Source organism: Schistocerca cancellata, chromosome 2 (genome assembly GCF_023864275.1).
Source record: "Schistocerca cancellata isolate TAMUIC-IGC-003103 chromosome 2, iqSchCanc2.1, whole genome shotgun sequence".
Lineage (NCBI taxonomy): Eukaryota > Metazoa > Arthropoda > Insecta > Orthoptera > Acrididae > Schistocerca > Schistocerca cancellata.
The window spans coordinates 400,847,146-400,991,324 of record NC_064627.1 but is presented as its reverse complement, the minus strand read 5'-3'; the positions used below and the strand labels follow the sequence as shown (position 1 = coordinate 400,991,324).

At 41.6% G+C, this 144,179-nt stretch overlaps 1 protein-coding gene across 1 annotated transcript; it reads right to left on the bottom strand.

The window, feature by feature from the left end:
• Positions 1 to 26,460: 26,460 nt before the first annotated feature.
• Positions 26,461 to 93,311, bottom strand: LOC126161836 (protein takeout). Its single transcript, XM_049917941.1, has 6 exons — positions 93,101 to 93,311; positions 72,216 to 72,308; positions 68,179 to 68,326; positions 50,179 to 50,312; positions 37,351 to 37,500; positions 26,461 to 27,265 (listed from the first exon to the last, which is right to left on the bottom strand). Exons 1-6 carry the CDS (start codon positions 93,207 to 93,209, stop codon positions 27,114 to 27,116), a joined length of 786 nt encoding a protein of 261 aa, XP_049773898.1. The 5' UTR covers positions 93,210 to 93,311; the 3' UTR covers positions 26,461 to 27,113.
• Between the last annotated feature and the right edge of the window lie 50,868 nt (positions 93,312 to 144,179).

Sequence of the window (144,179 nt, the reverse complement as noted above, 5' to 3'; positions counted from 1 at the left end):
ATCTACCAGATCAGGAGTGTACAAGATCCAATGTAGAGACTGAGAAAATATATATCGGCCAAACAGGTCGAAATTTTGCAGTAAGGTACAAAGAACATACGTCGGCTACCTCACGAACAAAGTCTGTATTCGGACATCATATAGCATTCAATAATCATGCTGAGGGGACAGTAGAGCAGAATTCAAAAGTTCTTCATTATGCAAATAAAGGCTTACTTATGAATATCCTAGAAGAAATCGAGATATATGCTCATTTGAAAACTAAATCATCAATGCTGCTCAATGAACAATTAGATTTTCGCGAAAATATTAATACGACCTTTTTGACGAAATTTTATAATAAAAGCATCTACTCTTCTGTTTTTTAAAATATAAGACTAGTTATACCCATGGCAAAAGCAATGTATGTAAAATATGCAGCACAACATATTAAAAAAAATATTAAATTGTCATTGATTATTATAAAAACTATTAGATCGATGAGTTTTAAAAATTTAATCAGCAGTCTCATCAGTTATTCAGATATACATAATGCGGAACGTACTCTTGGCTGCTACCGTACTGCTATAAAGAATATTGCTATAAAAACTACAGTTAAAATAAGACGATTCTGCAGCATCCAACAAAGATGCAATTGTGATGTAGGCGACTCGATATAATCGATATATACCACAACGCCAAGGACTTTCACATCTTTGATGTAACTGACACTGTAATAGTATTAAGGTTGCACATAGAGGGCACAACTATTACACATCGTAGTTCACTGTTTTTATCCAAAATATAAATAAGCTGTACACATACTATCTGTTAATCAGACATTTAAATGAATCAATTTTATGTTATTAGTGTATTTCCTACTTTTACACTTTGACGATGGCGTCATATTATGAACGCTGATTGGCAGTTGTGAAGTAGTGTGACAGGAAGTAGGCGGAGCCTCTGCATATTTAAGATCTTGCTCAGCACTCATAACCATCAGTTGACTGCGTATCAGCGAGGAGAGCTCCACCTACCATCCTAAGGGAGCCATGGGTATAATTAATTTTATTTTACCTTGTTAAATTTTGACATCATTAGACACTTTCGTTTTATTTAAAGATTGGTTTCTAGTATTTCTTAAAATTTATCCACAGGTCTGCTGATGGTTTTGTAAAAAGAACCGAAACCGGTTACCTATATCATTAAAACATAAATGATGTGATCAAGACTGAACTTAAGTCAAAATATAACAATTAATTGATCACTGATTTCCAAAAATGTTTACCAAAATTGTGCTGTGATTATAGCTTTCATCTATACAGAAAATTGAAGTAATCATAACATATGGAGGCTAACAGAAATGTACTAGGGACGCCCAAGCTGTATACAGGTTAGAGAGGAGAGAGCATGTCAGGCGGTACAAAAAACTGGACTAAAGGAGATATTAGTTTACCACTGCATTTAATCACTGGTGTGATGTATCGCATTATGAAAGGAGTGGTAGAAGGAAATATGATGAAAGCGCTGTATGTAACTGACTTGATAGTGTGTGTGTGGGGGGAGGGGGGGGAGAAGATGTGGAGGAAAGGAATGATCAATACGTGTTTGACACTTGGAAAAACAAGTGAAAGACTACGGAACAGAGTTCAGTGTAAAAAAACAGTGAAGTCTTAGTAATTACTGGAAGACCAGAAATGAGGTCAAATGGAATAGTGCCAAGGTGAGAATCATCGAAGACTGTGTTATATTTTATATAATAACAGTAGTCGCAAAATTATTTAACTCCAGGAATCATTAAAAATAATTACCGTGTTACCACATTGTCTTGCTAATGGCCTAAATCAGCGAGGAAAATAGTACACACGTTTCTTCAGTTATAACATTGCAATTGACTGATTATTATTAGGCCCCATAGAGCTACCAAATTTCTGGGATATTAATTTCTACCTTGGACACGTTGTTCCAAATAAATGCTGACTATTCCCGGGCAGGGGGGAAGGATGGGGAGGAAGATAGTAATTCTTGGAAGACACCGGCGAAAAATACCATTGAAAATAAATTCCTAGCAAGTATCAAGGGAGTCACAAGAAAAAGAAACATGAGTCAGGAAGAAGACTGAAACAGTACAGTCAATAAAAGGCAATAGATGCACAAAAGATATTAAAGGTTTTGCATGAACTGAAAGTAGGAGATTATAACCGGAGAGCAGGAACATAGAACAAGTGACTGAAGAGAGTACAGTAGGCAATAAGACAGCGAACTGAAGAAATTGGAAAAGTCTTTTGTTTCAAACAGACCCATCTTGAGGCTGGAAATTGTGAAACGTATTTGATTTGCAGAAGGCTAGCGACGCTATGAGCGCCTGTGTGTGTAGGCAGCCCAAACAGCATCCTGGTATTGCGGAACGAATTGCAGGGGCGTCATATGGAGGCCAAGAAGGACGACTCTACTCAACAGAAATTTTGGTTCTCCCTCTGCAGCTTCTTTTGACATGACGCGAATTGATGAGTCGGCTAGATCTTCTAGATAGTCATCTCTATGACACTTTTTTAAACTGAGTCAATAAAAGAAACACTAACTTGGGTGACTACAGACCCTACGCATATCTAAATTATGAATGGGTGATATCTCGTTATTGGAGAGTCTCAGTGTTTTGAAGCGGAGTATGTAATGTAATAAGGATATCAGATAATCCTAGAAGTAATTAACGTACACTATGCTGCCTCACTTAGTTCGTGTCTTCAGTTATGATTCAACAAGTCACCTTATCATATCTACGATCACGAGCAGAATGTTGTAACGACGCTTGTGCCTTCCAAACACCTAGAAGAAGCGTGGCCCGACATAGGCACTAGACACCTCGCAAATGCTTGTATAAACTATGACATAATTATACATGTGTGTAAGATCCTTTTTATAGTTGAAGGTCTGTCTGAATACCGAGATGGTAACAGCACTGTCCAACAAACAGGATAGGGTAAGAGGAAGGTTTTGTAGCTGCAGACACTTTCTTCGATCTCTCGTTTTATACACCATCCTATATTACGGTCATAGGTGGAACAGGCGACGCTTATACTGAGCACCTTCCATAAGTTAATTAAATTGGTGTTTGCTGTCTGTAATGTACACTGTCTCCTTTAGTCCTTGCCTAATATGTGTGGTCCAAACAGCATATTTCCTCCTCCACATTTCAGAGACGCTAGCAAGCGGTAGAACCGTTTTTGAAGATACGCTTATTAGTAAAATACTCTCTCATGGGACACATCTACCAACCAACACGCCTTGTAACATACCTTCTGACATTCCATGCAGCATAATAAAGCAATCCTCAGTGCATCACGAGTGAGAGAAAAGGAAGCCTACTATTCATACTTACGTAAACACATTTTACATAACATGCCTCCTTTGCACGACTTCTCTGCACTTGCTCCATCTGCATCCTACAGTCCTATTGAAAATCAACCAGGCTGAAATGTCTGGACTGTACATGTTCTCTGCGCATCAGTTGATTGGAAGACTCCCTATTTCTATATTGACAAAAGTTGGAGGACTAATACTGGCAGGGACCGATGACCTTTTAGTTTGGTCCCCCCACCCTCCCCCTTCAAACCATCCATCCAACTAATACTTGCAATATTTTGTGTCTTGTACTGATACTGATAATAATAATAATAATAATAATAATAATAATAATAATAATAATAATAATAATAATAATAACCCCCGTGGAGGCCCGGGAAAAGAATAGGCCTCCGGTATGTTCTGCCAGTCGTAAAAGGCGACGAAAAGAACAAACCACTAGAAGGGCTAACCCCCCTTTTAGTGTGATTACTTGGTTCAGGACAGAACTAAAGAAGCCTCGGACAAGCGCCGTCATGGTCGGGGACGACGCTTGAACCCTATGCCCACCCACAATGGTAACGACACTGCTAGCCAACTGGAAAACGATTTAAATCCAAATAGAGGTGTTTTGCAGGATATGCTTCCTGCAACCACCCTAGAAGGAAAACAAAGACAGAGGATGAGATGGTCAGATGAAGTTAATCGACACCTCATGTTCTGCTATTACCAAGCAACAAACCTAGGAACCAACACAACTGGATACAGATCACAAGTATATACAATATTTATTACCAGATACCCGGAATTAAAATTTTTAACAGAACAACGACTAGCTGATCAGATCCGTGTAATAATAAAAAATAACAGGATACCCCAGTCAGAATTAGAAAACATCAAACAACAAGTACAACAAATACTTGAACAAAATAATGTGCAATCAGAAGAAGAAGAAAATACAGTAATGGACTCAAACATCCCAGAGCAAACAAACAAAGAACAACACGCATCAATTAAACAATAAGAGGAAAACGAAATCTTAAGACAGCCACGAGAACAAGCACAAATAGAACACGAAGAGACACACGTGTTAGATATAGAAGAGAAATTTCAGCTGACATATATAGAATACAAAGACATAAACACAGACATTAGACCATTCTTGCATAGACCGCCAAATAACCCACAAGTCGAAACAACAATAAAAACTATCAACACAATCATACACAACAAAATAAATGAAAATACAACTATGGAAGAGTTACAACTACTGGTTTATATAGGAGCACACACTACACTAAGTATTCACACTAGGCAGAGATCAGAACAAACCAACACACAGAAGAAGCCCACAAAACCAGCATGGCATCACAGGCTACAGATCAGAATAGAAAAACTGAGAAAAGACATTGGCCAGCTAACACAATTCATAAGAAATGAAATATCAGACAAAAAACGAAAAAGGTTAGGTAAAATCTCACAACAAGAAGCAATAGAGCAATTAGATGAAAAGAAGCAGAAATTACAAGCATTGGCCAAACGACTTAGAAGATACAAAAAAAGTGAAAATAGAAGGAAACAAAACCAAACATTCAGCACAAACCAAAAGAGATTTTACCAAACAATAGATAACACACACATTAAAATAGACAATGCACCAAACATAACAGACATGGAACACTTCTGGAGCAACATATGGTCAAACCCGGTACAACATAACAGGCATGCACAGTGGATACAAGCAGAAACAGACTCATACAAGATGATACCACAAATGCCTGAAGTGATAATTTTGCAACATGAAGTCACCCGAGCAATTAATTCCACACACAATTGGAAAGCCCCTGGAAATGATAAAATAGCAAATTAATGGCTAAACAAGTTCACCTCAACACATTCACATCTCACTAAATTATTTAACAGTTACATTGCAGACCCATACACATTCCCTGATACACTTGCACATGGAATAACCTATCTGAAACCTAAAGATCAAGCAGACACAGCAAACCCAGCTAAATATCGCCCCATAACATGCCTACCAACAATCTACAAAATATTAACTTCAGTCATTACACAGAAATTAATGACACATACAACACAGAACAAAATTATAAATGAAGAACAAAAAGGCTGCTGCAAAGGAGCACGAGGATGTAAAGAGCAACTGATAATAGATACAGAGGTGACAGATCAAGCTCAAACTAAACAAAGGTCGCTACACTACGCATACATTGATTACCAAAAAGCCTTTGATAGTGTACCCCACTCATGGTTACTACAGATATTGGAAATATACAAAGTAGATCCTAAACTGATACAGTTTCTAAACATAGTAATGAAAAACTGGAAAACCACACTTAATATCCAAACAAATTCAGATAACATCACATCACAGCCAATACAGATTAAACGTGGAATATACCAAGGAGACTCATTAAGCCCTTTCTGGTTCTGTCTTGCTCTGAACCCACTATCCAACATGCTAAATAATACAAATTATGGATACAATATTACTGGAACATACCCACACAAAATCACACATTTGCTATACATGGATGACCTAAAACTACTGGCAGCAACAAATCAACAACTCAACCAATTACTAAAGATAACAGAAGTATTAAGCAATGATATAAATATGGCTTTTGGAACAGACAAATGTAAGAAAAATAGCATAGTCAAGGGAAGACACACTAAACAAGAAAATTACATATTGGATAACCACAGCGACTGCATAGAAGCGATGGAAAAAACAGATGCCTATAAATATCTAGGATACAGACAAAAAATAGGAATAGATAATACAAATATTAAAGAAGAACTAAAAGAAAAATATAGACAAAGACTAACAAAAATACTGAAAACAGAACTGACAGCAAGAAACAAAACAAAAGCTATAAATACTTATGCTATACCAGTATTGACCTACTCATTTGGAGTAGTGAAATGGAGTGACACAGACCTAGACGCACTCAATACACTTACACGATCACAATGCCACAAATATAGAATACATCACATACATTCAGCAACAGAAAGATTCACATTAAGCAGAAAGGAAGGTGGAAGGGGATTTATAGATATAAAAACCTACATTATGGACAGGTAGACAATTTAAGAAAATTCTTTCTAGAACGAGCAGAAACTAGCAAAATACACAAAGCAATCACTCATATAAATACATCAGCTACACCATTGCAATTTCGTAACCACTTCTACAACCCTTTAGATCACATAACATCAACAGATACAATGAAAGTAAATTGGAAAAAGAAAACACTACATGGCAAGCACCTGTATCATCTAACACAGCCACACATAGATCAAGACGCATCCAACACATGGCTAAGAAAAGGCAATATATACAGTGAGACAGAAGGATTCATGATTGCAATACAGGATCAAACAATAAACACCAGATATTACAGCAAGCATATTATTAAAGATCCCAATACCACAACAGATAAATGCAGACTTTGCAAACAACAAATAGAAACAGTAGATCACATCACAAGCAGATGTACAATACTAGCAAATACAGAATACCCCAGAAGACATGACAATGTAGCAAAAATAATACATCAACAACTTGCCATAAAACATAAACTAATAAAACAACACGTTCCCACATACAAGTACACACCACAAAATGTACTGGAGAATGATGAATACAAATTATACTGGAACAGAACGATTATAACAGATAAAACAACACCACATAACAAACCTGACATCATAGTCACCAATAAAAAGAAGAAATTAACACAACTAATTGAAATATCCATACCCAACAGAACAAATATACAGAAGAAAACAGGAGAAAAAAATTGAAAAATACATCCAACTGGCTGAGGAAGTCAAGGACATGTGGCATCAGGATAAAGTTGACATTATACCAATTATACTATCAACTACAGGAGTCATACCTCACAATATCCACCAGTACATCAATGCAATACAGCTACATCCAAACATATATATACAACTACAAAAATCTGTAATTATTGATACATGTTCAATTACCCGAAAGTTCCTAAATGCAATATAACATATACCATACAGTTACAAGGAAGTCACGCTTGACCGAGGTCCGCGTCACGTTCCATTTTTTAACCAGACTTAAGTCTGAGAAAAAAAGTCAATAATAATAATAATAATAATAATAATAATAAAGTTGATTGGATAAGCAGCAAGTCATATACTCTTAGCTCACTTATTTGTTACATAGTTTAATTCTTAATTTCTTTGCGTGTTTTTGGTACTTGCATTGTTTAATTCATAAATTTCGGGCGTATTATAGTATTTGAGAATTGTAGCATCGCGTTTTAGTACCTGAATAGTGTAAAATCGCGTAGTCTCCTTCCTCCACCGAGCAGTGTGTCAGCAGTGCGCAAGTAGCAGCATTACTGCATTTACTAGGCAATCTTGTATTTTAATAACCGTTTAAATTTTGTGTCGAATTGTTTGTGCTCTCTGTAGATTAGTTCAGACGTTCTTTGCACAACAGTTTTTAGCATGGATAGGGACTGAAACTGCTGTGTTCGGATACAGGCTGAGTTGGCATCCCTTCGCTCCCAGCTTCAGGCAGTGTTGGCTTCAGTCACACAGCTTGAGGCTGTTGCCAATGGGCATCACTGTGGGGGTCCGGATGGGGGTTTGTCGGGGACGGCCAGCTCGTCCCACGCATCCCCCGATCGGACTACGACTGTGGCTGCCCGGGATACTGCCCACATTGAGGCTGATCCCTCACCTGTGGTAAAGTGGGAGGTCGTCTCTAGGTGTGGCAGGGGGCGAAAGACATTCCGGAGGGCTGAACGGAAGGCCTCTCCAGTTTGTCTGAAGAACCGGTTTCAGGCTCTGTCTCAGGCGGATACTGATCTTCGGCCGGACATGGCTGCTTGTCCTGTTCCAGAGGTTGCCCCTCAGTCTGCAAGATCCGGGCGGCTGCAGAGGGTGGGCTTACTGGTAGTTGGGAACTCCAACGTCAGGCGCGTAATGGGGCCCCTTAGGGATATGGCAGCAAGAGAGGGGAAGAAAACCAATGTGCACTCCGTGTGCATACCGGGGGGAGTCATTCCAGATGTGGAAAGGGTCCTTCCGGATGCCATGAAGGGTACAGGGTGCACCCATCTGCAGGTGGTCGCTCATGTCGGCACCAATGATGTGTGTCGCTTTGGATCGGAGGAAATCCTCTCTGGCTTCCGGCGGCTATCTGATTTAGTGAAGACAGCCAGTCTCGCTAGCGGGTTGAAAGCATCACCATCTGCAGCAACGTCGACAGGACTGACTGCGGACCTTTGGTACAGAGCCGAGTGGAGGGCCTGAATCAGAGGCTGAGACGGTTCTGCGACCGTGTGGGCTGCAGATTCCTCGACTTGCGCCATAGGGTGGTGGGGTTTCGGGTTCCGATGGACAGGTCAGGAGTCCACTACACGCAGCAAGCGGCTACACGGGTAGCAGGGGTTGTGTGGCGTGGACTGGGCTGTTTTTTAGGTTAGATGGCCTCGGGCAAGTACAGAAAAGGCAAAAGCTTCAAAGGGTGCGGGGCAAAGTCAGGACATGCGGGGACCAAGCAGCAATCGGTATTGTAATTGTAAACTGTCGAAGCTGCATTGGTAAAGTACCGGAACTTCAAGCGCTGATAGAAAGCACCGAAGCTGAAATCGTTATAGGTACAGAAAGCTGGCTGAAGCCAGAGATAAATTCTGCCGAAATTTTTACAAAGGCACAGACGGTGTTTAGAAAGGATAGATTGCATGCAATCGGTGGTGGCGTGTTTGTCGCTGTTAGTAGTAGTTTATCCTGTAGTGAAGTAGAAGTGGATAGTTCCTGTGAATTATTATGGGTGGAGGTTACACTCAGCAACCGAGCTAGGTTAATAATTGGCTCCTTTTACCGACCTCCCGACTCAGCAGCATTAGTGGCAGAACAACTGAGAGAAAATTTGGAATACATTTCACATAAATTTTCTCAGCATGTTATAGTCTTAGGTGGAGATTTCAATTTACCAGATATAGACTGGGACACTCAGATGTTTAGGACGGGTGGTAGGGACAGAGCATCGAGTGACATTATACTGAGTGCACTATCCGAAAATTACCTCGAGCAATTAAACAGAGAACCGACTCCTGGAGATAACATCTTGGACTACTGATAACAAACAGACCAGAACTTTTCGACTCTGTATGTGCAGAACAGGGAATCAGTGATCATAAGTCCGTTGCAGCATCCCTGAATATGGAAGTTAATATGAGTATAAAAAAAAGAGAGGAAGGTTTATCTGTTTAGCAAGAGTAATAGAAGGCAGATTTCAGACTACCTAACAGATCAAAACGAAAATTTCTGTTCCGACACTGACAATGTTGAGTGTTTATGGCAAAAGTGCAAGGCAATCTTAAAATGCGTTTTAGACAGGTATGTGCCGAGTAAAACTGTGAGGGACGGGAAAAACCCACCGTGGTTCAACAACAAAGTTAGGAAACTACTGCGAAAGCAAAGAGAGCATCACTCCAAGTTTAAACGCAGCCAAAACCTATCAGACATACGGAAGCTAAATGATGTCAAAGTTAGCGCTATGGCTATGGCTATGCGTGAAGCGTTCAGTGAATTCGAAAGTAAAATTCTATGTACCGACTTGACAGAAAATCCTAGGAAGTTCTGGTCTTACCATAAATCAGTAAGTGGCTCGAAACAGCATATCCAGACACTCCGGGATGATGATGGCATTGAAACAGAGAATGACACGCGTAAAGCTGAAATAATAAACACCTTTTTCCAAAGCTGTTTCACAGAGGAAGACCGCACTGCAGTTCCTTCTCTAAATCCTCGCACAAACGAAAAAATGGCTGACATCGAAATAAGTGTCCAGGGAGTAGAAAAGCAACTGGAATCACTCAACAGAGGAAAGTCCACTGGACCTGACGGGATACCAATTCGATTCTACACAGAGTACGCGAAAGAACTTGCTCTCCTTCTAACAGCCGTGTTCCGCAAGTCTCTAGAGGAACAGAAGGTTCCAAATGATTGGAAAAGAGCACAGGTAGTCCCAGTCTTCAAGAAGGGTCGTCGAGCAGATGCGCTAAACTATAGGCCTATATCTCTTACGTCGATCTGATGTACAATTTTAGAACATGTTTTTTGCTCGAGTATCATGTCGTTTTTGGAAACCCAGAATCTACTCTGTAGGAATCAACATGGATTCCGGAAACAGCGATCGTGTCAGATCCAACTTACTTTATTTGTTCACGAAACCCAGAAAATATTAGATACAGGCTCCCAGGTAGATGCTATTTTCCTTGACTTCCGGAAGGCGTTCGATACAGTTCCGCACTGTCGCCTGATAAAGTAAGAGCCTACGGAATATCAGACCAGCTGTGTGGCTGGATTGAAGAGTTTTTAGCAAACAGAACACAGCATGTTGTTATCAGTGGAGAGACGTCTACAGACGTTAAAGTAACCTCTGGCGTGCCACAGGGGAGTGTTATGCGACCATTGCTTTTCACAATATATATAAATGACCTAGTAGATAGTGTCGGAAGTTCCATGCGGCTTTTCGCTTTTCGTAGTATACAGAGAAGTTGTAGCTTTAGAAAATTGTAGCGAAATGCAGGAAGATCTGCAGCGGATAGGCACTTGGTGCAGGGAGTGGTAACTGACCCTTAACATAGACAAATGTAATGTATTGCAAATACATAGAAAGAAGGATCCTTAATTGTATGATTATATGATAGCGGAACAAACACTGGTAGCAGTTACTTCTGTAAAATATCTGGGAGTATGCGTGCGGAACGATTTGAAGTGGAATGATCATATAAAATCAATTGTTGGTAAGGCGGGTACCAGGTTGAGATTCATTGGGAGAGTCCTTAGAAAATGTAGTCCATCAACAAAGGAGGTGGCTTACAAAACACTCGTTCGACCTATACTTGAGTATTGCTCATCAGTGTAGGATCCGTACCAGATCGGGTTGACGGAGGAGATAGAGAAGATCCAAAGAAGAACGGCGCGTTTCGTCACAGGGTTATTTGGTAACCGTGATAGCGTTACGGAGATGTTTAGCAAACTCAAGTTGCAGACTCTGGACGAGAGGCGCTATGCATCGCGCTGTAGCTTGCTCGCCAGGTTTCGAGAGGGTGCGTTTCTATACGAGGTATCGAATATGTTGCTTCCCCCTACTTATGCCTCCCGAGGATCTCACGAATGTAAAATTAGAGAGATTCGAGCACGCAGGGATGCTTTCAGACAGTCGTTCTTCCCGCGAACCATACGCGACTGGAACAGAAAAGGGAGGTAATGACAGTGGCACGTAAAGTGCTCTCCGCCACACACCGTTGGGTGGCTTGCGGGGTATAAATGTAAATGTAGATCTAGTCCGGAAAGGCGACGTCATGAACAGTTACGAGATGGCGAACCACTAAGTGCTGCTCGTACTGTGAACAAGGGTTGCAACAAGACTAAGGTGCCCACTTTAGAAAGTGTGGGCAAGTAAACATGGTGTTGCTAGGAGCGCCATCTAGTAGCCGCATAAACAACTAGGCTACTGTTCATTCAATATTCGACACATGAAATTGTGATGCAGCTGATTAAGGCACTACGTAAGCACTAATAATAATAGGATGCAGTTACATATTTATATGCTTTAAATAGAGGTACATTTTGTAACGTAAGAAACGTTAGTTATGACATACAAGAAAACAGCAAAGATCTGGCAGGAAACAACATTTCGGTAAAATGCATGAGGAAATCTGAATCAAAGATCAAGCAATGGCTTTATACAGTCGAAAAAGTTTTTATTTCATAGCTGCAGCTGTTCGTTGAGAATGAGGCCGTCATGACGAGAGAGATGTTTGAAAACCTCCAATTCCTCTAAGACATCTAACCTACGCCCCTTCTTTTCGGTATACAGAATATTGTTATCACCCATGGCTTTACGCACGTGTCCAGTAGTTAAGAGATGATGGCAAAGGATGAATTTAGGGGATTGGTGCCGTTCTTTCTCATAAGATGTTCTTTATATCTGATGGTGAAACCACGTCCAGTTTGACCTATATAATGAGAGGAGCAGGTATCGCAGATGATCTTATAAACGCCAGAACTTTCTGTACGCGAGCGAATGGATTTCAAATTATTTAATATTTGTGACCGAGGGCTTATTTGTTCTAATATAATTCTGACACAGCCACTGAACCTTAGCAGCTATGTTCAAAGTTTTACGTTTCTTACCTGTCCAGGTTTAAGAATCATGAAAGAAGGTTGTATACATGGAAGAACCCTGGAGATACTAAAAGGTATCAGACAGATTATATAATGGTAAGACAGAGATTTAGGAACCAGGTTTTAAATTGTAAGACATTTCCAGGGGCAGATGTGGTCTCTGACCACATTCTATTGGTTATGACCTGTAGATTAAAACTGAAGAAACTGCAAAAAGTTGGGAATTTAAAGAGATGGGACCTGGATAAACTGAAAGAACCAGAGGTTGTACAGAGTTTCAGGGAGAGCATAAGGGAACAATTGACAGGAATGGGGGAAAGAAATACAGTAGAAGAAGAATGGGTAGCTTTGAAGGATGAAGTAGTGAAGGCAGCAGAGGATCAAGTAGGTAAAAAGACGAGGGCTAGTAGAAATCCTTGGGTAACAGAAGAAATATTGAATTTAATTGATGAAAGGAGAAAATATAAAAATGCAGTAAATGAAGCAGGCAAAAAGTAATACAAACGTCTCAAAAATGATATCGACAGGAAGTGCAAAATGGCTAAGCAGGAATGGCTAGAGGACAAATGTAAGGATGTAGAGGCTTATCTCACTAGGGGTAAGATAGATACTGCCTATAGGAAAATTAGAGACCTTTGGAGATAAGAGGACCACTTGTATGAACATCAAGAGCTCAGATGGAAACCCAGTTCTAAGCAAAGAAGGGAAAGCAAAACGTGGAAGGAGTATATAGAGGGTCTATACAAGAGCAATGCACTTGAGGACAATATTATGGAAATGGAAGAGGATGTAGATGAAGATGAAATGGGAGATACGATACTGCGTGAAGAGTTTGACAGAGCACAGAAAGACCTGAGTTGGAACAAGGCCCCCGGAGTAGACAACATTCCATTGGAACTACTGACGGCCTTGGGAGAGCCAGTCATGACAAAACTCTACGATCTGGTAAGCAAGATGTATGAAACAGGCGAAATACCCTCAGACTTAAGGAAGAATATAATAATTCCAATCCCAAAGAAAGCAGGTGTTGACAGATGTGAAAATTACCGAACAATCAGTTTAATAAGCCACAGCTGCAAAATACTAACACGAATTCTTTACAGACGAATGGAAAAACTAGTAGAAGCCGACCTCGGGGAAGATCAGTTTGGATTCCGTAGAAACACTGGAACGCGTGAGGCAATACTGACCTTACGACTTACCTTAGAAGAAAGATTAAGGAAAGGCAAACCTACGTTTCTAGCATTTGTAGACTTAGAGAAAGCTTTTGACAATGTTAACTGGAATACTCTCTTTCAAATTCTAAAGGTGGCATGGGTAAAATTCAGGGAGCGAAAGGCTATTTACAATTTTTACAGAAACCAGATAGCAGTTATAAGAGTCGAGGGACATGAAAGGGAGGCAGTGGTTGGGAAGGGAGTAAGACAAGGTTGTAGCCTCTCCCCGATGTTATTCAATCTGTATATTGAGCAAGCAGTAAAGGAAACAAAAGAAAAATTTGGAGTAGGTATTAAATCCATGGAGAAGAAGTAAAAACTTTGAGGTTCGCCGATGACATTGTAATTCTGTCAGAGACAGCAAAGGACTTGGAAGAGCAGTTGAATGGAATGGACAGTGTCTTGAAAGGAGGCTATAAGACGAACATCAACAAAAGCAAAACGAGGATAATGGAATGTAGTCGAATTAAATCGGGTGATGCTGAGGGAATTAGATTAGGAAATGAGACACTTAAAGTAGTAAAGGAGTTTTGCTATTTGGGGAGCAAAATAACTGATGATGGTCGACGTAGAGAGGATATAAAATGTAGACTGGCAATAGCAGGGAAAGCATTCCTGAAGAAGAGTAATTTGTTAACATCGAGTATAGATTGAAGTGTCAGGAGGTCATTTTTGAAAGTATTTGTATGGAGTGTAGCCATGTATGGAAGTGAAACATGGACGATAAATAGTTTGGACAAGAAGAGAATAGAAGATTTTGAAATGTGGTGCTACAGAAGAATGCTGAAGATTAGATGGGTAGATCACATAACTAATGAGGAAGTATTGAATGGGGTTGGGGAGAAGAGAAGTTTGTGGCACAACTTGATTAGAAGAAGGGATCGGTTGGTAGGACATGTTCTGAGGCATCAAGGGATCACCAATTTAGTATTGGAGGGCAGCGTGGAGGGTAAAAATCGTAGAGGGAGACCAAGAGATGAATACACTAAGCAGATTCAGAAGGATGTAAGGTGCAGTAGGTACTGGGAGATGAAGAAGCTTGCGCAGGATAGAGTAGCATGGAGAATTGCATTAAACCAGTCTCAGGACTGAAGACCACAAAAACAACATCCTGTCCAGGTATCTAAGGCTGCTTCTAAATATAAAGAATAAAAAAGGAAATTTTAAATACAAGTATGGCTACCTATTTTAACAAGCAGTGTGAAAAAAGGGACTTGTCCCAACTTATACAATAGGCGACATCAATTTACGTCAATTTAAAAAAGATCTATCAGATGAACAGATTACCGATTTTATGAATCTCATTAATGTCGTTGTGAAGTACTTTGAATTCAACGGACAACTGTACCAGCAGTCTGATGGGCTCGGTATGGGCAACCCTTTAGCCGGAATCCTTGACGACATCTTTATCAATTCCTTGGAAAAAAAGCTGTTTAACCGTGTCTCAGCCGCTTCACTAGGTATCCTTTCTTACACAAGATATGTTGATGATATTCTAGTCATCTATAACGGACCCGCCGATAGAATTGATCATATATTTAAACTTTTTAACGACCTCCATGAAAAAATGTCTTTCACTATTGAACTCGAAAACGAAAACCGCGAATTACATTATTTAGAATTGACGCTTACAATAGAAGACAATAACATCACTTTCAATATTTTTCGAAAAGAAACTTATACTGACCAAACCGTGCGTGCTTCCTCTTTTCATCCACAGTCTCAAAAAATGGCCATTTTTCACTCTGTCGTCCACCGAGCCACCTCCATACCACTTTCAACAGAAAAGTTTAATGAGGAGATTAATTTAATTAAAACCATAGCAGTCAATAATGAATATACGCCTAACATAGAGAACGATATTCTAAAAAAAAAAAAAATGCAAGAACTACCACGCTCAACACCTCATGCTCTGAAATTAACCCACAAAAACGTTTTTCTATTCCTTTCATAGAAACCATTTCCTATCAGATTCAGCGCATGCTTCGCAACAATTACAACTGCAATGTTGCCTTCTCTACTAATAATAATCTAAAGAGAAACTTCATTCATAATTTGAAATCCATTCGCTCCCCTACAGAACGTTCTGGCGTTGATAATATCATCTACGATGTCTGCTCCTCCTATTATATAGGGCAAACTGGACGTGCTTTCACCATCAGATATGAAGAACATCTTATGAGAAAGAACGGCACCAATCCCCTAAATTCATCCTTTGCCATCATCTCTTAACTACTGGACACGTGCGTAAAGCCATGGGTGATAACAATATTCTGTATACCGAAAAGAAGGGGCGTAGGTTAGATGTCTTAGAGGAATTGGAGGTTTTCAAACATCTCTCTCGTCATGACGGCCTCATTCTCAACGAACAGCTGCAGCTATGAAATAAAAACTTTTTCGACTGTATAAAGCCATTGCTTGATCTTTGATTCAGATTTCCTCATGCATTTTACCGAAATGTTGTTTCCTGCCAGATCTTTGCTGTTTTCTTGTATGTCATAACTAACGTTTCTTACGTTACAAAATGTACCTCTATTTAAAGCATATAAATATGTAACTGCATCCTATTATTATTAGTGCTTACGTAGTGCCTTAATCAGCTGCATCACAATTTCATGTGTCGAATATTGAATGAACAGTAGCCTAGTTGTTTATGCGGCTACTAGATGGCGCTCGTAGCAACACCATGTTTACTTGCCCACACTTTCTAAAGTGGGCAGCTCAGTCTTGTTGCAACCCTTGTTCACAGTACGAGCAGCCCTTAGCGGCTCGCCATCTCATAACTATTCATGACGTCACCTTTCCAGCTTAGATCTTTTTTAATATGTGACTTGTAAGTACTGCATCTTTTCCAGTCAGTACAAACTTTAATTTTATAAATGTGTTATATACTTAATATGTTTTAGAACAGTTAGTCTAATTCTAAAGACGACGCTCATAGTAGCGTCGGAACCTGGTCAATTTTGACTTAATATTTGTGACCGAGGGCTTATTTGTTCTAATATAATTCTGGCATGGTCACTGAACCTTAGCAGTTATGTTCAAAGTTTTAATTACTGTTGTGTTTTGCTGTCAATTAGTTCGTTTATCTGTTGCGATGTGAATGACGAAGTAATTTCTGCGCAATAGCCGGAAGTGCCTACAACTCAGACAAGGCAATTTATAAGATATTTAAGTATAAGAGACACGTGCGTCTCAGTTTCTCTCTCATAGATGTATCGTACACAGTTCAATATATGTGTAGTTGGTGGACTATGTGAGTAAGATGATGTTCATACATTCGTTTATTAAGCTGTAACATACATCTCATCGTGATATGTGTCAATGGTAGTATTTGATAACAGTGTAATTATTGATAATTTAGTAATCAGTATTACCGTATTCCTTGAATGATTTTTTGAACCCTTCATCTGACATTTTCTTTATTTCCTGTACGATTGTACAATTTCAATTATCTAAAACGGATGTTTCATACATTGGATACATTAGGGACACTTATGATTTTGATGTAGGAATAAGTCATATCTGTAGATATACTAGGCGCATTATAACTTACTTTACGAATGATTTTTCGGTAACGGATTCTGTCATATACGTCCTAAGACATCATATCATGCTCATAAATTAGTTCGAGGTGTTCACGGTATTTTAGAAGCACGTTACTTACGAGCAGTTGTTGCAAAGCTCTTATACATAACGTACTTAACACTACGAAGATTATAATTATTTTACAGAATTTTGCTACTTAACCTGCATATGCTTTTGTTCTCAGTTATATTTAATTATCGTTCATCAATGATGTAAATATGACTGTATATAATTTCTTTAAAATAACTTGTAAATATTTGTTCTGTTATTGTAGGAGCACGTCATTTTTGAATAGTTGATCCAAAGGTCTTATATATATCACATTTATCACAGTATTATAATGAGATAGTATTGAGAACCACGAGAGTCTAGTCCGGAACCCCGGGACTGCTACGGTCGCAGGTTCGAATCCTGCCTCGGGCATGGGTGTGTGTGATATGTCCTTAGGTTAGTTAGGTTTAAGTAGTTCTAAGTTCTAGGGGACTTATGACCTAAGATGTTGAGTCCCATAGTGCTCAGAGCCATTTGAACCATTTGACCCACGAGAGTCTAGTAAAAACTGCTTTATGGTTGCTTGATGTTTCGCATTACAGTCATATTTATTAATGAGTGTAGCGATAATTTTACGTTTATGCTTCATAGAAATGGTAGAAATCTGTCTACGAATTTTCCATTTCGCAGGTCGTTTTGCTCATTTAAAACTTTGACTGACCTTTTAGATGTATGTAGATTTCTTCTATTACATGTGCTGGGCTATTAACCATTTTAACAACTGAACGAATCGGTTGTTACGATATTGTTTGTAAAATTAAGACTATAAAAATACCATAAAGTAGAATACTCTTATCATTCGATATATTCTACTTGTACACAAACTTCCCAGTAACAGAAAGTATAGAAATAATTAAAAACGAGTTTCTCAAATATAACACAATCACTCAAGGAGAAATTTGTGAAATAATAGAACTTCTACAATTAATCACTTCCTACAGTTATTTTTTACTTCGAAACAAAATGTGTCTCCAAAAAGATGGTGTAGCAATGGGCTTGTGTGTAGCAGGTATATTAGCTGATATTTTAGTTAACACCTTACAAGAAATATTTTTCAACAGTTTCACTCAAAGAGCCAAAAAAATCGTTTATTACTATACATACGCCGATGTCATCTTAATCCTGTTCGACGGTACAACAGATGAGTGCAATGTCATGTATTCACAATTCATCAATTTGCGTCCAAAAATTAATTTCACTATGGAAAGAGAAAAAAATAAGAGCATAAACTTTCTAGATTTAAAAATTTCAAACGGAAAAGCTGAACATGTATTCGATATTTTTCCTAAACCAACGACAACAGACATAATTATCCACAGCCAGTGATGACACCCGAGATCACACAAGCTCGCATATTTTCATACTATGTTACATAGACTAAACAACTTACCACTAAAAAAAGAAAAATTGAGAATGAACTAGATCTTCTGCGGAATGTAGCAATAAGCAATGGTTATCCTAAAGAGATAGTAGACACGTTATTCAAACAGAAAACCAAACACATGGCAGTCCCGTAGACGAAATAACTTTAACTAGAGACAAAAACCAATCACATGAAAAAAAAAATTCTTGTAAGGTCATACCTAGGTATTATTTCCGACAAAATTACTCTGTTTCAAAGATACAAAACTATACACCAGTTATAGAGCCACTAACAATCTAAACCGATTGTTGAGACACATACCACGCAAATCCGAACCGTTTCCGCAATCAGCAATCTACAATATTAACTGTGGAGAATGCCCAAAATTTTATGTTGGAAAAACAGGAAGAAAATTTAGTACACGATTTAAAGAACACTCGACAATAAGCGACAATAGCCCATCCACATTTGATGCACACTTAAAAGACACCAACCACAAAATACCTAATATAGATGGAACACTTCAAATATTACGCAAGCCACAGAAAGGAAAAGTCATGGATATAATGGAAAGAATAGAAATCTATATAGGTCTAAGAGATCAGTCAGACAAAATATTAAATGAGCAAAAAGACCTGCGAAATGGGAAATTCCTAGACAACTTTCTACTAGATCTAGGGCGATCGTTACTGAAACATAAATGTAAAATTATCACTGTTGTTGTTGTTGTCTTCAGTCCTGAGATTGGTTTGATGCAGCTCTCCATGGTGCTTTATCCTGTGCAAGCTTCTTCATCTCCCAGTACATACTGCAACCTACATCCTTCTGAATCTGCTTAGTGTATTCATCTATTGGTCTCCCTCTACGATTTTTACCCTCCACGCTGCCCTCCAATGCTGAATTTGTGATCCCTTGATGCCTCAGAACATGTCCTACCAACCAGTCCTTTCTTCTTGTCAAGTTGTGCCACAAATTCCTCCCCAATTCTATTCAATGCCTCCTCATTAGTTATGTGATCTACCTATCTAATCTTTAGCATTCTTCTGTAGCACCACATTTCGACAGCTTCTATTCTCTTCTTGACCAAACTACACTCCTGAAAATGGAAAAAAGAACACATTGACACCGGTGTGTCAGACCCACCATACTTGCTCCGGACACTGCGAGAGGGCTGTACAAGCAATGATCACACGCACGGCACAGCGGACACACCAGGAACCGCGGTGTTGGCCGTCGAATGGCGCTAGCTGCGCAGCATTTGTGCACCGCCGCCGTCAGTGTCAGCCAGTTTGCCGTGGCATACGGAACTCCATCGCAGTCTTTAACACTGGTAGCATGCCGCGACAGCGTGGACGTGAACCGTATGTGCAGTTGACGGACTTTGAGCGAGGGCGTATAGTGGGCATGCGGGAGGCCGGGTGGACGTACCGCCGAATTGCTCAACACGTGGGGCGTGAGGTCTCCACAGTACATCGATGTTGTCGCCAGTGGTCGGCGGAAGGTGCACGTGCCCGTCGACCTGTGACCGGACCGCAGCGACGCACGGATGCACGCCAAGACCGTAGGATCCTACGCAGTGCCGTAGGGGACCGCACCGCCACTTCCCAGCAAATTAGGGACACTGTTGCTCCTGGGGTATCGGCGAGGACCATTCGCAACCGTCTCCATGAAGCTGGGCTACGGTCCCGCACACCGTTAGGCCGTCTTCCGCTCACGCCCCAACATCGTGCAGCCCGCCTCCAGTGGTGTCGCGACAGGCGTGAATGGAGGGACGAATGGAGACGTGTCGTCTTCAGCGATGAGAGTCGCTACTGCCTTGGTGCCAATGATGGTCGTATGCGTGTTTGGCGCCGTGCAGGTGAGCGCCACAATCAGGACTGCATACGACCGAGGCACACAGGGCCAACACCCGGCATCATGGTGTGGGGAGCGATCTCCTACACTGGCCGTACACCACTGGTGATCGTCGAGGGGACACTGAATAGTGCACGGTACATCCAAACCGTCATCGAACCCATCGTTCTACCATTCCTAGACCGGCAAGGGAACTTGCTGTTCCAACAGGACAATGCACGTCCGCATGTATCCCGTGCCACCCAACGTGCTCTAGAAGGTGTGAGTCAACTACCCTGGCCAGCAAGATCTCCGGATCTGTCCCCCATTGAGCATGTTTGGGACTGGATGAAGCGTCGTCTCACGCGGTCTGCACGTCCAGCACGAACGCTGGTCCAACTGAGGCGCGAGGTGGAAATGGCATGGCAAGCCGTTCCACAGGACTACATCCAGCATCTCTACGATCGTGTCCATGGGAGAATAGCAGCCTGCATTGCTGCGAAAGGTGGATATACACTGTACTAGTGCCGACATTGTGCATGCTCTGTTGCCTGTGTCTATGTGCCTGTGGTTCTGTCAGTGTGATCATGTGATGTATCTGACCCCAGGAATGTGTCAGTAAAGTTTCCGCTTCCTGGGACAATGAATTCACGGTGTTCTTATTTCAATTTCCAGGAGTGTATTTATCGTCCATGTTTCACTTCCATACAAGGCTACACTCCATACAAATACTTTCAGAAATGACTTCCTAACACTTAAATCTATACTCGATGTTAACAAATTTCTCTTCTTCAGAAACGCTTTCCTTGCCATTGCCAGTCTACATTTTATATCGTCTCTACTTCGACCATCATCAGTTACTTTGCTCCCCAAATAGCTGAACTCCTTTACTACTTTAAATGTCTCATTTTCGAATCTAATTCTCTCAGCATCACCCGACTTAATTCGACTACGTTCCGTTATCCTCGTTTTGTTTTTGTTGATGTTCGTCTTATATCCTTCTTCCAAAACAATGTCTATTCCGTTCAACTGCTCTTCCAAGTCCTTTGCTGTCTCTGACAGAATTACAATGTCATCGGCGAACCTCAAAGTATCCATTTCTTCTCCAAGGATTTTAATACCTACTCCGAATTTTTCTTTTGTTTCCTTTACTGCTTGCTCAATATACTGATTGAATAACTTCGGGGAGAGGCTACAACCCTGTCTGACTCCCTTCCCAACCACTGCCCCCCTTTCATGTCCCTCGGCTCTTATAACTGCCATCTGGTTTTGCAATTTGTTTCGATCTTCTGATGACAGTACTAGACGACACTGAACTTAGGGTGCTTGAGGATGGACGAAGACTGAAATCCCTGACGCCATTAGCGATGGTGACCGTAATGTACTCACGCTATGTTGTAGTCCGAAGTTCATGAGGCCTTGGCAGCAGTGAGCTATAGTCTACTTGATGTTTCTCGGATGAGTCCCTCGTTTGGCTCAGCTGGGTGTACTATGACTGACGGTCTGCTAGGCGTAGCCAGCATGGGCCCATTGTGTGACGTAGATACGGGCTTGTATGAACACCGACTGATGAGTTGCTAAATGTGGCTGGCATAAGCTCGGATTGTGAACTGCCTGCAGAGTGAACGGGTGGGGACTTAAATATTCGGCCGGAAAAAATATACCGGAGGCGGCACATGGAGCGATGCTACGATGGCAGAATTATTTGCGGCAATGCTTACATCTCTTGTGATAAGGCTGGCGCCATCTGGTGCCGTGGCAGCTGCTGGAGGTTCGGTTGAAAACAAACCAGCTTGTATTCGTTGATCCGGATTATTCTCATTTTATCTCCATGGAAAGCTCCGTTAATAGGCCGGAACTGTGGCAGCCTGTGGTACTCGACTATGTGGATGGTGGCTGTTCACATTCGGCAACCTGGGGTTGCAGCATATCTGAATTAGTAGAAGAAAACCTGTTAACGCCATCTTTGACTTGATGAACAAACCATCATTATACTCCTCACTCATAGATGAATGAAATTTTGCATAGTCTTAACATTCTAAATGGTACTTCCCTGATCCTTGCTGTATGTCTGGTTGTTCTGGAGATTTGTGTAAATATTGTCTTTTCAGAATATTTCGTTTCTATGAGTTGATTTGTATGTGTATGTTATTACTGTCACAGTGATGCACCTTACAAGGACCCCCTTCAGTGCAAGGTCGCAAAACGCCAATGGTGTTGACTGCATTGGACTTCCCGCATATTGTCTGCCATGCAGCCACGTATCGGTTGCTAATGGCATCAGGAGGCAGGACTGAAGGATCCTAAGATGAGCACAGCGTGAGGTTATGGAGTACAGTTGAACGACTTAGTCGACGAGTAGCTCACAACAGTGCTACAGTGCTAGTGGTGTTGATACAAAGAAGAGCAATGGCAAAGATAGACAAAGCAAGCACAGCATTATGTCTACAACAACAGTTGCCAAACATAGCATTTCATCGGAAAGGAAACCAAGGAATTTCACAGAGTGAGAAAGAAGCGGCAGCTAAAATATTAGTGTTTCTGTAAGATGACCGGTGGAATGTGTGGTGTATACGCTCGGCTATGCAGACGAGGTACATGGGGAGTACAATGATGATTGTACTTAACAGAAGAAAGTGATATTGAAGCAGGTGTTAAGCTATGTATTTCATCATCCTTGTCGAACAGGGAGCCAGAACGCCCGTCTCCAGTTATATTGTTTTTTTTAATAGTTTTTTGCTTTAAAATTTTCTATGTTTTCTGTATATGTAAAGTAAAGTGTGCTATACTGGAGTTTGAAGCTCCTTGCATTGTTTGAGTAATGTACGTAAAATACTATGTAAATTGTTTATTACGTTAAATAATTTCTGATGACATTTTAAAAATAGTTGTATGTGTAAACTGTTCATGTTGATGTAAATTTGACAATTGTAAGAAATGGGCACGCTAAGGAACAATGCAAGAGATAGGTGTTATGTAAAAGCCAGTGTGCTCTTGTTTGAAACGAAAGTGGCTCTGCGAAGTGGAAAAGGTGGAAAGGGCGAATTGGCGAGCAACCTATAGCAAGCGCGGGAAGTAAGTCACACAGGCCGTAGGCAGCCGGCACCCTTGTGGAACAGGAGAAGCTTTGCCTGCAAATTTGCACAAAAATGCCTCGGATGAAGTCTCCAAACGACTTGCGGCAAAGCAGCGAATCGTTGGGCTACTGTATGTAGAATTGAATGACGCCAGGAAGAGAAATTAAGCCCTTACAGGAAGATACTTGCAGGCCGTGCTGTGGGTAGTGTCGCTGCCATAATTGTTCGCCACACCCAGGCCTACAGCTACCACATAGGATTTTTTGTTTTCTACTTTTGTACAGCGTGAACCATTAATTTAAACTGTGGTTCATTAGTGAATAATCAGTCTTGAACATTAAGTAAACTGGTTCACTCTGTTATTTCATCCTAATCATTCACCCATACAGGGTTCCTTCCTGGTGTTTAATTAATCTGATTATCCTGTTTTACGGACTTATGAAGTGCCAACTTAATATAAAGAGGCACCATTTAAATTGTTTTTGTGTAAATAATGAGAGTAATAACTTTTGAAAGTAAATTCCAGTAAGAAAGAGGTTTTCTTGAAGTGAAATGTTCAGTATAAAAATTGTGTGCTTTAGTATCTAAGTATTTTAGTATTTAAGTTTATTGATTATGGAAAGTGCTTTTTTTTTAAGTCCCCCTGGCCAAAAGTTTTTTATCTTCCTTGATGTTATCTACTGGTCTTTTTCTCTTTAAAAAATGTAATGTATTAGGGTGGAGTAGTCAAAATGAAATTTCAGTGCCTGCAACAATATAGTTTACGTGGAGTAATATTTATTTGAAGAAGCAACTGAAACAGTAGCAATAAAGTAGGCAATAATCATACTTCTGCTTTTCCAATACTTCATTGTTTCATTGCCTGGCGACCGTTAGCACATATTTTCAACCACTAAATGAAGTTGGAACTGAGTTGTCCAAGCTTCAATATAACACTATTCGTACTGCTTTTATTTCTAAACGCTGGGTAAGCTCTCAGGGAAGGATTGAATGGTCTGATTTACTTGTTGATTATACACAACACACGGTCAAATCTTGTAGAAAGGGTAACTCTATTGATTAGCTTTTCTTATTAACAGAGGATACTAAATAATTACGTACTTGGAAGATCATTCGCAGCATAGTGAGAAACAATTATGAACAGATTTCGAAAAAGTCCGCAGCAATATGACTGCATAGCGTATAAGGAAAACTAGAGATACTGAAGGGAGTACAGGACGCCCTTATCACAAAAACGTGTTCACGCGTTTCAAGGATGCTCGATCCAATTTACAGGATGTGCATGTTAGTGACTTACTGCGCCATGCATATGAAACCGCGGGCGACATAGATTACAGTGATTTCAGGGGAAGCAATGGATGGTTGCATAACTTCGAACAACGCTATAGAATTGGAAGACGTAAGATAACGAAATTTCAGACTAAGCGTCTATCTGACGAAGCACAGCAAACTGCGGAATTGGCCCGAATATCTGTAAACGAGATAAATTTATTACGTCGTTCAGTAGGAAATTTGTCTTCAGCTCCTACCAGTCGGACTTTGAGGGGAAATGCATATGAAAGGAACCTTGGAAGACGGAAGTACCAAGGTGGTGGTGGTGGTTAGTGTTTAACGTCCCGTCGACAACGAGGTCATTAGAGACGGAGCGCAAGCTCGGGTTAGGGAAGGAGTGGGAAGGAAATCGGCCATGCCCTTTCAAAGGAACCATCCCGGAATTTGCCTGAAACGATTTAGGGAAATCACGGAAAACCTAGATCAGGATGGCTGGAGACGGGATTGAACCGTCGTCCTCCCGAATGCGAGTCCAGTGTGCTAACCACTGAAGTACCAAGGGAGTCATATCGAGATCATCTTACATCGGCTGTTGATCTGTATGGTAAACTGCCTGGATATTTATTGTGCTGCGAGAATTTGGAGGTACTGTGTCCCTACGATTCTTTCTTCCTTGTGGGACCTTGCGAGGGTAGTAGGGAATATTTACGTCACAGCAAATAAGAGTGGGAAAATGGATGTAAGGGAACAACAACTATCATATGAGCACTAATTTTGTCCAATAACTAGTCAAAATAACTTGCTTTTGTTTGATTCCTGGTCAATGTATAAAACTCTTACTCCTTTAGAGCAAATTCTTCCTCCTGAAAAGTGTGTGACATTGCAGTTCATACCACCTGGATCCACTACCACTGGACGAATTCAGCCTCTGGATATTCGTTTCTTTCCTACATATAAAACATATTATGGCAATATCTGCAGCTCCACCTTAAAGCATAGCCAGCTTCACAATAAGCTCCATCACACACTGTTTCGAATTTGGTTGCATACCATCACATTCCATCAGTTCTCACCACACAGTTACACCAATGTGATTCTGCATACGTTCTTTAAGTGTGAATACCTAGTTGAATGCCTTGCACGGCTTGTAGCTCCGGAGGATTTCTCCTTTCATCTCGATGGTGCGAATCTTTGTGAACACTACGGCGTGCCATTTTTCATTCGGCGTTAATGGTGCAAGTTTATAGTTTGTTTTGAGCATTTCATGGATGTCCATTTTGTGAAGTGTAAATCATACATCCCATAGAAGGCTGATCTCTGCACCTTCTGGACACTTACTTTCTGTCGACCTTTTGATGTACATGGTGAGTTATTAGCAAATAATATTTTTCCTATCGTAATTGTTAACACAACACTTTCAAATGAGCCATACCAGAGTTAAACTCACCATCTCGTACTCAGGGTTCCTTGTTAGACAATAAGAAAAGTATAATCAGTTAATGACAAAGAAAAACAGAAGATATACAAAAAGGCAATAACATTACTTTATTAAATATTATCATACAGAGTGTATGAATATTAATTACATTTGCAAAATATTTATAGCGATGTATTTTGCCTTGTCTTTGGGAGACTCGGAACTGTATACAAAAGCATTTGGTACAAATATCATATGTCTCTTAATTTTAGATTTCTCATCTCATGGCAGGATCTTCTGCAAAAATTAAGTATTGTGAAGGTCTCATTAACAGGTTGGCTAAGAGAGACAAATATGACAAGAGAAACTGTTATTGGAAACAAGATCTCTTGTTGTCCTCACATAATGTAATAAGTGCAGCAGGCTTACAGCTGTTAAAGCAATCCCATAATGCATATCAGTACAAGCACAGGCTATTACGTGCGTCAGCTGGTGTCACATTTAAATACAGTACTGCTACGTAACACCATACGTCTGTCAAATTTTGTTAATGTATTTCGATTAAAAAGTTTTCGCTATTGATGCCACAATGTATGTCCGACATACTGTAACAATTTTCAGTACTTTGCTAACTGAGCAGAGCTCTGAAAAAACTGTGTAATGCAATAAATTAAGTTGATGGTGAAAGTGAAGAAGTATGATGAGACGAGGCGCAGCCTCGAGTCTGTGCAGCGCAGACGCCGCTGCGGCGGTGCCGGCTAGTCGGTGAGCCACATTCCGTACGGGATCCTGGAGAAGAGCTTCTCCAGGAAGGCGCGCATGATGAGCACCAGCTTGCGCTTCAGGTCGGGCTTCATCTCCGTCAGAAGCTCTTGAGCGTTAGAGTTGATGAACAGGTTCAGTGCCGCCTCTGCAACAGTAGAGAAGGCACCAGTGACGTCACATGTGCTATTTTTCACCTGCTGTCTGCGTACATATTCTGTACTCTCTCAACGTAACTGCCACGTTTCTGCAGATGACGTACATCTGAGCCGTTTCATCATAGCAGAAGATCTGATATTACAGTTATAGCTCCCATTAATGAAAACACGAGGCAAATTACGAATGGTCTAACAGAACAGGACGTAACACTGTACTTTTTTTAATACCTAACGATCGTCGTACCTCATCATACTTGCACGAATCTTTCCTAATACGGAAATAACTTTAGTGCTTCAGTTATACACTCTGATTTAATACTGGAAGAATGCTTAAATCGCACAAAATGTAGTGACTATCTGTTGAAACAATTGGTTTAGGACTTATTATTGCCCTCTCAGGTTTCTGTAATGTTCTACCACAAAGTCTGAATACCGACAGGTCACAGAAAATCCGTAAAATAATTTACTGTAAATGATACGAAGTTTGGACTCAGCATTGGACATGTGCATTTGACGACGCTTTGACAGTCGCACAGTAGGCCTATTTAGACAGTGCACACCTACAGACCAAACCTTTCATTGTTTGTATACACTCTAAGGGGAAAAAAGAAAGAGAGAAAAGCGCAACACGAAAGAATTATGCGAATGGTACGGTTCTATGTGTATCGATGAAGATCCAGGCATCAGCGCAAGACGGAAATTGGCGTATGTGATTCACATGCACATGTGCAGGCAAACAAACGATTAAAATTTCAAAAAAAAATTGGATGAAAGAGCTTCACAAAGTGAGCAACTTAATGAGGTATTATTCCACCTCTGTCCCTTATGCAAGCCGTTATTCAGTTTAGCGTTGAGAGACTGACCTGTTGGATGTCCTCCTGAGGGATATCGTGGAAATTCTGTCCCATTGGAGCGTTAGATCGTCGAAATATCGAATTGGTTGGAGAGCCCTGCCCATAAATCTCCAAACGTTCTCAACTGGGGAGAGATCCGTCTATCTTGCTGTCCAAGGAAGGGTTTGGCAAGCACGAGCACATAGACAGACTGGCTATGTGCAGGGGTCATTATCTTGCTGAAATGTAACCCCAGGACGGCTTGCTGTGAAGGGCAACTAAACGGGCCATAGAATATCGTCGACATACTGATGTGCGGAAGGCTTTCGCGGATGACAACCGAACGGGTCCTGCTAGGATTAGAAATGGCACCACATATCATCACTCCTGGTTGTCCGGCCGTATGGCGGGCAAAAATTAGGGTAGATATCCCACTGCCGTCCGGGGCTTCCAGACATGTCTTCACCGGTCATCGGGGCTCATTTCGAACCGGGATTCATCACTGAAGACAATTCCATTCCAGTCGACGAGATTACAGGCCGAAGAGGTATCTGGGGATGCTCCAGGCAGCCCACCAGAGATTTACATTGTAGTGCAAGAAGCATTTGAGTAAATACTCGCGTGTTGATAGAACCTACCGGTAACAAATCTAGCAGCCTGCCCCTGTATTGCTTCGACGTTTTCCCTTGACCGACGAGGTGGGCATACCAGTCACTCGTGCATACTCAAGAATGGGTCACTTTATTGTTCTATACGCGGTCTCCTTTACACATGAGCCACGTTTCCGTACAATTCTCCAAATAAACCGACGTCCACCATCGCCTTCCATGCTACCGTTCTTACGTGTTCGTTCCGTTCCACACCGCTTTGCAACGTTACGCCTGGATATTTAATCGACGAAACTGTTTCAAGCAGTAGACTACTAATATTGTATTCGAACATTATGGATTGTTTTCCCTGCTCATCTTCATTATCTTACATTTTTCTTAATTTAGAGCAATCTGAGATTCAGTAGATGAACTAAAAATTTTGTGAAGACCATTTTGTATCCTCCTTCAGTCACTCAGAGACGACACCTGCCCGCACATCACAGCGTCATCAGCAAACTGCCGCAGTCTGCTGCTCACCTTGTCTGTCAGACTGTTTATGTGTATACAAAATAAGAGTGGTCCAATTACATTTCCCTGGGGCACTCTTGAGGATATTCTTGTCCCTGGTAAACACTCGCCGCCTATGACAATGTGCTGGATTCTATTACTTAATAAATCTTAGAGCCTCTCACATATCTGGGAACCTTTCCCGTACGCTTCTACAATCGTTATAGTGTGCCAGACGATTTCAGGAGATCTAGCAATGCTAAATCTGCCTGTTGCCCTTCATCCTAGGCTCGCAGCATATCGCATGGGGAAAGGGCAAGCTGAATTTCACACGAACTGTTGAAGCAGTTGCTGGGAAATAAAAAGCACTCCCATTGCGCACGTGCAAAAATCTGTTAATTTTAATTGCGTTAACAAAAATACAGTACGTATTCGTCAAACAGAAATATACGCCACGTAAGTTTTTGCCTAATTTCGCGGATCGTTAACTTTAAAACCATTTCGTAAATGTAGTGGTCGAAATGAAAAAAAAGGCGCCTCGCAAGTTTGCCGAATCATGAATGAAAAACTTTTTGTTTATCTTACTGGACGAAACCGAAAACGACTACAGAACGAGGCCCCAGCAGAAAAAAAAAATAGTAAGATGGATTTGTAATACTCGTAAATTCGAAACCAGTACTGTAATAAAATGGAACACCTACAGCCGTCCTTACGATGTTATTCATTATATGGCTACCAGTTTCGATGATTCAGTAATCATCTTCAAGGTTTAACTGACGCTGAGGGGTTTAACACTGCCGCGCGGGATTAGCCGAGCGGCCTAAGGCGCTGCAGTCATGGACTGTGCGGCTGGTCCCGGCGGAGGTTCGAGTTCTCCCTCGGGCGGAGGTGTGTGTGTTTTTCCTTAGGATTATTTAGGTTAAGTAGTGTGTAAGCTTAGGGACTGAGGACCTTAGCAGATAAGTCCATAAGATTTCACACACATTTGAACATTTTTTTTTTTTGGTTTAACACAAATCGCCTACATCCCTTCAGCGTCAGCTAGGGCCTGAAGACGGTGTACGGAAGCACTGAAACTGGTAGCCATATAATAAAAAAGATCGTAAGGACAGCTGTAGGTGTTCCAATTTGCCGGCCGCTGGTGGCCGAGCGGTTCTAGGCGCTTCAGTCTGGAACCGCGCGACCGCTACGGTCGCAGGTTCGAATCCTGCCTCTTGCATGGACGTGTGTGATGTCCTTAGGTCAGTTAGGTTTAAGTAGCTCTAAGTTCTAGGGGACTGATGACCTCAGTTCATAAGTCCCTCAGTGCTCAGAGCCATTTGAACCATTTTTTGTTCAAATTTATTATATAACTGAAACGACGAAGTCCCTCAAACCTCCAGTCAGAAGGATGTAGGGGAAGGCGGCGCAAGACGGGGAGGTGGGGTAAGACGGGGAAGGGCTATAAGCTACAGTTAGAGTATTGCCATCTGTGGATAGCTACGTCAACGTCATCAATACACAAGGCCCAGTGTGTTGACATTGCTGAAACTTAGTTTCGCGGCGGTTTCTGTGAGCTTTGCAAGGTACGTGCAATTGTTACACTGATTTGCAATATTTTACACCTTTCGAGGTCCTAAAACATGTGTTTTGTGAACATTTGTCCAGACTGTATATATAGCACGGAATCTTTTTTTTTTTTTTTTTTTTTTTTTTTTTTTTTTGTCATCAGTCTACTAACTAGTTTAATGCGGCCCGCCACGAACTCCTTTCCTGTGCTAACCTCTTCATCTCAGAGTAGGACTTGCAACCTACGTCCTCAATTATTTGCTTGACGTATTCCAATCTCTGTCTTCCTCTACACTTTTTGCCCTCTACAGCTCCCTCTAGTACCATGGAAGTCATTCCCTCATGTCTTAGCAGATGTCCTATCATCCTGTCCCTTCTCCTTATCAGTGTTTTCCACATATCCCTTTCCCCTCCGATTCTGCGTAGAACCTCCTCATTCCTTACCTTATCAGTCCACCTAATTTTCAACATTCGTCTATAGCACCACATCTTAAATGCTTCGATTCTCTTCTGTTCCGGTTTTCCCACAGTCCATGTTTCACTACCATACAATGCTGTACTCCAGACGTACATCCTCAGAAATTTCTTTCTCAAATTAAGGCCGGTATTTGATATTAGTAGACTTCTCTTCACCAGAAATGCCTTTTTTGCCATAGCGAGTCTGCTTTTGATGTCCTTCTTGCTCAGTCGTCATTGGTTATTTTACTGCCTAGGTAGCAGAATTTCTTCACTTTTTTGACTTCGTGCCCATCAATCCTGATGTTAAGTTTCTCGCTGTTCTCATTTCTACTACTTCTCATTACCTTCGTCTTTCTCCGATTTACTCTCAAACCAAACTGTGTACTCATTAGACTTCATTCCGTTCAGCAGATCATTTAATTCTTCTTCACTTTCACTCAGGATAGCAATGTCATCAGCGAATCGTATCATTGATATCCTTTCACCTTGTATTTTAATTCCACTCCTGAACCTTTCTTTTATTTCCATCATTGCTACCTCGATGTACAGAGTGAAGAGTAGGGGCGAAAGGCTACAGCCTTGTCTTACACCCTTCTTAATACGAGCACTTCGTTCTTGATCGTCCACTCTTATTATTCCCTCTTGGTTGTTGTACATATTGTATATGACCCGTCTCTCCCTATAGCTTACCCCTACTTTTTTCAGAATCTCGAACAGCTTGCACCATTTTATATTGTCGAACGCTTTTTCCAGGTCGACAAATCCAATGAAAGTGTTTTGATTTTTCTTTAGCCTTGCTTCCATTATTAGCCGTAACGTAGGAATTGCCTCTCTCGTCCCTTTACTTTTCCTAAAGCCAAACTGATCGTCACCTAGCGCATTCTCAATTTTCTTTTCCATTCTTCTGTATATTATTCTTGTAAGCAGCTTCGATGCATGAGCTGTTAAGCTGATTGTGCGATAATTCTCGCACTTGTCAGCTCTTGCTGTCTTCGGAATTGTGTGGATGATGCTTTTCCGAAAGTCAGATGGTATATCGCCAGACTCATATATTCTACACACCAACGTGAATAGTCGTTTTGTTGCCACTTCCCCCAATGATTTTAGAAATTCTGATGGAATGTTATCTATCCCTTCTGCCTTATTTGACCGTAAGTCCTCCAAAGCTCTTTTAAATTCCGATTCTAATACTGGATCCCCTATCTCTTCTAAATCGACTCCTGTTTCTTCTTCTATTACATCAGACAAATCTTCACCCTCATAGAGGCTTTCAATGTATTCTTTCCACCTACCTGCTCTCTCCTCTGCATTTAACAGTGGAATTCCCGTTGCACTCTTAATGTTACCACCGTTGCTTTTAATGTCACCAAAGGTTGTTTTGACTTTCCTGTATGCTGAGTCTGTCCTTTCGACAATCATATCTTTCTCGATGTCTTCACATTTTTCCTGCAGCCATTTCGTCTTAGCTTCCCTGCACTTCCTATTTATTTCATTCCTCAGCGACTTGTACTTCTGTATTCCTGATTTTCCCGGAACATGTTTGTACTTCCTCCTTTCATCAATCAACTGAAGTATTTCTTCTGTTACCCATGGTTTCTTCGCAGCTACCTTCTTTGTACCTATGTTTTCCTTCCCAACTTCTGTGATGGCCCTTTTTAGAGATGTCCATTCCTCTTCAACTGTACTGCCTACTGCGCTATTCCTTATTGCTGTATCTATAGCGTTAGAGAACTTCAAACGTATCTCGTCATTCCTTAGTATTTCCGTATCCCACTTCTTTGCGTATTGATTCTTCTTGACTAATGTCTTGAACTTCAGCCTACTCTTCATCACTACTATATTGTGATCTGAGTCTATATCTGCTCCTGGGTACGCCTTACAATCCAGTATCTGATTTCGGAATCTCTGTCTGACCATGATGTTGTAAGTAGGCTGTTTATGTTTTCTTATTGGCAACGTTACGTAGCGCTCTGTATGAAAATCACTGGCTGTGCTGTGTGCAGTCTGTGGCTAGTTTGCATTGTTGTCTGCCATTGTAGTGTTGGGCAGCGGCAGCTGGATGTGAACAGCGCATAGCGTTGCGCAGTTAGAGGTGAGCCGCCACCAGTGGTGGATGTGTGGAAGGAAATGGCGGAGTTTTGAAATTACATATATTATGACTTTTGATGATATTAAGGTAAATACATTGTTTGTTCTCTATTAAAAGCTTTCATTTGCTAACTATCCCTATCAGTAGTTAGTGCCTTCCGTAGTTTGAATCTTTTATTTAGTTAGCAGTAGTGGCGTTCGCTGTATTGCAGTAGTTCAAGTAAGGAAGATTTTTGGTGAGGTAAGTGATTTGTGAAACGTATAGGTTAATGTTAGTCAGGGCCATTCTTTTGTAGGGATTTTTGATAGTCAGATTGCGTTGCGCTAAAAATATTGTGTCAGTTTAAGCACAGTCGTGTATATTTTTTCAAAGGGGACGTTTCATATGGCGACCCTTAGCCGAGGATACCTCACTGGAATCTTCTGTTTTTTCTTGTAGTTTGTGTAATTAGTGTAGATTTTGTTTATTGCTAGTGCGTAGTTGTATTGTGAATCTCCTTTGTAGTTGCAGTCTTACATTGTTGTACAGTAAAACAGTTGTGGCATGCATGTAGATTTGCACCAAGTATTTCGCAGCTGCAATTAACTAGATATTATTTTCAGTGCTATGTTAATGTATTCCCCTATTTTTGCTCTTCAAATTGTGTTTTTCTGTGTTGTTGTGTGAAATATTGTGACAATAATGGCATGTGAAAAACGTAATACTAGGCTCCAAAGTAAACTGAGAAATCACAGTGAAGACGAAAGTAGAGTGTTAGCGTCACCATGTAATGAATTAACTAATGTTCAACATAGTAATTTGGTAACTGTGCATAGGGAAATGGAGCGGGCGGCAAACAATGGCGTAGGCAGTGAAACAATTAGTGAGCAGGGAAGCATTATCGATCGATCGCTCGGCAACAGCTCGCCTCAGGAATCCGAAATGATAGGACACAATTTTGCAAATACTGTAGATTCAGGTTTTGCGTCCTCACCGTTTTCTCAAATAAGTCAAGATACATTTTCTGCTTGTCAAAATGTGAATGTTGCTGGTGCAAATGCACTGCCGAAATGCATTGAGGAGCTATAAGAAAATGGTTTGGCCAAAAAAGTAGTGTACAGTGGAGAAAAACTATTTTTGAAAGAGGATATAAACAGAATACAGAAAGCATGCTTGAATAGGATTTTTTTTTTGGCTGGAGCAAATATCGAAATAAGACGAAAGATCTATGGAATGAAGTTTTGGGTTGGACTGCAGTACCAAATGTTACACTGAAAACGAACCCTGTCCTTTCCTTTTGTGTTATCCCACTATCTGTTTGTGTACCCTTGTGAATTTTTTTTCTTCCTGTCTCTGCGTAGTTTCATAGAAGTTTTTCTTCTTCTAATACTAAGCTATATTCACTATGATGAGGAATGCTGTTATCCTCAAATATAATTGGCTTTAATAATATGTTATTTACCTTGTGAATATGCTTAGACATTATTTATTCTGTTTTGTTTTAATGCTCATGTGTAAAGTTGATGTTTCAAAAGTTATTCTGATCTTTTATGTATGTACTCATGTCATAATTCCTGTAACACTGATGTATATGTTATTTCGATTCTTTTGTAAAGCTTGTACTACAAATGTTAATGAAACGTCCCCTTTGAAAAATTATACACGACTGTGCTTAAACTGACACAATATTTTTAGCGCAACGCAATCTGACTTTCAAAAATCCCTACAAAAGAATGGCCCTGACTAACATTAACCCATACGTTTCACAAATCACTTACCTCACCAAAAATCTTCCTTACTCGAACTACTGCAATACAGCGAGCGCCACTACTGCCAGCTAAATAAAAGATTCAAACTACAGAAGGCACTAACTACTGATAGGGATAGTTAGCAAATGAAAGATTTTAATAGAGAACAAACAATGTATTTACCTTAATATCATCAAAAGTCATAATATATGTAATTTCAAAACTCCGCCATTTCCTTCCACACATCCACCACTGCTGGCGGCTCACCTCTAACTGCGCAACGCTACGCGCTGTTCACATCCAGCTGCCGCTGCCCAACACTACAATGGCAGACAACAATGCAAACTAGCCACATACTGCACACAGCACAGCCAGTGATTTTCATACAGAGCGCTACGTAATGTTGCCAATAAAAAAACATAAACAGCCTCCTTATTGCTGTATCTATAGCGTTAGAGAACTTCCACCCTATCTCGTCATTCCTTAGTACTTCCGTATCCCACATCTTTGCGTATTGATTCTTCCTGACTAATGTCTTGAACTTCAGCCTACTCTTCATCACTACTATATTTTGATCTGAGTCTATATCTGCTCCTGGGTACGCCTTACAATCCAGTATCTGATTTCGGAATCTCTGTCTGACCATGATGTAATCTAATTGAAATCGTCCCGTATCTCCCGGCCTTTTCCAAGTATACCTCCTTCTCTTGTGATTCTTGAACAGGGTATTCGCTATTACTAGCTGAAACGTGTTACAGAACTCAATTAGTCTTTCTCCTCTTTCATTCCTTGTCCCAAGCCCATATTCTGCTGTAACTTTTTCTTCTACTCCTTCCCCTACAACTGCATTCCAGTCGCCCATGACTATTAGATTTTCGTCCCCCTTTACATACTGCATTACCCTTTCAATATCCTCATACACTTTCTCTATCTGTTCATCTTCAGCTTGCGACGTCGTCATGTATACCTGAACTATCGTTGTCAGTGTTGGTCTGCTGTCGATTCTGATTAGAACAACCCGGTCACTGAACTGTTCACAGTAACACACCCTCTGCCCTACCTTGCTATTCATAACGAATCCTACACCTGTTATACCATTTTCTGCTGCTGTTGATATTACCCGATACTCATCTGACCAGAAATCCTTGTCTTCCTTCCACTTCACTTCACTGAACCCTACTATATCTAGATTGAACCTTTGCATTTCCCTTTTCAGATTTTCTAGTTTCCCTACCACGTTCAAGCTTCTGACATTCCACGCCCCGTCTCGTAGAACGTTATCCTTTCGTAGATTATTCAATCTTTTTCTCATGGTAACCTCCCCCTTGGCAGTCCCTTCCCGGACTCATCACAGACCAGCCAATTTTCACGAAATATTTACAAATTACATACCCGAACGTTCCACTTGACTCATTCTATTATTGAATATCTTATCAATAACCCTACAGCAGTTCTTGATGTTAACATTCACTTACAGACAGGAAAGGAAAGCGAAAGGCTTTAATTTGTATGCTTCGAAGATGAAATGGCCAGAACCGTAAACTTTCTCTGTACTGTATCTTGAGCGTTATGTTACAAGTACACAAATTAACTTTGTAGCTAGCATTTTCTGAAGACTGCGGCTCTAGAAAAAACATCAACGGTATATGGTACACCATAGCTTACATTTCGAATTTCGAGGGCATGTATTTCGGTGCCGTACGTCTCCATTGTTACAATCATTGTTAACAATGATTTCTCTTAGTTAACGAAGGATAAACATACTTTATTTTTTGAGGTTTCATATTTCAAAATCTAATACCCTAGCGGCCACTCTCAGCACTTTATCTGTATATCAAATTGTACACTAAGCTTTCAAACAATATTTAAAAATAATATAAAAAAATGTTGAAATGTCTGCTTCGATGTGAACATATGGCTTAGAAGAACTACAAGAAAGCATATAAGAATTTAGTGCAGTACAATTTCAGTCCATATCCTTATTGTCATTTAATAACCTCAGCGTTGTGGAGTAGTTAACCTCCCTTTTCTTGCTCCATATCGGTTGGCACTTGCATGACTGATATAGCTTGCAACAATGCTGTGTGTCTACCACTTTATGAATTCTGTATCACCACAGTGAGATCGATCCTGCTATACGGCGAAATTATTAGAATATTTATCACTCTTGCGATTTATCATATGCAAAAATGATATATCAGTAAATGATAATCACTTTGCAGTGATTCTGCAATGTTCGAGCCACACTTTTTTCTGGGAACACACAGGATCACTTGAATGCTCATATATTAACGCAAAGTTTTTGCGAACTATTGAACTTACGCAGCACGGTGTTTCCGTTGTGCAGATTCTCAACGCCCATGGAAATGCTGCGCACAGCGAAGTCCATCTTGAGGTCCTCCACCGTGAGGTACTCGTGGCCCTGCACCTCCTGGGGCCGCGCGCGGAAGTATACCTTTGCCTTCACACCCTCTGAAATAAAAAAAAGACGACACTCGTGATTATTATCATCATACTGACAACATAAACATTTTTAAAGTTCGCAATTTCATCTCGTAAAGATCACTGGTTACTGCATTTCTATTATCAGCGATACTACATCCATTGCGAAGCGGTTATTTACGAAGAACAAAATTCACTCTATAAGCATCATTACAGACATGAAAATTTGATAATCACTGCCAAAAGAAATCGGTTGTGCTCAAGGAACAATGATTTTGCGTTCAGTGCCAACGAAACCGATTGATCATGAAAGACGCATGACTAGCCGGCCGCACAGCTTGATATAATAAAATACACACACACACACACACACACACACACACACACACACACACACACACATTATATATATATATATATATATATATATATATATAATAATAATAATAATAATAATAATAATACTCAGATTATCATTGAGACTGGAGAGGGAAGAGAAAGTAAGGCTAATTAATCCATACATATTATAAAAATGATGTACGTATGTATACATCTATGCGTATGTGTTTCACATCTCCTCCTAAACTATTTGACCGATATGAATAAAACTTACTGCACATATCACTTACTGTCTGGGAAGAATCGTTGCGGGGCTAAGAACCATCTATTTATCAAAGGAATGGGGTTGGGGATGGGAAAGCAGTGTAGCCCACGATGTGCGAATACCCATACTTTATTCACCCAACATTTGAGAATGAGAGCACTCCGTGAGTCGCAACATACTTTACACATAATTTAAAACCTTTAGGAAAACTTTTGTCGCTGACACCCCTCTCAAAACAATGAAAGGGAAATAGTCGCTTACTGCATCTTTGCTGTTCATAGAGCAAAAGGCCATCTGAAGCATGACATTTTATTTAATTACTCCTTTACTACTAATTGTGCTCGCGAAACATTTTGCAAATGGTATTCAGGAATGAACCACCAAAATCATATAACTCTATGACGCATAATTCAGGAAATATGACAGCACAAAAAACGAGATACATGAAATACTGGAGCATCAGGGATGAGCATTTAATTTATTACTTAATTGCTACTAACTCGCAACACATTTCGCAGACAGGGTCCACACACGCCATTGAACATACCTCCGAAACTACGAGTATATCACTGTAAGACCAGTAGGCCAGGAGACATGACGTCAAATGCTAAGATGAGTGAGAAACTGCCGCATCGGTGCACTAGTGACGTCATGGTTACCATAGCACCGACTTTTAACTGGTGGACTGAAATGTGCCTGGCCTCCACGCCACGGTTAGGTTTAAGCTTTTACGCTTTCAGTTGCACTCTAGTGCAGCGGTTTAGAAGAAATAACACAGGCTAATGTCTTTTACAATCACTGACGTATGTGCATAAAAATTGGTTTTAAAAATAATTATTGCCGCTACTACTATCAGTTCTACCACAGAAAAACGAGGAAGCCGGGCCTCCCTTGCCTCCTCTAAGCAGCCACCATTGGTGGAAGGAGCATTTGGACTGAGTGAGGGTGAGGAGGAGATGGACAGAGAGAGTGATAGGAGTAGATGGACTAATAGAAGACTGGAATAAATACATTCACGCGCAATGTAGGATGTGCAGATAGTGAGAGAATACAGGAAACAGTAAATGAAAGAAGAAGACAGTTTTCTGCCACGCGAAGGCAGTTATAGCTTTTAAAAAATTAGAATGCGGAATAACCCGAGACACACAGGGATGCAACTTCTGGAATACATTTGGTTAGGCAAAATTGTAGAATTCACATCTGCGTCTATACTCCGCAATGTGTGGTGAAGTGTGCTTTTCGTCCTGCGGATGTAGATATTGGAGCATAAAGCAAGGGTATACAAGAGTTCAGACGACTGCGCTAAAGTTTAGTAGGAAACGTAAACAAAATTTTAGGAAGTACAAAATCTATAAATTGCAAAGCGATGATAAAAAATTTGGGGAAAGTAAAAAAAGCGATCGCAGTTCTGAAGTAAAAAGAACTAAGAGAAATAAGAACAAATAAGCATTGCGGTACGCTGTTGGTTTACTAAAGACAAAGTTAAATACCCGCCAATAGATTTTAAAAAAATACCAGGAATTAAAAGACGATAGGAAATGCAATAACGTAAATATGGGTTTTCAAACGTCCGCAAAACACAATGTATTTCTTTTTTTCTATTTACCCAGACATGTTTTACTCCGTGCCATCTGTATATTTGCTCTATTTCTGTGAAAAATTATACACAGTTCATGGCTATCTTTTTAAAATTACAAACTATAACACGTGACATTTTATGTTTTATTTCATTAATCACCTGAAATTAAACTCATTAAGAAAGTGGTTTCGTACAGTTTTATGATTTTACAGCGCGTCACCTACAACATTTACCCTTTTTGAGAGTAGCAGTGGTATAAGTCCTGTACTTATGTTTGCCGTTCTTTTTTGTGAGTCATTTGTGTGTTTCTTGCTTTGATTATAATTACATACACTTTTACAGTCTTATATAGATCGCCCTCGCCTGTTACCACACATTTTGACACACAGGATGAGATCTTGGAGTAAACTTGCATCGCCATGCTCATTGGGAGACACAATGTTGTTGTTACCAGTCACTTGTTTCTCACTTTGTTTTTGTCCAGCGTGGTGCTAATGTTGAAACATTTGTTGCCATATTTCGTGGTGCATCTACTAGGGAGAAACTTATTTGTTGTGTGCGAGCGATGGCGCGTAAGAGAGAGAGAGAGAGAGAGAGAGAGAGAGAGAGAGAGAGAACGTGACTGGAGGAATGGAGTTGAGAAAAAGATGTTTTCATATGGATAAAGATTTTGATATACTATGTTTTCTTTGAGCAAACGTCTTTGTATAATTCGTTAAGTGTTTCAGGCATTTTTGTAGCATAGTGTTGTCTATTGATTCGGAACTATCTTGCATCTCTGAGTACAGAAACTGAGCTGCAATTTAAACACTGATTAACAATCACCAGCAGAAACTATAGTTATGAAAGTATCAATGACTTTCTCTGTTACCTGAGCAGAGAAAACTGGAAAGAGATTTTTAACTGTAAACCCAGAGATGGAGAATATAATAACTTTATCAGTAATTTTTCCACATATTTTGAACTGTGCTTCTCTCCAACACAGAGGAAACTATTCACAAGGAAAACAAAAAATAAATGGACCAGTCCTGGGATTTTGGTACTCTCAAACAAAAAGTGATTAATATACATATTGTCCAAACAGCTCACGTCACCAGAATTTATACTTGTTACAAAACCTATAAAACGATCATAAAAAATGTCAAACAAGCAGAAATAATGGCAAATGACACATTCATAAAAAATTCTGCTAATAAGATGAAAGTCATATGGAATATTGTAAGGAAGGAAACTGCAGCAAACAGACAGATTTCAATAATATTGACAGCCTAATGGAGAAATCAGTTGTGATAACTGAAACTACAATAATTGGAAAGAAATTTAATTCCTACTTTACACAGGTAGCTGAACATCTTATAAATCAAAATTTACAGAATACTCCCAGAAATCAATCCACATGTATTATAAACAATCAATCTATTTTTCTATACCCTACCAGTGAGAAGGAAATACTTGTTATAATCAAAGAACTGAAGCCCAAATTCCCTGTTGATACTGACAATAACCTACGTCTTGAAGAAATGCGCTCCCCTCATAGCAAGGCCACTTGTCGACACTTGTAACAGTCCTCTACCAGAAGGGGTGTTTCCAGAAAAACTAAAGAGAGCAAAAGTAAAAACTCTGTTCAAGAAAGGCATAAAGGTAGAAGTATCAAACTACAGGCCTGTTTCACTAGTATCTGTTTTTACCAAAACCTGTTATAAAAGACTAATCAGTTTTATAGAAAAAATAATTACTTCTCAAATACGCAACATTGACTCCGAAAATCTAAATCTACTGAGACTGATATTGCTGCATTCCTAAATGAGGCCTTAAATGCAATAGCAAAGAGCACATCTCAGCCATATTTCTAGACCACTCTAAAGTATTCAATGTCGTCAATCACAACTCCTTGCTTAAGAAACTTGAATTGGTACGTATTAGGGACTCATCATATCTCCAAAATATAGAGCATGTAGTTGAGCTTGCTAACCGAGAAAGGAACAAGATAATGTCCTACTGCTCAGAAAAGCAGAGCATTAAGTATGATGTACCGTAAGACTCCATTCTAGGACAAATTCTGGTTCTACTCTTTGTAAATGATTTGGAACCGACCAGTCCACGCCATAAATGCAAAAATTGGCAGATGACACAGATGTGCTAATAAAAGGAGGGACCAGAGAAGAATTACTGAATGGGATTAAAAAGTGTACCACCCACATTACAGACTGGCTTCCTGGAAACAATTTAGTAATAAACACAGAAAAAACAGTTACAATGCACTTACACATAGTACAAAATAAATGTACATAACACCAGACATAGAGCCGTTTACCAGAATCCTTGAAAATGTAAGCTCTACAAAATTTCTTGGAACATGGACTCAAGAAGATATAAGATAGATCCAACATGCATAATACATTATAAATAAATTAAATACCATTTGTTGTACTATCATAATTCTTTCTGGTTGCACTTTGAAAGAGACACTAAAAATGTATACTTTGCCCAGGCAGAATCTTTACTGCGACATGGCATAATCTTCTGGGGCAATCCATGTGCCAGCAAAAGTTGTTTTATATGCAAAAAGAGAGTTGTAAGAGCCATAGAAAATGCTGCCTCAAGAATCTCATCAAAGACCTTATTTTATAAACTTCACATTATTCCACTACCATGTGTATATATCTTACAAGGAATAATATTTGTTAGGAAATCTTAGAAAATAGCAACAATCTTGTATCAACTACTCAGAATATCCATCTGTACAACATAAGCAGAAAGCAGGATATACTTGTTCAATATGCATACACCACACTAAAACAGAATGGACGACTGCTAACAAGAGACAGGTTATACAATAAGCTACCTAGTAACATTAAATCAATAAAAGACTCTTCAAAATTTAAAACCACTGTCCATAAATATTTATTGCAAACGTGTTGTTATAGTATAGATGAATATTTTGAAACATAAAAATTTGTTGCCAAATATTAACAAAAGAATGTATGAAATGTTATCAAAAGTTGTCTGTAAAAAGAAAAGCTGATGGAATTACTTGTGTTAAATATTATGTATGAAAGCTGAATTTTCAGCTGTGATAATACCAAGCCTAAATCAATGTAAATATTCTTCTATAATTTAAAAATGTGTATCATAAATCACAATGACTTATATTATAACATATTGTATACCTTGTGCTACAAATCATTAGAAGGACCAATAAAAAATGAAATGAAACTTCTTTTTGTATATGATAGTGCTCCTCTGTTGTAAGTGTTTGGTAGAGAGTATTGCTTTCTCTGAGGATCTATGGATCAGTTACAATATGATTTGGTCAGTGGTTTTCCTCTATGAGATGTCTGGAAAAGTGGAGTGTGAACTGTGACTTTTTGTGGCTCTGAGATGTGAAGGACACCTAAATGTGCAGCATGTTTGCCCTGAGTCGACAATTTGGTACGAACTGCAAGTTACCTGATAGATTCTAGCTTTTCTTCCCATTTGTCTGTGCAGGTCATGATGGTGTTGAGATTTTTATGTGCTCGTTGTTTGTGCAAAATGATATTTATAGTCCTTGTATCTTCAGTAAATTCCCTACTTTGGGCATGTTTTTGTTGCTTTATATTTGTATGTGCTGTGCAATGTTCCTTGAATATTGCCTCTGTTCCCCTATGTTCCCTGTGTCTTTATGTGTCCTTGTATTGGCTGGTGGGTTGTCATTGGTTTGTTCCTTTTAAATTGCTTTTTTAAATGTTGTTGTTTAATTTGTTCTTTGTTTGTATTCTTTACCCTTTCTCTCTGGATATCTGATGTATTTGTTTAGTTCCTGTGTGTAGCTGAACATATCTAATGTGACCTGTATAGTATGGATATAAAACTTCAATGTTTGTGTTGCAATGGGTGATTGGACTGGCTGTGAATAGTTGTGGATTTACTGCATGGCTCAAAATTATGGTTGTTGTTTATAATGTGTATGGCGATGTCTAGGAATTTTACCATCATGTCTGCTTCTGTCTCAATTATGAATTTAATTTCAGAATGGACTATGTTTATGTCACTGTGTTGGTGCTTTATCCAGGTGTCTGTATCATCTACCTAACAAACGATGTCATTTAGGTGGCAGTGCTGGTGTGTATCCTTGTATTGTCTTGGATGTACACTACTGGCCTTTAAATTGCTACACCACGAAGATGACGTGCTACAGACGCGAAATTTAACCGACAAGAAGAAGATGCTGTGATATGCAAATGATTAGCTTTTCAGAGCATTCACACAAGATTGGCGCCAGTGGCGACACCTACAACATGCTGACATGAGGAAAGTTTCCAACCGATTTCTCATACACAAACAACAGTTGACCGGCGTTGTCTGTTGAAACGTTGGTGTGATGCCTCGTGTAAGGAGGAGAAATGCGTACCATCACGTTTCCGACATTGATAAAGGTCGGATTGTAGCCTATCGCGATTGCGGTTTATCGTATCGCGACATTGCTGCTCGCGTTGGTCGAGATCCAATGACTGTTAGCAGAATATGGAATAAGTGGATTCAGGAGGGTAATATGTAACGCCGTGCTGGATCCCAACGACCTCGTATCACTAGCAGTCGGGATGACAGGCACCTTATACGCATGGCTGTAACGGATCGTGCAGACACGTCTCGATCCCTGAGTCAACAGATGAGGACGTTTGCAAGACAACAACCATCTGCACAAACAGTTCGACGACGTTTGCAGCAGCATGGGCTATCAGCTCTGAGACCTTGACGCTGATTCACAGACAGGAGCGCCTGCGATGGTGTACTCAACGACGAACCTGGGTGCACGAATGGCAAAACGTCATTTTTTTCGGAAGAATCCAGGTTCTGTTTACAGCATCATGATGGTCGCATCCGTGTTTGGTGACATCGCGGTGAACGCACATTGGAAGCATGTATTCGTCTTCGCCATACTGGCGTATCACCCGGCGTGATGGTATGGGGTGGCATTGGTTACACGTCTTTGTCACCTCTTGTTCGCGATGACGGCATTTTGAACAGTGGACGGTACATTTCAGATGTGTTACGACCCGTGGTTCTACCCTTCATTCGATCCCTGCGAAACCCTACGTTTCAGCAGGATAATGCAAGACCGCATGTTGCAGGTGCTGTACGGGCCTTTCTGGATACAGAAAATGTTCGACTGCTGCCCTGCTTCTCCAGATCTCTCACCAACTAAAAACGCCTTGTCAATGGTGGCCGAGCAACTGGCTTGTTTCAATACGCCAGTCACTACTCTTGATGAACTTTGGTATGGTGTTGAAGCTGCATGGGCAGCTGTACCTGTACACGCCATCCAATCTCTGTTTCACTCATTGCCCAGGCCTATAAAGGCCGTTATTACAGCCAGAGGTGGTTGTTCTGGGTACTGATTTCTCAGGATCTATGCACCCAAATTGCGTGAAAAAGTAATCACATGTCAGTTCTAGTATAATATATTTGTCCAATGAATACCCGTTTATCATCTGCATTTCTTCTTGGTGTATCAATTTTAATGGCCAGTAGTGTATAGTTCCATTGAATATTTTGTTTTCATTGTGGTTGAGAAACATGTTGGCAAGTTGGTGACTAATGGATGAGCCCATGGGAAGGATTGCCTAGTGACAAGTGTGTGGTTGCATGATTGAAGTAACACAAGGCAGGCAATGAGACTGATTATGAGAGGATTCCAGGAAAGATTTAATAAGGCCTCACTGTAGAAGGCAATATTTATGGATTGACAAAGACGTGCATTTGCTTCACACAGTGTTAAAAACAGGCCACAGGGTGGAAGAAGAAACATGGTGATGGAGTCCCTACTTTGAATGAACAATCTCCTATGAAGTCAACATGTAAATGTGTTGTGGAACTCTGTATACCAAGGACAACAATAAAGAATCACATGAGAAAAGATTTTAAGGTCACACAATTTCAACTGATATTCATAAACTAGTTATTGCATAGTACTAGAATGTGTGCATTTTAGCATGCTGTGCTTTGTTAACTCAGTTACCAAATGCAATGAACCATCCAAAGGTTATGTGTCTAGATCAGTGTGCGATTTACCAAACTCATGTGTTAGAAATATTGTTATTTGGGCCACAGTGATCCGTCATTACATTGTTGAGTTAGAAAAGAACCTGCCTCATGTAGTAATAGAGCAGCGATGACATCACAACATGTGCTTGGACTGTACGTCTTTGAAGTGTATGAGTTCCTAAATAACAACTTTCCAGAATAGCGGATGGATTGTGGTCCATCAGCAGCACCAGCTTCCTTGAAATGGCCACCAGGAAGCCCTGATCTCATCACTCTACAGCTACATCTCTTTGTTGGGAGTCATTAATGCACATGTGTATGCATGCTTTTACATAAATTAAGAACTGTGCAATGCTGTTGAGGCATTTCACACAATAACACTAGAAATGCTAAAAAGTTTGTTAAGAATAACGTAGAAATGTATGAAAACGTCTTTACAGCATGGTGGGGAACATACCGAAATGTTGCACACTTAATGCGTTAGTTAGTACTTGTACTAAAACAAATCAAATAAAATAAATCAGGATTCAATACTAAAGGGTATGGGGACTTCTTGTCCACCATGTAGGTTATATCAAAAGTACAGGGTTTGTTGTTGGTGGTATACTTAAGTCTTTTCTGTTAGTTCATTGGAGTTTTGTATGTTTCTGTTGTCTGTGAAAGTGTACAGTTTGTGTAATAATGTAAGAATACATCTAGCTAAGTGGTCATATGATGCATTTCTGAAGCTGACTATTGCTCTAATTAATGTTGGGTTTGTGCATTTTTAGAGGACAATTTAAGTTTAGTGTTTTGGAATATTTGTGCCACATACTTTGATTGAAAATTAGTGCTGGTAACTTTGAGGGGTTTTATAATCTTCCATGTGGTTGTTTGGTACATCATGATGGGATCGCTGATTGTTATAACGATATCGTTCTCATCTAGGAATTCTTTTCATTTGTTGATGTTTCCAGTTTAACGAGCTTCAACCCCATCATGATAACACATGGTAAAAAAAAGGAAGCCAGCAGTACTGGTCACTCAGGCAAAAAGGAAGTGAATGAGCAGCCAAAATGTGAAATTACTGAAAAGGAAATAGTGCTAGTGCAGTTTATATAGCATAACTGGAAATTACATATGGGTTTTGGAAATTACAAATAAGAGGTATTATTACAATAACCTTCAGAGCCCTGCCAAGCACAGACACATTATCTGAATCCATGTCTGGCTCAACTGTCAATGGAAATCTCAAATCAGAAAATGGAGTGACTGCCTTGTAAATACCTTCAGAAGGTAAAACGACAGCTCTGCCAATAGACACATTTAAAAATACACACAGCGTCCTAGCTGTCAGTAAGAAACCTGCTTATTCAGGAATGAGAGAGGGATAGAATATGGAAAGTTAAAAATGAAAGGCAGGTCGCTTAGACTCCAGGACGAGTGATTCACTTGGGGTCTGAGTAACATATCATTCATTTTTAATCTTCCTCACTCTATTTCTCTCTCTTCTCTGAGGAATAGTGGAAATAATTATGGCGATGGGAAATAGTATTGTGTTGGATGTAAAAATGCATTTTGTATAATTAGTTACCAAGGTCAATTGTTGCCAAGGTTGTTAGTTGCTAATGTATAACAAACAAAAATATTGTTGATAGTAATAATTTGCATAATATATACTGGGTTTAAATTACAGGTTACAGGCTGCAATGGGATAAATAAATAACAGGATCTTCTCCTTCCTGGAAAAAGAACTGTTAGTGGGCCCTCTCATCGTGGGCTCTGGGTAACTTGTCCTTCCTTTTTAACCTTTCCCGATCTGTCAGTCGTGAAAGCTAATATAGTGTGGGTATCTTTATATGTGTGTATTAGCAGTACTGAAATTTCACCTCTTGTCTCATAATTTCATACTTTTTAATGAGATTTTTTGTTTCTTTGGATACGAAACTTAAACCAGATACTCAAGCTATTCAACAGTGCTGGCAGGGCGAGCATTCTGTGTTTTGAACAAATGTTTCACAGGACAAATATCTCACTTATCAATGATAAGAGCAAGCAAGTATTTATTTCTGGCTTGTCATTTTCTTCATGAGTTCTGCCTTTGTCATTGTTCCCTTGGTCGCAGCTTAGCTATATTCCTGAAAAATCAAACATATTATTTCCATCTGTACTGAAAGATAGGAAAATAATTGCAACTTGCTACAGAGAATCGAAAAGTAGAGACAAGTAGGTGCTACAGCAGACAAATAGGGGCTACAAGGATTAAATCCTACTTCGTATATGATTTGCTTCTTTCCACTGCTTTCACTTGTGTTGAACAGTCCTTTCATCTGCCACAGCTTGTTGACATATACATAAAAAAATCTGGAGTTCCTATTTTAATACCTATGTACATAACAAGCCTGAATTTGGACACCCATATGCAAAAGTGGCAACATTTACTGAAATTTCAATTCATGTTAAATTTTGCTGTTTGAGGTTTCTTGGCATGTTTGGAGTCTACAAACTCATTTCATCAGCTAAATTTGACTTTAGTCTTTATTCTTTGAGATCTAGAAACGAGAAGGTGAACATCATAATTTGGGATTTAGACTGTGAACGTCACTTTTTTCAACATACTCGCCACACCTATCAATCTCAGAGCGAATTAAATTTTGGTATATTGTTTGGGATTGAAGTCCAATGTTGCAACATAGCAATAGTTACTTAATGTGTCAAAGAAGATGTAGTTTAACTATCACAAGCCTATTTTAACTCAGAAAAAAAGAACACATTATCAGATTTGGTTCTGAGAAACTTCAACCAGGCACTGTTTAGTTTTATTGTTTTTGTACTGAAAAGAATAACTAGTTAGTCGTGAATGCTCAGTCACTCGTCTATATCCAGATCTGTTCCTCAATAACCATCATATGGTGCGTAGTGGAAGGTACATTGTGGGTCAGTAGCAGAACTGCCCTCCCCTCCCTCCCTGCTTCCCCACTGCCACACAAACCATGTTGATCATGCATGTTTAGGTTGATTCTGTGCAACATTGAGTATGAGAATTTTTACTTTTACCTCAAGTTAATTAAGCCAGTAGTCTGTGGGAGGAACTAATACATTTCTTAATACTGTGGAAGCCCACTTTTATACTTTTGAAGGGACTTTAAGAAATAGTGTAAAATGTGGGAAAATGTAAAATGTGGGAAATAATGTTTTAAGCTGCAAGAGTTATGTATAGGATATCCCCCATGGATATTCGCACTTAATGGATGATACATGTACTGAACAGGCATCACAAGACATGCCAGAGCATTTATTATTATTAAATAAAGGTTTATTATCTAATAAAAATCGCTGCTGTAACTGGAATTGGTAACTGTCTCGGAAGTAGAAACGTTTGACTTAATTTCAAACGTCATAATCAATGTTTCTGGAAGGCCTGCAGCTGTGATTCATTATTTAAATAACGAAATATTGCGGTAGTTACGTATTTTTTCATGCTTAACGACGCATTTCGAGAATTTTCAATTTCAAACGCCATAATCAATGTTTTTGGAAACCTGCAGCTGTCATTCATTGTTTAAATAATGAAATACAGCACTAATTACGTATTTTTTCATGCTTAACGACGCGTTTCGAGAATTTTTCTCGTTGTCAAGTGTAAATATGTACATAAGCATTTTGTGTATTGTTTGAATATGTGTTATTCTGCCTCTATGACGTCATATCTCCTGTACTACGGTAGTTCGTTCTTACCTCAACAGCGATTGTTGCCTGACAGTTAGGGATACGTGTATCATGTTCGGTTGAAGTCAGTCCAATGTTCTAGGAGGAGCTGTGGAACACACACACACACACACACACACACACACACACACACACACACACACACACAGGATTCCCAGAAAATCTTTTACAGATATTTTGAAAAAAAAAACTTGATGTTTTGAAACCTGATTCGTTTATGCCCTTTGTCGTTACGAAGGTGTCTGTTTACATGACATAGCTCTAAGCCTGAATACTGTTTTCAAAAACAGTCTCGACAGAGGCTTCAAGGGCTTAAGGGTAGTATAGAAATGAGTCTAGAGCATAGCTAGACATGTATTCAACTGCCTGTGCGAGAGTGTTAAATATCTTATAACTAATATGGTGGAGTTTAAGCCTGATTATTGCTCGTCGGTCTCGAGTGTTAATTAGCAAGGATCAATAAAACGTAAACTGAAGCTCCAGCGACAAGTGGCATATTTCGTTAGAGGTTAGTTTAACAAGCGCAAAAGCATTACAGTAGTATACACAAGAAGTCAGGCTTTCAATTAAAGCTTGATAGAAACTCTTAAGGTTAATATTTTATGTGACATAATAATTAATATTGACACCGTAACACAGTTGAATTTCATAATGTCAAGCCATTTCAGAGTATTGCTCCTGTATGAAATGTGCAAGCTTCAGTTGTTTCCATCACCCAGGGACTATTGTTTGTGTGGCCACGGAACACTGGCGTGTCGCAGAGCTGGCAGGTGAGCGAGCTGAGCCTTACCGTACTCTCCCCAGTAGTCGCCGCCGCCCGAGGCCTGCACCATGATGAGCACGCCGGAGCTGCGGTAGCGCGCCCGCGCCGAGATGCGCGGCACCACGAAGCTCAGCTGGAACTGCAGCGAGTCCACGTCGGACCTGCCGGCACACCGCGCAGTCAGCCACTCAGTGCCTCACCTCGCAATCCAAGCGCGCTCATTGCGGGGATTGGTGCTATCGTATTAGAATGTTCAACCGTGTTACCTACACTCCTAACAGTGCATTACATTTTAAAAGCTGTGCTGGAGGGCAGTAATTCCCTTGATGAATAGCCGCTACACAAAATATATTTTATATATCAGTCCCTCACCTTTCAATGCTACGTACATAGGCTGCAATCAGTGCGCGCACTTCTACAGCTAGTAACTGAAGGTGTTAACTACACCGAAGCGCCAAAGAAACTGGTATAGACATGCGTATTCAAATGCGGAGATATGTAAACAAGCAAAATTCGGCACTGCGGCCGGCAACGCCTATATAAGGCAACAAGGGTCTGGCGCAGTTGTTGGACTGGAGGGTTTTTCTCCCCTCGTGGAATGGGTGTTATGTTGTTCTCGCCATTATTCCATCATAACCGACACGCAAGTCGTTCAAGGTGGCGTCACCTGAAATACTCGTAAGACTTGCAACTCGGCTGCCGAACTTCGTAGGATGGGGCCTCCTGGCCATCAATACCACACGATCATTTCATTTAATTTTTCCTTGCGAGTGCGGTCTCGACAAACTATTTATTACCGTTCATTCGCTCTGCTCTCGAAATACAGTTTATAAACACTAGAGGCTCACCGTCAAAGGCACAGTTCAATCTCGTAATGAGTTTCTCAATGACACCATTACATAGTCTCGCTAGATGATAATGGTGGCCTAAAAATTATCGTTGCAGACGACAGCACTTCAGTTATTATTGGGACCCCTCAATAAAACTATTTTCTCACGATTCGACATAGTATTTAACTAAGACAGTAGTAAAATTTATAGTATTAACTCAATCTTTGCGGCATTTGGCAAAACGCGTTTTATGTTTCAGTGCAAAGCTTTCTAACTATAGAGGCAGTGTTCAACTGGTTGACTGGCACAAAACATCTCTGTAAACAATGTGTTATTCTCCTCTATGTGTTATTGTTGTCAGCAACTTGGATGCATGAGCTGTTAAACTGACTTGCGACATTTCTCATGCTTGTAGCCTCTTATTATCTTCAGGATTGTGTGACTGATATATTTCGCCACTCTCATATCTTCGATACACTAACGTGAATAGTCGCTTTGTGGGCACTTTACCCAATGAATTTAGAAATTCTGATGGAATTTTTATCCATCCCTTCCGCCTTACTTGATCTTAAGCCTACCAAAGCTCTTAAATTCTGACTTTAGTACTGGACCCCCTATCTATGTCGACTCCTGTTTCTTTTTCAGTCATGTCATTAGACAGGCCACTTTGTGTGTCGTGTACACTTTAGTAAATTATTCAGTGACAAAGGATTTTAGGAGCTTCCGAGTCCTCTATCATTTATGATATTGTAGCATGCTTTCTAGCCTGTACCACCAGATGCTACAAGGAATGGAGAACGGTGATAATTTGTCAGTATCGTTATAGCATGTCTGTCTTAGTCAAAAGATGATTGGTGTGTTGGTGTATGGGGGCAGTGGAGGGGGGCTTTGGGGTGTGGAGTTGAGGAGTAGCAGCCATGACGTTTTTCAAGATCATTCCGGCATTCCCTCCCATGAGGTGATAAAAAAAAGAACATCAGGGTAGTCTGATGTGAAGCTGAGCTGAGTTTGTTCAACATCCAGTGCAGGGTTTTAATCAGTGCACCACTGTGCTGTGTGTACATGTTAGACTACTTGGCTACTTGGGAGAGCATAATGTAAGACTACAAGTTCAGTATACAGTATATGTATGAAAAGTATATTCCTGTGTTAGCATAATCGTAGCCAACCATCTCTGATCATTTTGAAAAACCCGCCTTCCTCAAAGTTAGATACAGATTTAGAGGAAGAGGTTGGCGTATCATGCTCCCCCCCACCCCCACCTGACCCCTCACACACAGACACACGCACACACACGCGCACACACACACACACACACACACACACACACACACACACACACACACACACACACATCTTAAATGTTACAAAACGGTTTAGGAAGGGTTTATATTTTTTTATATACATAGATTAGTACATTTCCCAAACAATTTTTAGACTAGACAGGACCACCCACAGAGAACATTCCAGCTATGAGAGCAGAATTTGGGTGGACGTTGTATTTGACACACATTAGTGCTGATATTGTGTGTGAGAGCTCGACCAGACCTCATAAGTCTCCACATAAAAAACATGTCATCATTCGCTTTTACCAGATTCTGAGTTCCATCCTATGGTTTATGGCTACTTTGTGCTTCGCGGTGTGGAGTGTAAAGACATACAGGATGTAGAATGTAAAAGTAGCCCGTTGTACGCAGCGGTAATGTACCAGTGAGTGGGCGTCGATAATAATGGAAAACGAGAAATGCCGCCCAACAGTCGCACAAGAACTAACCTTTCCCTCTGCTGCACTTACACTGCGTGAAACTTCGTAGTTGTGTTAGGCAGCTGCAATCGCAGCCAGTGAAGCTTGTCGAAACCAGGAAAGGCCTCATGGTTCAAATGGCTCTGAGCACTATGGAACTTAACTTCTGAGGTCATCAGTCCCCTAGAACTTAGAACTACTTAAACCTAACTAACCTAAGGACATCACACACATCCATGCCCGAGGCAGGATTCGAACCTGCGACCGTAGCGGTCACGCGGTTCCAAACTGAAGCGCTTAGAACCGCACGGCCACGCCGGCCGGCGCCTCGTTGTGTGAAGCCGGGTTAGTGTGTGAGTGTGATAACAGCGTATTCGTCCCTGGAGCGTTTTGCCACTGAAGTGTTCATTCGCACTGGATCTTTTGTGAAAACAAAGAATTTGTTTCAGGAGAAATTTCAAGGGCGTTCTGTGGCAGCAAATGGACCACACAGGAATTGATTATAAAAGCGGTGGTGCACAGGATGGGCTCAGTAAGCTCCCAGGACCAGTCTACCACCTGTCTGCACACTTGAATTAAAGAGGCAGGCGCATAAGATAATGACAAGAAGTCCTCGTAAGTCAACCAGGAGATTGAGTCAATAGGTTCATTCGGATGAGAGAAGTTACAGACGTCTGTCAAGGCGACATAAGGTAAAACCGTACCGGGTAAGTGTTGTGCAAGAACTGAAGGAGTCTGACCTGCAGAAGAAAGTGGATTTCTGTTCATGGGTATTGGGAAAGGTTGCCTTTGGCGTCTTGAACCCACTAAGGCTCATCATGAGTGACGAGGCTACATAAATTCCCAAAACAATCGGTATTGATCGACAGAAAATCCACACGCTATCCACCAGGTACCTTTGCATGACGAGAAGATTGGTGTTTGGTCTGCCATTTCCGCCACACGCGCTGTGGGGCCCATATTCTTTGAGACGATAGTGAACAGTGGCGTGTATTTGAGAACCTTGTTGGTGATTTATTCAAACTAGACAGAAGAGAAACGTCAGGTTTGTTGCTTTCAGCAGGACAGTGCAACCTGTCATACATCAGTTACATCACTGTCCCGTGTGCATGAGATGTTTACGCCAGAGAGGACAAACAGGAAAGACTTGTGGCCTCCTCGGTCACCGGACTTGTCCACTTGCGACTTTCACTTGTGGGGACTGTTAAAGGGAAGAGTACAGGGGAAAAAAAAACACTCACAATTCAAGAACTCAATACTAGGATTCAGGATGTCATCAATAGTTTCACAACACAAGATTTGACACTGGTATATATGAATCTCCTCAAGCGTGCTCACATGTACGCTGAAATAGGGAGGACACTCTCAGTGGTGAGTAATCACATTCAATACATTACATTACATTTCATTTTAGGTTCACGTGTTGACTTTACCGGCTGGTTTTACGTGTCACACCCTGTGTAATGGCGTAAGCAATCGCTTAACCGTGTAGTAATGTGAATACGATTTTATCGGCCGCAGTGGAAGAGCACGTTGTGTTTACAGTGAGAGAAATTTCTCTGACCAGTGACCTACTCTGTGCAGGGGAAACTCAGAGCAATGTGCGGTTCCACCAGTGCCTGTGAACCGGCGAATAGGGCCCTTCTGGGAAAAGTGTTGGGAGAGCTTGGGCCGCTATAGGGGGCAAACGCGAGGAGAAATTCAGCAGGTGGAACGGAGCGGCGCGGCCTGACGGGTGGGTGGCTGGGTGGGTGGGTGAGCGAGCTGTGAAAGCGTGACGTGGCGGCCGCCGGCCCCTGCCATGACCTCGCCTCGCCTGCAGCCGCGGCACACTTGTCCGCTCAGCTGACTGCCCGCGTGGTCGTCACGTGCGCCACGCGTGAACTGCCGACACACTGCCGGACACGGCGAAGCGAGGCGAGGGGCGGAAATGTAGAAAACACGTACCAAATATATCAGAACAAATTAATATAACAAGACAACTATGTTTCGTATTAAATTATAAACTCGACATGTCATATTAGAAGGTCTGTACCATTAACATTAGGTCCTCGGAAAATTGCAGTTTTTTGGGAATTAAGAAATCACGATGAAGTTTATTAGAACATGCAAACACGTATTCAGGCGACCGCTTCCGGGACAGGGAGTATACTGGCTCTAGATCGAGTTAAGGCCCGTTTCACACTGGGACACAGGTGACGGTCGCCATTGGTGGTCACCGGTAACTGTGGTGAACACTCTCGGGTCACTGGTAGCCGATACCGCAGGTATTGTCAGATGATAAGTTAGTAAAATGGCAGGACGGTGTCTGTGATCAGTGTTCCAGTGTGAACACTCCAATTCAAACCAATGCATGTGTGGTGGTGACTGCTGTAAACATAGTGATCTGCCAGGAAGTTTCATAGTGACCTTGTTCGTCACATGTGGCGAGGGTGAGTCGCTGCTGCGTCACAGTGACTCGGTGAGGCAGTGCAGTATCCCGGTGTGAATGCTCCAGTTCAAACGAATGTATCTCTGTCCATGACCGTCGCTGGTGACCGTCACCAGTGTCTCAGTGTGTAACGAGCCTAACGACAAAAGGTCGGCGCGCCGGCCAGCATGGATATGATTTTTAGGACGTTTCCGCATTCCACTAGATGAATACCGGGCTGGTTCCGATGTTCCACCTCAGGTACATATTACGCAAATATTTAGGACACTGTCACACTTGCACAGAGTTTACTGTGTGTGTAAACAGACTGGGTACGTTGCTTCTGTTCTTGGGGCTGAATGAGAAATTAATGGTCTTAGCTGCTTGGTCTCATGAAACGCTTGTTCAACATCAGCATCACCAGAACATACAAATCTTATCAGACACAATAAGGAAGAGGAGATTACTACTTTTTTGGATATATTTAAAGAAAGCATGACGACGGACTCACCATACAGATCATCAAATATTTTAGGGAAAATAAGTTAACAAATAAATTGACTCAAAACGTTAGGAAAGACTTGGAATGGAACTTAAGTGTTCTGTACAGTGCTCCTGGACAGTTTGTATCGTCTGGCCTACACATGCAGCACCACACTTACGGCCTCTCTCCTCAATCTACTTATTGTTTAATAAATAATCTTTTGAACAAACAGACGGAGTCGCCATGGGTTCCCTTTGCCCCCTGCGGGGGTTAATCTTTTTATAGGGTACTTTGAGGAGGAAGCGCTTGAGTCAGTTGTTGTAAAGCTCACGGTTTTCTGGCGTTATGGAGATGATACGCTTTGTGTACGGCCTCACTGCAGGCAAAAACAGGAGAAATTCCTTTGTCACTTAAACTCATTCCATGAGAATACTACGTTTTCGATGGTGATTGAGAAAGATGCGACTTTTTCCTTCCTAAAAGTGAGTTATTGGGACATCCTGAATCCAGAAAACCCACGCACACATATGTACATCTCCAGGCGTCTAGTGAGGACACTGATGACGACTATGAATCAACTGCGTTCCTTCCATATGCCGGGAATGTGTCTTCTAAAATTGGCAGATTGCTTGGGAAAATAGATTCCAAGGTTATCTTCCGTCTACCAGCGAAAAGCTTGGCTCTAGTTCAAATGGATCTGAGCACTATGGGACTCAACATCTGAGGTCATCAGTCCCCTAGAACTTAGAACTACTTAAACCTAACTAACCTAAGGACGTCACTCACATCCATGCTCGAGGCAAGATTCGAACCTGCGACCGTAGCGGTCGCGCGGTTCCAGACTGAAGCGCCTAGAACCGCTCGGCCACATCGGCCGGCAAAAATGGTAATCTTATAATAAAAATTATCCGCTCACAGCGGGATCGACAGGGTCATTCGATACTCAATGATTAGGTCATCTCTGACGTCCACCACCGAGGGCAGCACACACAACTCGGCTGTCCCGGGCATGTCATTACCTGACTCACTGCGTGCGCGAGATTGGAGATAAATACCGTGAATTCAGCTGGGCTCTTCAGTACTTGTCTACTCCCATCAAGGTGGTCGGACGTCTCTGGGCCGAAATATCGTGGCAGACTGTAGACGGGATCCGGGTGCACAGCCGAAAATTATTAGAAGAAGAAATACGCCGGGAAATTTTCTGAAGTTACATCAAACTTAATAAGTTCGTTTTTCCTAGCGAAGAATATAAATGAAACCTATCGAAAGAAGCAAAGCAATATCATTGAAATTTTAAGGAACAAACCGAAATAGGTAAGCTTGTATATCCTAGACAGGTAAATTCGCTATTAGTTTGTTTTCGTAACAATAATATTGCGAAGCTTAATTCTGTTATTGATGTAATCTTCCGAAAATAGAACTTAGAACTACTTAAACCTAACTAACTTAAGGACATCACACATATCCATGCCCGAGGCAGGATTCGAACCTGCGAGCGAAGCGGTCGCGCGCTTCCAGATCGTAGCGCCTCGAACAGCTCTGCCATCCCGGCCGGCGATAGTTTTACAGTTTTATTATTACTATGAAATAGATGTACTTCAACAAAATCAGATGATTCTGTTTTATCCATTCTGTAGTTATCTGAGAAACAGAATAAGAATTTTTGGAAAAAGCGAATGACAGTTACAATGAAAGTAATATGCCGTAGGGTAACTGTCCACTCAGAAGGCTTATAGAAACATGTAAGTAATAAAATAACATTTCGAAAGAAACATAAAAACTCTGGAAGCATCAGTGACTGTATAACATTAATAGGAAGAGTGAAAGACCCATGTTTTAGAACGTGTGCCAGTATCGTTCAATGACGTGAGCAGCAATTCCAAATTGTCCACAACAGTACAAGAAATAATTCAGACAAGCGGGTCCTAGCGCTATTTGTATACGTGCAGTTTGCAGGACTTAGAATGTTTGTTTCCATATGCTCTTGTGCTCACGCCACACCTCACCGGGTATATATCTGTGCAAGTCGGACGAGACACTCAACTTCCGGTCGTTTCCTTTTCATTTCAATTCTTTAAGTTACTTGCAGAACTAGGGAGATGTCACAATGACTACTAATGCCTGCTTTATGAAACTTCACTAAACTTTTTAATTGTCCTAGTGCACTCTTCGTCATTTCAACAATGTGATTCGAAATTTATTTCGTTCTTGAAACTCCTTCCTGTCACGATTTACAGGTATGGAAAGAAATTAAGCTTTGATTGATGTACAGTGGCAAGTTTTATAATAGCTTTTCATTTAACTAGTTTTCATTTATATTTACTTTCCACCAAACTCCGATCCCAAAAGACTTGTGATTTTTCTTAAAGCGACACATGCTTGATGATTTTAACAAGGGCGATGTCACAAAAGGAGTGCTTTAATGAAACGTTTTCTTGCGTGAGCCTCACACTTTGATAGCTATTTCGAACTCTTCTGTAGAGAACGAGTTCACAATATTATCAGCCTTGTTGGTAATATTACTCACGAAAGATTGTTGTGGAAAATGCCAGGAGAAGGGACCTCCGGTGTTACAACTGATATAATACGTCAGTGGGCTCTTACTCAAGAGTTCCTGGAGAATGCCATGCATCAAGTATCGTTATGTTGAAGGAGACCTCTTTCGTAACTAGAGTGGACTGTTAGCGGATGTGAAAACACAAAGTTCTAGACGAAAGCTACAAGATTAAATCCGTAAACACGCAGTTATAAAGCACATTACTATTAGTCATTCAAACCATTTTCTGCGTTAGTCACTGTTTATTACGTCCAGTACAACTTCAGCAAGCACGACCAAATAAGCAGTGGAAAATTACGTAGATCGTAATCTTTTTTCCATTAGTGAAATGTGAAAACGAATTTCTACGGTTGCGAACTAAGTGAGGAGCAAGTCCAAATGTACTGTTGATGGAAGTACTTGCTTATGACTATGTATGATGTCACATGCACTGAGAGGAACAACAGCAGTATCCATCTTCATCATAAAATTTCCTAGCACAAGGCGACACACGATCCATTTGTCCCTGTGCTCGGTATTGCAAAACATTTGTTTGCCTCGTTCTTTATCTCAATAATATAGTAATTTGTGTAATGTTGTACCAGATGATGAGGTGACCATTTAAGCACGCAGTGTTGTAGTAAATTTGTGACCAACATAGAAACTATCTTGTTGTTAGTCACAGTCCCGGTTGATATTTACATTTGAGTCATAACAAACATGATTCTTGTACTGTGTAAGCACCATAGATAATAGATTTAGTAGCGACGTCGTTAGACACTCATTTTTAAAGCAGCAGAAGCTATTGTGTGTGTGTGTGTGTGTGTGTGTGTGTGTGTGTGTGTGTGTGTGTGTGTGTATGCAGGCGTGCCCAAAGCTCTGCTCTCTACAATGTATTAAAGTAATGTTTGTTTATTTTATTGCCTTAGTTGAACAAAAATCGCTATTTGTGTTGTATCTGTGATGCAAATTTCAGCACCTCAGTTCAAAAGAAGTTTTTCACTATTAATGATTATGATTTTGGGTAAATTTAGTTTTTGTTGAAATTTAGTAATGGATTGTTGTCCTCCTAATATTTTACGGATTAATTAAACATTTACTTTTATTAAATGTTAACCTAGGCAGCTGTTTTGAAAAAGTTTTAAAATAAGATTTCTGTGAAGTAGAATAATGATTTCAATGAATTACGCAGTTTATCCTGAATCTAAAATAGATTTTTTAATAAATGAAACACATATTTGGAAAATAGCTGTTAATATTGAAAAGAACGAAAAGAAGTAAAAACTTACAGTTCAGCAAGCGGCGGATATTGTTGCGCGTTGCCTTTATATCTGCTTCATTTTTACAGTTACGTGGAAGTTGAACCATTTTATAACGCTCTGTCGCAGGAGGAGGCTTTTCTGTTACCTTCTGTAAGCTATAATAATGTATATGAATTTAACTGAAATTCAAGTTTAGAGTTTTTGTCAGATCTGAACATAATTTATACTGTGTGGTTTACAAAGTATTTGTGAATCATAGAAGTAAGTGAAAGTGGTTATTACAACATGGGTAGCTCTGCCATGTGAGAAACTACGTAGCAGATGTCACAATAACTGTCCTCGGAAAAAGTTTCGGCAGCCATGAAATTTCTCCCTCCCCGTCCAGTGGCTGGACTCAGAGATTACAAGAAATTCTGCCGTGACGGAATTTCAAACCATTATTGTCTGAGACATCTAATTCATTAGTTCGAACTAACTAAGGCGAAAATATCGCCACATGTTTCATGTGGAATTTAGACTATTTGCAAACTTAATTGTGAATAGTCAGAAGATGTAAAACATTTAGAACAGACATGTAGTCACCTGCCATGATATCCCTAAAGTTGGATCGTGTAACACAGTACCTAACAGTTTGTTAGTATCTAAGAAAGGAGCACTTTTACGATGCAAATTTTATTATGGTCAAAGCTCACTGATAAGAAATATTTGCACGAGAAATTCTTTTTATTTTGGTTTTCCTACGAGAATATTCTCACGATCTGCTTAATTTTCGAGACTGAGTAATTGAAGCAAGGTATCTGGCGACGGGTTTTGAAAACGCCTGCATCTCTTAACGTAAAAGGTGGCAACGCGTCAGCGATCGTACTTCCTTATCGCAGGTATAATAGGCACTATAAGTGGTGATGGAATGATTGCATCAAGACGTGTTGCATCACTGCTGTTACATTAAACGACGGAAGATGTTAGCTGTAGTGTTTCAACATAAAGGAGCCGTCCTGTGACTTTCTGAGGGATCACCTCATCACTCTTCAGCAAGCCGAAAATTGATCCGAATACATTCCCTAATGCGTAAGCTCGCGAAGGCACTCATTTGCAAGCTTTATCAATGCCTGTTAGAAATCAGAAAAAAATGGAAAGCCTTCAAGTAATAATATTAACAGAAATTAACGACCATTCAGATATACCGAAATCGACATTGTTTCGATCGTTATTTAAGTTTTGACTACGTTGCACATACGCAAACAGACGCCATAACATGTTATGAAATGATGTGGCGTACATTTTCCATTATCCTAAGAGTTTTAAGGGTAAGAAGTGCTCTTTTAACGTACAGCATCTTCTTTCCGTAAAATTCTTTCCTATCAATTATTGGTTGAGTTCTTTCTAGAACATTGCCAAGTATGATGCTCATTTGTTTGTATACTATTATGGATAAGGTCTTCAGTTACATGTACAGAAAAAATGAAGAAGGAATTTTATAGGCAACTGTGAAGACTATAATGCCCCACTGTATGGATACAGTGGTATTTAAGTCATATGACTGTGATTACAAGCCGGCCGGGGTGGCCGTGCGGTTCTGTGCGCTACAGTCTGGAACCGAGTGACTGCTACGGTCGCAGGTTCGAATCCTGCCTCGGGCATGGATGTGTGTGATGTCCTTAGGTTAGTTAGGTTTAATTAGTTCTAAGTTCTAGGCGACTGATGACCTCAGAATTTAAGTCGCATAGTGCTCAGAGCCATTTTTTGTGATTACAACAGCGGAAAATACAAGCGTGGGTTGTGAGAATGTTGCTATTCAGAATATCCCATATGCTGTAGTATTCAATTTACTGTCAAAACAAAAGTAAATATTAAAAAAACGAATCCTTTCAAAGATATACACAAACGTCAAGGAAGCGGAGTTTTTCGATACTTGAAGTAGAAAGAATGCGCTTACATGTGAGCTTTAGGTTGTCGATGTTTCAAGTGAATAAAACATTCAAATCCTAATGAATCCTTTTTTTATAAAGATCCAAGGGGCCAGTGAAGCCCTATGAAATGACATAACAAATAAAAGCAGAAAACTCTGAACAACAGAAAACATTTACATAGACCGAGATGAGGGAAAACTATTTTCAGTTACTGAAGCGACCAAAGAATTATTGGGAAGTAGTTATTGAAGATCAGTACGGTTTATTTAGTTAGTCAAACCTTTCATTGGATGGCCTCTCTAGGATGTGAGCGTCCCGTTACAGACCTTTCCAACCGCAGGAAATATGATGCAACTGCCGGAAATAGAACGCTGCTTTCTGTGGCAAGTATAAATTTTAGAACGTCAGAGTGGTAGAATTTGCCTGTAAAGTGTAGTGTTTCTTAAAATTAATTTTGCTGTAAATAAATACATTAATCAAACAGTATAACAAATAGGAAAATGGGCTCTTCTAAAAATAGGTAGGAAAACAATGAAAATTGAATGAAAGAAACTTCATCACTTCTCTTCAATTTTTAACCATTCATCCTATCAGTTACTTGTCTTTTGAAGACAACAGAGAGAGGTGTCTGAATGTTGAACTGATTGTCAGACAAGAAGACAGCAGATGCATATTGATTTACTTTGCACCCAGTTTTACAGTTACCATGTTGCATGGAATGGACCGGGGTCACCAACAGAATGAAGACATTACCCTCTACAAGCTTCTGATATTCTCAGACGGTTTGACTGATAATAATACGAAATGCGTACAGACAGCGATTCCCATTTCCTTATGGGCAAGAGTGGCATAAAAATGGTTAGTAATTCTGCACAATGACACATCCGCTATGTTCGCCGTTTATGAATCAGTGGTGAACCATATCTTACGTTGAATACCAGGGGGACTTTGGCCTAGTGGAAAAATTGCCATGTATTTCTTCGTTCCCGAGCAACAAAATACGGAAAATTACAGTTGTGCTTACTCTCGTCCTAATAGCCGGAGGAGACAGCTAACGGCCGACCACCATCTATTACGAGGATGACAGAGTAGACGCACCTTAAGAAATCTACAGCACTTATGTTCTTCGTCCAGTGTGTGGAATAGTGTTCGCCTGTGTGGGGAATGTTAGTGTGAACATGTGAAAAAATAACTTCTAATCTTTTCAGTTTTTTAAATTAGCTTCTTGCAACACTTTCTTAGATATCCAGGATATATTAGACACCGATCAATATTTTAATGATAAAGTAAAATACGCCAGTACACATATAAAACTATGTCTTACAAAGATTCATTCGATATGTGATGTGGCTACTTCATGAGATTGCGTGAGAACGGTAAGGCCCCTGCGCTAATGGCTACATTATTATGCGATAATTCAGGTAAGTTCTGTAGAGAAGAAAATTCCATATATTGGTAGCGTTTTTGATACAACGTGATCTACTCGTATATTCTGTAGCTCTTCAGGGAATACTATTAATTTGTGTGTTTCAAATTAGTGACTGTTTCATAAGTTGCTCTATGAATGTGCATCACTGTCTTACGCAACAAAACTCCACATCGCCGTGCGTGCCCAATCCAAAAAAATTTTTTTGCGCATCCAGATTTAAATGATCAACATTTTACTTTTTTGCCAGTTGACCATGTGACGTTGATCAACTAATGTGCATTTCACCGTCAAGCTAATTTGCTCCACCTAAAGCCTCGGTTACGAAGTTCTCTCGCCGACTGCAAGCGCGCTCCTTAACGGAACGTCCCAGAAGGGACATAAATTGTTATTTGATACATACATATACTTTGTTCCCAATGGAGAGTGATGTAAAGAACATTGCATGGAGGTTTTCTGGTATGTGCTTGGTGTCATCTGAACTGCGCTTTCGTTATTCGGTGGACTGAAGTTGATAACCTAATTCCAACAATTTTCGTATATGTGAAGGCAGAATTATTTTACTGAATGTTAACCCGATGCACGATCCCAGTTGCAGTGGCAGTTTCCGGGGAACACACATGTAATCATCAATATTTCATGTAACTCTACAGTTACTGACCGATTTTAAAGTGCTGTCATCATCTACCCACGGAGAGGTATGATCTTATGTGAAATGTTTTACACAGTAAGAAAACTATTACAGTTACAAGCTGTGTATTTCTCTTGAGACTGTTAACTCGCTGTGCACAAATTACCCACAAAATATTTGGGAATGAGAGCACCTAGCGACTTCCAACAGTTCTTCATAAATAATTTCAAACATTTAAGAAATTTTTTTCCCGTTGTCACCAGGCACAAAATGATGAAAGGGACAACGTTTATCGTTTCTCTTGTTTTAACTGTTCATACAGTGAAACTTAAGCATCGGGCACGACGTTTCAGTTTTTCACTTCTTTACTACAAATTCTATTCGCAACAAATACCTGTGTCCAGGTGTACAATTGAACGTATGTGGAGAAGTATTTAATTGTAAAATATGTAGTTCAGGAGATATGACGTCATACACATTGTGATGCGTGAAAAACTAGCTACTCCTTAAAATGGAGATCAAATACTCATCCAGCGGTTGATATGATTTAGGACATAGCGACTTCCGACAAACCTTAAAGATAATTGAAAACCTTTTCTATATTTTCTTCTCGCATACATGCGTAACACAATTTTTTTTAACGCAATAACTCGTTTTAAGTTGTTCTAGACGCGGGAGCTCGATTCCTTGAAGAATGGGAGGTGGGTTACTGGTGTGTGAAGAAGAAAGATAGATGTACGAGATGAATTATGTTCCATAGGGACAATGATGTCTTCACGTAGGAACATGTACAAACAACTCCTTACACTAAAAAGTGCATTCAAGGAAATGATGTATTTTTCGCAAACTCATTGGAAATTTTTGAAATTTATTATGAACTGTTGTTAATTTTTAACCTGACAAATGAGAGTCATTAATTATTATATAAAAATAAATAACAGAAAAACATTTACTAACGACAATGAACATTTAATAGCACTCATTTGAGGAACCATTCGCTATAAAAGGTATGCCTGTTCCAACACTTTTTGCTTCACGTAACTATATCACCTTCCGGAATATTAGACAAGGGCCTTAGGAGTTCCATTCTATATAGTATCCAAAAAAAAAAATACTCCCGCATTTAGGCCAAATGGATCACGCTATACCGACCGCCCGCCTTTTGATTCTCTGATATAATGACATTTGGAGACTATGTGGAGGGGCATGGGGTTAGCTCACAGCTCTCCATACTGTTGTCAGACTTTGAGACCTTGGAGCCGCTACTGCTCATTCGAGTAGCTACTCAGTTCGCCTCACGATGCAGAGTGCTCCCCGTTCTACTAGACTGAGTTCTGCAATAAATTTCCAATGGCAGTCGAGAATCTCAAGAAGAAGTACGTAGAAAAGGCTCGGAGACACGAGAAGATTCCAGCTAGATTACATCATTGTCAGAGATTCTAAAATCAGATATTGCTTTGTAAGGCGTAATGAGGTCACAATTTAGTAATGATGATGAGTAGAGCGAAGTTCAAGAAAAATGATCCGAAATAATCAGTGTGGAAGCAAGTGGGATACTGATACTGAAGCACTTGGGAGGACAGCTTCGTGTGAAGTCTGTTAAAATTGTAAATGCTGCGATCTATACCACAGTTGGCAATTCAGTTAAACAGAAGCGGGCATCCCTAAAAATAGCAATAACAGATGTTGGAAAGACAAACATAGGCGTTAGAACTTTAACTGCGTAGAAACTTTGGGTTACAGAAAAAGTACTTCAGTTGATCGATGAAAGATATTTAGGGACAGACGGGAACACAGCAATATAAATCTCTTCGGAAAGAAATAAAAACGAAGTGCAGGGAAGATGTGAAAATTCGAAAGAAAAGTTCGTCAGACGGTCTGAGCCAGCACATATAAAAGCCAAAATAACCTTCGGTGAAATGAGAACCAAGAGTGGCCACACTAAGCGTTCAATGGGAACTCCACAGAGGAGAGAGTGGACAGCTGGAAAGAATACTTTGAAGGTCTCTCTGAGAGGGAAAATTGTCCGATGACGTGGTTAAAGAACAAACTGGAGCCGATATGGAAGAGGCAGGGGACCCAGTATTAGAATGTTGAAGAGCTTTGGTAGACTTACCATTAAATAAAGCAGAAAGGATAGCTAACATTCCTTCGAAATTTCTAAAGTCAGTGAGGGGAAGCGGCAGTCAAGGGACTTTTCAAGTTAGTGTGTAGAGTTGGTGTGTAGAATGTATGAGACTAGTGACATACCATCAGACCTTCGGAGAAACATAATCTCTATAGTCCCGAAGATATCAAGAGCTGATAAGTACGAGAACTATAGCACAATCAGCGAAGCAGCTGATGCATCTAACTTGCTGACAACAATAACATAGAAAAGAATGGAAAATAAAACTGAAGATCTGTTAGATGACTATCACTTTTGCTTTAGGAAAGGTGAAGGAATCCATGAGGCAGTTCTGACACTGCGCATGATAATGGAAGCAATATTGAAGAAAAGACGCGCTCATAGGATTTGTCGAGACGGAGAAAGCGTTCGACAATGTAAAATGGTGTAAGATGTTCGAAATGCTGAGAAAAATAGCAGTAAGCTACAGGGAAAAGCGTAATATACAAAGTATACAAGAACCAAAACGGAAGATTGGAAGACCAAGAATGAAATGTTCAGATTAAAAGAGGTATAAGACAATGATGCAGTTTTTCGCCTTTTATGTTCAATCTGCACATCAAAAAACCAATGTCGGGAATAAAAGATAAGTTCAAGAGTGGGATTAAGATCCAGAGTGAAAAGATGTTAATGATAGGATTCGCTGATGACATTGCTGTCCTGTCCGCCCCAATAGCTGAGTGGTCAGCGTGACGGATTGCCGTCCTCCGGGCCCGGGTTCGATTCCCGGCTGGGTCGGAGATTTTCTCCGCTCAGGGACTGGGTGTTGTGTTGTGTTCATCATCATTTCATCCCCATCCGGCGTGCAGGTCGCCCAATGTGGCGCCGAATGAAATAAGACCTGCGCCAAGGCGGCCGGACCTGCCCCGCGAGGGGCCTCCCGGCCAATGACGCCAAACGCTCATCATCATTGCTGTCCTCTGTGATGGTGAAGAAGAACTACAGGACATGTTGGATGAACTGAATTGTCTAAAGAGTATAGAATAAGGATTGAGAGTTAACAGGAAAAGACAAACATAACGAGACGCAGTAGAAACGAGAATAACGAGAAACTTAACATCATAATCGGTCATCACGAAATTGACGAAATTAAGGTATTCTTCTATTTTGGAAGCAAAATAACCCAAGGCGGTCGAAAAAAGGAGGACGTAAAAGGCATTGCCAAAGAAGGCATTCCTGGCCAAAAAGTTCTACTATTATCAAACATACACATGAATTTGAGGAAGAAATTGAGCACAGTGTTCGTTTGAAACACAGCATTATATTGTAGTGAATCACTGGGCTGTGGGAAAACTGAAAACCGAAAATTTTGACACCTGGTGCTACAGCGGAATGCTAAAAATGAAATGAACTGATGAAGTAAGGAATGGGGAGGTGCTCCACAGGATCCGCGAAGAAAGGAGTATGTGGAGAAAACTGACTAGAAGAAAGGACAGGATGGAAAGACATGTGTAAGAGATCAGATAATAAAGGAAATCAGATAATTACTTTTATGACACTTTAGGGAGCTGTAGAGGGTGAAGACTGTAGAGGGAGACAGAGATTGGAATACGTCCAACAAATAACGGAGAATGCAAGGTGCAAGTGCTACTCTGACATGAAGAGGTTAGCGTCGGACAGAAATTCATTGCGGGCTGCATCAAACCAGTCAGAAGACTGACGACTGAAAAAACTAGACCTAACAACGGTGTTCGGAAATGGAATCTCTGTTCTGTGCTAGTCGCTAAGTATCGAGTGTGTATGTATGTGTGTGCGTGTGTGTGTTTGTTTCTGGGTGTGTTTTTAAGCATGAACCTCAGGGAAGTACAATTGCGAAACATTCATACATGATATTTCGATTCAATAACCGACACTCATCACTGGTATGTCAACCAGGAGACTTCTTCTGCCTTACCTATATTTTCTTTCCTTTAATGTTTAACCAAAAATGAAAGTTGATTTTGCTAATAACACAGTGATTTCGAATCTACAGTTAAATTAACGCAAAACTGTTTTCCCGTTTAGGAAACATTTCTTATCGTCTGCACTGTCGTTAAGTTAGTAACAGATGACGGTAACGTGAATCCTTTATAATTCATAGGGTACACGATGAACGATGTGCCTTATAGCATAATGCGTTGGTGAGGACGTTCTTTTCAAGACGCTTTTAATCTCGTCTAGCCACCATTTTCTCTCCAGAACTTTATTGCTACCTGATCTCATGACATATCCATTGAATGTTATTTGCTTTGTAGTGTTGTTCTCTAATGAAATTTGGTTTTTGACAGAAGTATTTTTCATTTTAGCATGTGTGTTACGTACACAGCTCATCTTACGTGCACTGAGGCAATGTACATTATTTTCTGAAATCTTTCCTAATACCGTACACTATAGTTCTACTATAGCTTCTAGAGTTTGCTTATATATCTAATTAAATTAACAGCAGTAGCTCATGAAATGGTGAGCAGTTTACAGAGTCGAAATCTTGAAACTAGACTATGAATCTCGTGAAATTCAACAGTCCTGATAAAGAGATAATTAAAATTATATTTTATTTTTGGCGTTGTTCTCATCTGAGGCGCACAACAGTGTATTCCATACAGCACGCCTGCAGACACTGAGAACAGCACAGCGTGCCTGGGACTCACCTCACGCCGATGACGGTGAGGTTGCTGACCCCGTAGGCCTCGATGTCCCGGAAGCTGGCACGGTAGCCGTCGGGCCCGCTTCCCAGAGCTATCGATATCTCGTCGATCTCGATCGGTTCAACCTCCGTGATTCCCAGCTCAGGAATACCTTTACAGAGAGCATGAATATTTCGTCTCTGACATCAAGATTCGTGTAACAAACAGTAACTGCATTCTTTCAGAGATGTGAATATATATACAGGGTGTAACAGATATAAATGCAGATATTTTTACATGTGATACATCAATAGTACACATATCAGTGTTTTGGCTGTTTTTTCCTGCGTCGGGCAGTCTTCCCACAAACATTGTGCTCTGATGTTCTCTCCACCACTAAGTGGACTACGCCTGTGAGTACAGGCTGACCGTTTTGCGTCCACCTGTCCACACTTCAATCTACTGCCTTGGGGAAAATAAGGATTAATGGCTTGCTCTTGCTCATGTACTTGGAGGTACTAACCAACCTAAAAACACACCACTTGTAATGTTAACAATTATCAGTCTGCAAATGACGTAAATACTGGTGTAATGTTGTTCATCGCACCGCCCGCAGGTACAAATAGCAATATCTCCACTTATGCCTGTTACAACCTCTATACATGTGTATTTTCTAAAGGAATAGTGGCGCCGTCTACGAGAGAAACTAGTTTTTGAAACTTTAGGAGTAACGTCAAAGTGAATAACTTAATATAATAAAGTTGATGTTAGACGCACATGGAAGACAGGTTTACTTACATGTGAAAATCTGACATGTTCCCCCTTTTCTAGCGTTTATCCCGCCCTTACAGGGTCCACTGTTTTCATGGTTTGGTGAATTTACTTCATTTTAAGTTGGTGGCCGGATGCCCTTCCTTTCACTGCAGAGAATGAAGTCTTGTACGACACCTATCTGTGAATCGTATAAACTTTGTTGTGTGTGTCATCGCATTTCAGTTATTGGTGTTCGAAGTTATGAGACGGAGATTGGGGATCAACGAAATATTTCCCCAAAAAATCTTGGAAAACTGCCTAAAAACTACGCTGGGCTGATTGGTGCAGCCGAGCAACGGTCTTCAATCTGTCCGACGGATTCCATCAAGGGTCCACCTCAGTCTTCGTCGTGCTGCAAATTAGGCTGTACGTTTTTGGCTATTACTATTGTCATTATTATTCGCACGGATAGGTTTCTACCAGCGTTGGCGGAAGTTCGAATAGACCTGACAGGATTCTGGTAGTCTTGATATCTGATTACGTTACGAGCGCTATGGAGAACAAAATGAATCTGACTTCATCAGGATAAGGTATTGCACTACTACATTTCGGCACTCACTAAAACAAACAAGTCTTTTGGCAGTCACGGGTTGGTGTCACGGTTTGGGCAAGAACTATGTACATACACTATGTGATCAAAAGTATCCACACTCCTGAAAATGAGTTACAAGTTCGTGGCGCCCTCCATCGGTAACGCTGTAATTCAGTATGGTGTTGGCCCACCCTTAGCCTTGATGACAGATTCCACTCTTGCAGGCATACGTTCAGACAGGTGCTGGAAGGTTTCTTGGTGAATGGCAGCCCATTCTTCACGGAGTGCTGCACTGAGGAGAGGTATCGGTGTCGGTCGGTGAGGTCTGGCAAAGATGTTCTATAGGATTTAGGTCAGGACTCTGTGCAGGCCAGTCTATTACAGGGATGTTATTATCGTGTAACCACTCCGCCACAGGTCGTGCATTATGAACAGTTGCTCGATCATGTTGAAAGATGAAATCGCCATCCCCGAATTGATCTTCAACAGTGGGAAGCAAGAAGGTGCTTGAAACATCAATGTAGGCCTGTGCTGTAATAGTGCCACGCAAAACACAAGGAGTGCAAGCGCCCTCCGTGAAAAACACCACCGCCACCGAATTTTACTGTTGGTACTCCACACGCTGGCAGATGTTCACCGAGCATTCGCCATACCCATACCCTGCTATCGGATCGCCACATTGTGCACCGTGATTCGTCACTCCACAGAACGTTTTTCCACTGCTCAATCGTCCGTGTTTACGATCATTACACAAAGTGAGGCGTCGTTTGAAAAAAAAAAAAAAATGGTTCAAATGGCTCTGAGCACTATGCGACTTAACATCTGAGGTCATCAGTCGCCGAGAACTTAGAACTACTTAAACCTAACTAACCTAAGGACATCACACACATCCATGCCCGAGGCAGGATTCGAACCTGCGACCGTAGCGGTCACGCGGTTCCAGACTGAAGCGCCTTTAACTGCACGGCCACACCGGCCGGCCGCGTCGTTTGACATTTATCGGCGTGATCAGCCGCTCGACCATGAAATCAAAGTCTTCTCACCCCCCGCCTAACAGTCATAGTACTTGCAGTGGATCCTGATGCAGTTTGGAATTCCTATGTGATGGTCTGGATAGATGTCTGCCTATTACGACCTTCTTCAACTGTTGGCGGTCTCTGTCAGTCAACAGACAAGGTCTGCCTGTACGCTTTTGTGCTGTATGTGTCCCTTCATGTTTCCACTTCACTATCACATCGGAAACAGTGGACCTAGGGATGTTTAGGAATGTGGAAGCCTCGCGTGCAGACGTATGACACAAATTACACCCAGTCACCTCACCACGTTCAAAGTTCGTGAGTTCTGCTTTCTCACGACGTCTAATGACTACTGAGGTCGCTGGTATGGAGCACCTGGCAGTAGGTGGCAGCACAATGCACCTAATATGAAAAACGTATGTGTTTGGGTGTGTACGGATACTTTTGATCACACAGTGTATGTTTAATTGGTTGTTAAGTTTCCTTTCCAAACAGAATGACGGAATATACCTGCCTTTCCAACGATGTGAGTTACCTCTGTTTCTAGAGGATTTCCGAATAGGTTACAGGAGTAGACACCATCTGGATGCAACATTTGATGAAAGGAGAGCATTTAGATCGCTAAATTCTTCGCCAGTCGACTGCTTTCATTCAAGTCGCGTGAAGAATTAGGTATCCAAACAACTGGAGACAGTGGAATAGATCATGCGCTGTATTTCATCAGCTTTCGAAAGTTTCAGCGAAATTTCAGGAATCTGAGAGACCTTTATCAATATATGCACGTCCTGTAAAAATCCGAAGATAGAAACGTTGAACAGCTACTATTGGAATGATGCTCTACCAATACAAAGTACTCATAATGAAACAGAGAGTATTATTATATGCTGTTTATGTTAGCAGAGATGAATCTCAGGGGAAGCCAATTACGGGCTGTGTTGTGGGTGAGCAAACACTTCCCATCTAAAACGCTGTAGGAGGATCTACATTGTTCATGAACAAATCGGCTGAGAATTGTCTTGAAGAAGGGAACGCGTGACAGTTATGTTTCCTAGGCACATTTAAATGCTAACTGTGGGCCCATAGTTGAAAAGAGCGACGTGACGTGATCGAAGGGAGTACTAGAGACACTACGCAACACATCTGTGCGGATTTTCACAGTGATTTCGATTTTGCGACCGACAGTAACTTACTTTCCGAATAGCCCTCGTAGATCTACAGTAACATCAGATATTTTTATTTCTTTAAATTCCAAAAAAATACTCAAGCTACTGGATAGGGAAGTTTCTTCTACATAAAATTAATAGACAAATTTACTACCTTAACGTATCTATAATGTCACCTCTTTCTATTGTCATTCCAGCAAACTGGAAGATGATTCGTGAAAGTTTTCACAAGTGCGCCCTACTTATATTTGTAAGACATGATTTATAATGTACGTACTTGCGGGGGGGGATTATTCTAAAGAAGAAAAACGCGGTAGCTATAAGACAGTAAGTGCTGTCATTCCTGTAATTTGGATACATACAAAGAGATATTCCAGATACTGAATACAATGAGTAGCAATTAATTTTTTACTAGCCTCTGTGCTTGTCTGATTAAGGCAAAAGCGTTTCGTCTGTTAAGGCTGTGACATTTCCCTAGACTGAAAAATATACAGAACCATAGAAATCGCTCACATATTTCAGTGCCATACGACTCACCTTTTCGAAAGTTGGCAGCAAGAAAGTTGAAGGACCTGGTGAGACACTTGTTCACTTCTGGGTCGCTCTTGCTGCATTGTTCAAGAAAGTAAGCTGCAAAGAGAAGATGCATAATACATAGAATTGTTGTAAAATTTCTTTTTGGTTTTTAATTGAACAAATATTTTCAAGTTAATCATCTATGTCAAGTGAAAAACGTACAGCATTACGGTGTAAGGCGATCATAATTCTGTATTGCAGAAACCGAAGATTTCTTTTAAATTAGGAATCCATATAAGCTAATTGTTATAAATTGACACTATGAGAAACTAAGGCTAAAATATCATTGGAAATCCTTACTAAGATCTTTGCTTATAATATTCGTGCAGGCGAGAAAGCAAAATGGGGCAAAAATTAGTCTTGTCTCATTATAGGACAACGGTGATGCCCCACGTACACTACTGGCCATTAAAATTGCTACACCACGAAGATGGCGTGCTACAGACGCGAAATTTATCCGAAATAAAGACGATGCTGAGATATGCAAATGATTAGCTTTTCAAAGCATTCACACAATGTTGGCGCCGGTGGCGACACCTAAAACGTGCTGACATGAGGGAAGTTTCCAACCGATTACTCATACACAAACAGCGGTTGACCGGTTGCCTGGTGAAACGTTGTTGTGATGCCTCGTGTAAGGAGGAGAAATGCGTACCATCACGTTTCCGACTTTGATAAAGGTCGGATTGTAGCCTATCGCGATTGCGGTTTATCATATCGTGACATTGCTGCTCGCGTTGGTCGAGATCCAATGACTGTTAGCAGAATATGGAATCGGTGGATTCAGAATGGTAATATGGAACGCCGTGCTGGATCCCAACGACCTCGTATCACTAGCAGTCGGGATGGCAGGCATCTTATCCGCATGGCTGTAACGGATCGTGCAGACACGTCTAGATCCCTGAGTCAACAGATGGGGACGTTTGCAATACAACAACCATCTGCACGAACAGTTCGACGACGTTTACAGCAGCATGGACTATCAGCTCGGAGACCATGGCTGCGGTTACCCTTGACGCTGCATCACAGATAGGAGCGCCTGCGATGGTGCACTCAACGACGAACCTGGGTGCACTAATGGCAAAACGTCATTTTTTCGGATGAATCCAGGTTATGTTTACAGCATCATGATGGTCGCATCCGTGTTTGGTGACATCACGGTGAACGCACATTGGAAGCGTGTATTCGTCATCGCCATACTGGCGTATCACCCGGCGTGATGGTATGGGGTGGCATTGGTTGCACGTCTTTGTCACCTCTTGTTCGCGATGACGGAACTTTGAACAGTGGACGTTACATTTCAGCCCGTGGCTCTACCCTTCATTCGATCCCTGCGAAACCCCACAGTTCAGCAGAATAATGCACGACCGCATGTTGCAGGTCCTGTACGGGCCTTTTTGGATACAGAAAATGTTCGATTGCTGCTCTGGTCAGCACATTCTCCAGATCTCTAACCAACTGAAAACGTCTGGTCAATGGTGGCCGAGCAACTGACTCGTCTCAATACGCCAGTCACTACTCTTGATGAACTGTGGTATCGTGTTGAAGCTGCATCCAAGCTCTGCTTGACTCTACGCCAGGCGTGTCAAGGCCGTTATTACGGCCAGAGGTGGTTGTTCTGGGTACTGATTTCTCAGGATCTATGTACCCAAATAGGGGTACCCGTGTTGTAGGGGTAGCGTCTTTGATTCATAATCAAAACGTCTTCGGTCCCGGGTTCGATCCCCGCCACTGCCTAAATTTTGATAAATAATCACCACTGGCGGCCGAAGACTTCCGGCATAATAAGTCAGCCTCATTCTGCCAACGGCCTTGTCAAAGAGGGCGGAGGAGCGAAAAGAGGTTCAGGGCACTCTCATGTCCTAGGGGTGGGAAATTGCCCCTAAAGGTGGAAGAATCAGCAATGATCAACGACATGAGGATGCAGATGGAAACCACTGCATTAAAGACACGTAACGTGTATCCACAGTGTCATGATGATCTCTCCATTGGCAAAAGATTCCGGAATAGTCCCCCATTCGGATCTCCGGGAGGGGACTGCCAAGGGGGAGGTTACCATGAGAAAAAGATTGAATAATCTACGAAAGGATATCGTTCTACGAGTCGGGGCGTGGAATATCAGAAGCTTGAACGTGGTAGGGAAACTAGAAAATCTGAAAAATGAAATGCAAAGGCTCAATCTAGATATAGTAGGGGTCAGTGAAGAGAAGTGGAAGGAAGACAAGGATTTCTGGTCAGATGAGTATCGGGTAATATCAACAGCAGCAGAAAATGGTATAACAGATGTAGGACTCGTTATAAATAGGAAGGTAGGGCAGAGGGTGTGTTACTGTGAACAGTTCAGTGACCGGGTTGATCTAATCAGAATCGACAGCAGACCAACACCGACAACGATAGTTCAGGTATACATGCCGACGTCGCAAGCTGAAGATGAACAGATAGAGAAAGTGTATGAGGATATTGAAAGGGTAATGCAGTATGTAAAGGGGGACGAAAATCTAATAGTCATGGGCGACTGGAATGTAGTTGTAGGGGAAGGAGTAGAAGAAAAGGTTACAGGAGAATATGGGATTGGGACAAGGAATGAAAGAGGAGAAAGACTAATTGAGTTCTGTAACAAGTTTCAGCTAGTAATAGCGAATACCCTGTTCAAGAATCACAAGAGCAGGAGGTATACTTGGAAAAGGCCGGGAGATGCGGGAAGATTTCAATTAGATTACATCATGGTCAGACAGAGATTCCGAAATCAGATACTGGATTGTAAGGCGTACCCAGGAGCAGATATAGACTCAGATCACAATATAGTAGTGATGAAGAGTAGGCTGAAGTTCAAGACATTAGTCAGGAAGAATCAGTACGCAAAGAAGTGGGATACGGAAGTACTAAGGAATGACGAGATACGTTTGAAGTTTTCTAACGCTATAGATACAACAATAAGGAATAGCGCAGTAGGCAGTACAGTTGAAGAGGAATGGACATATCTAAAAAGGGCCATCACAGAAGTTGGGAAGGAAAACATAGGTACAAAGAAGGTAGCTGCGAAGAAACCATGGGTAACAGAAGAAATACTTCAGTTGATTGATGAAAGGAGGAAGTACAAACATGTTCAGGGAAAATCAGGAATACAGAAATACAAGTCGCTGAGGAATGAAATAAATAGGAAGTGCAGGGAAGCTAAGACGAAATGGCTGCAGGAAAAATGTGAAGACATCGAAAAAGATATGATTGTCGGAAGGACAGACTCAGCATACAGGAAAGTCAAAACAACCTTTGGTGACATTAAAAGCAACGGTGGTAACATTAAGAGTGCAACGGGAATTGCACTGTTAAATGCAGAGGAAGGAGCAGGTAGGTGGAACGAATACATTGAAAGCCTCTATGAGGGTGAAGATTTGTCTGATGTGATAGAAACAGGAGTCGATTTAGAAGAGATAGGGGATCCAGTATTAGAATCGGAATTTAAAAGAGCTTTGAATGACTTACGGTCAAATAAGGCAGAAGGGATAGATAACATTCCATCAGAATTTCTAAAATCATTGGGGGAAGTGGCAACAAAACGACTGTTCACGTTGGTGTGTAGAATATATGAGTCTGGCGATATACCATCTGACTTTCGGAAAAGCATCATCCACACAATTCCGAAGACGGCAAGAGCTGACAAGTGCGAGAATTATCGCACAATCAGCTTAACAGCTCATGCATCGTAGCTGCTTACAAGAATAATATACAGAAGAATGGAAAAGAAAATTGAGAATGCGCTAGGTGACGATCAGTTTGGCTTTAGGAAAAGTAAAGGGGCGAGAGAGGCAATTCCGACGTTACGGCTAATAATGGAAGCAAGGCTAAAGAAAAATCAAGACACTTTCATAGGATTTGTCGACCTGGAAAAAGCGTTCGACAACATAAAATGGTGCAAGCTGTTCGAGATTCTGAAAAAAGTAGGGATAAGCTATAGGGAGAGACGGGTCATATACAATATGTACAACAACCAAGAGGGAATAATAAGAGTGGACGATCAAGAACGAAGTGCTCGTATTTAAGAAGGGTGTAAGACAAGGCTGTAGCCTTTCGCCCCTACTCTTCACTCTGTACATCGAGGTAGCAATGATGGAAATAAAAGAAAGGTTCAGGAGTGGAATTAAAATACAAGGTGAAAGGATATCAATGATAGGATTCGCTGATGACATTGCTATCCTGAGTGAAAGCGAAGAAGAATTAAATGATATGCTGAACGGAAAGAACAGTCTAATGAGTACACAGTATGGTTTGAGAGTAAATCGGAGAAAGACGAAGGTAATGAGAAGTAGTAGAAATGAGAACAGCGAGAAACTTAACATCAGTAAAATAACCAATGACGGACGGAGCAAGGAGGACATCAAAAGCAGACTAGCTATGGCAAAAAAGGCATTTCTGGCCAAGAGAAGTCTACTAATATCAAATACCGGCCTTAATTTGAGGATGAAATTTCTGAGTATTTACGTCTGGAGTACAGCATTGTATGGTAGTGAAACATGGACTGTGGGAAAACCGGAACAGAAGAGAATCGAAGCATTTGAGATGTGGTGCTATAGACGAATGTTGAAAATTAGGTGGACTGATAAGGTAAGGAATGAGGAGGTTCTACGCAGAATCGGAAAGGAAAGGAATATATGGAAAACACTGATAAGGAGAAGGGACAGGATGATAGGACATCTGCTAAGACATGAGGGAATGACTTCCATGGTACTAGAGGGAGCTTTAGAGGGCAAAAACTGTAGAGGAAGACAGAGATTGGAATACGTCAAGCAAATAATTGAGAACGTAGGTTTGAAGTGCTATTCTGAGATGAAGAGGTTAGCACAGGAAAGGAATTTGTGGCGGGCCGCATCAAACCACTCAGTAGACTGATGACAAAAAAAAAAAAAAAAAAAAAAAAGTACCCAAATTGCGTGAAAATGTAATCACATGTCAGTTCTAGTATAATATATTTGTCCAATGAATGCCCGTTTATCATCTGCATTTCTTCTTGGTGTAACAATTTTAATGGCCAGTATTGTATGTGGCGGATGGGATACTGCGGGAGAGAGATGACATTCAACGTTTCCCTTCCGAATGAAATTTCTTCACGGCTAAGAGAATGGAAATAACAATATCAAATGGGTTTCCAAAATTTCAAACCCCCAAGAATACTGAGATCAGTAATCCCACAGATTATCGTTAAACTACACTAGTTGGGGTATTGCCACAGACATTAAACTACAAGTTGGCTTCCATAACTGGAATTAATAATTCTCCTTGGGAAACAACAAAATACAACTCAAAAAATTTCTGGTAATGAAACTGCACTCATGCTACACAACTTGGTCCTATTGTTCATGCACCGTTGATAATTTTTCCAGTACCCACTGTAGCCTTAAAAAAGGACTAAGGAAATACAGTGGAAGGCAGCATAGGGCTTAACATTCCATCGCCGACAATGTCATTAGAGACTAAGTACAAGCTCTGATTTACTGAGATGGGATCAAAAGACTGGTCTTGGCCATTTCAAATGATGAATATCTGTTATGACATGCGGTGAAACAGGGAAACCGAAGAATTTCCAAAATATGACAATTATTAGGTGATTTGAAATTTTAGCCTGAACTAAGCCCCATTCCGCTCGGTCACACTGCAACGACGTTTCTCGGTTATCAGTGATGCACATACTCGTAAACGTCGTCGGCGCATAAGCTGACGTTTGGGCCGAAACACTATACTTAGTCACATCTTCGACTGTAATAGGTTCTGCGTTCAGCGTCAGCATTCATGGACATGTCGTTGACTCCTAATACCTTGTAGTGTACTGTGCGTTTCAACGGTTTTCGTCTGATTTTGAAAGGAAATAGTAACAACAGAACGTGAGCAGTCGATGAACTAGCCTTTCACAACGAAATAGACGATGAAATTTGCTTTCCAGTCACGTAAACCGGCTGTCCACAGTTGCGAAAAATTGACTGTTGCCTGAAAAGTTGTTAGAAAATATTGCTTGATTAGCTGATGTTATGTCATTAGAGGAATCGATAGGGTGTTAACAGTGTCCTTTCTGAGATAGTGTAAGGTAGATACGGTTATCATATGCAGGTGATGGTGCATTTGGAACATGGAAAGAATCAATCAAAAACGAACCGCCGAAAACTTCTAGCTGTAAGCGTATGGAACCGTTACGGGTCCAAGGGATAGCGACAGGAGGACTACCGACGAACTCGTGTGTTATCTGGGTGTTTCAAAATGAAGCAAGATCTGTACATTCTTTATTTACGTTTGTCACAAAATTTAGTAGGTGCGAGAGTGAAAACGTTACCATTAGTGAAAATAAATTTGCCAATCGTCAAGAAAATTTGTTATGCTACGCATGTGGACTCTGATCATATTTTGTGAAGACACAGACGTTGGTGATAACTGGGCTCAGCGTAAACGGCACATTTTGGACCAGCCCTGACCTAGTTCCTAGTGCTGTGAATTTCGTTTCAGGTTGATGGAAATTTCTGGAGTATTCAGTGGCCGCGACGAGTTCCTCCAGAGCTCGCTCCACAGGAAACTGAGTAGCAACAAGTCTCACCAACAGCAGGATTTTGGGGAGAGAAGGCCTCCAAATCTCCATCGAAGAAACGAGTGTTTGATACGCGCCTACAGTCTGGCATTTATCGGAAACAACTTCAATGTGTACAGCCCCTGTCGTGGAATGTCACTTCCAGAAGAGTGGTAGCAAATAGACACCAATAGAAAGTCTGAGCGGGAAACGCCACCGACTACCGCCACTAGCAACGGCTACCACGAACGACTGATCGCAAACGTGTACCCCTCAGACCACAGTGGGCAACATTAGCACAGCTACCGACTACTTTCCCACTAACTGCATCTGTTTTCTTCATTTTGTCTCTGCTTTCTTTAAATATCGAAATTATGTTTCTTGATTTCTCCTCATCAGGTCTTCCACAAATCATATAAAATTCGGTAATTTAGTATTTTATCTCGTTGCATAGCTTATTTAAATGTTATTTCATGCGTGTGGGTAAGTAGGTCTACAGATGGAGTTCATGCCTCGTGTGATGTTGTCTGTATCTCTCCTTATCTTATGTCAATACACCAAAAAGCCAAAGAAACTGGTGCACCTGCCTAATATCGTGTATGGCCCCCGCGAGCACCCAGAAGTGCCGTAATACGATGTGCCATGGAGTCATGTCTGAAGTAGTGCTGAAGAGAACTGACATCATGAATCCTGCAGCGCTGTTCATAAATCCGTAAGAGTACGAGGGGATGAAGGTGTCTTCTCAACAGCACGTTGCAAGGCAACCTAGATATGCTGAAGAACGCTCATATCTGGGGAGTTTGGTGGCCAGAGGAGGTGTTAAAACTCAGAAGAGTCATTCTGTAACAATCTGGACGTGTGGAGTATCGCACTGTCCTGCTGAAATTAGCCAAGTCTGTCGAAAAGGACAATGGACATGAATGGATGCGTGTGATCAGACAGGATGCTTACGTACGTGTCACCTGTCAGAATCGTATCTAAACGTATCAGGAGTCCCATATCACTTCAACTGCACACTCCCTATATCATTACAGAGCCTCCACCAGCTTGAACAGTCCTCTCCTGACTTGCACCGACAATTGATTCATGAGGTTATTTACAGATCCATACACGTCCATCCGCTCGATATCATTTGAAACTAAACTCATCCAACCAGGCAACACGTTTCCAGTCACCAACAGTCCATTGTCGGTGCTGACGAGCCCAGGCGAGGCGTAAAGCTTTGTGTCGTGCAGTCATCAAAGGTACACGAGTGGGCCTTCGGCTCCGAAAGTCCATATCGATTATGTTTCGTTGAGTGGTTCGCACGCTGACACTTGTTGATGGCCCAGCTTTGAAATCCGCTTTCCGGCTGCAGCGATGTCGGAAATTTGATGTTAAACCGGCTTCATGATATTCACGATACATTCGTGAAATGGAGGTACTGGAAAATCCCCACTTCATCGCTACCTCGGAGATGCTGTGTTCCATCGCTCGTGCGCCGACTAGAACACCACGCTCAAACTCACTTAGATCTTGATAACCTGCCATTGTAGCAGCAGTAACCGATCTAACTACTGCGCCAGACACTTGTCTTATACTCGTATAAGCGTTGCCAACCGCAGCGCCGTATTTTGTATGTTTACATATCTCTGTATTTGAATAGCATGCTTATATCTGTTTCTTCGGCGCTTCAGTGTATTTTAGATTCTGCATACCTCAGCCATATTCACTAATTTGATACACGTGTTGCAGTCTGTGAACGTTCAGTCAAATTTTCCATCGGTGCCAAGGTAAAGACTCACCTAAATTTGACATGTCGCAGTGAGCTACCGCCTGAAACATTTAACTGTTCACCATGCTTACGCACAACATATAAACAATAAATGCTAAATTCACAAACTCTGGTATCCGCAAACCATAAATTTCTTCCGTTCGCAGCTCGTGGTCTAGTGGGTAGGGTTGCTGCCTCTGGATCACATGGTCCTGGGTCCAATTCCAGGCCTGTTTTGGGACATTCTCCGCCCAGGGACTGGGTGTTTGTGGTGTCCTCCTCCTCCTCATCATCATCATTCGTGTCACTGGCTAGACTGGACTGTGTAAAAAACTGGACTGTATTAAAATTGGGACTTTGTGCGGGCGCTGATGACCCCACAGTAGAGCGCCCTACAAACCAGACATCATATCACATAAATTTGCTCCAATAAGACACTCACAATAAATACGCATTAAGCACATCGTTAAGACACTGGATGTACTTGTGATAAAATTTGCTAGTAACTCATAAATTAACAAAGGCTACTACTAAGTAATCTCTTACCAAGAGTTGAAAATTTGTGTATATAACAAGAAACATGGGCAAAACAGCATTAATGGTAGTGTGGGTATAGTGAAGATGTACGTTTCCAAGCTGAAGACTGGTACACTTGTTAACATGTAGAACAAGAACACTGTCATATCCACTGTTACAATATAAAGTAGGGAAAGACTTAGGCCTACTTAAGACACATTCATTATAAAACAACTAAAGTACCTCAGAAATTAAAAATACTATACTCGTCGGAATGACGTAAAATATAAGTGCATAATATCTACATTTTGGCAAATTTGATACAGTAGGGGATGCTCGAAATCTTCTTTTCTACGCTGTAATATTTATGTAGTGCTCTTTGACTTACCCTCCTGCCGGAGGTTCGAGTCCTCCCTGGGGCACGGGTGTGTGTGTTGTCCTTAGCATAAGTTAGTTTAATAGTGTGTAAGCCTAGGGACCGATGACCTTAGCAGTTTGGTCCCTTAGAAATTCACACACATTTGAACATTCCTTTGACTTACAAGGCTCCGCCGACTTCTGCTTGTAAGGTCTTTGGACTGTTGACCAGCCGCTGGTGGTGAGGCTTGCGTGCCTCACCGATACAGATACCCGTAACATAGGTGCAACCACAACGGAGCGGTATCTCTTGAGAGGCCGGATAAATGTGTGGTTCCTGAAAATGGGCAGCAGCCTTTTCAGTAGTTGCAGGGGCAACAGTCTGCATGATTGACTCGTCTGGACTCGTAACATTAACCAAAACGGCCTTGCTGTGCTGGTAATGCGAGCGGCTGAAAGCAAGGGGAAGCTACAGCTGTAATTTTTCCCGAGGGCATGCAGCTTTACTGTGTGGTTAAATGATGATGGTGTCCTCTTGAGTAAAACATTTCGGAGGTAAAATAGTCCCCCATTTGGATCTCCGAGCGGGTCCCACCTCAGGAAGATGTCGTTATCAGGAGAAACAAAACTGATTCTACGCATTGGAGGGTGGAATGTCAGATCCCTTGATAGGGTAGGTAGGTAAGAAAATTTAAAAATCGAAATGGATAGGTTAAATTTACATATAGCGGGAATTAGTGAAGTTCGGTTGCAGGGGGAACAAGACTTCTGGTCAGGTGAATATAGGGTTATAAATACGAAATAAAATAGGGGCAATGCAGGAGTAGGTTTAATAATGAATAAAAGAATAGGAGCACAGGTAAAGTACTACGAACAGAATAGTGTATGCTGTATTGTAGCTAAGAGAGACACGAAGCCCATGCCCACCACAGTGGTATAAGTTTATAAGCCAATTAGATGCAGATGACGAAGAGATTGATGAAATGTATGATGAGATAAAAGAAATTATTCAGATAGTGAAGGGATACGAAAATTAAATAGTCATGGGTGACTCGAATTCGCTAATAGGAAAAGGAAGAGAAGGAAAAGTTGTAGGCGAATATGGAATGGGGCTGAGGAATGAAAGTAGAAGCCGTCTGGTAGAATTTTGCACAGAGAATAACTTAATCATGGCTAGCACTTGCTTTAAAAATCATGAAACAAGTTTATATGCGTTTAAGAGACCTATAGACACTGGAAGGAGTCAGATAATATAACCGTAAGACAGAGATTTAGGAACCAGTTTTTAACTGGTAAAACATTTCCACGGGTAGATGAGGACTCTGACCACACTCTATTGGTCATGAACAGTAGATTAAAACTGAAGAAACTGCGAAAAGGTGGGAATTTAAGTAGATGGGATCTGGATAAACTGAAAGAACCAGTGGTTGTAGAGAGTTTCCGAGGGAGCATTAGGGAACGGTTGACAAGAACGGGGGAAAGAAATTCAGTAGAAGAAGAATGGGTAGCTTTGAAAGATGAAATTGTAAAGGCAGCAGAGGATCAAGTAGGTAAAAAGACGAGGGATAGTAGAAATCCTTGGGTAACAAAAGAGATATTGAACTTAATTGGTGAAAGGAGAAAATATAAAAATGCAATAAATGAAGTAGGCTAAAAGGAGTACAAACGCCTCAAAAATGAGATCGACAGGAAGTGCAAAATGGCTAAACACGGATGGCTAGACGACAATGTAAGGATGTTGAGGCATTTATCACTAGGGGTAAGACAGATACTGCCTACAGGAATATTTAAGAGGCCTTTGGAGAAAAGAGAAACACCTGGATGAATACCAAGAGCTCAGATGGAGAACCAGTTATAAGCAGAGAAGGGAAAGCGGAAAGGTGGAAGGAGTATCTAGAGAGTCTATACAAGGGCGATGTACTTGAGGACAATATTATGGAAATGGAAGAGGATGTAGAAGAAGATGAAATGGGAGATATGATACTGCGTGAAGAGTTTGACAGAGCACTGAAAGACCTGAGTAGAAGCAAGGCCCCAGGAGTAGACAACATTCCATTAGAACTACTGACGGCCTTGGGAAAGCCAGTCCTGACAAAAGTCTACCATCTGGTGAGCAAGATGTATGAGACAGGCGAAATACCCTCAGACTTCAAGAAGAATACAATAATCCCAATCCCAAAGAAAGCAGGTGTTGACAGATGCGAAAATTACCGAACTATCAGTTTAATAAGTCAGGGCTGCAAAATACTATCTCTAATTCTTTACACACGAATGTAGAAACTGGTACAAGCCGACCTCGGGGAGGTTTCAGTTTGGATTCCGTAGAAATGTTGGAACACGTGAGGCAATTCTGAACCTACGACTTATCTTAGAAGATATATTAAGGAAAGACAAACCTACGCTTCTAGCATTTGTTATAGACTTAGAGAAGACTTTTGAAAATGTTGATTGGAGTACTCTCTTTCAAATTCTGGAGGTGGCAGGGATCAAATACGGGGAGCAAAGGCTATTTACAAGTTGTACAAAAACCAGATGGCAGTTATAACAGTTGAGGGGCATGAAATGGAAGCATTGGTTGGGAAGGGAGTGAGACAGGGTTGTAGCCCATCTCAGATGTTACTCAATCTGTATATTGAGTAAGCAGTAAAGGAAACAAAAGAAAAATTTGGAGTAGAAATTAAAATCTATGGAGAAGAAATAAAATCTTTGAGGTTTGTCGATGACATTGTAATTCTGTCGGAAACAGCAGAGGACCTGGATGAGCAGTTGAACGGAATGGACAGTGTCCTGAAAAAAGGATATTAGATGAACATCAGAAAAAGCGAAACGAGGCTAATGGAATGTAGTCGAATTAAATCAGGTGATGCTGAGGGAATTAGATTAGGAAATGAGACACTTAAAGTAGTAGATGAGTTTTGCTGTTTGGGGAGCAAAATACTGATGATGGTCGTGTTAGAGAGGATATAAAATATAGACTGGATGTATTACGATCTTTGTCTTCCTCTACAGTTTTCTATCATCCCGTCCCTGTCAGTATTTTCGATACATTCTGCCGAGAAACTCCTCATTGCTTACCTTATCATTACATCTAATTTTCAACATTCCTCTGTAGCACCACGTCTCAAATACTTCGATTCTCTTCTGGTCCACTTTTTCCATAGTCCACATTTCAATAGCATACAAATCTGTTATCCAAACGAACATTCCATGAAGTTTCTTCCTCAAATTACGTCCTGTGTTTAATATTAGTAAATTTCACTTACCTAGGAATGCCCTCTTTTGCCAGTGACAGTCTGCTTTTTATATCCTCCTTGCTCGGTCCATCATGGATATTTAGCTTCCTAGGTAGTCGACTCTATAAATTCATCTACCGAGCGAAGTGGGGCGGTAGTTAGCACACTTGACTCTCATTCGGGAGGAAGACTGTTCAAAATAACACCCGGCCAACCTGATTTAGGTTTTCCGTGACTTACCTACATCGCTTCAAGCAAATGCCGGGATTGTTCATTTGAAAGGGCACAGCCGACTTCCTTTCCCATCCATCTTTAATCAGATGGGACCGATGGTCCTGCTGTCCCCCCCCCCCCCCTCCCCCAAATCAACCAGCTAGCCATCCAACTTCGTCTACCTCGTGGTCCATAATTATAATGTTAAGTTTCTCGCTGTTCTCATTTCTGCCACTTCTCATTACTTTGGTCTTCATTCGATCTACTCTGAGTCCATATTATATACTCATTAGACTGTACACTCCATTCAAAAGATCCTCTAATTCTTCTTCTCTTATCTGTCAGGATTTCGTCGTTCAAATATGTTGGTTTTTCTGAGAAAAAACTGCGTGAAGTTCCTCTGGCAGTTAAATATGAGAAATATGAAGCCATCATGAAGTTTGCCAAGAAATATGTCTCAGAGCTATATATTGAATCTTATAAGATGGTGGTCGATGACTAATCTGTTAAAGGTACTACATACAGTTCATCAGAAGTAGAAACCCAATGAACTTATTAATCTTCGACACTAGTCCCTTTTGTTATTTTGTCGATTTTGTTTACTCTCAGACTTTTTATCATGTCCAGTAACTTGTAATGAAGTAATACTTCGTGTTTCTTCAGTTACTAGAGTATTTGTCGTCATTGTATTAAAAAAATGAAAGGTGTTTGTGTAAGACGAGACAAGTACAATTTTTAAAATTCAGTAAGTATCATACATCTATGTTTAGTTATGCAGTAAGCTAGTACGGTTCGCTGGTGGCCTAAATAAAGGCTGGGGAAAGACGAAACAGAGTTAAAAAGTTTTTCAATTTCTGGACAGATTTTTGTGTATTACACGAAGGTATGTAAATGTATTACACCACTACCTTCAAATCCTTGCATGGTTACCTCGTAAAGGACACAGTCGAATTTGCTCCCTCGTCATCGACTGGACGTTAAACAGTTTTTCTTCCTTCCTACCTTTTTTAATACATCCTGATCAAATATGTGCTCAGCTGAATCATTCTTTCATGTATGTTGGACACACATGGTAACGACTCTAACTACCCACTTCCTCGCTTGAAGCGGGAACTGGAACCTGGTCTTCAACTTTATCAGCGTAGCGATGGAATAACGATAATATGCAGTCCGGATGTAGGGAATTAGAAACTACCTTACGATTTAATCGCCGTAGCAACTGTGTATGGCTCATGAGCCGAAGCCGGCCGGAGTGGCCGAGCAGTTCTAGACGCTTCAGTCTGGCCCCGCGTGACCGCTACGGTCGCAGGTTCGAATCCTGCCTCGGGCATGGATATGTGAGATGTCCTTTGTTTAGTTAGGTTTAAGTAGTTCTAGGTTCTAGGGGACTGATGACCTCAGATGTTAAGTCCCATAGTGCTCAGAGCCATTTGAACCATTTTTCATTAGCCGGTTGCAAGTTTTTCATCTGGGCACCACCCCGACGGCCCCATTATTCCAACCAGGGAAAGGGGTCCTGCAGTGGAATCCGAAAGACATCTCGACGGTGACGTCTTCTCAGATGGTTGAGAGGTGAAGGCTCGATTGGAAGGTAGAGAGAAAATTGCTGTGGTTCAGCCGGGGTTTGATCCCTCGACGTCTCGGTTCCCAGACGTGCGCCTTACAGCAAGCTCACCAGGCACTACAGTTAATCACTGAGCCGCGTCGGCCGCTGGGAAGTGAGACATTAGCAGCAGGCAGGCGGAGGCCGGAAGCGGCTGGCCGCACGTGGGCGCTAGCGGTGCCCCTCACTGGCCGTGACCCGCTTCCAGAGCCGCGCAGCCGCGCGGGTCAACGAACAGGACGACGCGCTGCCGCCGAGCACGACGACAGCTGCGGCAGTCCGTCCACTCCGCACTATGGCTCCCAACAAGTGCATAGCCAGCAGGAGACTCCGCGATAAGGGGTCCGTAATTAGGTTCTTCTGTTAGGCATGGCTCCAGGAAAATAATCCATTCACTTCTTCTTTGATACGTTCTTGTTGTTGTTGTTGTGGTCTCGAGTCCAGAGACTGGTTTGATGCAGCTCTCCACGCTACTCTATCCAGTGAAAGCCTCTTCATCTCCGAGTAACTACTGCAACCTACGTCCTTCTGAATCTGATTAGGGTATTCATCTCTTGATCTCCCTCTACGATTTTTACCCTCCACGCTGCTCTCCAATTCTAAATTGGTGATCCCTTGAGGCCTCAGAACATGTCCTACCAACCGATCCCTTCTTCTAGTCGTGCCACAAATTCCTCTTCTCCCCAATTCTATTTAGTACCACTCATTAGTTAAGTGATATACCCATCTAATCTTCAGCATTCTTCTGTAGCACCATATTTCGAAAGCTTCTGTTCTCATCCAGTCTAAACTAGTTATCGTCCATGTTTCACTTCCACACATGGCTACACTCCATACAAATACTTCCAGAAAAGACTTCCTGACACTTAAGACTATACTCTATGTTAACAGATTTCTCTTCTTCAAAAACGCTTCCCTTGCCGTAGCCAGTCTACATTTTATATCCTCTCTACTTCGACCATCATCAGTTATTTTGTTCCCCAAATAGCAAAACTCATCTACTACTTGTAGTGTCTCATTTCCTATATAATTCCTTCAGCATCAACCGATTTAATTCGACTACATTCAATTATCCTCGTTTTGCTTTTGTTCACCTTCATTTTATATCTCCTTTCAAGACACGGTGTATTCCGTTCAACTGCTCTTCCAGGTCATTTGCTGATTGCCTCGCGTGTTTGGATTTCCCCGAGATCGGCATCTACCAGTTTTTTCATTCATCTGTAAAGAATTCGTGTTAGTATTTTGCACTCGTGACTTAGAAAGCTGATAGTTCGGTAATTTTCACACCTGTTAACACCTGCTTTCTTTGGGATTCGAATTATTATATTCTTCTTGACGTCTGAGGGTACTTCGCCTGTCTCATACATCTTACTCACCAGATGGTAGAGTTTTGTCATAGCTGGTTTCTCCAAGGCTCTCAGCAGTTGCCTACTCCTGGGGTCTTTTTTCGACTTAGGTTCAAAATGGTTCTGAGCACTACGGAATTTAACTTCGGAGGTCATCAGTCCCTTAGAACTTAGAACTACTTAAACCTAACTAACCTAAGGACATCACACACATCCATGCGCGAGGCAGGATTCGAACCTGCGACCGTAGCGGTCGCGCCCTTCCAGACTGTAGCGCCTAGAATCGCTCGGCCACTCCGGCCGGCTCGACTTAAGTCTTTCAGTGCTCCGTCAAATCCTCCACGCAATATCGTATCTCCCAGTTCATCTTCATCTGTCTCCCATTTCTGTAATACTGCCCTCAAGCACATCTCCCTTGCATAAATACTCTACATACTCTTTCCACTTTTCAGCTTTCCCTTCTTTGCTTAGTAGTGGTTTTTCACTTGCGCTCTTGATTTTCTTACAGGCGGTTCTCTTTTCTCCAAAGGTCTCTTTAATTTTACTTTAGGTGATATCTTGCCTCTAATGATACATGCCTCTATATCCTTACGTTTATCCTCTAACCATCGCCTGCTTATCGATGTTGCACTTACAGTCGATCACATTTTTGAGACGTTTGTATTCATTTTTGCCTGCTTCATTTACTGCATTTTTATATTTTCTCCTTTCATTAATTAAATTCAGTATCTCTTCTGCTATATAAGGATTTCTTACGTTCTTAGAATTGTTAAATGGCGCTGGGTGTCCCGGGTTTCTATACTGAGCTGTACATGATGTGTTTACCAGTAGTATTCTTGGGCAAAGAGACAATTATAAGAGTCTATTCGCTGATGATCTAGTGTATGCAAATTTCTCTGGGACGGATATGCTTGTGTTCACGAATCATGGGCTTCCGAAAAGTAGTTGACACGCTGCCTCACTGCAGATTTAACGAAGGTACGAGCATACGTAATAGGTTCCCACTCATGTGAGAGGCTCGACCACTCGTGCGTTTTCCTAGACGGCGAATGTTCGCTGGAGACAAGGATATCGTGAAGAGTGTTCCAGGGAACTATGATAGGACCCCTGTTATTTTCTGTATACATAAATGATCTGGTGGACGAGGCGAGCAGAAATCTATGGCTGTTTGCTGATGATGCTATAGTGTATGGAAGGATCTCGTAGTTGAGTGACTGTAGGAGAGTACAAGACGAATCAGACAAAATTTCTAGTTGGTGTCATGAATGGCAGCTAGATCTGATTGTAGGAAAAATGTACGTTAAAGCATATGAGTAGGTAAAACAGACCCTTAGTGTTCGAACACAGTATTAGTAGTGTGCTGCCTTACACACGTCGATTACATATCTACGCCTAGCATTGCAAAACCATATGAAATGGGTAGAGCATGTAAGAAATGTAGAAGGTAAGGCGAATGGTCGAATTCAGTTTATTGGTAGAATTTTAGGTAAGTGTGGTTCATCTGTAAAGGAGACTGCATGTAGGACACCAGTACGACCCATTCTTGAGTTCTGTTCCAGAGTTCGGGATCCCCACTGGGGCATATTGTAGGAAGACATTGAAGCAGTTTAGAAGAGGGCTGCTTGATTTGTTACCGGTAGGTTTCAACAACACGCAAGTATTATAGAAAGTCTTCGGGAACTCAAATGTGAATCATTGGAGGGAAAGTGACTTTATTTTTGAGGACACTACTGAGAAAACTTATAGAACCGTCATTTGAAGCTGACTGCAGAACCATTCTACTGCCACCAAAGTATATTTCGCGTAAGAACTACTAAGATAAGAGAAATTAGTGTTCATTTGGAAGCATATAGATAGTCGTTTTTTACTCTCTGTATATGCGAGTGGAACAGGAAACTAGCAGTGGTGCAGGGTACAATCCACCACGCATCGTACTGTCGCTTGCTGATTATGTATGTAGATTCAGATATGCACCTCCAGAAGCTTAAATGCCTACCGTATCCTCAACAAGAGATGTTGAAAGGATAATTCAAATGTCCCCTTTAGAAAAAATGTCAGCTATGAGAAATATCAGGCAATTGGAGGTGACACATTTACAAATGCTAGGAATGTAGGTACGTAACACATCTTAGTCTATGCAAGCTATAACTGCAGATGGTATCTATTTATGCAGTCCAGTCTGTGTAAGAATAATTAGTTTAGTTCACCTGAGTACAAAAGTGCACAATAGTGCCCGATCATCATAAAGTATCTCATTCGACACCTTTGAGTAGAGCGAGCTACTCAAGGTCCCACGCACTGCAATACGTCGTTTGTAATTGCACTTTGTTTACAACTTCTGCAATATATATTATCACGGTAAAAGAAACTGAATGCATGTACTGAATTAAGGATTCGTTGAGATTACACGGCGAAACACACACATACACACAAACACTTTTTGTGTTCAACGAGGTACAACATTTTCTGCTAAACATAACACAAGTAATTGCAATCCCATGTTGCGACCAATTTTTTTGGAACGTTTCTATTGGTTGTAAGGAATATGCTGCAATTAGTAATCCCTACCACTTATTTCCGATTGGGAACCTATCTTCCCCACTATCTGCAGGCCTGGTAATTGTCTCTATAAAAGGCCGCCAACCTGTTCTGCTCCTTGGAGACGAGAATTAGAAAAAGAAAAGTACATGAACTAATGAATTTCATCTTAGACCTCGGGGTAAAGGGAACAGTTTTGTTTATTAGGCCCCTGGTAACACCCTCATCATTTGAAGCTTCATGAGATGCTGAATACAATTTGTTTATACTACTTTTTCGTGTTATATTTCGCAATAACAGTACAGAAGCAGTACACAATAGGAAGAAAAACTGCTTCAGCTCACAAGAAAAGGCCGGCAGACAGATTCTTGCACGCTCACGGTGACGTGTCCGCTACGGCCGGTGCACGCCGATGCATCCGTGGCCCCCGCCTGCACCGTTACTCCGTCGTACAGAACTACAGAGTGGGGCAGGTTGCTCAGTGTCACAAATTTCCAGACTGCACTCTAGTGACATAACATCAAAAGGCCACCGCAATCTCAGCTCTTAAGGACACTCCTCGGCTGAAGCTTTAACTCTTCCACGACTCAGCCAATTCTGACCCTTCTTAGCACGCTAAAGAGTAGCAAGTGAAATTGTGACCCCACGTCAGGTGGACATCCCAGACCTGTCAGACGGATCCTTACGGACTTGTTGACGATTGATCACTGTCTCACTCTGGGGAGTATGCGTGGACTCGGTCGTGTGTATTGTGAGATACCGCAATAAATTGCTCCAGAGGAAATCTGAAAACGTCACAGAAAGCTTAGTTGATAATATTTAAACTGTGATGAAGAAACAGACGTTGCGACTATTACTCTACAGCTTTTTTGCTATTCTGTCCCTCTGTACATCTGATGTGTCACATAAGAAATACAGCAAAGACTTACCAGATTTTCTGTTTACGGCACGTGACGTTTATTCAGCATCATGAACAACGAAGTATTCGCAATTTTAGATGTGACTTTTTGCGCAATTAGTTATGGTGAGTCCTTCAATGATAGTCTCACCTTCATGCAAACAAATATTTAACCACACTTTCTTACCGTTAGTGTCAGAAATAAAACAGATGAGAGAGGAGAAGGACAGCAGATATTTTCATTTCATTGACACATTTGTTGTACTTCTTACAATAGTTATTGTCTTTAAAATACAATAAACTTTTAACCATGAGAAGGAAATGAAAATGAATCTGAGATATAAGTGCAGTCCAAATTAACTGTTATGATGTACTAGCCTTTACTGCAGATATCACAACAGACTGGGTATAAAGCAAGGAACAAGATTTCTGAAAAGATCCATGAATAGCTCCTCTATTGTATACATTCAGTCAAACGCTTTCTAGTGTTCCAAATGAAGAAAGTACCTAAAAGTTTCCACCACTTCTGCACAATACGCCTACTTCCAAATAAATATCGGGATCTACTTCAACACACCATACATACTATGTCTTTCTGATCACCAGTAGACGTAAAAGAGAAATGAGAGCTAAACTACAGGGCTGTTTACATATTACCCCAAATCACGTAATTTTGGACATTACCTGGAACAGGACGACGTTTAGTGAGATATAAGATGACATGGCTCATTCGGGAAGGCACTGTACGCACATAAGAGATAGAAACGCCCAAACACGCGATCTAGAGCACTGATTTAATTTTCTTAATTTTCACGCATTACTACTTTTGGCGAAAGCTCGTACACTTTCTTCAACAGAAGACGAAGGTCGATTCCGTTTCATCCTTGCTGAACAACACTACTCTTGCGACGCGATAGCAACGTCCCGTAAGCGACACTTTCCTTCCCTTCCTACACGATTCGTCACCAGGTATCGAATTATACACCACATCGTGGTAACAACGTGAAGGAGAAAATCGGGCGTGATGGTAGATTACTCATTTTTCATGCCAATTGAAGGGTCGACTCTTGTAATAGTTTTACTAATGTTCTCCGGCAGACAGCATTAAATGGATGACAGTAATAACCCAACTCCTACAGGTAAAAGCTTGATACAGCCAAGCTCGCATAAATATTTCTTTATTTATAACAAGCGGTTTCGACCGAATTTTCTTTACTCACCAGGACTTCAAAAATATTTGTTATAAACTATGTTCAATTTGAGTTCGACTCATGCCAAGTTGTCATTTTAGTGGCGTGAGATTCCAACTTACAATGTACACATTTTATAATAAACACTTTTGAAGATCTGAGGATGACAGTAAAGTCTGCTAACACCGGTTGTTGTAAATAAAGAAATATTTATGCGAGCCTGGCCTTAAAAAGCTTTTATCGAGTAAAAAAAAAAATTTTGCTCAAATGGCTCTGAGCACTATGGGACTTAACAGCTGTGGTCATCAGTCCCCTAGAACTTAGAACTACTTAAACCTAACTAACCTAAGGACATCACACACACCCATGCCCGAGACAGGATTCGAACCTGCGACCGTAGCAGTCGCGCGGTTCCGGACTGCGCACCTAGAACCGCGAGACCACCGCGGCCGGCTATCGAGTAAAACAAATCGCTCGATTTCTCAGCACGAGAAAATTTCAATCAACTTCTACAGCTCACCACAGGTCTAACTAATACGGAACAGTATAGACATGAGTTACACACTTGGGTACAAGGTTAGGAACGTTTCCTCTGAACAGGTACTAAGTCCCAGAGTGCAGATTGTTAGGCGAGGCCCTGGCCGGTACTCACGAATTCTGTATTGTCGCTGCGCCGCCCAAGAGGAGCCGAAGAAGCAGGCGGTGAGCAGCAGGAAGGCGGCGGCCCGCGGCTGTCGGCGGCTGCTGCTGGCGGCGTCCATGTCGGCGTCCGTGGTGACCTGCTTCTGCTTCTGCCTCCAGCGACGGACTGCTGGCCTCTCTGACGGCCACGGCCACGGAACCGGTCACCGCTCTTCCTGCCGCAGCCTTAAAAAGGCGAACGGGGGCGCCGCCGCGTCCACACTCGCGCGCCTCACCCTAGGCCGCTTCCCATTGGATGAGCAGGAGCGCTCGGCCCGCTGATTGGCCCAGGTCCTCTGTGGAAGGGCAGGGTGCCACTGCGCTACCCCCATCGCTGCGGCGGCGGCGGCGTAGGGTTGGTCCGGAGAAGGCCGGTTACGCATTGTCGTCACGGCGACCACGTGCTCGTGCAGTGGACCATTACAGGATGCTCGCTATGTGCTCTGCGCCGCGAATGGCTTCATTGGCTGGCAGTACAGCTAGACAACACGTGTCCAGTCTGTGACTCTCTTTGCACACAGGCAGGGCGATCTTCTGTTTAGCATAAGACGTCCAGGGCGTGTAACGTTTGTACGCCAATAGCGACCGTGTTACATAATGCGACAATGCGATGAAGTCTCTGGCATACGCTGGATTTAATACAGACTATCACAGTGAGAATTGTGGCTAATTTCTAATTCTACGCCATGTATTTTGTCGAAGTATCGGGGACCCTTCCAGTAGCCATGTGGCGAACAACTGAAAGCCATTTGGCTAATTAAAAAAGTACGAGTATTGTTTTGAAATTTGGCCGGAGCTTGGCCTGAGTAAGCTGTAAGGGATATCTTAAGCACCCTGCACTTCTTTCTGTGCAAACACGTTAAGTTTTTAATATTCCCGTAGGATGAAAAAGAAAACCGAGGACATCACAATTTTAAACGTGGCTGTGTGCCAGCAACCGTACAGAAGTATTATTTCTATAATACAGCCAACAGTTTGCTACGAGATTTAACTTGGCGTGGTTTCGACATCGGCTACGGTTGTCTTCACCAGAAAAAACCAAAAACAATTACATGAAGTGACAGTTGAAAAAAAGGTTTACGAGAAAAATGCTCTCGTCATCAAATTTGAAACTATATAAAAATTATAAATATTGGATCTGACGTAACAATGGTACTTGTCAGTAAAAACTGTAGCTACATGACGTAGCATAATGTACGTCGCTGCCTGTTTCCTCCCTTAGCGGGGTGCAGTGTGCTACTTCATGTAGCTACAATTTTTACTGACGAGTACCATTCTTACGTCAGTTCCGATACCTGTAATTTTATATCGTGTTAAATATGATTTTAATATGACTTTAGGAAATTATCTTATATAATTAGAGCATTTTGCTAGTAAACATGTTTTCAGCTGTCAATACATGTATTTGTTTTCGGTTATTTCTTATAAAGACACCAGTAGTCGGTGTCGTAATCAGGTCATGTTGAATCTTGTTGCAACCAGTTGGCTTTGTATTATACAAACCGAGGATAGTACACCGGTGATCTAGGGGACGCGGGCTCAGCGTGTTCGGTCAGGGGGTTAGCTGCCCTCGGCAAAAAAAAAAAAAAATAAATAAATAAATAAATAAATAAATAAATAGCGAACAAAAGTACATAAAGAAAGGAGGACAGTGTCTTTGATTAATAGTCAAAACGCCCTCAGTCTCCGGTTCAAACACCGCCTTTGTTTAAATTTTGATTAACAAACAGCAGCAGTGGTAGCCGAAGACTTCCGGCATAAGAAGTCATCACTCATTCAGCCAATGGCCTTGTCAAGGAGGCGGAGGAGCGGACAGAATTTCAGAGTACTGTCTTGCTCTTGGGATGGGAAACTGCTCCTAAACGTAGAAGAATCTGCAATGATCTCCGATTTTCAAGCCAATGGAAACAACTGCATTGAAGACACGTAATGTGTTTCCACAGGCCATATGGCCCGTAACTGAGAAGTGTCGTGATGATGTCTCCATTGGCAGAAGATTCCGTACAACTCCCTCATCCGGATCTCCGGGACGGGGCTTCCAAGAGGGAGGTGACCATGAGAGATAGATTGAATAAGCAACGAAATGATAACGTTCTACAAGTTGGGGTGTGGGATATCGGAAGTTTGAACGGAGTAGGGAAGCTACAAAATCTGAGACGGGAAATGCTAAGGCTCAATGTAGATATATTGGGGGTCAGAAATCGAAAGACGACAAGATGACAGATGAGTACAGGATAATATCAACAGCGGCTGAAAATGGTATAACGGGATTAGAATTCGTTATAAATAGAAAGCTAGGGCAGAGAGTGTGTTACTGTGAGCAGTTCAGTGATAAGATTATTCTCATCAGAACCAACAGCAAATCAACGGTGATAATGATATTTCAGGTATACATGCCGACGTGGCAAGCAGAAGATGAAGAGATAAAGAAAGCATTTGAGGATACTGAACGGGTAATTCAATACGTAAAGGGGATGAAATTCTAATAGTCATGGAGGATTGGAACGCGGTTGTACAGGAAGGAGTAGAAGAAGCGGCTACCGGAGAATATGGGCTTGGTACTAGGGATGAGAGAGGACAAAACTAATGGAATTCTCCAATAAATTTCAGCTAGCAACAGCGAATACTCTGTTGAAGAATCACAAGAGGAGGTGGTATATCTGGAAAAGGTCAGTAGATTCGGGAAGATTTCAGTTCGATTACATCATGGTCAGACAGAGATTCCGAAACCAGATACGGGATATACACTCAGATAACCTTTTAGTAGTGATGAAGAATAGGCTGAATTTTAAGAGACTAGAAGGAAGACTCAATGCCCAAAGAAATGGGATACGAAAGTACTAAGGAATGACGAGGTACGCTTGCAGATCTCTGAGGCTCAGTAGGCAGTTCAGTTGAAGAGCAATGGGCATCTCTAAAAGGGGCAATCACAGAAGTCCGAAAGAAAACCAGCGGTACAAAAAAGGTTACAGCGAAGAAACCATGGGTAACAGAAGAAATACTTCAGTTGATCAATGAAGGAAGGAAGTACAAAAATGTTCAAGGCAGTTCAGGAATACAGAAGAACAAGTTACCTAGGAATGAATTAAATAGAAGGTGAAGGGAAGCTTAGGCGAAATGGCTCCATGAAAAATGTGAAGAAAGGGAAAACGAAATGATTGTCGAAATGACTGACTCAGCATATACGAAAGTGAAAACAACCTTCGCTGAAACTAAAAACAGGGATGGTATCATTGAAAGCGCAATAGGAATTCCACTGTTAAATGCAGAGAGCGGATAGGTGGAGAAAATACAAGGAGAACCACCCTTAGGGGGAGGACTTACATGATGAAGTGACAGAAGAAGAAACGGCAGTGTTGGAATCAGAATTTAAAAGAACTCTCAAAGACTTAAAATCAAATAAGGCAGATGGGATAGAAAACGCTTCACCACAATTTCTAAAATCATTGGGGAAAGTGGGAACAAACCGACTATTCACGTTGGCATGTAGAATGTATGAGTCTGGCGATGCACCATATGACTTTCGGAAAAAACGTCATCCTCACAATTCCGAAGATTGCAAGAGCCGACAATTGCGAGAATTACTGTACAATCAGCTTAACGGCTCATACATCCAAGTTGCTGGTAAGAGCAAGATACACAACATGGAAAAGAGAATTGAGGATGTGTCAGATGACGATCAGCTTGGCTTTACGAAAGCTAAAGGCATCGGAGAGGCAATTCTGACATTACGGTTGGTAATGTTCGTAGGATTTGTTGACCTGGAAAAAGAGTTTGACAATGTTAAATGGTGCAAGATACTCGAAATTCTGAACAAAACAGAGTAAGCTGTAGGGAGAGACGGGTAATACACAATATGTTCAAGAGCAAAGAGGGAACATCAAGAGCGGAAACCAAGAACGAAGTGCTAGTATCAAAAAGGGTGTAAGACTGGCAGACAGCATTGCGAAATTCTATGCAGCGTAACGTAACGAGGCTAAAAGGATGCACTGTAGACTTGTTGGAAGTAATGTTGCTTTCTCATTACTCTTCCAAAGCCTACAGTATAGTTGAGAGATTTTTCTGGTCAATTCGTCGGTGAAACTACTGTTCCATAGGACCTCTCGTTGCATGACCCTCCACTTTCACGATTTCCAAGAGATGAAAATCGCAAGAATTAACGTCCAGAAGAAAGTATGCCACAACACAGGTTTTCCCTAACTACCAATTCGCCGTGTTGCTCGTCCATGGAGCCGCAAGATTTCTTTTCTTCGATGAATGATAGTCATAATTGTACGATGAAAATTATGTTGTTAACGGAAAAATTTTAATAGAAGTATTGCAGTAGCATTCAAAATCGAATTAGTTTGCTCTACGGGGAATTCAAATATTATGTCCTTCATGGGTATGCTGAAGGAGATGCAAAACAATTGTAACCTTCGATGGGAAATAAATTTGAAAAGGGCTTGTTGTACGAACTTTGAAATTCAGAAACTACGAGATGATACACATCTTAAAATACCTGTTAATGGAACATATGTGATCATCCTGCATATTGCTAAAAAAATTATACTTATTTTCTCTAGTTTTTCTCTAGTACAGATGAAAGTCGATAGGGAAGAACAAGCATTACAAACTAAAATAAATTACTAGTAGCAAAGGGAAAAATTAGAACTACGTAAGGATGTAGTTTTCGAGCTGAAGACGATTGAATGAATGGGAAAAAGAGATAAAGAGAATGACCTTGATGAAACAAGAGCGTTTGCAGGAAAAAGCTTCCTATGATTTTGAAAAGTAATGTTGAAATCAGAGTGTGCTACTAGCTTTGACTTGTACTTTGAGGCATAGACTTTTAATGTGGGCATTAAGGAAAAAAAATAGAGAATTGCTTAGCAAAGAAAGGAAGGTTGCAAGTTAGGAATTATTAGGTAAGAACTGGAAAAAAAGAAATAAATGAGGGAAAGACTGGGATGGAAGTCTTAATCATGACCATAATGAAAATGAAGTGCATGCGGAGGGAGTATGTAACCAGGCAAATGAATGGTAAATTGCCCAAAGACCCTCTTTGATGAGTTTCAAGATGTAAGAAAAAAATGTGACGTCGATTTTAGGGATGACATTAGAAAACATATGGGAGCCAGATGCATATGTGCAACTAAAGATATGTGGAAAAGTTTAGAGGAAACATTTATCGAGCAATGGATATTGAATGGCTGATGAGGGTGATATTTTCTTGCATCTTCATTATTACAGTAATTACGAGTCAGGTGTTTGTGGACGCTTTTGAGTTCCTATTAATTCCCATATTGTAGAGACGTCATAAGACCATGTGTCAATATGAATTAATTTGAACAGTTTGTGTCAGGATAACGGAAATGTATTGTTGATGATAATGTGTTCTTTAGAGATTGTAATGACTATGTCCTTGTACTCAGTACTTCGGTTGGTGACGGTGTAGTATAAAAAGAATAACATTGTAGTGAATGGAACTTTTTTTCTACTGTCTTTCTCCGATCTATGGATATTGTGAGAGATGTGTAACTGTGTGATTGCGCTTTGTTACGTGGTGTTGTGGGTGATGGTAGCAATGAAATGAAGGGAATTTAAAATCAATGTCAGCTTATACCCCACTCTTCTCAAATAACGCCAAGGGAGCCACCGAGTTTAAGGTACCAGCTTGACATATGTGTCATTATATTAACGCACTTAGACTTCTTTTATTTACTCAGGACGTGATCAGAATCAGACGGAATCAGTAATGCAACACAAAATATTTTCTCTCCCAGTTCCAGGTGAAAAATGCGGAATTTGTTGTGGGAAATCGTGGAATACTCCCGCTTCAGCCCGCGTTGTTGCATGAATTCCCATGCGTGGCGGTGCTGTACGTAGTCTTCAAAATGGCGTCTGTAGCGGAGATTCGTTCCAAGCGGACAGCTGTCACTGAGTTTCTTTCGGCGGGGAATCGGAGCACCGCAGATACTCATAGGCAGAACGCCTACGGAGACATGGCAGTGAAGAAAAGCACGGTGAGTCGTCGGGCGAGGCGTCTGTGATCATCGCAACAAGGTCAGGCCAAACCTGTCCGCTCTTCCGTGTGCCGGCCTGCCGCACACCGGTGAGATTCCTGTAATGTTGGAATGTGTGGACACTCTCATTCGAGGTGATTGACGGATTACAATCAAACACGTCACTACTGGACTGGACGTCTCTGTTCGTAGTGCTGACAAAGTCACCCCCCCAGCAGGGGTACTCAAAAGTCTGTACCCGTTGGATTCCTAAACGCCTAACAGAAGAGAGTAGAGAGCAACGAAGGACCATCTGAGAGGAATTTGTTGCACGATACGAGACTGATCGTGACAATTTTGTCGAACATCGTCACAGGCGATGAAACGTGAGTCCATCACATAGAAACGGAAATAAAACAACAATTCACCTGTCCTCAGCAGAAAAAGTTCAAAGCCGCACGCTCAGCCAGCAAAATCATGACAGTAGTGTTCTGGGAGACTGAAGGAGTTATTCTGTTCGACATCCTCCCTGATGGTGCAACCGTCAACTCTGAAGTGTATTGTACTACCTTCAGGAAATTGAAGAAGAGGCTTTAGCGTACACGTCGCCACAAAAATGCAAACGCACGTCTTCTCCATAACAACTCAAAGCCTCACACAAGAATGCGCACCCGAGAGGAGCTCACTAAACTTCATTGTACTGTTCTTTCTCATACATCCTGCAGCGTGGATCTCATACGTTACGACTTCCATCTCTTTAGTCCAACGAAAGATGCACTTGGCTGGAAGCAGTATGTGGATGATAGGGAGGTTACGGATGCAGCACGACATTGGCTCTAGCGTCGATCAGTACAGTAGTACTGAATAAAACCAACATGATATTAAAAAAAATGTGTTGTATTGCTTATTGAACACCCCATGTAAAAAGCTCGTACCCAAGGACGGTTTTCTGTCGCATGTCGATCAATCAGTTTGTCAGTAATCAATACTTCACTCAAAAATTATTACAGATTATAGTCCAACGAACTCGTCAAATACGAGGGTATATTCCCAAAAACCGAAGTTTCGATTAGAGAGAGAGAGAGAGAGAGAGAGAGAGAGAGAGAGAGAGAGAGAGGAGGGGGGGTGGAGGGAGGGAGGAGCATATAGAAACGGTACTTTGTCTATCGTCTCCAAAATTGTACAAATACTTTCAGTTATTAACTACAATGGCGTTATCCTGTAAGGTACGTCACAGGAAAGGTCACGACTCCTGGAATTGGTTATGAACCCTGTTTTCGTTGTCTCTGTGGCAGACAAGCGCACAGATTTCCATATCGTTTGTCTTCTCTACTGTATTATCAACGTACACCGCCCCCATGTCTATCCTTCATCTTAATGTTCTTCTCTGAACATCTGTCCTACTCCATTGTTCAGCCATTTTCTCCGAGACCTTCTCAGTACCAGGAACCCGCACTATATTAGAGAACTGAATAACATATCTACCTTCAGAAGACAGTTAATATCTACAAAGAGAACTATAATGATTACCATTGTCTCTGTCCACTCTCGTTACCCATGTGCATCATTCTTTGGAACCAGATCTTCCTCATTTCCTACTATTGTTTGCGGATGCAGTCTCTTTAAATTTCCTTTCCCCAGCACTCGCTGTATCTGAAAACTCCTATTTTGTACTATTATTTTTGTTTTCATGACCATCTTCCACAGCAGGTGTTAAAATCAATTATTATGGTTCCTCGGCTTAAGCTAACTGCAACAAGTTAAAGAGAATTTTACACCAGACGCATTTCGCTCTGATTTACGAAGCATCTTCTGTGGCCATTCTGCACGTTTGGATACATATGGCTGTGTATTTTGGGTTGTTTTAAACTGTGTGTGTGTGTGTGTGTATGGCTGTGTGTGTGTGTGTGTGTGTGTGTGTGTGTGTCTGTGTGAGTTTATGTATGTAGGTGGGGATGAGGATGTGGGTAGGGGGAGAGGGAGAGAGAGAGAGACAGAGAGAGTGAGAGAGAGTTTTCTTGCGATAACTGACAAAAACACACACACACACACACAAATTATATATTAAGGCCGGCCCGTGTGGCCGAGTGGTTCTAGGCGCTTCAGTCTGGAACCACGCGACCGCTATGGTCGCAGGTTCGAATTCTGCCTCAGTCATGGGTATGTGTGCTGTTTATATATTTAAAAAAAATATTTTCACAAATTGGCTACGTTCACAACCTACACGCAAAACAGATGATCAAAGATCAACACTGTAGTACTGTGCTGACAGAGAACACGTAACTTTCAGTGCTATTCCAAAAGTGACTTGAATTGTAAATAACACCAATGCAGCTTAAAAGAGGGTGCAAAAATACAAAAACTGCCAAGCGTATATGTGTAACGACGTTACTTTCAACGTCAACCTCAATTAACAAAGATGGAAGAAGCAGTGGTTTATGGAATATGTGAACAACAGGCAGAAACACAGTAAGTAAACTGAAAATCAACATTACAAACAAAATACTGTTTTTAATCTCAAACAACCAAAAATAAACTAACATATGTATCAGTACTTGCAGAATGACGAAAATGCTTTGTAAATCGAAGTGAAATGTGTCTGGTGTAAAATTCTCTTTCATTAATTTCATTAAGTTTAAGACGGAGAAACCATAATAAGCGGTCTGTTTTGTAAGCTATAAATTATTTTTATATTTTCCACTATTATTATTTTTTATTGTTATCATTATCATTATTATTATCATTACTATAAACATCGTTACTATCATTAGTGGCAGCAGCAGCAGCAGTAATAGAATTACTGCCAGTATTAACTATCAGTTCACCGTCAGTGTTATTTATTCACATTGTCATTAAGGTCACTTTTTTGGTACTATTTGTCATATTGAAATTGTCATTTCTTAGGTAACTATGATGTAAAAAAGGTACTGTACGAGTATGTGTGAAACCATGATCAATCGTAAGAGAGGGCTGGTGGCCCTAATCACAGCAGGTTAAATAAATAAATAACTTTCCACTACATTTTTCTTGCACGTAGGGGCACCTCACCCGTGTTTTTCGGCTTCTAGCACTTTTCTTCGCGGGGCGCGACATCTCTGCTAGAACTTACGGCGCAGTTTCAAACGCTTCAACAATACACAATGGCAAGTGGGAAAGCTGGTGCGGAGGCGCGCAGAACTGGGTTACACGGCCAGCGGCGGCGGCTGTTAGCTGCCGCATAACTCGCGCAGTAGGTCGCAGCCGCCGCGTCGCCGGCACGGCTGATCCGCAGTTTGTATTGTATGCCTTACTGAATTAGTAAGAGATATTATTAGACATGGAGCGCTAGCTCAACTTGACAAGGAAGGGGTAGTGAATAGAGGCGATGGATTACATAAATCTCCAGGACAGGGAGTTTACTATTTTTCCACCGTATCTGCAATTGGTGTTTCGTCTCTTTTTCATTCATTTGACGAAAAAGACTAACGTTTTCAAAAAAGAAAACGAACTGTATCATCGACTACCCTATTGCTGACACTGAGATTCTTGAAATGTTTAGCCGGCCGGTGTGGTCGAGCGTTTCTAGGCGCTTTAGTCCGGAACCGCGCTGCTGCTACGGTCGCAGGTTCGAATCCTGCCTTGGGCATGGATGTGTGTGATGTCCTTAGGTTACTTAGATTTAAGTAGTTCTAAGCCTAGGGGACTGATGACCTCAGATGATAATGCTTAGAGCCATTTGAATCATCTTGAAATGTCTCTTATCGCTTTCCTCATAAAATCGCGAAAAGTGAGGAACGCAGCATTCAAAAACATAAGTATTAACCTTGATTTCCTGCAGTCAGTTATATCTGACGCTAGTTTTCAGCTATGTCGGTTACTATTTGGTCATGAAAACTTACGTTTCAAGGCGTTTTCGGCGTTTCGAATGTTCTGTATGGTCTTGTCGTTCTTACAGGAAACTTGATGTAATGAACGTGCCACGCTTATTGTGTATTATAAATTATTCATTTTCAGCAAGATTCGAATCCTGCAGCGACAACGCAGATTAGTGTTTTCCTTGTTACTGTTGATTCGCACCATGAAACGTAATTTTTTTCCCCTCTTAAGAAGTCACCAGAGTTCCTCCATCAGTAAACTGCAGGTTGTATTACGACAGGATATTTAGTGACGATGCTAATCTATAATTTGAACTTTAAACCTTATAAGAAAATCATTCACATCATTTCGACTTGAAAAAGCATTTTAGATATTAATTTACTTTTGTGTATTGTTTCGAAGAGAGAGCAGTGTTTCTTTTCATAATAACAGAGAAAAGGCATCTTTTTATTTAAGTAAGTAAGGAAATGGTGAGAAGGTTTACATTCCATGTTTAAGCTGCTCTTGTGCGTATAAACACGGTATTTTTGTTCTAAATGAGGTATAAAATTATGTAAGACATTAGTAAACCCAGAAAAGAAGCTGCCTACGAATGACTTAATAATGCCAAGGACAAAGAAGCTATGCCCGTCACACTGAGCACTCTGGCTTTTGTAAGGCTTTCTAAAAATCTGCAGGAAGCTTTGATCATGTAATACTGTAATAGGAACTCGTGATGAATTCTACTGTCGACGTTTGCGACGAATTCCAAATAACTGTAGCTTAGGAAACATCCGACGTTGTTTAAAATTGTTTTCGTTTATGGCGCTATATTTATGCTCCTATGCTGTTGATAACAGTGGAAGGCACCGCAAAACCTCGACAGCTGGGACGAGTGAGCTGGCGGAGTGTTTAAGCCAGTGGACTTTTATTCCAGAGCGTTAGAGATTCAAATCCTGCCCGACGATCTACATTACGGGCTTCCGTTTCTGCCCTAAATCACTTAAAGTGTAGGGTCACAACCCGCATTCACGTTGTCGGTAGCTTCAGTCTGCAAGCTTACTGCCACTTCGCTACACTGTAGTGGCGGCAATGCTATGGTGGTACTAGGTTGGTTGGTTGGTTGATTTGAGAAGGGGACCAAACAGCGAGGTTATCGGTCCCATCGGATTAAGGAAGGATGGGGAAAGAAGCCGGCCGTGCCCTTTCAAAGGAACAAAGGAACCATCCCGGCATTTGCCTGGAGCGATTTAGGGAAATCACGAAAAGTGGTACTACTCAGTAGGACGAAAAGATGAGGTCGGTTGACTGAGTTGAATTACCAGTAACACATTATGAACATTTCTTAAATCACACCTTAGAAAAAATACATAACAAATCACTTCAGATCGCTCGGTAGAACATCGTAACAAACAAATTTCAGATGAGCTCTAATAAACGGAGACAAGATTAACGGGATGAACAACCGTAAAAAGGAAGTTCACAAGAAAAGTAAGTCTCTCTCCTGTGACTTTAACGACATTAACAACTGTATAAACACCATGCTCAGTAAAAGATTTTTAGAAGTACAGTTTAAAGGCAGTAGACAAAATTTCACAGAACTTCACGATTTTAAGAGTCAATTCGTGTCGTGTCGACAGTAGAGATACGGTTACTTACAGGAATACGGATGAAGCTATCGCTGAATAAAACAGAGCCACATGGCCCGAACCACAAAACATCACACCAAGGAAAATACAAAATACCTGAACGTCGGTTAGCGCGCGAGAGGACCGCTGCAAGCTAAAGATGACACCGAGAGCTGTAGGTTCTCGAGGCCTTCACCGAACACTTGGAACCAAATGAACAAAGGCACAAACACTATACCACAGGAAGTGCTGAACACAGATGAGAATTAACGTACGGAAGAATAAAGCAATACAAGAAATGCAAACACACACACATTCACTCTGATAAACACGAAACCTAACTGTAATCGGGGATGATCCTCAAACCATACGAACAAAGCCAGTATACGTGAACCTGAACTATTTAAAAAGCTAAATCGGATAAAATACTCGTTATGACTATTAATGCCAGAGGCTGTGAGAGAAATCAGTTAAGACTACAGCTAGAGTGAAACTTCCACAAATACAGCTACCATATTCAGCTACTACAAATCAGTTCCTAATAGCAACCTCACTCACCAAATTCCCAGACCGAGTGACAAACATCGTGGCCAAATCAGGGTCCAGACACTGGTAACTGAAGAGAACACTCTTACCGCACCTTGTCGACTTAAGTACAATAGCACTTCGACCAGACGTGAACGAATACTCTTAGCCACTAAGTTTACGCCAAAGTACGCTAAAATGCCACAGTAGCAAACAAGAAGATTACCCGCCACCAGACATTATGGAAACTGCTTAGGGCGTCGGTCCCTAGACTTACACACTACTTAAACCAACAACACATTTACCTATGCCCAAGGGAGGGCTCGAACCTCCGGCGGGAGGGGCCGCGCAGTCCGTGACATGACGCCTCAAACCGCACGGCCACTACGCGCGGCTGCGACTGATTGGAGCATACTCAGCTGCCGATTCTTTCTCCTGGCATGTATACTGAATGCACGGAAAGTATGAGGTGCTAAAGGACATGTGAAATGTTAAATTTGATTGAAACTTCAATAAGTGGCTAATATGGAGGCCCTTTAACTTTTAATGGCGGATCCCTTCTCCGTCCCACACGTCAGAATACACAGCCAGACCTGACAGTATAAAAGGAGCGAGCCACATGTTCCCAAATGCCAAATGTGTCTTCCGACCCATTGGACAGAGGGCTGCCTCAACTGCTGACACCATTCGGCGCTCCCAGCCGCAGTCGATACATCTCGGCACCGCCCGCAGCGAATCCCTGTAGCACAGCAGCAACGTTAATGTTTGCGTCAGACGTAGCAAACACCCCCTTTGCCAAGCGACTCAGTGAACCAGCATCGTGCCAGTCTCTCTACAAAAACAAACATCGTGTCACCCTTGGCAAAATACCTACACAAAGTTAACAAGTGAAGTTGCTGTTTTCTGAACGCTTCGGTAGGTGTATCCTACAATACATTTAATGCAGAATTCATTTAATTGTCAAGGCCTTAGCTTCACATATGAGTGAATTAATTACTACTTTACCGCGACGGCACTGATTAGTATCCACAAACATAAAAGCTTCATACCGTGTTCAGGAATCGCATCATTAAACTAATATGCCTGACAATAGGTACTAAAATATGAAATAGCCGAATAACGAATACTTCCAAACCTACCAAAAAAAAATAAAAGACTCACACATGCGAAACACAAATCCCGAAGAATTATAAAAAGCACTTCGTTTGTGAAGGTTGCGACTTGTTTCCTTCCCATTCTTTATCCAATACAACATTGTGCTTCCTTCTAAAACTACTTCTGCTTAGACAGGATATTGCGTCCCACACCTCCTTCACTAGATGACGCGCAAATCCACAACAACGATTATTAACAGTTCTGTTTTCATCCTTTAAACCAAAGCCCTGATATATAGTAGTTAGTACATCACTTTCTGATTCCAGATTGAATTTTCACTCTGCAGTAGTGTGTCCACTGATTTGAAACTTCATGACAGATTAAAACTGTAGGCCCGTCCGGGACATGAGCACAGTACCATTTGATTTCTTCTGCAATGCACTCTCTCCGCACTCACTCGCCGCCCCCCCCCCCTTCCCGCCTCCCCCCCCCCCACCCCCCCGAGTACGTCTCACTTACACTTCAAACTTCACAGAGCTTCCGGGTTCGAGTCCTGCTCCGGCATTCTCTTTTCTGATTAATGAAGATATTGAAGTACTAAACTCTACCCATTTTTCTTACACACTTCAGAAGTCCAACCAACGTCTACTACAACCAAGCACTATCCGTTATTGGAAGAACTGCTCGCGAATGGAACATCTGGGTGTACGAGGTGTCTACTGCAGACAAAAGCAATGGGAAAACTGCCATACTGCTCGAAATATTAAACGACCGACCCTAATAGATTCGATACGCTCACTCGTGGCTGAAATATCAAAGAAACTGTAAAATAAAGCAAAGGCGTAGCCAGGCTCCTGCAGGGGCTCAAGATGGAAATTTGGAAATTTGTGGTAAGGACTTACGGGACCAAACTGCTGAGGTCATCGGTATCTAAGCTTACACTCTATTTAATCTAACTTAAACTAACTTACGCTACGGACGACACATACACCAATGTCCGAGAGAGGACTCGAACTTCCGACCGGGGGAGAGCTTAAGATGTTTTAATTGCTAAAAGTCGTATTAGAAATAAGTATGAGAGTGCGTTTCAAAGCTTAAAAAAATAAATGAAATCGTTTTATTGTTTCTCCTTGCCATTAAAATTCATACATTTCCTACATGCGTTTGAACCAATCCTAAACAATTATCACACTCTGATACTGCTACTTTAAAAACAACGTCTTGAATTACGAAACTCACTGTACGCAAATATTTTGTGCTAGATGGGAACAAAAACAACTCGTTGCACAATAAATCCGATGAATATGGACAATGAGACTTTAATTCCATTTTCTCCGTCAGTAATCAGTTGTTTGTTGTGCCATGCTGGCATTATCTAGAGGAGTGACGTGGTATTTCTGGTTGTTTTCCCAGATTTCATGGCTACCTTGTGGCAAGCAAATTGTTGTATGCCTTTCGGCATTAAATGTTCTTTGATCACGTAAACATTTTTCTAAAGCATTTGTCTCTACAGGTCTAGCGTAACAAAACAATTATGTGGTTATTTTGTTGATCGAGTTCACGTAAGAAAATTTTTTCTTGCTTTGTTGTGTACGTGGTGCCCCACAGTTATAACTATTTGAAGAAGGTATCTTTAAGAACCAGAGATGGGTAGAAATAACCTATACTTATTATCAGTTCAGATAAACCGATCATCATAAAATACACATCAGTATATACACTGATATCACAGTACACAATAGAGAGATCGTCACACCTTCCAAACAGACACAAGTATGCTGGATTTTGATCCACACTGAGCAGGGTAAAGACATTACCTTTAAAACTCAAAGAACTAATACAAGAATTAGATACAATCAAACAAACTGTAGCGAATAATGGGTACTCAGTAACACCAACTGAAAAACTATCCAATAAAATACAGGTCGTCACAGTAACAAAAGCATTATAAAAAAAGAGGAATTGATAAACACAAATATTCACTAACATTCCCTACTTAGAAGCAGCATTACGAAAAAAATTGTTCATTCAGAAATTCCACAATAAAAATACCTTTCTCCACAAACAACAAAGTTGGAGACGTATTACCTCACACAGTAAACATAAACATCCCAATAACACACCAAAGTAGAATATGTAGTTACAATGTAACAATTGCCCTGCGTTCTACATGGGCAAAACGGGAAGAACATTCCATACACGTTACAAAGACCACATTGATGCTGTCGGGCTTAACCGTTTTGATAGATCCTCTGTAACTAATCGTATGTATCTTAATAGACACACGCTAACTGGCATCCTCAACAAGCTAACTGTACTCCACACAGAAGATAATGGTAGGAAACTTGATCTTTCGGATAATCATAAATACTGTTACACAGAGAAAAATATGTTACATGAACAAAGTTTAACAGCCATAGCCTTATCAGCAATTTCAGAAGTTTATCATTTTGCTAAAGAATCAAATATTTAGTAGTTTCAACAATTCAACAAGATAAGACCACACCTGAATGAGATTTTCACTCTGCAGCGGAGTGTGCGCTGATATGAAACTTCCTGGCAAATTAAAACTGTGTGCCCGACCGAGACTCGAACTCGGGACCTTTGCCTTTCGAGGGCAAGTGCTCTACCATCCGAGCTACCGAAGCACGAATCACGTCCGGTACTCACAGCTTTACTTCTGCCAGTACCTCGTCTCCTACCTTCCAAACTTTACAGAAGCTCTCCTGCGAACCTTGCAGAACTAGCACTCCTGAAAGAAAGGATATTGCGGAGACATGGCTTAGCCACAGCCTGGGGGATGTTTCCAGAATGAGATTTTCACTCTGCAGCGGAGTGTGCGTGTCTCTGAGCCAGAACCGTGCTACAGTGGTGTGAGGAGCATTATAGTGAACTAACGTTGATGTCTCGGCGACCGTATTCGCCTGATGTAAATCCTATGGAATCCATCTTTGTCACTATCGGGCATCATCACCACGTACGAAACTCATTGGCGCGTTATTTACGTGAATTACATGACCTGTATGTAGGCATCTAATGCCACGTACCTCCACAAACCGACTAACAAGTAGTCGGACCCTTGATATTAATCTGTGATGTATTACGTTGCAAAGATGGACAGACAAGCTGTTAAGCAGGTGGTCATTCTGTTTTGGCTCATGAGTGTAAACTGTACTTGCAAGCCCGCGATTACTGAGTGACAACATCGCGAGACGGTCCTTCCACGGTCCACGTTCGCTGCCGAAGGGGTGGGCTAGTGGCATTCGGCAGCGCCTATAACTTCGATGATCTGTAGATTCGTTGGATGACGTTTTCAGACAACGGTTCCTATCCTCGATTTGTTCCTGAAGACAACCTCTACAACCCCAGGAAATTGGTCGGATCGTTTCTGGGACAACCCGCATACTGCCATTAGCACGCCACTCGCCCAAAAGCCGCCAGACTGCCTTTAGTCTCACTGTAGGAGTGGCCTCAGTGTTTTGGTCATCAGTGTTTATATTTTCTATGTTAAGGACCTGATATGAAGGTGCTTGTTTAATTTGATTCAGGAGGAAAAAGGTGTTCACTTGGTCCACCTCCGTTGCCAAGCGGTCAGCGTGTCCTCCTGCCATGTGTACGGCTTGGCCTCGATTTCTGTACTGCTACAGTAAGTGTTTTTTCCTTGGGGGGAGGTCTGGAACAAGAGACATTCGGCGTAGTGATGCAAACATGGAGGTAAGAATAAGGGGAGATGGCGCTACGTATCCCAGCCGTACTACGTTTTGAAGCCATGGGGGCGTGGCTCGCTGCCATGACACTCTGACAAAAACATTGCCAGTGTGCTATAGCGCTGCGTGTATTACAGTCGCTAATTGCACCATATACGCATGTAACGTCATCAGATTGGTTGTTTCAAAGTTTTTGTTTAAAATAAAATCTCGTAAAGGCGAAATTCCGCGTTTCTTCTGATTAAAAATAGTTTTTAATGTAATATTACGAATAGATAGCCTTCAATGTAAACGATACAATTTTGTTAATTCAGTAATAAACGTGTATCACAAGCTAAATAACAGAAACTAAAAACTAAGTTAGCTATACTCTCCCTCCAAAGCCCCATAAATACATCTTGTTTGTAATACGTACTGGGACATTTCAGTTACGTTACACTACTGGGAAACACTGTTCATTACCACCAATATTTACTGAAATACGGTACATAGAATGGCAAATCTACACAGTGTCCTGTTTAGGCCTATACTTTACGCCAGTTAATGTAGTGTTAGCTTTTAATTTGGTACATGATGAAGACAAAGTGAGTTACTCAACACTTCGATTATCGACGATACGTACGTATTATACTGAAAAGTGAACTTGAAAACTAAGAATTTAATTCTTTGAATTAACATACCTGTTGCAAATGTTTTGGGTGTGTAGGGAAAACTGATGGTACAGCATTTTCTCGGAGCCTTACTGTTGAAAGGGAAGTTCGGTCTATGTCCTCTTCTCGGAAATGCTGAGAACATATAGTGCTCCATTTAGACGCACGCCAATTCTTCCTCCTCACGGCATTCTCCCACAGAGCTTTCCGACTTTCATTTTCAGGAAATCTAAAATCATACAGGAGAAAAACACGCTATAGTACAAGTACCGATGTAGCACACGTTCATTCACAATGAAGTTGTAAAATCACACTTAACGAGACAACTTACACATGAAATGTTATTCCCTTTGATTTCGCATCACGATCAGAACGATTCGTACATCCGAACACCACACAAGTCACCATAATAGCGCAAAATCCTTCCAAAAGCGAGCGACAAGCCTGTGCACACAAGCTTACAGCAGCAATGTTTTGGTCGGATTGAGATGGCTACCCTCGGCTTCACATAGCTTCACAGCTATGACGTCACGGCGTCTCCCTCTATTCTTACCTCCATGGATGCAAATTAAAAAGCTGTCTCAGTGGGAAGAAGATACCGTCAGAGATGATGGGGGCACACAGCGTCAGTAGCCACTGCCAGGACCACCACCACCGGACGACACACTGCAGACCATACCCTAATCACAATGGCCAAAGAATCAGTCACATAAAGCTACTGCCGTGCAAGAACGCCCTTAACCTTATTAATAGCCTTAATTCACCGAGGAAAAGAGTCCATAACTTTGTTCAGGTAAGCATTATCCAGATGGAGTCACTCACTTGTGTCTCTACCTACGGAGCTAACAAATCGCGAGAAAGTTGATTGCTGTGTCCCACCCAGTGCACAAAGTACTTTCATGGGTTTCCTAACAGCCTCAAAACGTGTGATTTAGCAGGCCACTTGATGTGCGATAGCGGCCTGACGTATTATCAAACCAGGAACTTATGTGTTCAGCCCTGTCAACATAGTTTTTGTCATAGAAGATGAGTCTACATAGGAAACATATCACGAAAATGTGTGTGTTATCGAGAATGTTATAACAAACATTTTTACTCGTGTTTCAACTGAACAAGTGTGTCCAAGTCATGATAGAAAAATCACACTTAAAACTCACACATCATCTCTAGCGTGAACTACATCCTTCACACAATGGAGTACATTCGACGCCTTGTTTTTTTTTTAAATAAGCAAAATGGCGGCTCGCACGACTACATCGCCGAACGCTTCTTCCAGGTCAACAAATCCTCTGATTCTTCTTCAGTCTTGGTTCCATTTTCAACACAGCATCAGTACTGCCTCTCTTGTGCCCTAACCTTTTCTAAAGTCAAACTGATCGTCATCTAGCAGATCTTCAGTTTTCTTTTGCATTGTTCTCTATATTGTTCTAGTCAGCAACATGAATGATTGAGCTCTTAAGCTGACTGTGCGACAATTGCTGCACTTGTCGGGTCTTGCAATCTTCGGAATTGTGCGGATGACGTTGTTCCGAAAGTCTAATGGTGCGTCGCCAGTCTCATTGATTCAACACACATGTGAGTAGTCGTTTTGTAGCTACTTAGCGCAATAATTTTAGAAATTCCGGTTTGGTGTTATCCATCCCTACTGCCTTATTTGACCTTAAGCCATCCAAAGCGCTTTTAAATTCTGTTTCTAATACTGGATCCCCAATCTCTTCCCTGTCGACATCTGTTTCTTCTGGTACTCTACACCATCCACAGAACCCTAAAGTAACAAGTGTGCTGTGCTCTTTTAAAAGACTGGCTAACCGGTTGGCTTACGCGACACGTGGCAGTACACTGTGGTTGACAGTGCAGTGCTACAGGCAGCGCCACCACCAGCTGGAATCATTCCTGTGTGCTTAAAAGTTGGGTCTTCTCAATGTGTAAGCAAGGTTTGACCATCCATCATCGCCTTTTTTCTTTCTCAACTCCCGTCCTAAGCTGTCAGTAAAGTCGCTACTCGGTGATTACGGTGCTGTTCAGCTGCTTGCAGGTGTGGTTCCGGCGTGTGAAAACATTTGCATGCAGTTTTCATGAGTTCGATATTAACGTTTCTTACAACTACACAAGATTAAACGCACTCAATCCTCAAATGAAACAAATTCGAAGCATACCATCCGCGTCTACAAAGCTACCATATTCACATCAGTGTGAATATGACTCTCATGAATAAAGTGACTTGATCCTGAAAAGAAGGGGGAGTGTATCTCTTAAAGCCTGCTAACTAAACATCGCCACGTACTCTTAACAACTGGGATGTTGCTGAAGGAAGCGGCCATCCCGTACGAGGTCTTCCAAGAAGCGAGTTCCTCGATTTGCCCCTACGGCATGCACTTTATTCTCCCTTACACTGTGTCGCAAAATGATGGGTGCGTTTAGGTTTAAGAAAAATAAAGACACTTTGTGTGAAATGTGTGATAAAGTTTTCAAAAAAATATTTTCAGACAGTAGGTGAAGAATGGAATGCTGAAGTATCAAGTGTTTATTTTAAAACCTTGTTCTGCTGAGTACATTGCCTGATGTTACTGCTTTAACTCAGACAAATTTCGACGATGTGGGGTGATGTGAAGTTCCAAAATTTAACTATTTGGCAGGCTTTTAGTCCCCAATGACCTTGGTTAAAACCAGGGAAAAACTAACCTAAGGACATCACACACATCCATGCCCGAGGCAGGATTCGAACCTGCGACCGCAGCAGTCGCGCGGTTCCGGACTGAGCGCTTAGAACCGCGAGACCACCGCGGCCTGCACTGTATTAAGGTTTGCAAGAGTAATGTGAAGACTTTCTCAACATGAAATGGAGTGAGCCTAGAGGCGCAAGTAGGTTACCACTACCAATGTAATTGTAATACTTCAACTGATCGGCGAAAGCAGGAAGTACAAAAATGGCCTCGTGGAGTGGCCGTGCGGTTAGAGGCGGCATGTCACGGACTGCGAAGCCTCTCCCGCCGGAGGTTCGAGTTCTCCCTCGGGCATGGGTGTGTGTGCTGTTGTTAGCATAAGTTAGCTTACTTTAAGTAGTGTGTAAGTCTAGGGACCGATGACCTCAGCAGTTTGGTCCCTTAGGAATTCACACCCATTTGAAGATTTTACAAAAATGTTTAGAGAAAACCTGGAATAAAGCAGTATAAATCATTCTGGATTGAAATAAATAGGAAGTTCAGGAGAGCCAAGGCGAAACGGCTCCAGAAAGAATGTGAACAAATCGAAAAAGAAATGATAGAAGGACTGATTCAGCATATAGAAAGACGAAATCAACGTTCGGTCAAAGCAAGGACGGCAATGTTAAGAATACAATGGCAAACCCACTGTTAGAGATAGCGGATAGGCGGAAAGAGAACATTCAGCGCCACTATTAGGTTCAGGAATTGTCTGATAACGTGATAAATGAGGAAATTTGAGTCAATATGGAAAACATTATGAAATCCACTATTAGAATTTAAAAGAGCTCTGGAAGACTCAAATAAGGTTGGAGGGATAGATAACATTCCATCGGATTTCTAAAATCATTGGGGCAAGTGGCAACCAAATGCCTATTCAAGTATAGGATCAATGAGACTGGAGATGTACCGTCAGACTTTCGGAAAATATTAACCACACAATTTCGAAGGTAGCAATGGCAGATTAGTGCGAGAATTGTTGCAATATCAGCTTAACAGCTCATGCATCCAAGCTGCAGACAAGAGTGATACACAGGAGAATGAAAAAGAAAACTGAGAAGCTGTTATATGACGTTAAGTTGCACTTGACAATGGAAGCAACAGTGAAGGATATTTCGACCTGTAAAGATGCAAAATTGAGCAAGATTTTCGGAATTCTGAGAGAAATAGGAGTAAGCTATAGCGAAAGACGAGTGATATGCAATATGTACAAGAACCAAGAGGGAACACTAAGATTAGGAAAGCAAGAACGAAGTACATCCAGCAGACTCCTTATTCGTTGACGCCCTTGAAATGGAAGGATTTAGGTGCTGATCGTGTTGTCTCGATCGTATGAGCCCTGCTGATGACTCTTGTAATCAGTTTCCAAGGCTACAATACGAGAACCACCCTCTCTAACTGAGCTGTGACCCTCACACCACGTTTTCGGCTGTGCTGCCACGCTACGCCAGCGTGTATGGTAGCGGAAGCGATTACTGCGGACTCACTGTGAATGCGAAGCCGCATTTAAGCTATGGAAGAACACAATGCATCTGCATGCTTCTTCCGTATACGAGACCTACATATACATACCGGCAGAGTAACTGCACGTCTCTAGTCATATATTAAGAGCTTCATTGTTTCTGCTGATTTCCTTAAAAAGAAAACTAGTTCTTGACGACAAACAGCTACCGAAACGTTGTAAATTAGACCAGTCTGAAGGTTTCCCTCAGTCACGAACATTTGGCATTATTTATAATGTGGTAAAGCTGATAACAAGTTTACATATGAGTGTACCGAAGGAATACTTTTGACGAGCCCATCTACTGTTTTGTGTAGTGTTAATCTCATTGTTTATAACAGAAATGAATGAAGCACGTGGGCCCTTGTGTGACATCGTATGCAACTTACTCTTACGTAGCGTTCTTATATGACGGACCAATCGTCTTGCGAAAGACTAAGGAAGATTATTTTGTAATTTGTCACATTGGTGCAGAGATAGATGAAGTGACAGTATTCATTGTCGTTTAACCTCACCTTGAGGCAGTATTATTGCGATGGTACGGGTTTGAAGCAATTAGTCCATGCTGAGGACACTCACGACGCCACTGTGTACCGCTATCCGGCACTAAGACTATTCCAGAATGAGATTTTCACTCTGCAGCGGAGTGTGCGCCGATATGAAACTTCCTGGCAGATTAAAACTGTGTGCCCGACCGAGACTCGAACTCGGGACCTTTGCCTTTCGCGGGCAAGTGCTCTCAGGAGCTCGCAGGAGAGCTTCTGTAAAGTTTGGAAGGTAGGAGACGAGGTACTGGCAGAAGTAAAGCTGTGAGTACCGGGCGTGAGTCGTGCTTCGGTAGCTCAGTTGGTAGAGCACTTGCCCGCGAAAGGCAAAGGTCCCGAGTTCGAGTCTCGGTCGGGCACACAGTTTTAATCTGCCAGGAAGTTTCACTAAGACTATTGATTGTAAAAGTGCCGGCCGGTGTGGCCGAGCGGTTCTAGGCGCGTCAGTCTGGAACTGCGTGACCGCTACGGTCGCAGGTTCGAATCCTGCCTCGGGCATGGATGTGTGTGATGTCCTTAGGTTAGTTAGGTTTAGGTAGTTCTAAGTTCTAGGGGACTAATAACCTCAGATGTTAAGTCCCATAGTGCTCAGAGCCATTTGAACCATTTTGGATTGTAAAAGTGAAAAAGCGAAGACGTTATGAGTCTCCGCTCTCTCTCTCTCTCGACTATGCTGTAGACTGTCCTTAGTAAAATGTGTTAGAAAAACATTGCAAAAAGGAAGCAAACGTCGCTGTCCACCACGTCAAGTGTGTAGTGACTTGTTTTTAGCATCCTACTCAGAAAATTAACTTCTGATGCTAAGAGTGAGCTTCCAGAAATCGATGTAACAATTAAATCTTTTTCGAAAGACGTGATTTGCTCTTGAAGCCCGCATCTCGTGGTCGTGCGGTAGCGTTCTCGCTTCCCACGCCCGGGTTCCCGGGTTCGATTCCGGCGGGGTCAGGGATTTTCTCTGCCTCGTGATGGCTGGGTGTTGTGTGCTGTCCTTAGGTTAGTTAGGTTTAAGTAGTTCTAAATTCTAGGGGACTGATGACCATAGATGTTAAGTCCCATAGTGCTCAGAGCCATTTTGATCTTAAAGTCACGTTAGTGTCCATAAATGATTACAACTGGCAAAAATATTAATTTAGACTATCTTGTTCAACTGAAGTCCGTTCAGTGAAGTGATTAAGAAAATACAGTCTGGGAGAACGCTTAGAAGACCTGAACAGCATTCACGGCCATATCAAGTTCACGATGGAAGTCGAGACAGATGGTGCATTGCCCATCCTTGACGTCCTCGTTCGACGGAAAACCAATGGGCACGTCAGCCACAGTGTCTACAGGAAACAGACACACACAGATCGGTATCTGCACGCTCTCAGCCACCACCATCCGGCACAAAAACGTGGCGTTCTGAATACCCTCGCCCATCGTGCTAAAGTCGTCTCAGATACTGAAAGACTGCCACTAGAACTGAGCCACCTCCGAAAAGTCTTCCGGGAAAACGGATACAGCCACGGAGAAGTGTCACAGGCTATACCTGGTCTGACACGCAAGAAACACACCAACAGGGAACAAAACACCACCGAAGAAGAAAGCAAGAAACTTGTGTTATGCCTTTCTGTGGTACAGTGTCGGGAAGGATTAGTAGGCACCTGAAGAGATATAACGTTTCATCGGTGTTCAGGCCTCCAGCAAAAATCGGACAGCTCATGAGGCCTGTGAAGGACAATCTAGGGCTTAGAACGCGTGGAGTGTACAAGATACCATGTCAGTGTCGCTGTTACTACGTCGGCCAAACAGTACGCGCTGTGGAGCAATGCCGGACGGAACACGAGAGGTGCTTACGCCTACGCTATACAGAAAAATCAGCCGTGGCAGAACACGCCTTAGAAAATGGACACCGAATTCTATTCGACGAAACATCTGTCGTTATGAGGACGAAGGGATTTTGGGATAGCGTCATAAAAGGAGCTACTGAAATAAAAACCTCTGAAAACATCATCAACAATGGCGGCGGTTTGCAGCTCAGCACAGCCATCTCGTGGTTTAAAACGGGCGCGACGGACGCGGGGTGAAAACATTACCATATATGGCGGGGAAGGGAGCACTAGTGACGTCACAGCCCGCAGTGCGGCTATATAAAGACGCGGCCACGGCGACACAGCAGTCATTCTTACCACTTGACAATGACTGAGGAGAGCTCGGTCGGAAGCTCGTGGGATTTTAACCAGCTGACGCGGCTGGAAGCCCGAGAAAATTTTATTAAAACACAGTCTACTTTAAATTCGACCTCGAACATTATTGCAGCTAATTTTGTAACTGTGTGAGGGTTTTCAGATACGAAATATTGGATTAGAGTGAAACATCTGCGTAACTGAAAACACTTCTGTATAACACTAATAACTCGGTTTGATCTCTTGTCTGCGTCATGGTTTTGCTGTACATAACTGCTATAACTGTTCTCTACGTCACGTCGTCTGATAACTTAAGTGTATTGTTTATATTTCAATCTAATTTTCATTACTTTCTCAATTGCAAAAATGAAGTGTCACAAATAATTGCACGTTGTACACATAAGGATCCAAATAAAGAATAAAAATGCAAAAACTTCGAACTCTTACAGATGACATTACTTTCCGGCCTCAAGACTGAAGTGTTACCAAGTGCGTGGTTTTAAAAGTGCTATCTTATAGATTGGGCAGCCCGCTGGCCGGATCCTGCCCGCGCTTGGTTTCAAGCCGGCCCGCGAAAGAAATTCGTGGGAGAGAGAAACAGCGAATTGATGGCCCTTCACTCGTTCAGTTTTATTGCCAGTACGTAAATACGATGCCCGTCTGCGACTGTGTGCTGTCGTATTGCCAGTACAAGAAATACTGATCAGTACTGAGGCCGAATAAAATATTCTCAGTATTAACAATACATCTGAGTGAGTGAGGGCGCGTGTTACCGGTTTGAAAGTTTGTGATTCTGTTGTTCGAACTGTTCCCGTTTGGTTTCTGTATAAGTACAGCAGACATATGCTAAGTTCAAGCGATTGATACATTAAAGCTTTTTAAAGTGAACAAAGAAATACTGGCGTAATTTATTTAAATTTACGGTAACAACCCATGGCTATACAATCTGTCATCGAAAGTATTTTTGGACAAATATTTAAAAATGCTTGTGGATATTGAATTACTCTAATGACCTACCTGTGGCCTAAAAGTGTAAAGTTACTCCAACTTTTAGATAATCATTGTCTATTGTTCCCTCTGAGTTGTACATTTGTAATTTGATTACGTATTCCGATCACTGAGGATGATCCTCAGATCTAAAATAATATTTTACAATAAGTAGAAAAGCTACTAGGTACCATACATCAGACTATTGTGTATTGCAGATGCGGTCCATGTTTTTAATAGGTGTAGTTTGGAGAATGTGGAGGTGAAGGAGGAGGGGAAATGGAGCGAAGTTGACTACGGAAGGGGAAAGGAAGAAGGAAGGAGCTAGTGAGTTTAACAGGAGGGATCGTGCAGAAATTATAGAACATGAAATTATGTAAAATTCTCGTTAAAAAGTAACAGCGCAGAACAATATTTTGCAAAAACAGAAAAAAACAAAAATGGAGAGAGAGGTCTTAGAGCGAGCAAAGAAGGCAACTTGTTAAAATATCACTATAGATGCGAAAAGCTTTGAAAGTAGATAAAGTAGTAGACTATAAATACTGAAAACTGAACTAGCTATCTTAAGATATTCAAAGTGCGACTCTTTGAAAGTATAAAAACCTAAGGTTTTAATCTGAAAATATATAAAAAAAGAATGTATATAAAAAATGTATTTAAAACATTAGAAGTATATACCCAGAACAATAGAGATATAAAGAGAAAAAACACAAAGATCGTAAAATTACAGAAGTGGGGTTATGTTTGGGACCTAGAACTGCATGAAGTGCCATTAAATATTACGAAGTTTTAAAAACATTGAAAGTATAAAACCGTAAAAGTATAAAATAATATATTATAAATGAGGAACTATGGGCAGCAACTAAGGGCACAGAGAACAGCGCGTGATAGTTACGGTTAACTGTATTTTCTATCGCTTGGTAATGTATGGCGCGCAGTTTTGCAGTACCCTATGTGCGGGAGACAGTCTGCACGCCGGCCTGCTGTTAGGATGGTGTGTGGGCGCTGCACTGAGGTATACTGCTGGAAATTTAGACGGCTGAAGATGTGCGACATTTTAGACGGGAAGAAACTTTCAGACTTTTTTAGAAATGCATTGTTCATAAAGTCATTCTCCTAATTTAATGTGTTGCCAGGCTCTCGCAAAAGGTGTGTAAAAATCTCAGTTTCTTCCAAAATTGTCAGGAGGTATCCTTTAGATTCATTGTGCAGCACTTCGAAATGCATATATATATATATATATATATATATATATATATCCAACAGCATGCATAGATTTTACCAAACACTGTTTTAACACTGGGAATTGAAGCGTGTTCTCTGAAGTTTATTTTAAACTCCATGCATGTTTTACTTGCATAATCTTTTGAACAGTATTTTCGAAGCTTTTCTATTCACACTGTTCCTCAGTCTGAAGCGAAAACTGTCATCAGTCTTAAACCCTATAAGCAAATCGGTATTGCGAAAGTGTCTAGTAATAATTTCTGAAGCCCGTCCTTTGTAACTCTTGAGCATGCACACGAGTTTCTTGTCTTCCTGTTCACCTGCCGGCGTGCTGCCGTTGACTTTATGTCGTTGCTGTCTTTAACTTAGTTACTGTTGGGACTGGATAACTGTTGCTGACTATCACTTGCTTTATAATAGCGACTTCTTTATTCCTCTCATGCTTCCTTAATGACAGTTTTAATAAGTTATTAACAGTGAATCGAAAATAGCTATTTTTTTTCTTCCTGGTCAATAACATCTACTCGTGTTGGTTTTTAATACACTCCAAAACGGTGTTTACCGCCAGTCTTGTTATCGTAATGCCGAGATAGTTGATGGTTCCTCGGTGAATAGCTCTCATTCTTTTCGTTATGCCATTAAATTGCTTAACTAACAAAATCATCCACATAGCATAATAGTAGAGAACTTCGCTGGCTACTGAAGGGTTGTTAGTGAAAAATTGGTTTTCTAGATAATTAAGGAAAATATCAGCCATAATTTCCCATGGCTAGCCCTCCACGATAGTGGTATATCTTACAGCGGAAGTTGAAAACGTTATAATAGTTACAGGATAATATTATTAATAAAAGCTCCATTAATTCTACCATTTTTCCTATAGCTAGTTTATTGTATTATAAAGATGTTCTTTATAGCTCTGATGTCTCGCGTACAGGCACGTTAGTATAAATATTCACCACATCTAGGGATGCAAAGATGGAGTTATATGGCATAACTGTATCTTTAACTTTGTCCTCAAAGTTTTTCCTAGGATCTCTAGTCATTTCGTTAATCCCATTTACAGAGCAAAATTGTTCGGTTTTATTTATATGAGAGTTGTCACTCATAATGGCCACAGTGCGCCCTTGTGATTGGCGCTTTATGTTATGAGCCCCGTCCCTCCAATGGGATGGCTACTATGCTGGGTTTTTGGTATGTTACCTTATTAAAGCAAAGAGTGCAAAGATGGACAGGTACAAAGGTGGAGCATATACCGCATTGGGCGACCTTCCCTGCACGGTCCATACTTCTCGAGAATTTTGAAAATTGGTGGCAGGTCAAACCCAACAATGGGTTCATTTTAATGAAAAGTTATAGAGAAAACCATAAGTGGAAATTCGAATCCCAGTCATAAACCAGGTCCGAACAGGGTCTGCAGCAAGAGAACCATCCGATGGAGGAATAGAGGTGAAAGGGATAGTGGAAGCATAATTACAGAAGGAAGGAACAGGCTGGAGCTCGGTGGTAGCCAAGCACTTACATAAGAACTGTGAGCCCCCTGGGGGTAATGGAAGAGATATCTCTTCAACTGTAAGAGGAATATCCGTAAGATTAACAAGGTTGTCAAAGAATTCAGCTTTTCAGTTACATTTTTGCTCTTGTTGTCCGGCCGTGCGGTTCTAGGCGCTACAGTCTGGAACCGCGTGACCGCTACGTTCGCAGGTTCGAATCCTGCCTCGGGCATGTATGTGTGTGATGTCCTTAGGTTGGTTAGGTTTAAGTAGTTCTAAGTTCTAGGGGACTGATCACCACAGCAGTTGAGTCCCATAGTGCTCAGAGTCATTTGGACCATTTTTTTCTTGTTGTCCACTCTAATATCAAAATATGTACATAGACTGTCAAAATGTACAGGAGATAATGCTTCAGTTATCTTTAAGTGCAGTAAGTATAACTCTTCATTTACTACGTCCTGTTTCTTGTAACCTTCCCTGCTTTCTGTTTTTATCCATATAATTCCATGTTTCTTTATTGCATTAGCTGTTGCTTTTTATTTTAATTTTTGTGTACCTTTTGTATACCTTGGCATTATATTTTACTGTAAGCACTCCATGCTAAATTTGCAAAATTTTTTGCACGGACTGACCTCTCGATATGTCCCGTGAATGTTCGATGGGATTCATGTCAGGTGATCTGGTTGGTCAGATCATTCGCTCGAATTGTCCAGAATGTTCTTCAAACCAATCGCGAACAACTGTGGCCCAGTACATGGCACATTGTCATCCATAAAAATGCCATCGTTGTTTGGGAACATTAAGTCTGCAAACGGTTTTCAAGTAGCCGAACATAACCATTTACAGTCAGTGATTCGATCAGTACATGTAGACACAGCCCACACCGCTATGGAGCCGCCACCAACTTGCACAGTCCTTTGTTAACCATCTGGATCAATGGCTTCGTGGGGTCTGTACCATAGTTGAATCCCGCCACAACTTCCTACCACTTGATGTCGGGACTCATCTGAGCAAGCCATATTATTCCAGTCATCCAAGATCCAGCAGATATGGTCACGAGCGCAGGGGAGGCGCTGAAGTCGATGTCGTGCTTAACAAAGGTACTCGCTTCGCTCGTCTGCTGCCAAAGCCCATTAATAATAGATTTCCCAGAATCGTTCGTTATACGTCCCACATTGATTTATGTGGTTGTTTCACGTACTGTTGCTTGTCTGTTGGCACTAACAACACTACGTAGACGCCGCTGCTTCGGGAGTTAAGTGAATGCCGTCGGTCACTGCGTTGTCCTAAAATTTAGTATTCTCGGCACACTCTTGACGCAGAGGATATCTGAATATTGGATTCCCAAACGGTTTCTGAAATGGTATGTTCCATGCCTCTAACTCCAGCTACCATTCCGCGTTTAAAGTCTATTAATTCCTGTCATGCTTTTTACATGGACCATCTGAGTACAAATGAGAGCTCTGCCAATGCACAACCTTTCTATATCTTGTGCAAGCGATATTACCGCCATATATATACATGAGTCCGCAGGTCGTGGTCTCGCGTTTGCGTTCTCGCTTACCGAGCACGGGGTCCCGGGTTCGATTCCCGGCGGAGTCGGGGATTTTTCCCTCCCTCGAGATGACTGGGTGTTTGTGTTGTCCTCATCATTTCATCATCATTCATGCATGTGGCAAGATTGGTCTGAGAAAAGGTTGGGAATTTGTACGGGCGCTGATAACCGCGCAGTTGAGCGCCCCACAATCCAAACATCATCATCATATATATACATGCATATCGCTATCCCATGACTTTTGTCGTCTCAAGATCAGGGCTAACGAAGAGTACACGGATATATCAGTTCGTAAGACCGTTCCTCGCAGAGGCAAAAGTTGGGACTACATATCTCCGTCCGGAAAACAGTTGTAATCTGTCAGGATGTTGAGTGACATACCAGTTCTTTTACGTTCAGTACTGTAGCACGATATTGTAATGAGAAATCTAACTGGCCGACGCCTTAATGGTGAAATATACTGATCTCTTACGGAAAGTCTGCTGCTCGAAATTGTTTCGATATCCTTACAACCGGAGATTGTGTCTGGTGCTCCTTTTTAATTCCCATTTGAGTGCAAGATTATGTGTAAATAACTACATCTGTAATGTGTTACCTTTAGGACTCTGCTCGTTGTAGGGCTCGGTTCTTCTCATTCGAATTGCCACAATCTACAATAACGTGAAGTTTCAAAGTAGGAATGTTTGGTAGGCTGTTACTCCCGGACAACCTCCGTTAAAACTGGGGAATTAGAATTGTGTTCATTAGATTATGGGACAACTATGTGCATCTTAATGTGTGTGTGTGTGTGTGTGGGTGTGTGTGTGTGTGTGTGTGTAGGTGTTTTACGGTTTCGAAAAGTAATGTCGATAACTTGCTCGACATAAACTGGAGTGAGGCTACAAGCGTACGCCGACTTCGTGTGCAAGTAGGTAGTAAGTTACCATTACCTAGTAATGATGATTCAGCGTAGCATTCGACATAGGGAGCCGAGGTTTGCTAACTATGCAAACTCACCACCCGCTTATTGTAGTCGGCATTAAAGCTTTCTTTCTGTATTCTGTTGTTCCTAAAGCCGGTCTGCCACCGATTACTCGCTATTCTTTTAATTAATGTTTATTCTATGGGCATCAGAGACATTTATACGATATGTTGTCTTGGTAAATTAAAATAGTGGTCCTCTGGCAGTGTAAAGTAACTTCATATGGCCCTATGAGTTAACTCAGACTCATTGTATTAACTTCTGTACACACAAAACAAACAGTTGCTCAACAGATACCGCTCCCTATGACACTTGCACACCACGACAATCAGACTAAAGGGGTGAGGGGATGGGGGGGAGTTTTGCGTTATGCCGGATATTTAACTAACTTTCCTTCCGTGATCTTATTCCTGTCTGAGATCATTTGCCTTCTTTCTTAGTAATTTTTAACTATTCTATTACTCTTTCCTTACTTTTGTTGTTGGGCGTGGGAGGTTGGAGGTTTCTCAGTTGTAAAAACTGTTATTGTGAATCCAAAGATGTCACACGTTTATAGACAAAACGGATTTTTCTCATATTCGCGAAGGTCGTGTTGATTCAATTTTTGCACAAATATCCAACATAAAACAGCTTGTTAATTGCCAGTAGGAACTATTATTGATTTCTTAAACTACCAAACTAAATTTACTTGTCCCACGCTGTTGGGATGCAGTAGATAGGAATGGCAACAAAATAATAGAATTTCTGTCGTCCTTCGTCAAGCGCTATCATGAAGAGCACACTTTTCATTACGCACTATCGCTTAAACACTACAAGTGAGAGACCAAACAAATGAGACTACCAGATGCTTGCACTGTAGCGTGTCATAGTATATAGCTTTACAATTTCTTTAAAAAATGATCGAAGTTAATTTATGTTAATTATTTAAATCCATCACGTAACACAATCCATCACATTTGTAACTCATAAGTAAATCCCAATTTAAGTCTAAAAATAATTGAATATACTCAGCATTTGTATTTCTCTCATAACGCTTATAAGCATTCGGTAGCGGTGAAATAAGATACCACACACTTTAAATAACCTAAATCTATGTGACTACAAATGCAACCACTAAACCAAACCATAATTTATGAAGGAAAATCAGAATGCATCAGAGTTTATCACTTTGGGCTAAATATGATTTCTATTCCGACTTATTCTGGCAAGACCTAAGCTTTTACTCTCCCCACTACGTCAGTCAGAACACATATGTCTACCCACGTGATGTCAAAACCTATCACAAAGAAAATGTATCTAAAAACTTCACTTTCATTACGTATCCATTTGCTGATACAGATTACGCAATAATCGACAAAAATTTTAATGAGCACCAACTACAGTGAGCCGTGTCTACCGTACTTGGATAGAAATGTACAAGTCCTCGCTTCACAATGAGAACTGCCTTTAAATCGAAATAAAATTTCAGCTATACACTAATATTGCGGTTAATTCAACTTTATCTCAAATAATACTGAAATTCCATACTGATTTCAACTACGCCCTGCGATGTGTTGAGCAACACCACAGTACAAAGAAAACTGCAAAAATATGAAAATTTACCCTGAATCGCTACTTTCACAAAGTTTCCACATGTTTAATACACGTCTGAAGCCGATAACTAAACTAGAAGTTCCACATCATAAATCACAAGCATAAAAAGCCGTTGTTCGCTCCCAAGACATGTAAACTACTACACAAAGAAACTATTGTTAATTTTGATGAAAACCTTATATAACCATGCATCAGAATGAAACACTTTACTCCCGCTTTTATCTATTGAACATTCAGCTTAATTTCACCCATACACAAAGACGTCATGCTGAGAGCCTGCACCACATTAAGTCCTAACAAGATAAACGATCACAATTATGAAAGTTGCACCATCTTTTAATATTTCCGTGTCAATTTTCACTTTAATAATAACGTTTCTACCCTCATCGACGATGACATAGCTCATTTTGCTATAGTGTTGTGTTACCAAAACAACATCCGATGTGGAGACGACTGCACACACCAGCTCCCGGGGACAGAGTGACGTACAAGGCCATCCGAGCGCCAAAAACTGAGAGTAGCCCTTATTGGCTAACCCCCTAAATCCCTCTAGACTGTCGATACAGCCCGGCGCCTCTGCTAGCCTTCTTTGCTCAACCTTTCTTTCTGCCCTAAATTCCAGATGTCTGCAAACACATTTTCGATTTTCTACACTTGCCAGGAAGGGGAGGACGGAATGAAGGCAGTGCGGCAAAAAGAGATAAAATGAAACACTGTTTGCAGACATTTTCTCATTCTACTGCCCACGCTGTAATGGAGTACTGCTTTCTAGCTTGACATTATGCTACCATTTTATTATCATACAAAACTGCTTGCAAGAATTTAAATGAAGCGTACTACCAGTACCGCTTCAACTATTCTATGACACCAGCTCACTGCCATTCAAGAAGAATACTGGCAGGACGCCTTGTTGTATCTTTTCGGCAACTGCACACATCTCTGTACACACGTAACTTTGCAGACTAAGATAAATTTAAATTATTCTCAATAAATGGTTGCGCGTTTGTAGTATTCGAAGAAGAGGTTTGTTGGGTTCCTATTGAATCGTTAAGTGAATTATCCTGGGTTATTAACAGACTAACAGAACTAAAATCAGGGACATTATTCTTACCGTTATAAGAAATTCAAGATGTAGGAAGTGGCACTAGTAACATCTTCCACGCAGAGCGGCAAGAAATGACTTGTATAGGAAGAGATATATCCTATAACTACAACGTATCAGTTTCATCCTTCACTGCATGTCATCTGCAAACTAGACCAGCATTCCAAAATAGAAGGTACCATGATTCATATGACAAAAACCATGTGTTTCGTGTTGTTTAAGATTGGCTAGAGGTGTACCCGGTAGCAGTAGAGTTCACAATTCTGCAGTCATACTCACACGGATTTTCAGAATTCTCTATACAACATAAGATGAAAGCCTGGATGTTTCCTTGACAAGGCTACGACAGCCCTTTCCTCTCTCGTTGGCCAACGGAACCAGTTCCCTGTACGTTGAATCGATTCTAATTTTCAAGGTTCACTGACTGAAAAAGGACCACTGTCACCAAATGTGTCTTCTGAGCGCATCTCATCATCGAGTGAAAGCTCCGGTACCCCAGATCCCTTATTTGATCTTTTACAAACTCCACATAAAAATCCTGCATGATTTTCTACACTTACATTTCTGGGAAAGTCAGCCTTTTAGACATAAGTGAATGAGTAATTTGAATATGGCTCTGCCCGTGAAAGGTAAAGTCGCAATAGTTCTCAGTTCAATTTTGACCTGTCAAAAGTACACCGATCAGTTCACTTCAGAATTAAAGTTTCATTCATGTCTTAGAAAGAAACACTCCATTATTCCTTACAGCCCACTCACAACATTAATCAAGGAATGACAGCATAGATTCCAGAATGTAACTTGTCTGTTGTTTTGAACTCTGTATTTCCAGAAAATAGTGACAGAATGAACCGACTAGAGCTTAGTGCCAGCACAACTTCAGAGATGTAGCTTGTCAGTTGATGAGTTAAAAGCATTTTGTGCTCTATTCTTCTGTGGTGAAATAGATCGAGAAAAACTAACGACAGCGCAGCTTTGGATACATAGCGTACCACAGGTCTAACTACCATCCACTAGTAGTGATAGCCGAGAGCCCTAATTTTATGTAACCACCAGCTGAGTGCCCAGCATTTCCCGTGCATGTATTTATTCCAATCTTCAGTTAGTCCATCTCTTCCTGCCCCTCTTTCTGTAAATCTGCTCTTTCTCCCTGTATCTGTCGGTCTCCTCTTCCGCCCCTCTCTGTCCATCTGCCCTTCCCCTCTAACTACATCTCCTTGCTTCCTGTAGGTAAATCTACACCTCACACTTTCTAAGTGAATCTCCTCCTGGCCATGTCTGTCAAATTCTTCATCGCCCCTATTTCGATCCACCTCCTCCTTCTCACGCTCCCTGTCCATCCTCCCTTCCTACGTTTCTCCGCCCATCTTGTCTTCTTCCCTTCCTCTGTCCATCTCCTCCTCTCCTTCTCTCTACTCACCTCCTCTCACTCTGTCTATATCCTCCTTTACCCTCTCTGTCCATCACCTCCTAACCTCTTTTTCAACCTCCAAATTGCCGCCCGCGGTGGTCTCGCGGTTCTAGGCGCTCAGTCCGGAACCGCGCGACTGCTACGGTCGCAGGTTCGAATCCTGCCTCGGGCATGGATGTGTGTGATGTCCTTAGGTTGGTTAGGTTTAAGTAGTTCTACGTTCTAGGGGACGGATGACCACAGATGTTAAGTCCCATAGTGCACAGAGCCATTTCAACCTCCAAATTATCACTACCCCCCTCCCCCCCTAATAGCAGGTTGGTGTTTCTAACCTCTACAGTCTTTCCAGATAGTAAGTACCATGTGTATCACGATAAGTTGAAATCGATTCAGAGGTTGACGAGGTGCTTTTTACTCACGGCTTTGCTAAAGTATGCATCTGACACATTTATTTACGTGTATTTAATATACACTCATGCTCATAAATTAAGGATAATTACAGAATGTGGTGCCACACAATGTGGCACTACACAAAACTGGCGCTAATAGCATAGGCACATAGGGAATACACACGAAACAGATCTGAAAGTCCACCATCCCGAAACACATGTCCTACAAAACTACACTGTTTCCTACACATGTACCCCAACATAAATACGGATATGAATACCATGCACACGTACACAGGTCGCACAATGGGTTGGCATACACTGGATCAGCTGGTCGAGCAGCTGCTGGGGTATAGTCTCCCATTCTTGCACCAGTGCCTGTCGTAGCTCCTGAAGTGTCCTAGGGGTTTGAAGACGTGCAGTGATAGACGACCGAGAGCATCCCAGACGTGCTCGATGGCGTTTAAGTCTGGAGAGAACAGGCAGGCCACCCCACTCGCCTGATGTCTTCCGTTTCAAGGTATTCCTCCACGATGGCAGCTCAGTGGGGCCGTGCATTACCATCCATAAGGAGGAAGGTGAGACCCACTGCACCCCTGAAAAGGCGGAAATACTGGTTCGAAACGACGTGTCGGTACACCTGACCTGTTACAGTTCCTCTGTCAAAGACATGCGGAGGTGTACGTGCACCAGTCACAATCCCACCTCAAACCATCAAACCACGACCTCCATACAGATCCCTTTCAAGGACATTAAGGGGCTGGTATCTGGTTCCTGGTTCACGCCAGATGAAAACCCGGCGAGAATCACTGTTCAGACTAACCTGGACTCGTATCTGAACATAACCTGGGACCAATGTTCCAATGACCATGTACTGTGTTCTTGACACCAGGCTTTACGGGCTCCCCTGTGACCAGGGGTCAGTGGAATGCAACTTGCAGGTCTCTGGGCGAATAAATCATGTCTGCTCAGTCGTCTGTATACTGTGCGTCTGGAGAGAACTGTTTCAGTGTCTGCGGTAAGATGCCGTGCAAGGCTACCTGCAGTACTCCGTGGCCGTCTGCGGGCACTGATGGTTAGATATCGGTCTTCTTGTGCTGTTCTACACTGTGGACGTACCGTACTGTATCGCCTGGTCACGTTTCCTGTCTGCTGGAATCGTTGCCATAAACTTGAGATCGCACTTTGTGGCACACGGAGGGCCCGTGCTACGACCTGCTGTGTTTGACCAGCCTCCTGTAGCCCTAGTATTCTACCCCCCATAACGTCATGAATATGTGTTCTTTGAGGCATTTTCAACACACAGTCACTATTAGCACGTCTGAAAACGTCTGAAAACGTCTGCACACTTACTCGCTGCACCATACTCTGCCATGCACCAATACACCTCTGTGTATGTGGACTGCTGCCAGCGTCACCGTGCGACGACTTCAGGTCTAATGCACCGCATGGTCATATCCCGAGGTGATTTAAACCCACAAACCGACCACCAGAGCGTTGTTCCACCATATATCACCATTATCCTTAATTTATGAGAATGAGTGTATTTCTCATATATTTGTAGACATATTTCGCTTGTAGCGTATTTTGTCCTGTAGTTTCGTTTTCTCCCAACTCAATATTTATGACGCCATGTCTCCAGAAGTGTGAGTCGTACAATGCCATAATTTTGCTGGTATATTCTATGATATGTATGAATACTTTCTGCAAAATGGTAAGCGAATACAGTAAGTAGTAAAGAAGTAATAAATCAAAATATGATGTCTGGAAAGGGAGTTTTACTGCATGAACAGCAAAAATCTAGTAAGCAAAGAACTTCTTTCTTCCATTATTTTGTGGGTTTATCAGCGAGAGAAAGTTCCGTAAAATTTGAAATTATGTGTAATGTCGTTGCAAGTAACCAGGTACTCTCTTTCTGAAGTACTGGATGAATAAAGTCTGGGTATTCGCGCATCATGAGATACACGCCTTTTTCATTCCCACCCCTTTTATAGGTAGGTGTTATTTAGCCTACAGCGATTATTTCCGAACAATAGGTGATATGTCTACTAAGTTTGGTTGAAATCGGTCCAGTGGTTTAGGAGGAGATGTAGAACATACATACAGAAGTACATCTGTTTTTATCATATACGAGTATATGGATGTCATAAAAAAATTTTCCGGTCGCCGCCGAAAATCATACTGCTGACAGTACTATCTACGTTATTTTCGTTTTCATTTCTCTCAGAAACTTGCTCTAATCGTGAAGTACTGTAACAAATGTCCTGAAATGGGAAACGCTTAAGTTCTGATTAACATTTTACATGTCAATCCTGCTAGTCACCAGGTGGGATCTGAACGCTGTGGGGCTCTTGAGATATTGCGTTCTTCGTAGAATCTCTCCTGCTTCCTCGACGTGCTCTCACCTGTTCATCTCTGTCTTGTGGCTGGCTGTGACGTGTGACTGTGCAGTGTAGTTTTGGTTGTCCTCCACAAGGAAAAGAAAGAAGGGTGTAACATGCTGCTGCTGCATAACCTACTCTACTCGAATAGCATTAAGCAGAACGCTGAGCTTAAATGTGGACGAATCAGCGTTAGTGATTTCACACTTAATTTCTTGAGAATATGAAGAGAGATTTAGGTTTAAATCCCAGCTTTAGCGCATAGGCTAGTGGTAGGAAACTACATGCAACCACTTTTTCTCCGTTACCGAACAAATATCCTTCGTGAAGCTCAGTCAAATTTCCCTTACTCGAAGTACACTGAAGCGCTTCCGCCCAGCTGGCCGCGCTGCTTCCCCAGCGGCAAGGCGTGCCGGTCCCCGTCACGAACCCGCCCGGCGGATTAGTGTCGAGGTCCGGTGTGCGGGCCAGCCTGTGCATGGCTCAAATGTCTCTGAGCACTATGGGACTTATCTTCTAAGGTCATCAGTCCCCTAGAACTCAGAACTACTTAAACCTAACTAACCTAAGGACATCACACACATCCATGCCCGAGGCAGGATTCGAACCTGCGACCATAGCGGTCGCGCGCTTCCAGACTGTAGCGCCTAGAACCGCTCGGCCACCCCGGCCGGCCTGTGGATGGTTTTTAAGGCGGTTTTCCATCTGCCTCAGCGAACGCGAGCTGGTTCCTCTTATTCCGCCTCAATTACTTTCTGTCGGCGATTGCTGCGCAAACACTGTCTCCACGTACGTGTACACCATAATTACTCTACCACGCAAACATTGAGGTTATACTCAATGTGACGTTCCAGGGCGGAGGGGGGGGGGGGTATGGGAGGGGGGTCCACTGGGGGCCGAACCGTACAATAACCCTGGTTTCGGTGCGGGGCGGCGGTGAGGTGGGTGGACTGCTGTGGCCTGTTGTGGGGTTGTGAACCACTGAGGGCTACGGCGGGACGAAGCCTCTCCATCGTTGTCAGGTCTCCGGTTCAATACACAATACACACACACTGAAGCGCGAAAGAAACTAAGAAACTGGTATAGGCATGTGTATTCAAATACAGAGATAAATAAACAGGCAGAATACGGTGCTGCTGTCGGAAACGTCTATATAGGACAACAAGCGTCTGGCGCAGTTGTTAGATCGGTTTCTTCTGCTACTATAGCAGGTTCTCAAGATTTAAATTAGTTTGAACGTGGTGTTATAGTCGGCCCCCGAGCGATGGGACACAGCATCTCCGAGGTAGCGATCGAGTGGCGGATTTCCCCTACGATCATTTCACGAAGGGTACCGTGAATTTGAGGAACGGGACCACTGAAGAGAGTCGTTCAACGTGACAAAAGTGCAACCCTTCCTCAAACTGCTGCAGATTTCAATGCTGGGCCGTCAACAAGTCTCAGCGTGCAAACCATTCAACGGAACATCATCAATATGGGCTTTCGGAGCCGAATGCCTACTCGTGTACCCTTCATAACTGAATGACACAAAGCTTTACGTTTTTCCTAGGCCTTTCAATACCGACATTGGACTGTTGATGACTGTAATCATATTGCCTGGTCGGACAAGTCTCGTTTCAAATTGTATAGAACGGATGGACATGTACGGGTATGGAAACAACTTCATGAGTCCATGGATTCTGCATGTCAGCAGGAGACAGTTCAAGTTGTTCAAGTTGGTGGAGGCTCTGTAATGGTGTGGGACGTGTGCTGTTGGAGTGATATAGGACCCGTGATACGTCTAGATATGACTCTGACAGGTGACACGTACGTAAGCATTCTGTCTGATCACCTGTATCCATTCATGTTCATTGTGCATTCGGACGGACTTTGGCAATTCCAGCAGGAAACCCCACACGTCCAGAATTGCCACAGAGTAGCTCCTGGAACAGTCTGGGATGCCTTGCAACGTGCTGTTTACAAGAGATCTCCAGCCCCTCGTACTCTTACACGTTTGTGGACAGCCCTGCAGGATTCATAGTGTCAGGTCCCTCCAGCACTACTTCAGACATTAGTCGAGTCCACGCCACGCCATGTTGCGGCATTTCTGTGTGCTCGCTAGGGCCCTACACGACACTAGGCAGGTGTTCCAGTTTCTTTGGTTCCTCAGTGTACATGTACCTACACATCAGCGGCACAGTTGTTAATACCGTAACTAACGACAAAGGAAGAGAAGCAGAGGTTCATGTTTCAATAAAGCATGTCCTGATCATATTGTTCTCCGGGAGTATTTGACTTTCAACGGCTGTCGGAAGTAAAGCTGGATGGCTTCAGATGATTGCTCTATTCATCTTATCTGCATCATCATCACTTACTTGATGAGTTCGCTGCCTGGTCCCCACCCGTATGGGAAATACCATAGCTGTCCGGCAGCTAGTCACAGCCGAGCTCGCTGCAACCCGCGCATGTGCTTCCCGATATCTGCGTCAACTTCGGTGGAATATAAACCACAGAAATGATGCGCATAAAATTAGAAGCGTAAATTTGTTTGGACACACCAAAATGTTATGGCAATCGTTTGAATAATCTGTTTCATCCCTAAGACCGTGTCAGCTGGTTACAGTGAAATTTCTTGGCTCTTGGTTATAGGGAACTATTGTTGCCTATGTGTACCAGATATACGAGAAACCATATTTTCAATGTTGCGTTGACATTGATCAAATCTCGATCTATATGATCGTAATACCACCAAAACTAAGTTGACACTCAGCGCTGTTGCTGATGGGATGGCCCTTAGAGGCATTTCCCATTTACAGTCACTCGCATCACGGACAGCGTCGAGTGTCGACTTACCTTGCGTGGACAATATGGAGGCCATTGCACGGAAGGCACTAGTGTTAATTGGATTACTGAGTACAGTTACTGAGGTGGTTACATTAAACTTCAGTACTGTGAGCAAACCGTAATAATAAAGATGTCCACCTGTCACTAGCGAGCGTTGACTCGCAGTCCGCGTACACACGACCTTTGACGTCACGCAGACCTGCCTGGCGACACGCAGCACTGCGACGCGCGCCACTTTGTACGACATTGCTATTGCCGCCGCCGCCGCCGCTGCCGCCGCCATCGCTCGCGTATGCGAGAGCCTTCCATTCAGTAGCGGCCGACACAGGATGTAGGAATTCTCGCTGGGCGGAGCCCCTGGAATCCTGAATGAGCGGCGCGTGCGTCGGAGCCAGCACGACATGCGCCACTGAGTGCGTCAGCAGTTTTATTGCCCATAAACTGACGCCCTGACCACTGTGCCGATGATCTGGCAGCGCTAGGTTACAACGAGACCACTAAATCTATGATACAGGCTCTGTAGTCAAGGCATATACAAATTACAGTGGACAGAACTACGTTGATTTCTACAAATCAGGTATAACAGGTAGAGTAGTATTTCCGAGAAAAAAAGTTGAGAACAAAGCATAGTAGATTGTTCCCATAGAAGATGTAAAAAATACTCTCACGTGCAAGTCAATAGTACTTCAGTCCATACGCGTCCAGAAGCAAAGATATCACTCTATTGAATATCAGGCAAACGTGATAATGCTGGAACATATTTTATTGTAGTTTTGACTTGAGCGTAGCTGCTCTTAATTCTGACCTTTGCTTTCTCGAAATGTAATTTTACGGCTTCTCAAAATTCAATTCTGCTGAAGACACCCTTAGCAGATGTCGAAACCTAGGTCTGTTGTACCAAACAATTATTTGCAACCGGTTCGCTGTATAATTCCTATGTCAAAAATTAAATTATTATTGTTGTTGCTATCTTCAGCCCGAAAACTGGTCTGATGCGGATCTGTATGCTACTCTATCGACTCTATCAAGACTCTTCATCTCCAAATAACTACTACACCTTGCATCCTTCTCAGTCTGCTTATTATATTCATCTCTTCGTCTCCCCCACGATTTTTACCTCCCACCCGCCACTTCCCTACAATACTAAATTGGTGATCTGTTCTTCTAGTCACGTTGTGCCACAGTTTTCTTTTTTCTTTGTCCACAATTCTATTCAGAACCTCCTCATTCGTTACGTGATTTCCTCATTAATCTTTAGCATTCTTCTGTAGCACCACATTTCAGAAGCTTCTACCCTCTTGTTGTCTAACCTTTTTATCGGTCCTGTCTCCCTTCCATACATGGCTACATTCCACACAAATATTTTCAGAAAAAGACTTCCTAACACTTAAATCTATATTACATGCTAATATATCATTTAAACTTAATTGTGGATAGCTATTGCGAAGGATTTATGCCTGTGGCACACTTTCATACAAAACTTTTATAAAATCCTTTGTAACTTATAATTAAAGTTCCATTTTCAAAACGTTGTCAAATAAAAAAAAAAAAAAAGGGAATCACTGCTTAGAATGAGATCAAATTTGGACGGAATGTTATCGATGAAGGGGTGAATATTGCGACAACAAACAAATCTGACAAAAATTTTTCCACTTGGTGGCCCTGTAACCGACAGAATATGCCACAAAATAAAAGACGCGTGATACTCGGATGTTCCTCGGCTTGTGTTTGTGACTATCGCCATGACTGTTCCAGTGTAGGATTGCGCCCTGCTGACAAACCTATGTAACAGAACTGTGTGTCAATAGCTATGGAGAAATTGCGGGCATTCAGGAGTACGAAAAAAAAAAAGAAAAGAAAACTTTGGTCGAATGTCTATCCAGGATCTGAAAAGAAGATAACGAAACTCGAAAAGACAGGTTATTTTGAAGTGCAAGGTGGCAGGGGCAGGAAAACAATTGATTCGACGTCTGTAAAAGATGTGGCCACAACATTACAGGGGAGTCGGCCGGTGGTGTGGAAACATGTAGTGAACTTGGAACTGCCCGAACTTTGGTAACGCTTGTGAGCAGGTTGCATAAAATTCAACGGAGAATCCTGCATTGCTATCCATACAGAATTACCCATGTTCAGGAGATGCTTCATGGTGATCTGTCAGTAAGACAAAAGTTTGCTCTGGAATTTCTTGCTCGCATGGAAAAGGACAATGAATGGCCATGGAACGTTCAGTGGACAGACGAAGCCCATTTCGATCTCCAAAGACACGTCAGTAGGTACAATTGCAGAGTATGGGCAACGTAAAATCGGCTAGCACATCATCCGGCACCGCTTCATTTTGCAAAGCTAATTGTGTGGCGCACTTTGACGCACCGTTTGTCGTTGCACCGTATTTTCTTCTGGGAGATGGGTCCCGCTGAAACGTCCCCTTTGCCAATAAGTTGCCAATAAGAAAACATAAACAGCCAACTTACACTGCGCTCCCTGTTACGTGTACAGTCACTGATAACCGTTGTGAGAGTGTTTTGCCCGCCAACAGCATTGCAGCCCATCAACTGCTTGGATGTGTAGATAGGATCGTTCCCCCGCACTTTACACCTCCAGCGAAGCTACACCTGGACATCCATTTTGGACATACTAGAATTATCAGCCTTCATTTACCTACCAACTGGCCGTCCAGGTCACCTGATCTTAATCTGTGTGACTTTTTAGTGCGAGGATATCGGGAACATGGTGTATTCAGTGCTCCGATTGCAACTGTAACTGAACTGAAGTTAGGCATTGCGCAACGGATACTGAACGTGAGTCTTGACACATTCCGATTTGTTGTGAAACATGCTGTTTCTCTATTTTGACTTGTGGCAGAAAACGGTGGACAGCAGATAGATCATGTGTTGCGCCAATGTCACGGCAGAGAACACCGATTTCGTCGTTGCTCTGTATGCCGTTTGTGGTCTCACGACAATTAAAAGCCGATTTCATCGTTGCTTTTTACGCGTTTTTTTATCCTCACGAAAATTAAAAACCGTTATCAATGTTGCTTTTTTATGTGGATTTTGTCGTCAGGATATTCATAACCAATTTTTCACATCCCGTGCATTACGACCTTACCGCAGCGGGTGAACTTACAGTACATAACTTACAGCGCCACAACTGTTGAATGCCAAACTTGTACGGTTATGCACATGGCACAGTACGGTTGGTTTAATTTGCAACTCACACCATAGCTATTGTATTGCGATTCATCTGTGTTTTGAAGCCGAACACATTTCCTTTACAACGCTTGCAACACCATTACTTGGAAAGTTTTCGTTAACCTTATTTATTTTTATTTTATTTTATTTATTTATTTATTTATTGGTCCGCCCCTGGTAGCTGAGGTGTCAGTGCGACGGAATGTCGTACCTAACGGCCCGGGTTCGATTCCCTGCTTCGTCGGACATTTTCTCCGCTCAGCGACTGGGTGTTGTGTTGTCCTTATCATCATCATTTCATCCCCATTGACAAGCAAGTCAATGAAGTGGCGTCAACTCGAAAGACTTGCACCAGGCGAACGGTCTACCCGACGGGAGGCCCTAGCCACATGGCACTTCCATTTATTTATATATTTATTTATTTGTTTGTTTCCATAAAGTTTCCTAATTCTTCGATAATATTGCGTTCAAGTTTACGTCATTCTGAGCAGCGGTTCTCTATTATCCAGCGTTGTGAAATTGCAACTTCAGTTATTAGCCCCCTGTAAATTTTCTTTTTTATCACAACTTCGCCAAAGATGAAAAGCTTGGGAGCTTCAATCAGTACAGATTAATCAATCAATACACTAATTATAATAAATGTAATATATAACCAGTACAATAAAAAATCGATTGAGTTTAAGATCACCGGTATCTGTGCTTCCGTCTGTATTGGACAAGCACACCTTCACTCAAACAGAGAAAATAGTATGATTGGGCAAACTACATACTAATGAAACCAAGATTTGACTTTTTGCTCAGTTTACGCCTTGAGCCGCATCTACAAAATACTAAATGAACAGTGGACAAAGAAAAATATTTCCGAGTGTCGGTCAAGAGAGATCCCTCAGATTGCACTGACACGTATGGGCAAAAATAATTGAGTCAGACCATTTGTAAGTAGGCTATGTAAGTAGGCTGTTTAGGTTCTTATATTGGTAACGCCGCCGCCACGTAGCGCTCTCTGTATGAAAATCACTGGCTGTGCTGTGTGCAGTCTGTGGCTAGTTTGCATTGTTGTCTGCCATTGTAGTGTTGGGCAGCGGCAGCTGGATGTGAACAGCGCGTGGCGTTGCGCAGTTGGAGGTGAGCCGCCAGCAGTGGTGGATGTGTGGAAGGAAATGGCGGAGTTTTGAAATTACATATATTATGACTTTTGATGATATTAAGGTAAATACATTGTTTGTTCTCTATTAAAATCTTTCATTTGCTAACTATCCCTATCAGTAGTTAGTGCCTTCCGTAGTTTGAATCTTTTATTTAGCTGGCAGTAGTGGCGCTCGCTGTATTGCAGTAGTTCGAGTAACCAAGATTTTTGTGAGGTAAGTGATTTGTGAAAAGTATAGGTTAATGTTAGTCAGGGCCATTCTTTTGTAGGAATTTTTGAAAGTCAGATTGCGTTGCGCTAGAAATATTGTGTGTAAGTTTAAGCACAGTCTTATATAATAGCTCTAAGGGGAAGTTTCATATGTCGACCCTTAGCCGAGGATACCTCACTGGAATCTTCTGATTCTTTCTTGTAGTTTGTGTAATTAGTGTAGATTTTGTTTATTGCTATTGCGTAGTTGTAGAGAGAATCTCCTTTGTAGTTGCAGTCTTTCACTGTTGTACAGTAAAACAGTCGTGGCATGCTTTTAGATTTGCACCAAGTATTTCGCAGCTGCGCTTGCAATTAACTAGATATTATTTTCAGTGCTATGTTAATGTGTTCCCCTATTTTTGCTCTTCAAATTGTGTTTTTCTGTGGTATCGTGTGAAATATTGTGACAATAATGGCGTGTGAAAAACGTAACACTAGGCTCCAAAGTAAACTGAGAAATGACAGTGAAGACGAAAGCAGTGTGTTAACGCCACCATGTAATGAATTAACTAATATTCAAAGTAGTAATTTGGTAACTGTGCATAGGGAAATGGAGCGGGCGTCAAATAATGGTGTAGACAGTGAAACAGGTAGTAAACAGGGAAGCATTATCGATCGATCGGTCGGCAACAGCTCGCCTCAGGGTTCCTAAATGAAAGGACACAATCTTGCAAATACTGCAGATTCAGGTTTTGGGTCCTCACCGTTTTCTCAAATGAGTCAAGACACATTTTCTGCTTGTTTAAATGTGAATGTTGCTGGTGCAAAGGCACTGCCGAAATGCGTAGTGGAACAGATTCCAGACACTAATGCATTGTTATTACAATTAATGCAACAAATGGGACAAAATCTTCAAAAGTTAGACACAATGGAACAAAATCAGAGACAAACACAGCAAAAGCTTCAAACGTTAGACACAATGGAACAAAATCTTCGGAAGTTAGACACCACACTTGAACAAACACGTGAAGATTTAACTACTGAGTTACATAACATTGAATCGAAATGTCAAAAAGTTTGTAATGACGTAAAAACACAAATTTGTGACCATTTTCAACCTATTTTTTCGCGGCATGAAATTGCATTACAGAATCACGAAGCAGCCATAAAACAACTGCAAACCATTGTTCATGAAAATCATGAGACCTTGTGGGCTAAAATTGACTCAGTTGCATCTACCGATTCGGTTACGCAACTTGCAAAAACTCAGGAAAACTTAAAGGACACAGTAGATTCGATTTCAACACAAATGGACACTCTGAAACTTGGTTCAGAAAAACACACTGAGGAAATGTGTTCACTATCGGAGAAAGTAGCCGAACTTTCGGATCAGGTCACTAACTTATCTACAAAGGTAGATGATGATCTGAATGACACAAGACCTGTAGCCATCACTGACACAAAAGAGAGCGAACAAATTAGGAAATTCAAACAAAATCAGAATCAAATTAATACGCAACACCAAAGAGAAATCCGGGAAGTACAAGATCAGCTGACACAGGTAATACAAGAAATACGTATTTCAGAGGACACTCGCGCTCCAATACGGGAAGAGGGCCATAGAAATACGGAACAGCCACAAAATAATAACTCAGGGCACTTCGGAAATTATGAAAGAAATTGGCAAGGTACACCGAATTTTGAGATGGAACCGCCAACACGACGTAACAATGACCGATATGCTACTCGCCGACACGATGATTTTGACTATAAGCTGTTCATTACTACACGTAAATTCAAAACGTTTAAGAATTCTGCCAACGACATTCATCCACAAGCATGGCTCCATCAATTCTCTCATTGTTTCCCTCCCAACTGGTCATTGGAGCACAGGTTAGAATTTATGTGTGGCTACTTGGAGAATGAACCAGCTATAAGAATGCGATCGGTCATTCACGATTGTCACAGTGAAGGAGAATTTTACCATACGTTCCTCTCAGCATATTGGTCTCAAGCTACACAAGACCGAGTAAAACATAGGATCATAATGATGAAACAATTCGAACAATCTGAATTTTCCAGTCTTGTGAAATACACTCCTGGAAATGGAAAAAAGAACACATTGACACCGGTGTGTCAGACCCACCATACTTGCTCCGGACACTGCGAGAGGGCTGTACAAGCAATGATCACACGCACGGCACAGCGGACACACCAGGAACCGCGGTGTTGGCCGTCGAATGGCGCTAGCTGCGCAGCATTTGTGCACCGCCGCCGTCAGTGTCAGCCAGTTTGCCGTGGCATACGGAGCTCCATCGCAGTCTTTAACACTGGTAGCATGCCGCGACAGCGTGGACGTGAACCGTATGTGCAGTTGACGGACTTTGAGCGAGGGCGTACAGTGGGCATGCGGGAGGCCGGGTGGACGTACCGCCGAATTGCTCAACACATGGGGCGTGAGGTCTCCACAGTACATCGATGTTGTCGCCAGTGGTCAGCGGAAGGTGCACGTGCCCGTCGACCTGGGACCGGACCGCAGCGATGCACGGATGCACGCCAAGACCGTAGGATCCTACGCAGTGCCGTAGGGGACCGCACCGCCACTTCCCAGCAAATTAGGGACACTGTTGCTCCTGGGGTATCGGCGAGGATCATTCGCAACCGTCTCCATGAAGCTGGGCTACGGTCCCGCACACCGTTAGGCCGTCTTCCGCTCACGCCCCAACATCGTGCAGCCCGCCTCCAGTGGTGTCGCGACAGGCGTGAATGGAGGGACGAATGGAGATGTGTCGTCTTCAGCGATGAGAGTCGCTTCTGCCTTGGTGCCAATAATAGTCGTATGCGTGTTTGGCGCCGTGCAGGTGAGCGCCACAATCAGGACTGCATACGACCGAGGCACATAGGGCCAACACCCGGCATCATGGTGTGGGGAGCGATCTCCTACACTGGTGATCGTCGAGGGGACACTGAATAGTGCACGGTACATCCAAACCCATCGTTCTACCATTCCTAGACCGGCAAGGGAACTTGCTGTTCCAACAGGACAATGCACGTCCGCATGTATCCCGTGCCACCCAACGTGCTCTAGAAGGTGTAAGTCAACTACCCTGGCCAGCAAGATCTCCGGATCTGTCCCCCATTGAGCATGTTTGGGACTGGATGATGCGTCGTCTCATGCGGTCTGCATGTCCAGCACGAACGCTGGTCCAACTGAGGCGCCAGGTGGAAATGGCATGGCAAGCCGTTCCACAGGACTACATCCAGCATCTCTACGATCGTCTCCATGGGAGAATAGCAGCCTGCATTGCTGCGAAAGGTGGATATTCACTGTACTAGTGCCGACATTGTGCATGCTCTGTTGCCTGTGTCTATGTGCCTGTGGTTCTGTCAGTGTGATCATGTGATGTATCTGACCCCAGGAATGTGTCAATAAAGTTTCCCCTTCCTGGGACAATGAATTCATGGTGTTCTTATTTCAATTTCCAGGAGTGTATTTTGAAGACATGTTGCACAAGAATCAGTACCTGTCAAACCCATACAGCCCCTCAGAACTCATCCGCATTTGCTTAATCAAACTGCCTGAACATTTGAGACATATTATTTTAGCAGGACGTTGCAAAGACGACATTGAAGCTTTTCAGGGATTCTTACAAGATATAGAAATTGAGACTGACAATCGCGGGATGCGAAAACAGGAAAACAATCACTACAGGTCACATCCGTCACAATTCCGTGACGACAGAAACAATAACTGGACACGACAAGCCTATTCTTACAACGTAAATCGTGACCAAAACAGACACCCCCGGCAGAGTAGTAGTTACAGAGAAAGACCGCATTTCCGTAGTAATGAATATCAGAGACAATAATAGAAACAGACAATTTGGCAACCAGGACTATTATTATCATGGGAGACAGAATAACTTTAGACACAACGGTCCAACACGCAGTTATGACTCAGGGAGAAATTCTCCACCACGTGACCGACAAGAAAGAAACTATGGAATCTACTGACATGACGACAGACCTGAACTCCTCAGAACTGGCGGGATTTAAAAAGGGCAGGGGCCTCTCGTCACGGTGAATTTGTAGAAGTTAGGTCTCCAAATCCCAATAACGACGCGCGCCAACAAAGGAACAGACAATGACTCGCACCGCAGGCTGCCGTGTGCGCCGGCTGGCTCAGAGAAAAATAACATAGATGCTAACCTTGAGAAAAATTCCATTATTCTTTACCAGCGTATACCACATGATAATTGCGTTAAGGTTGAAACTCTGCGTACTAGGAAGAGTAAAGGTTTACACCACATTTCACATGTAAAACCGTTTATTGAAAGATAATCTGCTTTTTAACTTAGTCTTTGCAATTTTCACTTCACGCTACTTGTACAATTTGTCACACTGAGAAACTGTTAACATGCAACAATGTTTTGAAGTTCAATATCCACTCAAGAACCAAGAGGACTTATTTAAACAGAAATTATGAATGCATTGTTATTGCGAACAGATGACACAGTGTTATTGTGTGTGTACATTCTTGCTTGTTAGTTGCACGATTACGTAACGACTATAAGGCTCACATACTTAGAACATATACTGGTACTGCTAATGAGATTCTAATGCAACGTTTTGGTTTACTTGAAAATACATTCTGGATTTAAAGTACTTTCTGTGAGATACCAGATGACACAGTGATTAGTTTATGTGACAGCTACACGATTTTATCACGACGCTACTAATGAGTGACAATTTACAATGTTGCTTTTGCAGTGTTTCTGTTATATATCTGCACATTTTTTCTGAATTCTTCTGGAAAGTAAAACATGTTTAATAGTAACTTTTGTGGTATAGCTACAATGAGACAGCCTTTTCCGTAGCACAACAATATGTTACAGCACAGTACTTTCTTCATCACAACCATAAGCGTAATAACTAAGATATCTATACGCAAAGCATTTCACTTTTGTTTATCATGAGGTAAGTACATTGGCTTCTGCAGAACTTAGCTTTCGGAGGACAATAACTACGACACTTCCACAGAGATAATCTTACAGCAATTAATTTTGTACTTAAATCATTTATTTTTAAAGATATTTGAAGTACAATGATACAAAGGTTTTCCGTTATACATTTCATTCCATTCTTGTAATCTGTAACACCTGAGGGTATAATTACATTAAACCTCAGGGGGTACACGCTTACTTTGTGTATCATGTGTTTGGCGAGCACTAGGAGCCCTAGCTAATATGGTATTAGCTTATACTGCTTTACACATCGGTACCATATTTCTCTAACACATAAATTACATAGCTATCTGATCATTTAACTGAGAGCGACAAACTTTTTTACTACGGCAGTGACAGATGTTTACGTAATTACACCGTTGGATAACTTCACACTTACGAAATTGTATTTTGTCTGCACTTTGTGAACTGTTCATATTTTTTTGGACCCATTGTGATATTATGAGAGCTTTGAATGATGTATTTGTTATGAGATCATGATTTTTAAAGTACGTTTGAGGCAGATGACACTTTTGACATGAGCAGAGAATTTTTTTAGGTTTTAAAATTATTGGAGGAAGCTACGACGATTTTGAGAGTTGACTGAGGTGTTATGATGTTATTATTACGATGACTATGTGTATTATGCTGTTGCGGTATGTTTATGATCAATAAGCTGATGCTATATGAGGAATTTGATTATGCTATGTATTTATTATGATGAAATATTGAAGTGTCGTCGCAAGATTGACGTGTCGACGAATATAAATATGTGTAATAAGGTAACGAGTAAAGAATAGTGGTTAGGGACTCTGACTTGTGAAAAAGGATGTTGGAAACCAAGAATCGTACTTTAAGAGTTATGAAATGTATGTAAATGCGTGAATGTATTTCAATGCCGACGATAATTTTTTGGACACTGTTATATCAATAGGATTTTGTTTCTACACATTTGTAACACAAATTCTCAACCTGTGGAATTTTTTCATATGAGACTGCCACTGTAGCAGGAACTGCGGTCGTAAATATTTCAGTAAGAAAGGTAAGTGACCTTGACATAATGCGTTTTGGGCGCCCAGCTGAGAGGTAGTCGTCTGACAAAAGAAAGCCATTAGGTAAAAAAAAAGAGGCCATTAACCTCGCTATTGACATTCCTTCATAGAAAGCACCGCAAATACGACACGCTCATTACTTGGAAACATTCTTACATCTGCACAGCTGATTATGACAAGCGTCTTTCTCGAGAATTGAGAGAATTTTTACTGCCTTAT

Bases quoted from the DNA above. Each gene is read 5' to 3' on its own strand.
- LOC126161836 (XM_049917941.1), bottom strand. From the start codon at position 93,209: ATGGACGCCGCCAGCAGCAGCCGCCGACAGCCGCGGGCCGCCGCCTTC. The intron at 72,309-93,100 runs GTGAGTACCGGC...TTCTCTTTGCAG, and splicing joins GCAGCGACAATACAGAATTC to CTTACTTTCTTGAACAATGC. The intron at 37,501-50,178 runs GTAAGGCTCAGC...TTTTTATTTCAG, and splicing joins CGACTACTGGGGAGAGTACG to AGGGTGTGAAGGCAAAGGTA.